The sequence below is a fragment of the Mus musculus genome, chromosome 11, assembly GCF_000001635.26.
Source record: "Mus musculus strain C57BL/6J chromosome 11, GRCm38.p6 C57BL/6J".
NCBI classification, from domain to species: Eukaryota; Metazoa; Chordata; class Mammalia; order Rodentia; family Muridae; genus Mus; species Mus musculus.
Window position 1 is genome coordinate 66,849,031 of NC_000077.6, and position 144,179 is coordinate 66,993,209.

The 144,179-nt window shown below is 45.1% G+C and overlaps 1 protein-coding gene, 2 long non-coding RNA genes, 1 other non-coding gene and 1 pseudogene across 12 annotated transcripts; 4 read left to right on the forward strand and 1 right to left on the reverse strand.

The window, feature by feature from the left end:
• Nucleotides 1–43,409: 43,409 nt before the first annotated feature.
• LOC115487897 lies at nucleotides 43,410–43,548 on the forward strand. The gene has a single exon (XR_003949925.1). It is a non-coding gene; the product is annotated as a small nucleolar RNA SNORA48 (small nucleolar RNA).
• A 13,053-nt stretch (nucleotides 43,549–56,601) lies between these two features.
• Gm12298 (predicted gene 12298) lies at nucleotides 56,602–98,056 on the reverse strand. Its single transcript, NR_033539.1, has 4 exons — nucleotides 97,778–98,056; nucleotides 93,084–93,199; nucleotides 91,682–91,833; nucleotides 56,602–56,874 (listed from the first exon to the last, which is right to left on the reverse strand). It is a non-coding gene; the product is annotated as a predicted gene 12298 (long non-coding RNA).
• Nucleotides 58,522–59,333, forward strand: Gm29712 (annotated as a pseudogene).
• Pirt (phosphoinositide-interacting regulator of transient receptor potential channels) lies at nucleotides 62,875–80,847 on the forward strand. Of its 3 annotated transcripts, none has more exons than XM_011248822.2 (2): nucleotides 62,875–63,112; nucleotides 76,809–80,847. In XM_011248822.2, exon 2 carries the CDS (start codon nucleotides 79,417–79,419, stop codon nucleotides 79,894–79,896), a length of 480 nt encoding a protein of 159 aa, XP_011247124.1. In that variant the 5' UTR covers nucleotides 62,875–63,112; nucleotides 76,809–79,416; the 3' UTR covers nucleotides 79,897–80,847. The 3 variants fall into 3 exon arrangements, with proteins under 3 accessions (XP_011247124.1, NP_848771.1, XP_006532642.1); NM_178656.3 differs by having other exon boundaries at nucleotides 62,961–63,112; nucleotides 76,809–79,670; XM_006532579.4 differs by lacking the exon at nucleotides 62,875–63,112 and adding an exon at nucleotides 74,250–74,341 and having other exon boundaries at nucleotides 76,809–79,092.
• An 8,005-nt stretch (nucleotides 98,057–106,061) lies between the features above and the next one.
• Nucleotides 106,062–115,986, forward strand: Tmem238l (transmembrane protein 238 like). 7 transcript variants are annotated; one of them, NR_169093.1, is made up of 4 exons: nucleotides 106,062–106,440; nucleotides 107,764–107,948; nucleotides 114,936–115,039; nucleotides 115,126–115,986. It is a non-coding gene; the product is annotated as a transmembrane protein 238 like (long non-coding RNA). The 7 variants fall into 7 exon arrangements; NR_169096.1 differs by lacking the exons at nucleotides 106,062–106,440; nucleotides 107,764–107,948 and adding exons at nucleotides 108,878–109,075; nucleotides 114,033–114,178; NR_130315.2 differs by lacking the exon at nucleotides 106,062–106,440 and having other exon boundaries at nucleotides 107,512–107,948.
• Nucleotides 115,987–144,179: the final 28,193 nt, after the last annotated feature.

A 144,179-nucleotide genomic window follows, 5' to 3' on the forward strand; every position in this document is an offset into this window, starting at 1 on the left:
TAAGTCATCATAAGACCATGAAGACATCCCAGCATAACAGCAGCACTGCGGTCTAAAGTAGATAGAGGTTTTGTAATCAGACTTGAGTCCTTATTTTCCTTGGCTTCTATCAAGCAACTGAATCATCTTGCCTAACCATCCCAATGAACCTAAGAATGTAAGTATGATTTTGAGGTACAAATGGGTTAAAAATTAGGCAGGAAGTCAGTGAGAGGAACTAGTTCTTAAGGAAGGTAAGAGACACTTTTTGATTCTTGGACTTTAGCAACAGTTGAATATTTGAATCCAGAGTTTAAGGCAGGAATCTAGGCTTGAACAAAAATGTAGGTGTGATAAAGGATGTAATCACCAAACAAAGCATTGTGTGGCTGTTTCCTCAGGATTACATGTGATTATTATATCCTGAATGAAAGCAACTGTGACCACCAGCACTTGGCTTTAGGGATTGAGCCTATTTCTGTATAGGAAGACGAGGAGCTCACAAGGCTGCCTCTTCCCCAAAGATTCATAAGTAGTTAACAATTGCTTGGAAAAGGAGAGTCTTTGGAGACATATCTGCTCATATATTATCTGTGATTCTAAATAATCCCTCACCTGTCTTTCTGTAACTAACCCCAATAAACTCAAGCGGACTTGGATAGAATCACTTCTTCCATCTATGTGATGATTCAGTTTCTTGTCAACTTGACGTGAGATAGTTGTTTGAAAAGAGGGAGCCTCAATTGAGAAAATGTCTCCACCAGATTATCCGATATGCAAGACAATGGGAACATTTTCTTAATTAGTAATTGGTGTAGGTGGTGCCACTTCTGGGCTGGTGGTCTTGAACTGGATAGGAAAGCAGTCTGAGCAAGCCATGGAGAGCAAGCCAGTTAATGGCATGGCTCCAGGGCCTTTGCATAAGTTCCTACCTCCAGGTTCCTGCCTTGAGTTCCTGGCCTGACTTCCCTTCATAATGTACTTGTAAGCTGTAAGGTGAAACAAACCTTTTTCTTCCCAAATTGCTTTTGGTCATGATGTTTATCCTAGCAATAAAAACCTAACTAAGGCAGTCTGCCATTGCTCTATCTTGGGTAAAGAGAAATGGACTTCTTCCAAAACAACTCACACAACAGGAAGAAAGCATTCTTTGAAACAATTAGTTGATAAACCTAAGAGAACTATTAAAATTATAAACGTCTAAATTAAATTATTTAGAAAAACTAAAGAGAAATTGTAACAATTAAGGTAATAGATTAATATTTCATCATGGATGGTGGCTGGGCATTTGAGGCCCTATCCCTACCTAAGGAGTCATTGGCAATAATGGAAATGGAAAGACATATTTCTTCAGTGGTTTAGCTTTAGGTAAGCTGTTCATGTTCCAATAAATGAAACCCTCATCCCTATAGAACCAACTCTAATTAAACAAAGGGATGCACACATACACACCTGTGAGTGCACACACACACACACACACCATGTTGGAAAGAAAATGTTTATCAGAATCAGGGTGGAGAAACTTGGATTAGAGAGGGCAATGAGGAGTCAGTTTGGTCAAAATACACTATACACAAGCACAAAATAGTTGCTTGCTAATAAGAGAAACACCCTCCCACTAGCCTTTTCTTCTGTGGGGGAGATTTCCATGAGATTATCATTCCTGACCTCTCTCTTTCTACAGTAATTTATTTGTGTGGTTAGAAGGGTACCTTGTCTGTTACTTTGAATGGAGGGAAGTATATGAATACAGGAATCAGTACCTCCCTCTTCTCTCAGATCAAAACCATCAACGTATGAAATAGTCGCTGACTTCCGTGTTCAGTGTCTCTGAGCCAGCCTCTGGGTGAGATATATGCCATTCTCAAGTCTGTGTCACTAATTTTATCAAATTCAAAAGGCAGAAATTAGTAAATCCTTTTGGCCACAGATCTAAAGCCATTTCCCCAACCAGGACTAAGGTCATTGACATCCTGATCTTCCCTTTTCCAAGTTGATAGTTGAAGTTAGTTCTTAACTTGGGAAGAAAAAGGAAATAACTTAAAACCCTAATGGTTATCTACAGAACAGAATCTGAAATAGGAAGGCTCACATGCAAAATTTAACCAAGATAGGTTTTGTTTAGTGGATTTATATTTGGGATGCATAGTTGTTTAAACAACCAGATACTTGAGCATAATACAGTAGTTCTTACTACATCTTCTTGTTTGTTTGATTGTGATTTTCTTTTCATAGCTTCAATGACCCAGTTTACTAAAATCTGAAAAATATTAATAGAAGATTCCAGAAATAAATAATTCATGAATTTTAACTTCCTTTTCTGGGCAGTGTAAGGAAATCTCACACTGTCCCATCTAGGATATGAATCACTCCCTTCTCAATGTATCTATCTTATATATACAACTTTCACCAAAGCAGTTGAAAGAAAAAAAATTACATTTGTGTAATTTTTATTACAATATGTTGTCGGCATTGTTCTACTTTACTGTTAGTCCCTGGTGTTGCTATCATGCTGTGCCTTCTTTCTAAAGTAGCTTTATCATAACTGTGTATGTATAGGGAAAGAAACAATACCTATAGGATTTGCTACTTATGGGCATTCACTAGGAGTCTTGGGACATGTCCCCTGTGAATAAGAAGAGGAAGGATTTGTGTATTTTATTTGTAGCAGACCTCCCCTGGGTCATCTCACATTTAGAATTCTTGCCTGACAAAGTTGGCAATCCTAAGGTAAAGTGGAAATTTCTGGTTTCTTTGTAGACCCAGTTAGGGTATAATGATGTTTTGCTGGGGCAGACAGGTGAAAGAATGGTTTTGCTGAAGCAAACACAGGTGAAAGGATGTTTTGCTATAGCAAACACATGAAAGGACATGTGATGTTCAGAAGGAATATAAATTTGACACCCCCACAGACAGTGGAAGCTCGAGCTTTGGTTCACCTTGCTCCAGCTTGCTAGTCTTCTCTGACAACATGTGTGTACTGGATCACCTAACATTGAATTGCTGAGCTTCACTTGTGGTGACTTCATAGAGAGAAATTCACCAAAGAACTTCTCATGAGATTATTATAGCTTCTTGCTGCTTCCATGGACTCGGGCTGATTGGTGAGCCTCTAGGTTTCTTCTGGATTGAGCAGCCCTTGCTGATTGATTCTTGTGTGGTGTCTGCCAAGTGGACTAGACTGCAGCTGCTGATTCGTGTTTAGTGTTTGCTAGTGGACTGCACTGAGAACAACTAAGATTGGAATTGCCCCAAAGAACTATTTCTAAACAGTCTACTTCCCCCATATTCTAATAATCTTTTTTTCCCACTACCTCTGGTGGGTGGTGGGCTAGAGGAGAGGTTAAACTCTTATTAAAGTAAGCCCTGAAAAATATAAGCCTACACTAAGATGATACCAGGACATGCTAAAGGGACAATTTTAGAGAATTATTTTGTCATCCTGCTTTGCTTTGTTGAAGTTAATTAGCAAATACAATGCTTATTAATAAATAAATGATTTACTTCCAACTTCACCTTTTTCCTCAGCTAAATAATTATTGAATACATTTGTAAAAGATATTGATTTGGAAAATGGCCAATTAGGTTGGGGTACCCATGCCATCTGTCCCTGCTGCCAGACATATGAGAAAGGGCATAGAGGGCATTCATGTTTATCCCCAATCTCACCCAAATTCTACATTCTTTTGAGGATGAAACTGGAACCCAGCTCAGCTAAGCCATCTATCCATCAGCATACATATTGTTAAGGGTGAATCTAGGGTTAGATTAGGGTTTCTCTGCTCAATAGCTTAATACTGCCAGCACAAGCTCATTGTCCCACAAGTAGACACGTTCAGAAGATGCAAGCTCAAAAGAGAACCATCTCAGATAGTGTTGAGCTGCCCCAGCCTGGCTCAAAGCCAGTCATGCCAGGCAACAGCAGAAGACCCTAGACCTTCTGAGCCATTCATTGCAATATTTCAAGCCTCTTCACCACTGTCTCAGACCCCTTTACTCCTTCTGACAACACAGGCAACTTCCTTTCTGAACTCTTTTATTGATGAAGAAACATATTCTAAAGATTTCATGAGAATTAAAACCACAAAATGGCACAAACCCTGCTCTTGACATCCACTTTTGCTGTGGTAGGATTTATATTAGTTCCTCAAGAAGTTCATTCAAGCCGGGCAACGGTGGTACATGCCTTTAATCCCAGCACTTGGGAGGCAGAGGCAGGTGCAGGTGGATTTCTGAGTTGGAGGCCAACCTGGTCTACAGAGCCAGGAATACAAAAAGAAATCCTGTCTTGAAAAAAAAAAAAACAAAAACAAAAGAAAGAGTTCATACAATATCATATTAATTCCCAACTCCCTCAAACACACCCCCCATTCCCAACCCATCCAACTTGGTGTTGTTTCTTTTTTTTTTTTTTTTTTTTTTTTTTTCTCATCAAACCAATTTGTGCTGCTCATATAATCTTGGATGAAAGGCCTTCCACTGAGCATGGTTGACTTAACAGAGACCATAGCCTTAAAGAAAACTGACTCTCCCTCTCCCAGAAGTTCTTAATTGCCAAAAGTTCCTAATCATAGGTACCATTAGTCCTCTCCATGTTGGCTAGATTACCTCTTTTGGAGTTGTTGGCTAATGCAGTTAGGGGGTCCCTTGAGAAACTAAACCAGTGGCATGAAAAACTACACACACATACATACACACATACATACATACATACATACACACACATACACACACACACACACACACACACACACACACACACTGTGTACCAATGTATTAAGGCCAGGTGCCTCAGCAGTCTCAATACCTCCCAAGAGACCATGGAAATGGGGCACTGTATTTCAAGCTCTAGAGTGGACCTTAGCACATAGTAGGTGCATCATTTATAAATGATTGAATAAAGTGGTAATAAAATGTGAAGGCTGCCAGATGTCCTCTAACTAGCTAACCTCTGCCCTCCCACCACTGAGTAATCCATTCACATTCACCTTAACAAGATGACAATTCATCGTCTTTCAGAAGCCTTTAGAATGTGATACATAAAATAAAGCTCGATGCGTTAAGTCCTGGGCTAAGGATCTGCTGCTCCACTATGAGGGTGAAAGTCACCATAGTGATGATATGGACAAAGGATTCAGATACAAAAATGAGTAAAGGAAGCTGATAGACAAACAAAGGAAGCTTTGCTGTGTCCTCAAGAGAACGCTGCTAATACTCCTCTTAAACAAGAATCTCATTTGGCATCATCAGTTCAGCATGTGGAAGAATGAGACACCCTGAGAGCTCCACACCACCATCTGTCCCGAAAACTCCCACCCCCTAATTTAACAAGGGTTTCCTTGTCCTCCAGGATGCAACCTGTACAACTCTCTACGAAACTCTTTAGGTGACTTCCACCCTAGGGCCCTGTGAAAATTTCAGTCAGTGCTTATTGACCCCATTACTGTTTCTGTTTCCCAGGGCAAGAAGATAATCTGATCTGTTCCATCCCAGCACAGAGCCATAGTAGAGGCCATACTGTCAGATGCTGCTTTATCCTGACAGCAGGAGCAAGAGCTAGCTTGTGAACAGCTCCAGGGCTTTTTCCACTTGACGTGGATGCCATGTCATCCTCTCGGCATAAAGCTCATTTCATCCTCAAATCCTGCTGCCCTTTCCTATCTGGACTATATATGTGGCATCTCTACCAGCTCTACTCTATATATACCCACCAGCCTCCTGCTAGTATCCCAGGACTGTCATTGAAAACTACAAAGAAAATGATGTGTGTGCCATGGCCCCGTCTTAATGACTTTTCTATTGCTATGGTATGACACTGTGTCCAAGACAATTTTTAGAAGAGTTTATTGGGGACTCATGGTTCCAGGGGGTTAGAGTCAATGGTCATCATGAAGGGAAGCATGACAGCAGCCAGGCAGGCATGACACTGAAGCAGTAACTGAGAGCTTACATCTTGATCTACAAACACAAGGCAGAGGAAGAAAGAGCTAACTTGGAATAGCATGGGCTTTTTAAACCTCTTAGTGCCACATCTCCTCCAACAAGAACATTTCTCTTAATCCTCCCCAAACAGTTCCACCAACTGGAGTCCAAGTATGCAAATTCATGAGCCTGTATATTGGTATTCTTACTTGTCTTAGGGTTTTACTGCAGTGAACAGACACCATGACCAAGGCAAGTCTTATAAAAGACAACACATATTTGGGGCTGGCTTACAGGTTTAGAGATTCAGTCTATTATCATCAAGGGGGAAGGAAACATGGCAGCATCCAAGCAAGCATGGTACAGGAGGAGCTTAGAGTTCTACAACTTCATCTGAAGGCTGATAGCAGAATACTGACTTCCAGGCAGTTAGGATAAGGGACTTCTAGCCCACACCCACAATGACACACCTACTAAAAAGGGCCACACCTTCTAAAAGTGCCACTCCTTGGGCTGAGCATATACAAACCATCACATCATGACCTCTAAGCTCAAGGACTTGACCATGAAGCAGGAAATGTAGAAAGCAAATCAATGACCATAAGTTACTTTGGTAATTAGAGTGTATCATTAAGCTCTACAATAATGTAATTAAATAATAAGTGTCAGAAAGACCTGACTTTGAAGGTGTATAGAAGGTCACAGTTAAAGAGAAAATACAAAGGTATTTCAAGAAAGAAAATATATAGTCCTAGCAGCTGGGAGCCTGAGGCAAGATAACCAAGCGTTTGAGGCCAGCATGGGAATACATAGAAAGACTCTGTCTCAGAACAATGAACAAATAATGCAAAAGACAGTAAAAGGAACAAATATAGGTGTGTTTATGGTTAAAACTTGTTTGTGACCAGTGTGCTTCAGTGTTGAGGAACTAAGGAACAGGGGGTGATGAAAATGACCCAAAGCTCTTCAGGAAATAACCTTAGTACTTCAGGGATACAAAAAGGAGAGTTAGATGTTTAAGGTTGTCCTCCGTGTTTCTTAGTTTTATGTCAACTTTATACAAACTAGAGGCATTTTGAACGAGGAAACCTCAGCTGAAAAAAATGTGCTGACCAAAACAGCCTGTAGGCAAGTATATAGGGCATTTTCTTAATTAGTTACTAACACTGGAGGGCCCAGCTCACTGTGGATAGTGCTACCCCTGGGCACGTGGGCCTGGAGTATATAAGAAAGCAACGTGAATGCAAAGGATTTGCACAAGTTCAAGCCAGATGGGGTCCCAGAGATGAGAGGGGGAAGTGGATACAGACTCCCAGTACTAACGAAGAAGCTATCTACAATTGACAAAGGAAACAATTAGGGTTTTTACCCCAATAGAGTCTCACTGGCTATATTAATCACACTTCAGGACATGCCCCATCCCCAGCAGTAGATGGTCAACACAAAACAAACTCAATGGTATTTTTGTAGAATTTTTTTATTCAAAATCTTTTATTTGGGCAAAATTTTTTGTCTTATTCATCCTTTGCTTGTGTATTATGATTTCTAATTTTGTGGGATTTGTGTTTTAGAGGAATTTTAATCCAGCAACATGGCCTTAATCCCTCTGGCTGGAATACAGACATGCCCTCTGTACACCCCATTATGATAAAACTAAAAGATGAAATAAACCCTTTCCTCCCCATGTTGCTATTCATCTTGGTGTTTTAGCACATCAACAGAAACCGTAATTAAGATATTCAGCTACATGTGAGTTTGAGGCCAACCTGTGCTATATAAGATACTGTCTCAAAATGAAAAGTAGGCTGTGATGGTGAAGGGTCTTCTCACACAAAAGAGGCTTAGCCTTTGTCTTGTTGTAAACAGACCTAGCCAGGGCTTTCTAACAAATGTGAGTAAGTATGATTGGCAAGCATGATTAGCCAGTTAGATGAAAGAGCGGTGGAGGGAGATATGTCAATGATGTCAACTTGGTGGGAATAAGCACATGGTGCACATTGATTAAAGGGAACAGAAAATGCGAGAGAAGAAAGAGAGGGCAATAGATTGTACTGCAGAAGAGCAGGGTGCAGAGACATGAAAATACCAGTGGAGGAGCAGAAAGTGAACAGGGAAATGGAAGGGAAAACTAAGTGTAGTGGGTGGGGCACAGTTCCATGGGAGCCCAAAGAGAAAATAGAATCATTCTCCATAAATGTCTAATATCATAGGCCTGAAGGTAATGGCAGAGCCTCGGAGTGAAGAAATACTCATGACAGCAATTTCGGTGACAGTGGAGAAGTAGCAAGGGGATGTTGGGATGTCACAAGCTGAGATGGGCAGTGAAGGTGAAGGGATAAAGCAGGGCTCCCAGATATGACTGCACCTTGGGAAGCTTGGGAGATACCAGTGCGTGAATCTCAACCCCACAGATTCTTGTTCAGTTGTTCTGGAGACTTTTAAAGTCTCTATCAGTGATTTCACTGGACAGTGGAAGTCAAAGACCACTGGATAAGAGTGGGTATGAACTAACAGGGTAGGGATAAAGAGAAGGAGTTCTTGAAAGGGAGTCAAAGCAGAAAGAAAAGGAAAGTGATATACAGATGTGTGGGAGATGTTACAGGTTTGGACCCTAATAATGGTAAATGAATACCTCCATAAAATGAACCCACGATGTTTCCTTTCCAGTTCAAATAAAAGTTGAGTTTATACTAGATTGTAGTCTCTTAAGTGTGCCATGGCATTGTGTGTGTAAAATATGTGTGTGTGTTGTTGTTGTTTTCTTGCTAAAAAGTGCTAACAATCACTTTAGCTATTGGAGGGAAGGGGGAATGCCCACCTAGAGTAGCTCTGGGTGAGACAATCACAACCCCTCCCCCTCTGTAAACAATGCAATGCATGAGGACGACAAGGAGGTGACACACAGCAGCCAGATGCTGCAGGGAACTGAAGCAGCTCTGAGTGAGGAAGTCCTGCGTGAATGTGTTGCCTACATAGGCAAGGCTATGTCAAGGACCCCATAGCCTCTGGCTCAAAGGGGTGTCCACACCTTCCTTGGGGGATTGATTACAAATGTTGACAGTATATGTAAAAGTCTCCACAGCAGATTTCTCTCTGGATATTTACAGCCTGAAGAGTGCTTGCCTACCAAGGCTGCTCCTACCAAGATTAGCTAAACCTGACTCATTGATCCAATTACATGCTATAAATGCTGCCTCCTTGTTTATCTGCACTTTACGACCTCCTCCCCTTTGTTCAGCCACAAGCTATAGCCCTGCCTCTCTGTTCAATTCTGTATACTAAACACTGAGCTTCTGGAATGTGCTGTGGTTTCTTCAGGAGAAGGGCCAAACCACCTGACCCCAATATATCTTTCCATGTCTCTGTCTGCTGGCCCGTCTGTCTGTCTGTCTGTCTGTCTGTCTGTCTGATTATCAGTCTTCATTCTCTTCTCACTCCCCAGCCAGGTTTGTCCCCAGAGCCATGCTGGACTCAGTGACATGCAATGATGAGTGCAGGAGGAAGTGAGGACATTGGCACCTATGAGAGAAAAGCCTGAAAAGGCAAGAGAGGAGGAATTAAATTTTTCTCGGAGACCAAACCAGGAAGCAGAGTTGGCACGTGATGGACAGGCTCCCGTTGGTGGATGAGTAAGAATCCTTGAGCTGTAATCATGAAGGAAGTGCAGATAGGTAAAGACGTAGCCCAATTTAGAAGTGCACAATTAGCAGACCACACAGGGAAAAATCCACCTCTGATTTCTTTTACCTGGGTGTGCACTCGGAGTGAGAAGGGTGAGGGTGGGCTGGATGCACTGAGGTGGATCAAGGGCAGTCACCGAAGGGAAGGCAACGAGAGATGAGACAGAGGTGGCTGAGCAATGCCGACAGTCCAGCTGAGGCTGGAAGCTCATAAATTGATCATGAAACCAATTCAGTGTGGTTGTGTGATTTCTCTCCAGCATCGTCCGACAGTCTCAGGGCAAGGAAGGAGAAATTAGGCATTAGATTGACATGCCACTGTGGCCAGCGGTGGGGCACAGCTGTGACAAGAGGGTGAAGAAATGAGGAGGCTGAGGGCAGGGACGAGAGTGCCCTTTGAGGGATGGCTGATTAAATCCAGTCCAGGGAAGAGGAAAGAAAAAGCCAGCAGCCTGCAAAATCTGGGGCCAATTATGTCAGAGAGTGCATCTTAGGTACAAGGTGGTAGTGGTTCTCCAGTGAAACAGAGGCAAGCTAGAGGTATTTGATTTATTCCTAAGAATTAATTCTCGCTGTCATGGAAGCTAAGCAATCACAGCCTCCTGACTTTAAGCTAGAAACACACCAAAACCAATGGTATAAATTCCAGTGCAAGTGTCAGACACACTGACACTGACAGCGTAAGTCAGGAACAGGGGAAGACCAGTGCCTCAGCTCAAAGAGAGAGGAATGGAGTCTGGAGGGGACAGAAGGTTGATAGAGGAGAGGAGGGAATGGGAAGAAGAGACCTAATTCTAATTCTAGTCTTGAGAGAAAGAGTTCAGAAGACATGACAATGTAGTGATGGCAAGGAGACTTTTTTTTCTCCACCCTATGGGCTAAGAACAAGTTCTTATAGCTAGAAAACCTGACCTATAAGCACTAAGTCAAGGAAGCAATCAGGAAGTTGATAGAGGACTTCTAGGATAGTGGACTTCTAGGATAGAATTGATACCACCATCCTTTAGTAACAGAAGCACTCACTGAGCAACATTTTCCTAGTTATATGGGCTTAAAATGGCATAAACTCAAGATAGACAGCGAGTCACAAAGACTAGAATGGCTTTTTAACTGAGCTGATCCGACACTCACTTGCATCCTGACGTGCAGCTCAGCTGTTAAGTGGGGAAGAAAATAAATGGTCCCTTTGTGCCCAGTCTTCAAGATTATGGACAGGGCTCAGTTTAGCCTGAAGTCTACAAAGGTTTCTATCACTGCCTCCTGTTTTATGCTGCACAGTGGACAACTCTGTCTATGTGGAAAACTGAGGCATTGGAGGAACTGCCTATGGCAGAGGAAATCTAGGAGACTGTTGCCGGGTTAGTCTAGTCCTCTAGCCTTCAATGAGATATTATGCCAGCTGCCCATGGAGAAAGTTGTTACAGATTAAAGAAAGAGATCTGTGTTCAGTGTTCCTGCTTGTTTTGAAAAGAACCCTTGCATCCATACAGAGACAAGACCTAGAGTGGAAGGGTGAGTGGAATCCCACGGCACAGTTCATAAAATTTGTTGCAAACAAAAACAAGTTAACAGAAAGAATCCATGATAAATTAGATCCATTTTTACTAAATCTCAAAGGCAGAAAATGAAGGAAACTATGTATAGTCCCCAGAGGGGGCTGAATCCTGTGGGAAGTATATCATTGTCTTGAGAGAATGTGTATTGCTGGCATTAGTACAGCCATATCAAAGACTCCAATGCCTCAGACCCATGGAAATGGCAAATGATGAGTTCAGGAAATTGGCAAAGCCTTCCTTTGGTCTGTTATGTGGATGTTGACAGTGTGTGCAAAGACCGGCAGCTGCAGCTTCTTTCTCCCTGATGACTGCAACCTGAGACTACACCCCAACAAACACTTCCCACCCAGACTAGCTAACCCAGCTTCTTGTGCTGTGCATAGTAGACAGGTGAGTTTCCATGCTTCATAGTAGGTGCCCTCCCTCTGCCTGAGTACAACCCAACCGATCCCAGCTTTTCAGTATGTCTATCTGTTGATTCTTCATTCCCACCTTGCCCTAGTCAGGTTTCCAGGGCCAAGCCACAAGGACACAGTAGTGTCCTACTTTTCTGAGGTCAAGCCCATGGTGCTGGAACAGCTCTGGGTCCAAGAGTAGGAAGAAACACAGGTTAAGAGCTAATCAGATCTTAGGAAGTTGAAGATCTTAGACATCTTCCCTTTAACCCACCATGGAGTTCGAGGGATCCACAGAAATGGTCCTGCCCCTTCATCTCCCATTGGTAAAGTAAAAGGCCAATTGTTTCCCATTTATTCTTCAGGTGGTCTCCTGGCCACCATGTAGAGGTATCCAGTGGCCTTTATGGATATGAAGTATCAGATATCACACAGGACTATGGATAATGGCACATGGGACCAGAGGGAGAGAAGGGCATGACGGAAGACACAGGAATGTGCTGACCAACAACCATGCACCACTCCCAGTGGCTCACAGGTGTCCACGTCTCCTGGAAATAAGCTGCAATCAGGAAGAAACAAGGAAAATGGAGGGCTTAATTGGCTGAGAGATCTTTGCATTGAGTTTACCCTGAAATAGCTAAGCTGGAGTTTCCACTATCAGTAGCATAAATCAGGATGCACAGGTCACTGTTACGGAACATGTTGAGAGTTGCCTTTTATTTTGCAAGCTGGAGTCTGAGGCCTATGACACAATGCTGCCATCTTTTTAATTCCTGAACACACAGGGATGAGGAAGGGTCTGTGGTGGCAGCAGACCTTTCATGTTACTTCATGTTTCACGTATCCACACCAGTTTTTCCAGATCAAAATTAGGAGAGCATTATTCTGACTATTGAACAGGAGCAAAAGAGAATCCCCCCTCTAATAATGTAGCCATTGTTGTATAGCTATTTCCTCCAAATTGAAACACTCCCTCCTGGAGAGAGGAAGGGGGAGCATAAGACTCAGGAAGTTAATGGGACGTACAAGCTTCAGAAACCACAGGATTCACACAGCCCTGCCCTGTGCTTATATAAGCACAAAGCAACATCTTGAATAGGAAGAGACTCTGTTTTGTGGAGCTGCCTGCAACTTTGGCAGGGAGTTCTGAGGATGCAGCTTGCTTGAGTCGCCATCCATGCTCCATTGGGAATTGTGGTGATATAGCTGACTTTGAATCATCTGTGCTCCTGGAAGGAACCCCAACAATCCATTGGTTTGCCAAGCAACACACACTTGAATGGAACTATTTCTTGGGTCATTCCTCAGTGCATACAAGCATATATTTAGGACACCTTTATCAAGAACACAATCAGTCCTGGCTAGAGAGAAGATACGGAGACCAAATACTTAGGAAAGGGACGATAAATGTACAGCTTCTCAGTGCATGGAGCTGTCTTAGACAAACAGTGGGATACCAAATGCTGGGATGTTAGAGCAACTCAGGTTCTAGGAAGAGTGACGAAGCTCTTGAGGATGAGGTTATCTTCCCTGGCCAGCCCTTGGGGCTATACAATGTCACCATTGTCCTGGTGGGTATTCATAAGACTCTTCAGTGCTGTGTTCTCTTGCCCTAGGCTGTGTGTGTGTGTGTGTGTGTGTGTGTGTGTGTGTGTGTGTGTGTGTGTTTGTGTGTGTTAATAGTCTTGGAAATGTGCTATACCTGTTAAGGCCTGTCTCCCTAGCATAGCTGTAGCCATTTTGTTCTATGCCTGCCACCTATTTCATATTGTTGCTGTAATATGCCTGCCAGTCATTGACACAGAATAATAACTTGACTCACACAACACCGTCTTACTGACCGACCACCTGTTATGCTCTGTATGCTATGAATGGCTGTGTGTAGGACTCTTAAGAAGTTGTACAGCCATAAGCTTTACTTAGGACCCATCAAATTAAAGGTCAATGTGAACTGTTGTCTAAAGTAGCTTGAGTCAGGGCTGACCACCAGAAAGCACTTCCTACACCTGTATGTGAGTTTTGTGGGTTTTGCTCATCGTGGGTTTTGTGGGTTTTGCCTTTATAAGATGGTCCTGAGAAATATGTGGGGTCATAGCTTTCAGTTCCTGAGTCTGATCTACAACCCTAATTGATCAGTCTTAAGGTGTGCATTCAATAAACGATCCCTGTCTGACTGAGATTGGTTTTTGTGTGGTTTGTGGGGTAACTCCTGGACCCTAACGATACCTGAGTCACGCCTCAGCCCTGAATTGTCTTCCCCATCTTCATTGGCCTGATTAAATAATACCTTCTATTTTGTCATATTTAGTTCAGTGTTCTAGATACTGGAACATCTAAGGTCAAGGTGCCAACAGAGATAGAGTCTGGCAAGGGTCCTCTTCTTACAGACATGATGCCTCATGGTCTTCACATAGAAGCAGTCCCTTCTTTACTCTACTATGTCTAGACATCTTTTATGAGGGCACTACTCTCTTGACCTAATCTTTCCTAAAGGCTATACCTCTTAGAGCACTGAAGATTAAGTTTTCAACCTATGGATGAGAGAAATATTCCCACATCTTCCCCCAAATGGATTCATCATCTTTGCCTTGATCTCCCAAGGGATCCTGAGTTTCCCTGCTTGTCTGAGCATTTAGCATACTACAATTCTGTCATCTGACATTGCTCTATCTCCTCTGCTGCACTGTCAGCTACCTGAGGGTCGGGACATGTCTTGACCACCCTTGTAACACAGAATTCCTTGCAGTGCCCAGCAAGTGGAGAATGTCTGATGAGGACTTGTTAGAGAGAAAGAAAGCTTTGTTGTGAACTATTTTAGAAAATTCGGACTGATTCTCTCTCCTCCCTAAGGAAAAGGGACCAAATAGACTGAGAATTGTGGCCAAAGAATTTTCCTGTGTTTGTTCCACATGGGAAATTATTACTTTGAGCCACAATTTTAAAAGCCTGACCCTGGGAGGAAGAGGAATCTCCCAGAGCAGTGAACTCACATCAGCATATAAGCAGCCGTCCTCTCCAGAGGATCTGATGGTGCTGGTCCCAGATGGCTTCCCAGGAACTGAAAGTCCATTCTGGAGCCTAAGCTCTTGGGGCTTCCTGTGTGGGCATCCCCTGAGGTGTCCTTCTGTTAAAGGTCTTCTGCTGTGAACATCTTAAACAGAAAGACTCATCTTCCCAATCAGAGAGGTCTGTGCCAGGCCCTTTCCCACTCAGGGTCTGATTGAATCCTCACAGAATCTGAAAGAAAACTGTTACTCTCAGATTTATAGAGATAAACACCAAGGCACAGATTGGTTAAATAACTCACCCAAGGTCACAGATGGCCAGAGGCTGAGTTGATTTGGGGAAGAAATATATTCTCCGTTATGTGAATGCTCAGCTTTTTACACTCCAGCGGCAAAAAAGCCACATTTCACTGCTTGTGTGTACACACACACACCACACACACACACACACACACACACACACACACACACACACACACCATTAAGAGTCCAGCAGGTGATAATTGGTGTTTCTACAGCATGAAAGATTAAAGGAGCTGTGAAACTCTCGCCGACCCTGGCGAAAAACGGTGTGCTTTCTACTCTAATAATCACAGTATTCTCAAACATAGGGTAACTGATGGCAGCAAGGGGCTCTCCCTCCCTTGCTTTAAGTTTTTCCAAGGAGAACAGAATGTGTCAATTAGGTCCTTGTTTTTTCTTCTTTTCTCATCTTTTCTGTTTTGTTTTCCTCCGTCTTTGAGATTACGTAAGTTGTTGATTCTCACAAACAGCCTGAAAAGGTTTAGATGTGCTCAGGGGCCTGCACAGCAAGCTCCCATGTAGTCATTAATCATTCAGGATGCTTTCTACCCGGCTTGTGCCTTCAACTATTCCCTCACTTCAGCTGAGTGGGCCAAGTACAGATTTCAATGGCCACAAGAAGCCAGTCCATAATATAAAAGATATGGTCCCAAAGAGCATACTGGAGGGTCCATGATGTGTTCTCAAGAAGCACCATGACTCAAGCCTAGCCAATGGGGCCACATAGCAACTCAGCATCAATATGGCTGATTCCTCTCACCGTTTTAGGGTGTTTGTTTGTTTGTTTGTTTTGGGCTTTTTGGTTATTTTTTTTGAGTAAGGAGTGAGCATTTATTAGCCTAGAAATTTTCATTTGCTTTCCTCAACTTGGAAAATACCATGTAAAATGAGCATTATATGCCTCTGGAGTAGTATTTTACTGTCTGTGACTCACACAGGACATGAGCTTACCAGACAGCTGAACAACACAGCCTGACACCTAAGAGCAGGCAGCCCTGAACAGGTGAGGATCAGCAGCCACAGTGCTAACGGGGACAGCAGGATGACATTTTGAGAATTGAGCCAAAAAAGGGAGGAACTGGCTGTCCTCTAAGAAAGTTGCACACATGCTGCTGGGCTGGATTTTAGCCTCTCTGGCTATGGCTGCAGCTGAGGCATCTGCTCAAGCAATAGAAGACACCACTCTGGGAGCACAGTGTGACAACTTTCGACTCAGCCCTGGGTGAGGTGATCAACAAGCAAGAATGCCCTTTTCCCAGCCATTCCCTCCCACCAACAAGACTTTTTTTTTTTCCATTTTTTATTAGGTATTTAACTCATTTACATTTCCAATGCTATACCAAAAGTCCCCCATATCCACCCACCCCCACTCCCCTGCCCACCCACTCCCCCTTTTTGGCCCTGGTATTCCCCTGTACTGGGGCATATAAAGTTTGCAAGTCCAATGGGCCTCTCTTTCCAGTGATGGCCGACTAGGCCATCTTTTGATATATATGCAGCTAGAGTCAAGAGCTCCGGGGTACTGGTTAGCTCATAATGTTGTTCCACCTATAGGGTTGCAGATCCCTTTAGCTCCTTGGCTACTTTCTCTAGCTCCTCCATTGGGAGCCCTATGATCCATCCATTAGCTGACTGTGAGCATCCACTTCTGTGTTTGCTGGGCCCCGGCATAGTCTCACAAGAGACAGCTACATCTGCGTCCTTTCAATAAAATCTTGCTAGTGTATGCAATGGTGTCAGCGTTTGGATGCTGATTATGGGGTGGATCCCTGGCTATGGCAGTCTCTACATGGTCCATCCTTTCATCTCAGCTCCAAACTCCGTCTCTGTAACTCCTTCCATGGGTGTTTTGTTCCCAAATCTAAGGAGGGGCATAGTGTCCTTCCGCAGACTCCTATGCACACTAATCTGACTTGCTTTAACTTCCCAAACTTTCCCACTAAATCCTCTAGAAGGCCAGGGTCACTACCAGCATCTTTAGCTGCATTTTGAGCTATCTTCTTCTGTCTTAACACAGTAGGAACCACATCAAGAACAACATGATAATTTTAAGCTAAGCAAACACATTTAAGCATGTTGGTATTCTAGGCTCATGCCAAGCACAGCACACTCATTAATGCCTCTTATTTCCCACTGTATAGCTGAGCATATTATCATCCCATATTTGAATATTTGTTTGTTTATTTACTTAGATGCTGGGGATTGAACCCTAGGTTTCAGGCTTGCTAGACCACTGAGCTACACCACCAGCCCTGTATACTGATTAGGAAACCAAAGCACAGAGAATTACTCAATTACCTCCAGATCGAGCCAATAAGAAGTAGATTAGAGACATGGGACTTGAGTCAAGACAGCTGGGATCCAAGGCCCCTGTGTGCAACCACTGTGGTATACTGTAATCAAGAGAGTCTGAGGTCAGAGAGGAGATACCTCCACAGAGCATCAGCAATGAAGAAACAGGAGGAGGACACTGAGTCTCCTTGTGTTCAGAACCAGCCCCTAAAAACCATCACAAAGCTCCCCAGAAGAACACAAGTCCCTGCAATCCTCCATTTTCTCTTAAACTCTACTCTTTTGTTCATCCTTGCTTATTTCTACTAAAACAGCTCTTCTGTGGGCTTTATATGCTATGCATCTTATAAATTCATGTGGCAGCTGAGATTATACCTTGGCTCTCTGATTCCCAGGCCTGAGTTAATTCTCAACAATGGGGCCAAAGCTACTTAGGGGCCAGCCAGGAATAACAGCAAACGAGCAATAATAAGGACAGTGGTGATGAAAACAGTGAGAGCTGGCATCCCATCCATAAAAGCACATGCCAAGCATATGCCTTGTGTTCGGTACAAAGCAGTACCCTTTCAAGACCCCATAAAGACTTTCTAACAACTTGATATGGATGGATGGGTGGATGAATGGATGGATGGATGGACAGATGGATGGGCAGAAAGCTGAGCAGATGTTGGGATAATAGAAGGGTGTTAAGTTAAAGGGCTATCAGATGCCACTCTGGCTCTTCAAGGTCCTGGTCATGCCTTGTGAAACAAGAATGAAAATTCATGAACAATCTGTAAGTTTGGTTACTGGATTTTGAATCCTGGTACCTCAAAGTTGAAGCACTAGGTTTATTAGTTACTTTCCCTATTTGGGACAAAACACCTGGTAAAAGCAACTTAAGGAGTAGAGGGTTCACATGGCTCACAGTCTGAGAGTGCACAGTCTATCATGCCAGAGGTGCATGGGCAGCAGAGGAGTGGAGGGGTCATGTGGCTTACAGTCTGAGGGTGTATAGTCCATTATGCCAGAGATGCATAGGCAGCCAAGGAGTGAGGTAGCTGGCCATGTTATGCCCACAGTCAGGAAACAAATATATGAAAGTTTTTCTTGTTTTCCCTGTTGTATTCACCCCAGAACCTGAACTTAGTGGTCTGATACCTCTCACATGAGTGATCTTCTCACCTCAGCTAAATCTCACTGGAAACGACCTCACAGACACACCTAGAGGCATTGTTTCCTGGGTGATTTTAGATCCAGTCAAATCAACACTGAAGATTCACCAGCACACTAGGAATCTTGGACCACAGTCATTAGGATGCCATTTTCAATTGAGCTTTACTTTCTAGAACTCAGAAGCAGCTCATTAAGGTCTAGATCATTATCACCACCCTGAGGCATAGGCACTCAAAGAACTCTCACTCTTTGCCAGAAAGGTTGATGTGTGTGTTGGAGAGATTTAATCTCACCATCTTAACACTTTACAAGGTAGACATTCATTATCTCTATTTACAGATCAGAAATCAGAGACACTGAAGATAAATGACTTACCTGATGTCACAGCTAAAAATCTGATGGGCCCAAGATGAAAACCTAATTGGAACCTCAGCTCTTGATCCTTTCAGAACTTCATACCAATTGCTCCCCCCCCCCCCAAAATGCAATCTCTGTCTGACATTATATGTTGGGCATTGGGCATATTGTCTCAAATGGCTTGCTTTTCACAGCAATTCTGAACCATTCTTCTAGATGATCAAAACTAGGTCTCAGAGAAGTTGTAGCACCTGTCCAGGGTCACAGTGCAAGCTCATGACATAGGTGTGTTTGGCAGAAGTCTGACTACACTGTCAAGCTCCTTTTATAGAAGCAGGGAGGGCAATGGAGGTCAGAAAAAGGTCAAAAAATGACTAAGGTCAGTATCATCAAACAGTGAGAAAGGTGGGACCTGATTCAAAGTTGCCATTCTATCAGGAGTAGCACAGACCCTAAGATCTGTGTCCTGTATCCAGGACATGCTCATAGTTGGAGTGGAACACTATCAAAGGAATTATGGGGGAGGGGAAGCGGAGGGAATGAAGTTTGGCCCTGGTGGGAGATGAGTTGCTTCCCAGAAAGCAACCAAACCTCGCCCTGTCCTTCCTTCCCCAGGCTGCAGACCAAGTCAAGCAGAGATGTAATTGTGACAGATAGACAGTGAGAACGTTGCTCTGCCTGGGGATTATGCTTCTGATTTTGGAAAGAAAGTAGCCTAAAGCCAGCCTCATCTGGAAGAGGTCACAACTCTGCCTGGGCACTGGAGTGTAAACTCCCTGCTGGCTTTGGATCCTATTATTTATCTTCCTCCCTGAACTCTTTCGTGTACTGTTGACTTTCTCACTGGAGGTGCAATTATTTAACATGGAGCCGAAGCCGGGAGAAGACTGCGCATTTTAATCAAAGCACCGAATGAGGGAGTCTAGATGACTTTACAAAATGTATTGGAGGGGAATTTTGCAGAGCAATGTCTGGGTATCAGGTAATTAAGTAAAAAGGGAAAAATAACTTCCCAAGGGGCGTAAACAAACACATGGAGTTAGGCTCACTTCAACATTTATGCTGAGTGAGGAAAATGGATTTCCGAGTGAACTGTTGATCATAAACTAGGGCTGCTTCCTGTAATATCAAAATAAACAGACTTCATGAGACTGGGAGTCTGCTGCAAGTAGAGGTAGGGGGAAACAGCCATTTCCTTACAGTGGTAAGGAAAGTGAAGCCTGAGGCCTTGAAGGGCAAAGTGACTTTCTCAAGGCCCCGTGGCAGCTGAGACTATATCCTGGCTCTCTGATTCCCAGGCCTGAGTTAATTCTCAACAAAGAAGCCAAGGCTGCTTAGGGGCCATCCACGAATAACAGCAAAAGAGCAATAATAAGGACAGTGATGACAAAAATAGTGAGAGCTGGCATCCCATCCATGAAAGCACATGCCAGGCATATATACCTTGTGCTCCGTGCCCATTATCCAATGTGGGACCCTCCCGAGACTCCATGAAGAAAATGCTACTGCTATCCTCATACAGAGGTCAGTGGACAGAGGCAGGACGTAAGAAACCAGCTGAGTATTCCCCAACTAGAGAATGTCATAGAGTAGGTGTCACATGCAGACCCCTACCATACTCCACTCTACAGTCTTTGAACATCCAAAGCCTTTGCCTGTTTGCTAAGACCTCTAGTCCTCAATCCTAAAAGTCTTGGTCCCTGGGCTCCTGCTTCTATGTAACTCTCCTATACCCATTTATACCACGTTTATCCTGAGGAGAAAAGAGATCCATCCATCATTTCCCCTGAAGGATAGCAAGAGCAGGTGAAAGCAGAGAAAGTACAGATGCTCTTGTGAGCTTTGGCATCACATGGGAGCATCCCACACAGCATCTGCAACAGTCTACTGGAAACCGCACACTAGACTACTTCTTCTGAGGCCTGGAACACATTGCACATTTTCTCACAAAGTTGTCTCGCTTTTCCCTCTTCCAAAGGTCTCATGTCAGCTCCTCGGGTCTTATTTCTCCCTTATTCTCCTCCCCTCTGTCTCTTTTCCTCTTCCTTCTTTTCGAGAAGAGAAGAGAACCAACAATTTATTTCCGTGGACACCCATGCCTTCAGGGTCTCACCTTCAACCCTGAGCATCTTATCAAGGTTTTCTCCAGGACAGAGGCAATTTTCCTTTTCAGAGAGAGATTCTGGAGCGAACTGCTAAAATAAAATTCATTATTCAGTTGGTGACACCAATAACTAAGAGGTCTCTCCTTGCATTTTTTAAAAGCTGGTATGTTTGTTTATCTGTGCGTCATAGGGTTTCTACAGGATAACCTATACTGGGAACTACAGAAGTTGAGTTCCTGCATTTATTATGCCTCCTCTAGTGTTTGTCTCTCCTTGACTTTCAGCCTCCAAGACATCCTAATGATACAAACTTTATTTGGGCTGAGACTGCAGAATATCTTGCCACCTCCTGATCCCAACCTCTGAGCAATGACTTTCAGGAAACACACATACTGAAATGTGCTTTGAAATAAAGGCTTTATTTTGTCCCATTATCCTCCCTAGAACCTAGCAGAGAACCTGAGATGGGAGTGATGTGCTCACTCAACATGAGCACCCAGTCATGTCCAAAGTTTCTATGTTCTAGGTAGTCTTTGAAAGTACATGAATAACAAAAAAATTAAGCCCTTAAATTCAAAAACGTGTCTATACCGAATGACACTGACATTCGTGGATATAGGTCCTGGAGACAGCCTTAATGCATCTTCTTGGGAGGTTCTTATCATCTTTGCAAACACTACATGTCAGGTGGCAGTGGAACCTATACTTGGCTCTTGCTTGTATCATGCCCTTGGCCAGTGACTGGGCTATACGTGTCTACTGTTGTAGGTCCTGCTTGGCTTTGAGCTGACTCATGGAGCTGACTTGGGTCAGTAAGATGGTGGTGAGAACAAGGGAAGATGAAGTTTGTGGGGTGGAATTGCATGTAGGGTTAGGCATTTGCACATCTCCCACCACCATCAGGCAAGTCTGGACTACCCTGCTCAGGCAGAAGGGAGGGCCCTAGCTAGGCACCTCAGCAAAAGGCTAATTCAGATTGACCAGGTAGCCAGAGAGGTTTGCAGAACCCAGGACTAAGTGCCATCTGACTCCAGATACATAAGAAAAATGTACTCATTAGGAAGCTATTCCGGTTTTATGGTTATTTTTATGCAATATTACTGTAGTAGTAGTAGATAAATGATATAAAATTTTTAAGATATCATGGAACACCTAAAGTGGCCCGAGTAAGCACAGAATAGAATGAGAGGAGGTGTTGTGTGTTAATTCCCTTGGTAAGACTGCAAACATTTGGAGTGTTCAATACAAGACCACTTTTCAACACCTGAGTGAGAAATCTTAAATGTTTCCAATATTTGAAATTTTTGATAAATTAAAGCTGAAGATACAAGGGCCGGAGAGATGGCTCCGTGGTTAATAGCACTTCCTGCTCCTGCAGAAGACCCAGATTTGATTCCCAGCACCCACATGGTAGGTCACAAACATCTGTAACTTCTGTTCCAGGGAACCTAATCCCTTCTTCTGACCTTCATGAGCACCAAGAACACACATGGTGTGTACATACATACATACATGTAGACAAAATATTCATAAAATAAATACATCTAATTTTTAGAAAGGTAACGTTGTCAAATGCAGATTCATTAAAGGTGAGGACAAAATGTGGGATAAGTTAAATATTTCTCATGTAATAAGTATTCCTCATGCAACAGATTGAGCCTTTTAACATTGGGTGGGGGGCAGAATAACCCTGCATGCAGCCTTATTTGGATATAACATTAAATGCCTAAGCATGCCCTTCATAAATGTGAGATTTGAAACTAATGGCCTCTGTGCTGCCCTGTTCCAGTCCAGTCTAAAATTGAGGGTGTGAAGACAGAGGAGATGTTGGTGAGAACTGAGATTTAATAATGACTCTTGGAGCTGAATTAAGTAATGAAGTAACTGAGTTGATAGCAAGGAGAAAGTGCACCCTGATTTATCCAGGGTCCTCCCAAAAGAACCCCCACAGACCCCTGGAAAATCCCTCAACCACAGCTACAAGGCTTGATGCATGAACCCCCATCTTGGCCATCTTGGCTACCAAAAAAGCTTTGGACCATCCCACCAGCACCTCAGAACAGTTTTCAAGTCTCTTAAGACCTAACAGCAAGAAGCAGGGTTAATACCAGTATCACATCGCCACCTAATGGTCACTCTTGTAAAATCATAATCTCCATTTCTGATATTTATGAGCCTCCTTGGAGGCAAAGGCTGCTTGCTAGTCGGACCTAGAAATTCACACACACACACACACACACACACACACACACACACACACACACACGAACACGCAAGCATGGGCACACGTATGAGCATGCACATGATGCACAAACAGGTCTATACAAGATTCTTTATACACATCCTGGCATGAACCATTACATAGTGACTGCAGTTATTAACACCATTATTTTATTATTGCCACACTACTGTAGAAATACCTGGCTGAGGCTTTGAAGTTAATTGGGTTTAGGGGAAATTAGATTTTTAAGAGATATTAAGAATCCATGTCTTCCTAGATTTCATTCAATAAACAGGCACTAAATGTTTAGTGCACACCAGCACTGCACTATGTAACTGAATCCAAGTGGAAAAGATATTAAAACAGCTACATTGTAGCACCCTGCAGTACAGCATCTCCAAAGCTGAAGAGGAGGTGGGCATTCAGGCAGCCCACTCTCAAGTGCTGTAAAGAGACACTTCCCCACAGTGTCAGAGTGGTGGTGATTGCTGGGCACATGCTGCAGCTTCCTGCCATCCAAATCTCGACCATGGATGCTACCGTGGTCCTGCAGGCTGGAGTCTGATGTCGGCCTATCTTCAGCACTTTGAAGAGTTCTTGGTTTTAAAGCGGCAGGTGGGAAACTTCCTTGCAATGAAGAGACCGTAGGTTTATAAAGAGTGATCATGCGGTAGGGCTTGGGATGATGGAGCAGGAGGATGTCTGTGAGTGTTTGGGTGGCTCCTTGGTGTCCCTGCATTGGTGTCATTGGTGGGTGGGCCTCACGTTAGCCTTGAAGGCTGAATGGGTTTGTGAAAGGTACACTCTTCCTTTCTGTCATCTGCTACACCCACTGGATTTTTATTACCAACCATGTTCTTCAGACCCCTCCTTTGGACTCCTTGCCAGACCTGGATTCATTTCTGTAGGCTTACACACTTTTTCCACTACTGAAAGTTGCTCTGTTCCACCTCATTCTCATACGTGGTTGGCACTCTGCATGTACCTGCAGGTCCCCAGCGCCCCCCTCCCCCAATCAGCCATTGCATGCTGGCAGCTGTACAACCCAGGAGACTGTGTTGGAGGACAGCTTGTTTATTGAAATGACAAGGCTAGCTTATATAGCTCGAGTCAGGGAGAGAAGGGGAGAAAAAAGTACAAGGGAGAAAATGCACCTAATTTGCATATGAGGACCTAATTGAAAACAGGCAAACCTTAGTGACACACCATTCAAATAACAAATCATTCAGGAGGAAACAGGGACTTTCCAAGCATATCAGTTAGATCATGTGCCTGCCACATGATCTCTGAGAAGCTAGGTTTCTGGTGGGGAAACAGAAGACTACCTGCTCTATCATGATGTAGCCTTTGTCTCTATGGGGTTGAATAGGTCCAAACCTGACTTGGGTAGGGAGTGACCTCACTCCTGCCATGTTCCAGGTAAGGGCAGCATTCTACTGTCCCTCATCTGGCTTGAGAATCCACATCTCCTCCTTTGTTTTTTTTATATTAGTGCTGCATCATTGTCGTATGACACATGTGTCAGCGTGAGAATAGCTTAATATTGTGCCAGAACTTGGTTAACAATGACTTTGACTATGTTAGTAACTTGTTTATTGAAAAACTGTTTAAGGCATAGGGTATGAAGAGGGGGGCTCTGATGGCTGGGATGGAGACTAAAACCAGGCAATGAGGGGGTTGGAGTACCAAAAGGTCAGGGTCAACGAATGTATATTGGGACCTCAAATCCCTGTGGAGGTTGCAAAGGGTCTTAATATTTTGTTCAACCAATCCAAATATATTTCCATAGAAACAACATTCCTCCCCCAGGATGGCACAAGTTCCCTGCTGTTCTGCTGTTATAAGGTCCAGAGGCCTTCTGTTTTGTAGTACCACTCCAGCAAAGGTGGTGGTTTGTCATTGGAGGGCATCCAGGCTATCTGTGGTGGCAGTCATGGCTTGATCCAGCCTGTCTTTGGAGTCCCCAGCTAGGTGGTGTATCTGCACCAATGCCCTTCCTGCTCCCAGTGAGAGGGTGAGTCCCAGTTTCACCAGAAGTGTGAACTTTTCCCTTTTTTGTCTTGTGGAATAAAAGAGCCACCTCATCTTCTTCATATAGATACATCTGAGGAATAATTATAACATGAATGCAAAAATCTTTAATGGTTCAGTTGGTGCAGGGGCTTATAGTCCCTCTGGCTTATAGCACCAAAGGAATGGAGGAAGGTTGACACATCTGAAGCTGATAACAGTGCTATTAATCACACAGGGGGCATGGGATGTCCCCATGGTCCCCAAAAGGCATAGAGGTAGGGGGCCTTCAAATAAGGAGACTTTCTTTACGAGTTGATTAAAGGGAGAGCTTAGGTTTGAGGAGGGGGTCAATTACAGTAGTGTTAGCAGGTACCGTGGCTAAAAGGGGATGCAAAATGAAGGCACAAAAGAAACATAGGGAGGCATTGGGGTTGGATGTGACGGGCAGCGACATACTCAACATATTGTAGCCAGGATAGGGTAGATTGAGCATTTTTTTCTCTGTTGTGTTTCCTGGTCAAGAATATTTTTATCAGTTAGCATAGGGGGATGCCTGCATCAGCTGTTGAGAAATATGAATAACAGGGGATATAGTTTTCCCATGATTCCCATTCTACATCCATCATGCCAGAGGTCATCTATAACAATGGTGGGACAGCTATTTAGGTTTTGAAATAGGCTATTTCAGGGAGAGCTGACTTCAACTTTTCAGAATCAGTAATGGCAGCCACTGTAATGATCATGCTGTGTGAGGCAGCCGGCTTCTCGTTTCAGACACTTTTGTTGATAGGGAAGCAGAGAAAGAGGTTGGGGGGGTCACAGAGTTGGAGTTAGAATTTACAGAAATTGAAATAGAGCTTTAGCACATTTGGCTGGGGCCTGATCTCATGGTTCTTGCCATCATACGTTTTCCAAAGAGAAAAAATACTGCCAGTTGTGGGTGTTGGGGAAAGAAGTAGGGTGGTGATCAGTGGTGGGACGGACCTGCAATATAACAAAGACTGACATTAAAATAGCAGATAGAGGGGCTTGAGCAGGGTGCATGCACGGTGCAGTTGTCACCAGATCATGACTGTTCTACTGGGTGATCTTGTTCTTGGTCACAGATGTCTCCTTCCAGGTCTCCTTCATCCCTTTCCCATTAGCGTTATGCAGGCCATCTTCTTGGTGGGCAGAGAGATGTTGGATATTTTGTGCTGATATCCAGATAGGCTGAGGCTGATCCTGTGGGAATACACAAACAAAAACCCCTTCCAGTCTCAAAAAGGGAGTCAGGTCCCTTCCAGATGCCATCTAGGAGATTTCATCATCTCACCAACAAGAGGGGTCAATTGTGGCATATGCCAATGAACAACAACAAGGGAATATTTGTGTGTGTGTGTGTGTGTGTGTGTGTGTGTGTGTGTGTGTGTGTGTGTGTGTATTAAAAATGTTTAGTGTTGTTAGGGGCTATTGCCAACTGAACACTAAACACTAGGGATGTAAGAGGTTCTATCTTCCCTCTTTAGCTGGGTTTTGAGTGTTTGATTTGTCCTTCCAATTATACCTTGTCCTTAGAGATTATAAAGAATCCACATACAGCGAGTAACCTCCCATGTAGAACAGAAGATTTTAAGTGAATGTCGGTGAAGGAGGGGCTGTTATCAGTCTTGACTTGTGTGGCAGACCCATAAAGAGCTTTCTCCCATTTAGGCAGTGGCCCATATGAAGTGAGAGTAAGTGTCTATTGTAACAAAAACATATTTTTGTTGCACAAGTTGGCGTATGTGGGTGACATTCATCTGTCACAGGACATTGACCTCGAGGCCTCAAAGTTAACTCCCGTTTCTTATATTACAGGGGTGGAAATTAGCAAGGCACATGAATTGCAAGTTTTTATGACACAGTCTAGTTGATTGGATGGAATATGGTAGAATCAGGATTGTAATCCTTTAAGGATGATATGGGTCCACAAGTGAAAATTCTTTGTTGCTCAAGAGTGACTATAAAGATTCCTATTGATGCAACTTGGTCATCCAAACAGTTTCCCTTTGGTGTAGGGCTAGATACGGGGGTATAGGCTCGAACATGTTGGACAAAAAGCAGAGCAGTCAGTCCTCCCTTGAATCAAATTGGAAACTCTTGTGAGCAAAGTGGAAAGGGGATTTTCCTCTAACTGAACAAAGGATCTGGGAAGTCAGGGGAGTAGGTTAACAAGATACATGCTGTCAGAAAATAAGATGAAAGGACCATCTTCCTCCTTAAGGGCCATGTAGACAGCATAGAGTCCCCTGACTTAGAAAGAAGTCAGGGAGCTCCTAGAAATGAATAGTTGAGGTTTGATCTCCAGAGTAGAAAAGTATGACTGCAGCCACCTTGTTTTCCCCCAACAGAGAAGATGGGAGGGGCCTCAAGAACTGGTTTTCATGAAAAGAGGTAGGGACCACAGACATGTCAAGAGTGGCAAACCAGAGGCCCATTTCTCATTGGGATAATGGTTATTGATTTGCCCCAGAGAACCCCATTAGACTTATGGCAAATCAGGAGTGATTTTTAAAAAACCACTGGACATCTAAGAGAGAGAAGGGGTCATGAGGATGTCTGGTTCTTGGCCCAGTGTTTGTAAGGCTCAGTCTCTTCCTAGCTTTATTACAGAGACCAAGGCATCAACCCTCTGTTAGGAGTCTGAGAGCACCACCAATAACAGTGTGAAGCCATTCCAAAACTCCCTAAGGCTAATATGGAGCCTCATGAAGGTGGAGGAAGGGCTAAATATGCGGGCATGGACAGGTTTGTCTGGTGTGTATTGGGCCAAGGACATGCTCTGAAACAACTCGTTTATTCCTGCAAAGAGCTTGTTTGGCCTTGGAGGTGAATTTGTGTGTGGGGAGGGTGTATTTCCTTTTAGGGGGTCAAAAGGAGACTGTAGGGGTTTTGTTGGTATAGGCAGCCATAGCCACAGCCAGATGAGGTTTACTCCTCCATCTAACTTATAATAAGGACAAGAGAAGACTCCATTTAAGGTGCTCACACTTGACCCTGGTGAACAGACTTAAATGATGCCTGGCATAGGAGATGGCAAATCAGCCCCCACACTACCCATCTTGCCTCTTCTCAAATGATATCTCTGAAGGAAACTGCATCACTTTGCTCTCCAGCTCATGGCCCTCAGATTCTCCAGCCTGCCATTCAATCATCTAGTCCCTAGACGCTAGATTGGATAATGCAGAAGATGTCATGGTCCGCCCTGTGGCATCTGTTCTCGGTGCCATGGATGGTGTATGTGAAGTTTCAACAAATATTTATGGTGCTTGTAGGTCTTTCCTTTGGCAGGAATGGGATGGGGGAATCCAGATCTGTGGTCACTGCAACCAAGAGCTGCACTGGGTGTCTAATGTGGGAGTGGCACAGACTGCCCTGGAGTTGTGCAGAGTTCAGTACACATAGAGCCTGCTTGCCTATTTCTTGGATAAATTTGATTTGAATCTAGACTGGGGAGAAATTTATCTCCATGAGTTGAAGAGAAGAGGAACCCAGATCATTGAAATGTAGCTTTCCCACTTCAGAGTTTCAGTTGAGACCTGAGTTGAGGGGGGAAATGCTGCTGTGTAGACCCCCTTAGAGGCTCTGGGGCATAGCTCCACGTCTTTTTTGCTTGTGTTAGGCCACAGTTGACACTAACTGGAGGTGGAGGAGGGGGAAATGAAGGGGCTTGAAGCCCTCAGGGGATTAGTGTGGTTGGCTTTGCGCACTTGAGTGAGGTGGAGAAGGTGCTGCTCTGTGTCACCACCTCAGCACAGAAAGGAGAGGCCTTCAGGAAAACCATCGGAGGCTCCCGGCATGCGCGTCCTGACTGGACACGAGGTAGGCTGTCTTTCCTAAAGAGTCAGAAGGCAGGAGGCTGAGTCTACACCACTGTCTTAAGAGCAAATTGCATTTCCACTGAAAGAGGGGCCAGGAGTCCATCATTGTGTTCTGCATGGAAGCCTAAACAATTCTCTCAGCCATGAACATTCTAGAAAAATACCCTGTGTGGACATGTAATGTGGTAGAATTTCTTTCTTCTTGTTATTTCCTGTCTTTCTTTTTTCTGTTTCCGTCTGTGTTTATATTTATTTGGGTTTTTTGGTTTGGTTTGGTTTGGTTTGGTTTGGTTTGGTTTGGTTTGGTTTGGTTTTGATATTTTAGTTTTTGACAGAGTCTCACTAAGTATCCCAATCTGCTTTTGAACTCAAGATATTTGTACCTCAGCCTCCCCAGTGCTGGGATCCAAAGATGTGAACTATGTCCAGAAATATAAGGTTTTTATAGTTTTATTGAGATATAATTGGCATACACAGTAAGCTGTTTTCTTTGATTCTATAACAAAAACTTCCAACAAAAATAAATTGAGGGTTGTGAGTAGCCACAATGGCTGCCAAGATCGCCAAGGCTTAAATGGCCAGCACAGTAGCTACATGATCTTCCACAAAGAAATCCTCATCAAGATCTTCAAGGACAGCCAGTGTCTTGCTTTTCATGACATTTCCCCTCAAGCACCAAAACATTTCCTGGCGATACCCAAGAATATAGTCCAGATTTCTGTAGCGGAAGATGATAAAGTCTTCTAAGATGTCTAATAATTGTTGGCAAGAAATGTGCTGCAGATCTGGGCCTGAATTATGGTTGTCAGGTGGTTGCGAAGGTGCAGATGCGGACAATCAGACTATTACATGCATCTTCATGTTCTTGGGGTTCAGCAGGTGAACTGACCTAGTTAAGCATGTTGTGGGTAATTTTTCTTTCTTTGGGTTGGATTGGCAAGCTCTGGTATATTAAACGTCACACATAGTTTTGCTTGTGTATGAAGAAATTGAGGAGATCATTTACAATCATGTGTCTAATAAAAGAAATTGTTGCATGTCAAAGGAAGGAAGGAAGGAAGGAAGGAAGGAAGGAAGAAAGAAAGAAAGAAAGAAAGAAAGAAAGAAAGAAAGAAAGAAAGAAAGAAAGGGAGAGAGAGAGAGGGAGGGAGGGAGGGAGGGAAAGAGAGAGAGAGAAAGGAAAGGAAGGAAGGAAAGGAAAGGAAAGGAAAGGAAAGGAAAGGAAAGGAAAGGAAAGGAAAGGAAAGGAAAGGAAAGGAAAGGAAAGGAAAGTAGAAAGACAGACTTGTCATGGCTCATGGTTTGAGGGTACACGCCATCTTGGTGGGCAGCTGTGATGGCAGGATTATGAAGCTGTTAATTACACTATGCTGCTGTCAGGAAGGAGAGGGGTGACTGCTGATACTCAGCTTGTCTCCTTTTCCCTTTTTATTCAGTCTGGGACTCCAGTCCCTGGGATGGTGCCACCCATGTTCAGTGATGAACTTCTCTTCTTACTTCTGAAAGTGCCCTCAAAGATGTACTCAGAAGTTTGTCTTCTGGGTGATTCCAGCCAAATTGAAAATGAAGATTCATTGTCACAGCATAAAGTGAACTCAGCATAGCTAAAAGATACAACATGATACAAATGTAACGGCTTCCATGATGCCAAAGTAACAATGTCTGAGATCAAGTTTTCTCCTGAAGTTGGATGTGGTGGCCCACACTTTTAATCCCAGCACTCAGGAGGTAGAGGCAGAGCTGTTTCTGTGAGTTTGAGGTCAGCCTGGCCTACAGAGTGCATTCCAGGACAGTCAGGGCTACACAGAGAAACTGTCTCAAAACAACAACAAAAGGGAATTTCATCCTGCCCTAGGGAATCCATTCCTGTTATTCCCTCTCCACAGATAAACTGATGGTTTCCATCTCTGAGTGTCCTAAGATGATCTGTCATTACAATCCAAAATGTCAAAATGCAGTCTTGCCCAGAAAAAGGAAAGCTCGACAAAACTTTCTAATCCCAGCAACCCCAGCATAATGAAACCAAACCGTGAGACCCAGACTTTCTTCCCTTGTAAGGAAAATAGAGACCACCAATGTCACTGGTGTCCTAACTATAGAGGAAGCTCTTCCTTAAGAAGCACACACTAGCAGGATTAATGCTCTTGGTTGTCTCTGACAACCACTCAGGGTTCTCACACTGTGCATATGGGTTGGCCATATCTGTTGGAATGAAAGGTTCATACTCAATCCCCCATTCTACATCAGTGAGTCCCTCCCAATAAACATATGATCATAACTACATTTGCCTAGCCTTTGTCACTTTCATCCTCGAAACAGTCCTAAGAAATACTTTATGTATGGAGAAATTAGTTATTTAGAAATATTAGATTATAGACCCCAAATCATGTCACTAAACAGCAACACAGATATAACCAAGCCTAGGTGTGTCTGGTTCTAACTCTTGAGATCTTTCCATCATGTAAGACAGTTACTGTGGGTTGTCACACGTAAGATGGGAGCAGTGTATGACTAGTATCACAATATAAGATGTTATTTGCTAAGATGCCAGTGGATCATCCCATGAGAAAAGGACAACAGATTGTCTTCCATAATGTCTTATAAACAAAGCCAGTATCTCTTACTTCAGAGAAGACTCCAACCTCAAGAAAAATCCTTAGGTCTGATATTTGGACATAGCCAACCGAAAAAGGGACACATGTCTTGGAAAATACACTAACCAGACACAACACTATTGTATAAAGCTGGAGTGTTGGTGCCTCCATTCACAGTGGAGAATTGTTGAGACTGAGGCCTAAAACCTCAGTCTAGACAGAAGGGTCACAAGTTAAGAAAACATAGTACATTTGTAAAGGACCAGACTACAGTTCCCCTCACCCATATCAAGTGGTTCAAAACTGCCTGTAATTCCAGATCCAGGGGATCCAATACCCTCTTCTGACTTCCGTAGGTACCTGCATGAAGGCACACTACACACACACACACACACACACACACACACACACACACACACACAATCAATCAATCAATCAATCTTTAAAACAACAACAACAACAACAAAAGCCATCCATATCAGTAGCCCATTTTTCCCTCAAAGTAAAACAAGGAGAGGATAAATCATAGAGAATAGATTTCTAGTGAGGGTGATGGAGATGGCTCATTCACGCAAACAATGAGACCTGAGTACGACGAATTTCTATCATCCAAGTAAAAGGTGCATATCCGTAACCCTCACACTGGAGAGGGGGAGGCCAGCAGCTCCCTGGAGCTTGCTGCTTAGTACCCTTCATCAAACTCTAAGTTCAGAGACCTTGCTCAGAATATAAGGTGAACAGCAATATAGGAAGAAATCTAATGTCTGTCCTTCGCCTCTCATTACAAGCATAAACACATGCATTCGCAACTGTATGCACATGTGTGCATATAAACACCATGCATACACACACAGAAGAGTTTCCAGTGAGCCTAGACTCACACCAAGAGAAGTTTAACAAGTCTAGGATTCAGGCAGGTTGGGGAGATAGAAGTTTCCATTCTATGAAGATTGACATGCAAACTATGTGGGCTCCACCCTTCCTGCATGACACCAGAACTCTCCCACTGATTGACTAGAGTTCCCTCCTCCCAGGAATGGGCTGGGCTGGGGAACCCTGCCAACATTTGTGTTGGGAGGGCTAGTTTCTTTTGCTTTCAGGGTTGATTTTGTCTTCCTTTGATGGGCACATCAAATAGAAATCATAGTAAGCGATCCAATCTAGAGATAGTGAAGGCCTGCCCCGCTGGAAATGGTATCTTCTCTTTCAGCTCACTCTGCCATGAGCCACCATGTGACCCTACAGCTTTAACTCCCGAGAACCCTGATTCTTCTGTTTCCAAATCTAGAAAAGGCAAACATATACTGGGAGCAAAGAAAGATGCATGAAGGAGAGTGCTTTCTTTGTAGATGAATTTATAAATCCTTCTACACTTGGATATAAGGCTTTTTGAATGACAGAGGCATTTTGAGAAAGGCAGGGATAACCAATGCATGCAGAGAACTCAAAAGGAAAAACTGTATCAGCTTCCAAGCATTTCCTACGGGCCTAGGGTTGTGCTAGGGCTATGGTCAGTGCTCCAACCCTACTTCTGTTGTCACTATACAGTTGGGAGGACTGGAAGTCAGAATAGTAGTGACTGCTCCTTCTAAGCCAGCAGGGATCTCCATTCAAAACTTATCTGATTGGGAGACCCACCAAGTCAAGAAAAATACTGATGTACGTGATTGTTTTGTGAGCTGCCAATAGGTCTGAGTTGCTGTATCCAAAACTAAAGGAGAGCTGTGGAGCCACACTTCCCAATTAGCAGACTGCTTTTTCAGCTAAAACGGCAGTCAGTCACCTGGGATGTTGCAAAGAGGCTTAGCTACTCAGCCTCATTGCATTGCCATTATGTCACTGCTGAAGTCCAACAGTCTCTCTGCCACAAGCCAGCTTCACAGCTCTTTCCAAATAGTTCCATCCTGGACACTAAAACCAGGAAGGTGAAGGCTGCCAAGTTCCTTCAAACATAAAAGAAAGGAAAAAAAACGTTTCCCTCCACAACCATAGGCTGTGCCAATGATTACAGCACGCAGAGAATTCACTCACAGTTACAGGGCATGGATCCTTTAAGGAAATACGAAGCTGTTCAAGGGACAGGGACACAGTTTGCTCCAGGCCACAGGCAGCCTGGAATCCACTGAGGTTTTGCTCATTCCTCCCATCACTCACACAAACCCCCAAATCACTGTCCTGGCAGCTCCTGCATGGAGGCCCAGGGGAACATTGTGTTCTTGGCTTCCTGAGCCTTGTCATTTTTCTGCTGCAAGAAAAGAAAGAGCAGAGGAAGCCCTTAGGGGGGCTTCCATTCCCACAGATTAAAAATGAAAACAAAATATGGGCAAAAGAGGCAGAAGACTGCAACCTCCACAGTGGGATAACACTGACTTCCTGTTCCTGGAAGCACATCACTTCCGCCCCTCACACAGAGAGACACGCCCCCTCGCTGAGAAGTGTTCTGTGTATCTCCCATTCAGTAGTCCAAACTCCCAGGATTGGGAAAGAAATATCCAGGAAAGAAAAAATAGAAAAAATGCATTTATCCTGGTTTTTTTTTTTGAAAATGCATTTTTAATTTAATTTAATCCTTCAAAAATGTTACTACGCCCTGCATTTTATGGAGAAAGAACCCGAGGCTCAAAGAAATGAAATGGGTAATCCTAAATTACAGTAAGTTAAAAACCCAGGCCTGAGGGATAGGAGATCAATAATCTTCACCAACATATGGATCCTTCATATGCCAATCAGAAGAGGAAAAGTTTCAAGTTTACTAAGCACCAAGTTTTCCTAAACCAGAGGGTCTTTTTTAAAGAAATCTGTATGTTAACATTTTTTCCTTTCCCACACTCTCCCCAGGAATAATGTCTGGCCCCAAGGCTGCTCATGTGTCACTCACTGGGACATGTGTGTTTATAAGTGACACTAGGAAAGGAAAACTAGGGTTGCTAACCAGCTCATCAGAGATTGGTCTTCCATTTGGGTAAATGGAAGAAGCCACAAGTCTGGGATTGCTGGGTGTCTCTAGAAAGCGAAACAAGTAAATTTTAAGGTGGATTCTTTTCTAGAGCCACCAGAAAGCATTTACTCTGCCAGCATCTTAGTGTTATCTCATTGAGACCCATGTCAGATTTCCAACCTCCAGAATTGCAAGCTAATAAAGCTACAATGTTCTATGCCACTGAACCTATGGTAATTTGTTACTATAGCAATAGAAAGCTAAAATATCCAATGGTGAAACTGAATCATTACACAACAAGATACTGCTTTCCCTGTCATATTGACAGGCCATGAATCATAGATGTAGACCTCGACTCAAATTCCAGCCTGAGACAGCTTGATCCATGCATCTTACTCACAGTGGATGTCCCCATCAAAGAAAACTGAGAAAGCCAAACCTATCAATTAAAAGCCCATCTTATGGGATGAATTGCTTGTGTGTGTACATTGCACTTGAGTAAAGTGGGAAGGCTATTTAGAAGCATGGCAAGACTTATGGAATACATACATCTCTCTGTCTCTGTCTCTCTCTGTCTCTGTCTGTCTGTCTCTCTCTGTCTCTGTCTCTCTCTGTCTCTCTCTCTCTCTGTCTCTCTCTCTCTCTGTCTCTCTCTCTGCATATTGCCTTTATTCTTCTCTTGTTACGACAGTTCCTCATTGGTACATGGCGTCAATATGACCACCTCCCACCCCCGGATAGCAGCTTTCTGTTACAGTGATGCTCCAGCTTTCCAGCCTGTTTCTCCTTACAGCCAGCTGACCCAGTCTCCTAGCACCTAATTTAAATAGTTAGAACATGGAGACCACCATAAACCAGGTTCTGCTGTGCCATCAGTTATGGTCAAGGTCAAGGACTGGGAGCCAAGGACACTCTCTTCAGAGACCTGCCTCATCTAGGGCTTGAGGTTGGGCAGTACCTTTAAGAAGGCATCAGATGCATCAGAGAGCAGAGAAAAGATGGCTAACATCTTCAATGCCTCTCTGTACCCTGGAGACTGGCTTATCTTTGGAAGCCAAAATGCATCCCCTCTGTCTGACAATCTGCTCTTTCCCGTCCTCCCCTCAACTGGTCATGTGGATCTCCATTCACCTCTGTGACACCTCTGTGTTTTTCAGTCCTTCCATCCTTTGATTGACAGTATCTCTTTAAATATGTTAATATAGTCACCAAGTTACATTCAAATGGTGCTAGCCCGAGAACCATTCCATTTATTTTTGGTGACTTTGCATATTTTACAGTTTAACTCTCAAAGGAAAAGAATGGATGCCCAGTTCTTGGGGAAATAATTCAGACTCAATGCGGGTCCCAAGTGTTGACCATTACAATAAGTAATGACAAAATTATTATTAATGACAAGAAATGCAAGTCTTACAGTTTAGTGTGGTAGAGATGTAAATAATGGCACGGATTCTGATGACAGCACTCAGAGAGTTGAAAGGCTGTGTGTGAAGTCTCACAGCTCTCTGCAGTACTCAGGCTGAAACAAAGCAGTAATGGTTGTCATCTGTAAAGTATAGTGCCGGGCATTCTGCACTTAATATTTCTAATCTCACTGTAACCCTTCAGTGTATAACCTTCCCAACTCCCATAATTAGGAGGAGTATCTGACTTGAAAGCCCAGTTCCTCCCCTACAGCTCCCCCTATACCCTTGGGTCCTTAAGGGCCTCACATGAATCGCTTTATCTTCCCTTCAAGTCTCAGCTCAGACTCTGTAAAAATTTCCCTTTATCTTTTTGCAAACTCAGGTGTTATTTCTCCAGCACTCTCCAACTCATCAATACAACCAGAAACCCACTAAGAGCTGCATACGCAGCTGGGAACAAACCATTCTGATTCCCACCTCCAAGAAGCTGATGTGTTCAGGGAGAAATATAGAATGCCAAGAAAGCCTCCTCCATAGGGCACTGGCCTCATCTGAAAGGCCAATCACTAACCTCCTTAAAGAAATGGGATGTGAGCCGCAACCTTCTCTGTTTCCGTTAAACCTTTGCTGAATGTGATAGGAGGTCCAGGTAAGGCACCTGCAGCCAGAGCAGGGCTCTGCCCAAGGTGTGGTGTCAGAGAGGCTGTAAGCAGTAGGTACTGTCAGGACAGAAGCATAACTGTCCCTTTGGGACCACAGGCAATTGGTCTTAGGGTTCTCCACAGATACCAAAATCTATAGAGATTCCAACCCCTTATTTATAATTGTATAATATTTGCCTGTAATCTATCACACGCTCCTGTATAAATATATCTTTTCTTAAAAATCATCTCTGGATTACTTATAACACCTAATGCATAGTAAATGCTATATAACATTTTTAATGTATCCTTCGGGGAATAATTCCAAGAAAAAATCTGCCTGTGTTAGATGAAATAGCAATTATTCTCTAGATGGTTTTGATTCATAGCTTCCTGAAATTCTAGGTGTAGAAACTGCAGGCACATAGGTTTCACTCTATTTCTGCAGTGCCTGTCCCTCTGTCTTCTTCATGCGTATCAGTCATGGGCAGCCATGCAAGCCAGCCCAGACTACCAAAGCCTTGCTTAACAGAGGAAGAAACCAAAGCTTAATGAATGAGGCAGCTGGAAGAAAGGCCCATAGCCAATGCACAATTGACAACAAAAAACATGGCTTCTCTTTTAAATGTTACTACATTTTTTTATTTATTCAGTGAGTGTACACATTTATTTATTTAGTGAGTATACATGTATGCATGTGTGTGTTTGTGGGGTGTGTGTGTGTGTGTGTGTGTGTGTGTGTGTGTGTAGCACAGCATTCACGTGATTGTCTCCTTGTACCTTATGGGTTCCTGGGATAAAAGCCGGGTCTTCAGACATAGGAACAAATACCTTTATCTACTGAGCCATTCTGCTGGTCCAAAACTTATTTGTTTCTTAATTCACAAACCTTCTGCTGTATTCTATGCCATCACCTGTGGGTTTCCCCCAGAACTATAATGAGAAATCATGACTTGTCCCCAATGGAGCATGCTAAAAACCAGGACTTGATGAACAACTGTGCCACCCTAACCATCACCACAAGGTCCCAGGGAGGCATTTCCTCCATGGGAAGTCCATAATTCGTATTAAGAAATGACATATCCTAAAGAAGCTGGTTAAAGGGAGAAGCAGATGGGTTCTGTCACATTCTCCCAGGGTGAAACCCTCTGTGGGTGATCCATCTGACTCAGTTTCACAAGAAGCTGCATCGTTCTCCATGACTTTTGCACATAGCTAATATTCTAGGTACAAGGCACAATAATTAACTGCGTGCGCTAATAAACTGGGTGGCAATTAAAGCTGAGATTGCTAAGCAGGTCTTAAGAAGTCACATTCTATGGCGTGATCCTAATATTTTCTGACAAAGGTCTAAAGAGAAGCATAGACTGACTCCTTCTATTAGTTATGTTTTAATTATAAATTATACGGATGAAGCAGCAGGCCGTAATTGAGCTTCTCTGTAATCTGGTTCCTTGGTTGTCACCTAATTCTTGCTCTTTCAGCTACCAGACTGTGGGACTCTCAATGGGAGAAATTTATTCTAGAGTGTGTTTTTCCTTGTGCCCCTGATCTTATATTCCTGAAACATTGAAGCAAGAACAAACCTCCTAGGCAGATAAAGTGATGTGTTCCGGTGCACAGTCATCAATGGCTTTGAGTGGAAGCCTGGCCAATCAAAGTGTTCAGAATTGCACTGCCTCTACTATGGAATCTAGAAAAACCGGGAAGAAGTAAAATCGAGTGGATGATTTGCCTGAACTCCTTGCTGAGTTGAGAATGTCGACCCAGTGCTTCCAGAGTATATCTCTCTTTACTGCGTGTCTAGAGTTTTGTCTGCTCTAGCTTTTTGGAAATAGATGCTCTGTTTCCCTTAGAATCTGTTCAAATGCAATACTTCTGGGCCCTGTAAGCAGAACTAGGAGTCCAGGAGAAAGGAAAAAGGAAGATGATGAGAAAGAGCTATGTCCAGAGAAAGCAGACAATCAGGGCCACATCGAGAGGAATGAGCTCCCCATCAAAAGTGACTGGGGGAGCGACATAGAAAATCACCCGTCAAGGCTAGACCACTTTCTGTGAGTGAGGTGCGGCTTACTGCTAATCACACAAGGCGTAGCTGAAGATACAAACAGTGTACTGGGTACCTTATACAAGGATGCTTTAAAAGATGGGTCAGGATAGACATGATCACATGCGATAGCTACCCATACAGGGTGTACATGTGTGCATGTATCTATCAAAGGTAGCTGTGCTCTTCCTGGGAAGAATATGCTGCTACTATCATAGGCTACTTCCTGCACATGCCACCTATCACAACACACACAGGTATGTTCTAGTGGCTTCTTTGATCCATTTGTCCTTCAAACTATTTAAACTTCAAATCTACATTACTTTGCTTATTGCAGTTTTGTTATATACTTTGTTGCCCTTCCAGATTCAAAATTTTATTCTTAGGATAGCTAATCTGTTATCACACATTTTTATTCCAGGTTCGGTTTCTCTTTGGTATTAAATAGTTTCACAAATTCTTACTGAATTCCTTTGTAAGTCAGTGTTACTCATAAAAGCCAATTTTAGTTGAGTTGGCTGAAAAAGACTTCCCACCGGGAACATAGTAGTTCTCTATTAATTATTAGTTATTATTAATGATTGTTGACTGTTATTAATCCATCTTGTGCCATTCTCAATAGTTTCCTTGTTACTCTTTACATAGAAAGCCTACCTTGTCTAATGGTTTGATCATAGTATAGTTTTTGAATTATCAACTATTGCTTTTTAAAAATATTCTCCATTTTTTTAATACTTTGTGTTTACCTCTTTCTCAGACTCCTAAGAAGCAGGCTACCTCTAGGGATGGGTGACAAGGAAAAAATAAAACACAGGAATAGGCAAAGAAATGATCTTACAGAAAGAAAGAAATTGGTTCAAAAACATCTCTCCAGTGGGTTGGCTGAGAGTGCCTCCCTTGGCTGCAGGCTCCTTGGTCTCTGTTCTGCCCACTGCTGTTATCTTCTCCTGTATTCTCTGGTACCACCAGTTTGCCTCTGCTCTGGGCGTTTGCTGCCCAGATTTCTTGCTCATCTGAGGATGCCTCTGATTCGATTCCCACACTCCCACAGTTGACAAATAAGGTCTGTATCTGTGCTATGGGTCTCTTTGAGAACAAAGAGAAGCAGGTAGCCTTTTCCTTTTGTCTGTTTTCCTTAATCAATAGTGCCAGTGTCGGACATTTGATGGCATTTGATCCTGAATTGTTTTCCAGCTTTCCCATGGACTTCCCCTAAAGCAACCCGCTGTGAGTAGAGTGCAGGGTTCATGATCTAAGACAAGCGGCTATGGTGTGGATGTTGTTTGTTCTCCAAAGGTTGTGTGGTGGGTGTTTGCTTCTCATTGTGAAGGGGCCTTTAATACATGGGGCCTGAAAGATGGTAATTAGCTTATTGGGGGTTCCACACTCATGAAGGGATAATGGGCTAAATTCATCAGAGAGCAGGTTCCTTGAAGGCAGGCCACTCAGGCACTGGCATCTTCTGCACACGGTCATTTCCCTTTCTGATCATCTACCTACCTAGTTCTGATCTTCAGAACCCAGCAGAATCAGCCATGAACCTCTGTTGAGAGAGCGATCCCTAAGGCTTCTCCATCTCATAGCTCTTAACTCTTCCAAACATTCCTCCTGAAAACAAGTTCTAAAGGCCTAGGAACAGCAAGGCCAAGTTTACCACAGAATTGACTCCACTTGTCTGAGTACCAATTGTCTATATTAGTTACTTGATGGCTAATATTGACTGTCAACTTGATAGGACTTTGAGTCACCTAGGAGACAAACCTCTTGGCAAGTATTGTGATGGACCTTCTGCATTGAGTTAATTGAGGTTAGAAGATCCACTCCACATACGGCCAACAGCATCTCGTGGACTTGGATCCAGGGACAACAATTTTTTAAAAAAGAGCTGATGAGTAGCATCCATTACTCTGCATCCTGACTGAAGTTGTAATGTGACAAGTTGCTTAAAGCTGCTGGTTGACTATAAAGCATCAATCCTCTCTTCAATTGCTTCTCTTGAGTATTTTTTTACAACAAAAAATAACTAATGCATTACTATTCTTTCTGATGGGACCAAAACACCTACAGAAACAAGTCAAGAGATGGGGGTTTATTTTCCTTCAGGGATGCAGAAGGATTTTAGGCTACCCTGGTAGGGAAGGCGAGGCAGAGTAGTTCTGTCAATTTCTAAAGACCCACTCCTGTCAGGTTGACCCCATACCTCAAAGCTTCCATAGCCTCCCCAACCGGTATCTTCAGCTCCAGAACAAACATCCAGAGGCATGAGTCTGTGGGGGAACAGCTCCCATCTAACCCACTACACTTCTTAGTCTGGGTGTTATAGTATATTAACACAGAAGTCACTAAGACGCCAGGGTTTCCCAAGCTACGGAGCACATACAGATCACTAAGGTATCTTACTGAAGTATATATAGGCTTTGATTCAGTAATGTTGAGATGGATGCTGAGAACCTGTGGATCTTATCAGTCCCCAGGGACCACATTTGAATACCAAGGGCTCACAGCAGGGCTTCCCACCTTCAGGTGACAGAGTCTCACATTTTCCCAGGCTGGTTTCAACTCTCTAAGTAGCCAAAGATGACCTTTAACTCCTGATCCTCTACTTCCACATCCCAAGTGCTAGGATTATAGCTCTGTGCCAGCACGGCTTATTTTGGGTTGACATATTTCCTTATCACTCCACGAAGCTGGTCTTTGCATTACAGGATACTTAGTAACACCTCTGTACTCCTCCTACCACACCTCTTCCAAATTCCTTTTTATTTCTTAATTTATTCATTTATTCACTTTGCATCCCTCCCAGCTCCCTCCTACTCCCAGTACCACCTCATAAGGATCCTCCCTACACACCCATTTCCTCCCTCAGAGAAGGGGAAGCCCCCTTCCGGGTAACACCACACACACACACACACACACACACACACACACACACACACACACCAGCACATCAAGAAGCTACAGGACTAGGTGCACCCTCTCCTACTGAGGCCAGACAAGGTGTGACCCAGTTAGGGAAACAGGGTCCTGGGATCCACAGGCAGGCAGGCAACAGATTTAGGGACAGACCCCATTCCTGTTGTTGGGGACTCCTCATCAAAACCAGGCGGTCCATTTGCTACTTATGTGCAGGAGGCATGGGTCCAGCCTGTGCTCACTCTTTGCATAGAACCTCTTCTAGATTCTGACAGCTAATGGGGTCTTCAGAAATTGTCATGGTCCCTGTGACACAAAGCCTGGTCCTGCAAACCTGAGGCCTGTTGACTTAACCCATAGAGAACTGGGTGAGCTACTCTAGAAGGTTTCAGTGTGGCAGACACTCTCAAATGTTGACCAACTATTAAGTGATTACATGTTAATCCAGCAGGCATTGCTTGTCACAGGTAATTTATGAGAGAGATGGTCTCATGTGAAATATTTGAACTCTTTCCTTTGCATGGTTATATAAATATTCCCCTTGCTGATGCTTTCTGCCTGCCGTTTAAATCATGCACTAGTCAAAAGATTAATTTTGTTTCCAAAAGCAAGAATGAATGTTTTTAATAATATACATTTATACTTTGTCCTACAGAACTATAGGCTGTTTGAGAATGTCATGTATAAACAGAGCCCTCCAAAAGGAGGAAAGCAAATTTCAGCAAATGTCTGCAAAGTACCAAGAAGTATTGTCTGTGGTGTTGCAATTACAGAACTAGTTTGTGGAGTGTGGAAAAAGCTTTATTTAATATGTAAACAAATAGGCATAGATAATAGAAAAAACATGGCTAAAGACGATGGGAATCAAGATAAAGACATCACAGCCTGTGGCTGACTTCCTAGGCCTGATCTAGGTGGATATTTGCATATTGTCGCTCTACTAAGATTGTCAACAAGATTCACTTCCCTCCTCTCTCAGATGGATACTCTTTACAAATCTCACCCATCAGCACCAGCTCAGCCTGCACTATCCGATGCAGCAGCCACCAGTGCTGTGTAGCTATTTAAATTAAAATTAGACAAAATTTAAAATGCAATTCTTCACTCACACTGGTCACCTTCAAAGTCTTCACAACCATACTGGCCACGGGCTGTGATTTGGACAAAGAGAGAAGACATTGTTATCATCGTAGAAAATTCTCCCAGACCTTCCTGGTTTCAAGAGTAAAGCCAGGTATAGATACAAGTTATGTTAGTACTGCCACTGGTGATGGCTGGGATGCTCACACACAAGGAAAACACTCAGTCATGTACAACTACCTACAGCATGCTGTGGCGCGGCACTGCCCAGGCACTCATATTTCATCGTTGCATCTACTGCAGCCATGAATGCAATGAACACATAAACTTGAATCTTGAATCAGAGTAGGGGCCAAATAATTACGGGCACACTGTTTTCTATAAATGTCATTGTCTAAGCTCCAAATAGCATCACAGATATTCTAGTTATAGCAGAATAAAAGAGTGCCATAGTAGTCTCCTATAAAAGTGCTAGTTTGGGGGGCTGGAGAGATGGCTCAGTGGTTAAGAGCACTGACTGCTCTTCTAGAGGTCCTGAGTTCAATTCCGAGCAACCACATGGTGGCTCACAACCATCTGTAATGGAATCTAACGCCCTCTTCTGGTGTGTCTGAAGATAGCTACAGTGTACGTAAAATAAATAAAAAAAAAATTTTTTTTTAAAGTACTCGTTTGGTTTGCATTTGTAAAAGGGCATGCTACCTTCTGGACTCGTGTTCTGCAAGGGGTATAGGCAGGACTAAGGGAGCGTAGGTTAGAAGGGATAACACGGGACAGTTGCAGCAAGCAGAATCCTGCTCAGCAGATACATGGCTCTCTTATTCATAACACCAGAAGGGGACAATCAAAAAGAAACATGTGACTCTCCAAGGACTTGATAAAGCAGTAACAGATAACAACAAAAGGAACATTACTATCACATCCCAGAGCTTAAGCTAAATGAACTTAAGCTACTCAACTTAAGCTAAATGGTCAAAGAGGCCCTTTGTCGGTGGTGTTGATCTTCTACCAGTCAGGGGCAGAACAGATGGCAGTCCTTTGTTCATCCTAGCTTGGTGCCTGGCTTGGTGACCAAAGCTGTTTTAAGCCTAGGACACATATAAATCAAATCAAATCAAATCAAATCCAGTCAGTACAATGCAGGAGGAGAATGGCAGCAGAGACCTGGGGTCCTCCATGCCACACAGTGAGAGAGGGAAAAGATGCCCACAGACCTGCCCAACACCCCATGGCACTGGTGGTCCATAGACACTGGCTTGCTCTCACACCATCCAGCGCAGAGGGAGGATGTCACTCAGGGCTCTGCCAGCCACGTGAGCAGGCTGCAGCAGCAGGAGCCATGACAGTGTGCTAGTGTGTGGTGGACAGATGGGAGAGAGAGAGAGAGAGAAACAGCTTAAGCATTAGACAGAGATAGACCTGGAGAGTGGACGGTGCAGAGAAGTAGCCTCTTGTGAGTGACCCATGGGGAGGTTTGAGCTCGAGCTGCCACTGAGACCATGTCTGGGTCTGTGGCTAAGCACCACCCGGGGGTCTGTGTCGATGACCCTGGCTCATATTATCACTAGAGAACATGTCCTGTCAGGGCATTCACCAGTCAGAGCAGCCACCAGGGACCACATGGAAATCCAAAGGTTGGACGGTGCTGACCCCATCTCTCACTGGCACAGGGGAAAGCTGGCCCAACACCTCACCCAAGCAGCACACTGGAACTGGCCCTAGTGGAGAGGGTGTGGATGAGCTAGACCTGAGGGTGTGAGTGTGGGAAAGCTGACCCTGTCACATGTCTGCTGTGGCGTGTCTCGGGTACAGCGGTGAAGCGGCCCCCTTCCCCGCGCCAGCCCCTCTTCACCTCTGCAGTCCAGAAAGCTGCTAGCCCTGCCCCTCACCAGCTTCAGCACTCAGAAGAGCAGGCCCTGTACCTCACCTGGGCCTGGACAGCACAACAGAGCTGACTCTGCAGGGGCCAGAGCAGGGGGGGGAGGTGGGGTCGGTAAGCCAGCCGAGGGCAAGCAAGAGGGAGATCTGGCCCCATCATGCATCTGCTATGAGGTGGTGCTATGAGGAGGTACTGGGGTAATGATATCCCTCCCTCCCAGCCCCAAGCCCCTTCAGCAGTTGGGAGAGCTAGCCCTGAGGGCATGAGCAAGCAAGCTAGCTCTGCCCCCCTCACTGGCTGTAGCACTCAGAAAAGCAGGCCCCATACCTCATCTAAGTAACACAGCGGAGCTGGCCTCATTGAGAAAGGCACAGGTGAGCCAGCCCCAAGGGTGTGAGAGTGGGAGAGCTGTCCTAGCCCCTCACAGGCTGCAGCACTTGGGAGAGTGGGCTCTGAACCTTGACTGGGCAGTGCAGTAGAGCTGGCTTTGGAGGTGTGGTGCAGGTGAACTGACCCCAAGGGCATGAGAGCAGAATTGGAGAGCTGACCCTGCCAGCTGCAATGGGTGGCAGCATTGGGTGGCCTAGTGGAGCAGTGGTTGGAGACCTCACCCTGTTGGTGCAGATAAAGAAGAGCTGGCATTCTGACCAGCTCAGCTGTCACTGAGGACCAGTTCCAGGGCTCCGAGTTGTCCCACCCCAAAAGCTTTATCAACTGCAAATGGTTGGGATTCCTGAAAGGACCAGCCCTGCTGATCTAGGGCTGCAGGATCGCCACGATACGGGGCAACGACAGGATAACTGGGAAGGAGTTCCCGTGAGGATACAACATTGATGGTGTCTCAGAAGCCAGAGGCCTTGAACCAGACCAATGACTCGTTGCAATGAACATTTGCAAGTGAAGATGTGTGGACAAAGAGTATACTGTGGGACACACTGTGACATGCTACAGCATCTATGATGAGATGTTTTCTATGCTTTGGTTTGGGGTGTGTGTGTGTGTGTGTGTGTGTGTGTGTGTGTTTATTTTGGGGGTGAGGTAGCAAGGGAGAGGGACAGGTATTAGGGGTCAGGAGATGAGCAGGACTGGAGTGCATGATATGAAACTCACAAAAAAATCAACAAAAAGTTTAAAATAAATGTTTAAGATAAATATTTTTTAAAAGTGTCTTTTCAATTCATTGCCTTATACATTGGTTGGATGCTTTGGGGGTTTAATGTATGTGTGGGTATATGAATATATACATGTAATATATAATATAGTATATACAAATATGTAATATATAATATATTACATAATATATATATATAAATATATGCTATATAATGTACATTGTGTATATGCTGTATGTAATATACATTATATATACTTGCCTATATTATATATAACATATATATAACTGACTTTCTCCTTTGGTTGATACTTTATTGGTAAGGATATTCTCACATTCTGTACACCACCACTTCACCCTGGTTATTGTTTGCCATGTAGAAGCTTCTTAACCTCGCATAATCCCATTTGTCAACTCTCAGGATGACTCCCAGTGCTCTTGGAGCCTGGTTTAGAAGGGCTTTGTCTACGTCTCTATCTTGAAGTGGTTTTTCTTACGTTTTCCTTCAGCAGCTTCAGGCTGGATTTGCAGGTCTCCCACTAAGTCCTTTGGTCTGTGTTTCAGCTGATCCTTCCAAACAGGGGCAGAGTATCACATCTCTCTCATCTTCACGAGGAAACCAAGCTTCTCTGAGCCATTTGTTAAAGACGCTGTCTGTCCTGCAGCATGTGTTCTCCACAGCTCTTCCTCACCCATGGACATATGGTCAGCACTAATTGGGTTCCAGGAGTTATTAATAATATTTTTTTTTAAAAAAAGAGGATCTGAAGCTGAGAGAAAGATGGTTTGGAAGGCCCCAGGAATGATGGGGGAGCTAGTCGCATGTGGATATGATCAAAATATATTGTATGCATGTATGAAAATTTCAAGGAATAAATAAAATGTTATCTTTAAAATGTTCTTAATTAGGTGGCTGTACTGTGTGGGTTTATCTCTGGGCACTCCATGCTATCCCATTTGTCCAAGGCCTGTGTTGTGTTGGTACCGTGGTTCTGTATATAATATGGGATCAGGTGTTGTGATACCTCCAGCATCGTTCTTTCTGCTGAAAGTTGTTTTAGGAACCCTTAGTGCTCTCATGTGTCTTTTAGGATTTTTTTCTACTTCTGTGAAGAGAATGCCCTTAGCAATTTGGTGGGAATTGCGTTGACTCTGTAGACTGTTTTCAATTATATAGCAGCTTTTACAATATTAATGCTGCTTCTTTACCTGTCGTCAAGGAAGGCTCTATGCGAGAGATGGAGACCATTACAGAAAACCACAACCAATTCAAGTGCACATGGCTATAAACCTTTCTCTTTCTTTGCTCAAAAGATTTGTTTGTTTGTTTGTTTGTTTATTGATTGATTGATTGATTGTACTGGTGTTTTGTCTGCATGTATGCCTGAATACCACATGCACACAGTGCCTCTGGAGGCCAAAAGAGGGCTTGGATCCCCTGGAACTGTAGTTAACAGACAGTTGTGAGCTGCCATGCAAGAGTTAGAAATCAAACCCAGGTTCCTCTGGAAGAGCAGTCCGTGTTCTTAGCCCCAGAGCTGTCTCGCTAACCCCTAAACTTTCCTTTAATAACTGCTTTACCTTTGAGGCCAAGGTTTTGATAGATTGTGCTTTCATTTTCATTGTATTCTAGGAACTTTTAAAATTCCTCCCTGATTCCCTGATTTTGGTGACTCGGTGGTCACTCGTGAGTATACTGTTCAATCTCTGTGTGTTCATCCAGTTTCTATAATTTTTCTTGCTATTGAGTCCTACTTTTTTGAACTATGATCTGATGAGATATAAGAGAATATTTCAATTCTTTCTTATTTATTAAGACTTACTTTGTGGCATATAATGTAGCCTGTTTTTGAGATGGCTCCATGGGCTGCTGAAATGTATTCTATTTCTTAACTGTGTGAACATATATTATACCTTAATTCTGAGGTTTCTTTGTTGGTTTTCAGTTTGAATGAGTTGGCTAGAGATGAGAGTGGAGAATTGGACTCACCCACTATTATTGTACCAGAGCCTATAATGTTTTCTGTCCATCAGTGTTTTGTTTTATGGGACTGGAAGCCCCAACATTTGATGCATATATACTTAATAATAGATAAACCTTCTTTTGTATTAAGTATTTTTCTTCATTTACATTTCCAATGCTATCCCAAAATTCCCCCATGCCCTCCCCCCCCCAACTCCCCTACCCACCCACTCCCACTTCTTGGCCCTGGCATTCCCCTGTACTGAGGCATATAAAGTTTGCAAGACCAATGGGCCTCTCTTTCCACTGATGGCCGACTAGGCCATCTTCTGATACCTATGCAGCTAGAGACACGAGCTCCGGGGGGGGGGGGGGTACTGGTTAGTTCATATTGTTGCTCCACCTATAGGGTTGCAGATCCCTTTAGCTCCTTGGGTACTTTCTCTAGCTCCTCTATTGGGGGCCCTGTGATCCATCCAATAACTGACTGTGAGCATCCACTTCTGTTTGCTAGGCCCCGGCATAGCCTCACAAGAGACAGCTATATCAGGGTTCTTTCAGCAAAATCTTGCTAGTGTATGCAATGGTGTCAGCATTTGGAGGCTGATTATGGGATGGATCCCCGGGTATGGCAGTCTCTAGATGGTCCATCCTTTCGTCTCAGCTCCAAACTTTGTCTCTGTAACTCCTTCCATGGGTGTTTTGTTCCCAATTCTAAGAAGGGGCAAAGTGTCCACACTTTCAGATATCATAATAGCTGTGTGTGCTGGCTAGGCTTTCTGTCAGCTTGACATAAGCCACAGTCGTCTGGAGAGGGAGATCTTCACCTGAGGAAATGCCTTGTTCAGACTGTCTGTGCGAATTTTCTTGATTGATTGCTGTGGGTGGGCCCAGCCCATGGTGGGTGGTACCACCACTAGACTGTCCTGTGTGGTCCTGGGTCATACAAAACAAACAAACAAAACAAAACAAAACAAAACAAAACAAAACAAAAACAAAAACAGAGTGAGCAAGGCATGGGGAGGAAGCCAGTAAGCAGCACTCCTCCGTGGCCTCTCATCAGTTCCTGCCTCTGGTTCCTGCCTTGAGTTCTTGCCCCGACTTCCCTTCAGAACTGCAAGCTGTAGAATGAAATAAGCTCACCCTCCCAATGTTACTCCTAGTTGTGATGTTTTAATCACAGCAATAAAAACCCTACATAAGATACTACGAATCTGGTTTCTGTTCATGCAATAGATTATTTTCCATCCTTGTACTTTGTCTATTTATCTAGTAGTAAGGTGTGTGTCTTTGTGACAACAGAGGTTGTATCCAAGTTTTTAACCCAGTCCAGAAGTCTGTGTCTCTTTATTGATGAATTGAGGCCACTTACATTTATGGTTATCATAGAGGGTTGTTTCATAGTTCCTGTAATTTTGTTGGTTATTTTTCTGGTTGACAGAGTGTGTGTGTGTGTGTGTGTGTGTGTGTGTGAGTGTGTGTGTGTGTGTGTGTGTGTGTGTGTGTGTGTGTTTTCTCTCCAGCAGTGCCAAGACTCTGCTGGTTTACTGTGTTGATCATAATGGATTCCTTCCTAGTTCTCTTTTGTTCAGTCATTCCTCACTTGAAATTTATTCTTCCCTGCACTCTTGTGATTAAGACTGCCTTCCTTCTCTGTGTATAGCACTCCTTTCAGTGTCACCTGCACCAATGGCTCCGGAGTCATGTTGGCCTTCCCTCTTTACAGCTTTAAATGGTGATTCCTTGTGTTGTGTTTTGTCAGATTGGACATCATGTCCTGTGGGAAGGTTCTTCCTTGGTCACATCCATTTGGGGTTGTACATGCTTTGAATATCTGTCTCATCCTCTGCCACAGTTTCACCAACTAGATTCTCTCTGCCTTTGTGATGATCTAAGTTTCTCTTTTCCTTCTATGGATGGGTTCTTTCATCTGTCCTCTTGATCTTATCTCGGAGTCCTTGGATGTTATGGTAATGCCCATTTATTTTTTCTATATTAGTATTTGGATGTTTTGTTCCATCAACAGGTCCTGTATCCTTGGCATTCTTTCTTCTGACTAGTAGAGTCTCAGAAACAACAAAATAATATCCCCCGGGTGGAGAAATGGGTCAGCTGTTAAGGGCTCTTCTGTCTGCTCTTCCAAAAGACCCAGCTCTCACATATCAGATGGTTCATGACTACCTATAACTCCAGCTCCAAGGGAACAGATGCCCTCTTCTGGCTTCCAAAGACATCTGCACACAGACACCTACCTGTAAAACATAAATAATTAGATAATTAAGAGGAAATAGGTAAAGGTGTAATCCACTCCTAGCATATGCCTACCTTGCCCAAAGATCTGGGTTTGATTTCCAGTACTGAAAAAACAAAAAAACAAAAAACATGGTGTACAGGGGGGACTGGAGAGATAACTCAGCAGTTAAGAGCACTGGCTACTCTTCTGTAAGGCCAGTGTTCAATTCCCAGCACCCATATGACTGCTCACAACTGCCTGCAACTCCAGCAGTTCCAGTGATCTTCTGCCCTCTTCTGGACTCTGAAAGCACTGCATGCACATGGTCCACAGATATAGCCAGGCAAAAGTATTAATGCACACGAAATAGACAAATAAATATTTTTTAAGTTTCCAACAGTAAAAAAAAAAAAAAGTTCCAAATCAAAATTAGATAAATATAAGGAAAACTAATTTTTAAAAAGGTAATGGTATTTTTTAGCGTCAATAAAAATAAAATGGAAATGTTCCTCAGGATGGGTGGGGAAAAGCAGACACGTACACGTGGAGGGGGATACTATTAAAGAACAGAAAACATTGCCTAGGAATTTTTAAAAAATGTATGAGTAATATATGAGTGTATGAAGGGGAATAACATCAAAAATTTAAACCTAATTTTGATAGATTCAAAATTCTGCTGAACATTTAGGAAAAAGGGAATCGTGCAGTTACCAAAGAGAGACAGAGACAGAGAGAGAGAGAGCGAGAGAGGGGGAGGGAGAGGGATCGAGAGACAGAGAGAGACAGAGACAGAGAAACAGAGACAGAGACAGAGATTGGATGAGCAAGGCATGGAGGCTAGTATCCTTGTACGGATACTACAGGAGGAAAATAGACCAGCTTCTGATGTCACCCACGACTACAGTGGATCAGCGCCCTCTGCTGGCCACACTTAGTTTTACAGTCTGTAAACTGAGCGGACTAACCCTTCTGACTCCCCTATATTTATACTACCATCACCCACGCACCCCTGCACCCTCTCCGCACACATACACATGGGAATGGATGTTTTACCTTAAGAGTGTCTCATATGTGCACTAGGAGTGTGCAGGCAACCACATCTCTGAGGCTACTTTAGGCAGAGGACCCTTCTCTACATTAAAGGTGTCCTGAGTTTGAATCAGCCAGCTGAAGCAATGCAGCTGTGGAGAACATCTTGAACAACATCAGAACTTCAGAGTTCTCTGTCTGTATAACAGTGAATGCGGATAACTAACTCTGCAAATTGATTGGTCCACCTACCTCAAGCTCAGAGCCATTTTTTGACTTCAGGTAATTCTCAGTTGGTGATGTTTGTTCTAGTCCATTGGGCTATCTCTCCTCAGAAGTATGCCATTTCCTCCTCTGGAACAGGACCTCCTTTCTCCACAGCCCTGTACCTTCTCTGGAGCAGGCACTGCCAAACCAAACTGGGGCCCCTGACCTGCGGATGTTCCCTTGTGGCAAGCCCCCGAGGACGCTTGGTTTTTAATAGTAGATTCTCTCATGATAAAGGCTGGCCACTGCCTTCCAAGGCATATGTTGTAACAACACGGAGTTTCAGTCCTCCTCTAGCCCTCTTCCAGAGAAGTGATTGTGTCACTAACTTCCATGGAAGGGTTTGAAGCTCATGGGGGCTGTGAGCTTGCCTGAAGGTAGAGAATCCGCACTTTCATCCTCTTCCTCCTCTTAGAAGAGGCTTCTGAGTAGATACACCATGCCTTCCCTGCCCTAGCTCACCCCACCTCAACCCCCAGACTCTAGCACCTCTGCTTTAATAGCACGCCAGACGATTCCGATGCAGACTGATGTTTGAGAGCCATAGCCTTAGGGTGTATCTTGTTACACACACATACACATACTCACGACACAAATACATACATACATACATACATACATACACATAAATACATATAGACATACAAACACACATACATACATACACACACACTACACAAATACATACACATAAATACATATAGACACATAAACACACACACTCACGTATATACACAGTGTCTGAACAGTAGAGTTCAGACAGCCTTTCAGTTGGCAAACATTGGACGTGCTGAGAGAGTGCTGCACCCCGAGGAGTCATGGAGGCTCCTCAGCTTCCCTCACTGCCTGCCTATACATCGCTTTCTGAGTTGGGTCCTTTCTAATAAATATGTGAGGGCAAATACAGTGCTTCCCTGAGTTGTTTGACCCATTTGAGCAAGTTAGCCAAGAATGACAGAAACTCCCAACTAAGAAGTGGCCAGTCAATGGGAGATTTTAATTGAAAGAAATAAAAATAAAAATTAGTCATAAATACTAGTGACCCAGACCTGTGGCTAGCATATAAAGTGGGGGTTGTCTTGTGGAACCAACTCTAAGGTGTTAAAGTGGTTTATACCAGAAATGAAAGGAATCTGGACCCTCCATGGTGCCAGGAGAACTGGAGATCCGGCTGTTGCTGCCAGGAAACACGTCATGTGCTCAGGAATGCATAGTCTACATCACTCCAGGTGTGATTAATTGGTGCGTATGATGGACCCACACCGTTTGTATGGACTTGTAGTCTGAAGTCTCTGGGGAGACCTCTGGGAGCTGCTGATGTTGTTGAGATCCATGTGAAGTGTCTGCCCAAACAGAGTCCCCTGAGAAGCCAACGAAGTACTAAGGTCCATGTGCAGTCGACGCCATTGTTCTGACGTGGCATCATTCCTGGTTCTTCAAAATGTTTTCAGGTGGGATTTGTGAAAACCAAAGGGAGGGTTACTTCAGCTCTAACCTGCTGAGGAAGAAAGGATCGGAAAGAGCAACTGCTGGACACTGACTCCTGTGTCTCCAGTCCATTATTAGCTCAGTCTCTGAAGACAGAGGATTATCAACAAGGCAGGCAGAAATGAAAGATTCGGAAATCAGAGAAGGCCTTGACCCTCCATGGAGTTCTAGAATAGCTATGCCTGGATGTCTTGGTTACCTTTCCTGTTGGCTTGATAAAATAGGACAGCAAAAGCAACCTAAGGAAGGTAAGGTAGAGTTTATTTTGACCCCAGTCCCAGATGAGAGAGCAAATACGCAGGAAACTGAAGCAGCTGGTCACACAGCATCCGGAAACCATGAATACCTGTGCCCAGCTCAATTCTCCTTTTTATCCAGTAAAGAATTCAGTTATAAGGAATGGTGCTACCCACAGTGGGCAGGACTTTCCAACCCAATTAACCTAATCAAGATAAGCCCTTGCAGGCATGCCTAGAGCACTCTCTCACAGGGATTCTAGACCTCATCAAGCTGACAATTGAGAGATTAACCATCACACTGCATTTCAAGAAGCAAGCACACTTACAGCCATTTGGGTACTTGCCAAGATATGATCTTCAAGTCTGGATCCTCCAACCTCACAGCTTAGTGAACATACCAAGATATGCCTAGACTAAACAATAATGATATAAGCCCTGAGGTATTTTAATGGACTCGATGACAATGTTAACTTGGAAAAGACTTGATGGATTTTTTCTTCCTGGGTTTTAGAAACACTGTTTTAAATCAATGGTACTTTTTAGGGTCTTGGTGAATTTTGCAGGCATAAAGAAAGGCTGCAGCCTGGCTCTCTCTACATTGCCATGGACTGTCTATATGGACTATACAGAAAGTACAGAGTGATTCCATTACTGACTTAGTAAACAGAGCCATCAGATCCAAGAGCCCTGTTTTCTGTAAATTTGGAGAGAAGGCAAGATATGATCCCTCTTAATTTCATGGTTAGACTTACAACAAGGGTCTGGGACATTACTGTCACTGGCTGACACTTGTCTAATCTATTTTGAAAACTCCACCAGGAAGGACAGTTTGATTCAAATAACTCCACAGAGAAATTATGTGAAAGGACATGTGAGCGTCAGTTAAAACTGGCTAATGGTCCTGTGCGGTGGGATGAGGACTGGGCTAAGCAGAAGTGCCCATCCTTTGGGCAGCAAGACTCTTCGAGAAGTTCTACCCACAGCCGTGATGAGATCCTCAGCACAGCAAATGACCTCATTAGTTAAGTAGGTTAGTACTCCCACCACACTATGCTGGATTGTTCTTCTGATTTTCAAGAGGGAGATTTTGAACCAGACTAAATGCCAAAAATCAATCTGTGTGCAGGAGCAGGGATACGTCCACAGGCTGGGTGTGGTTTTGCTCATCTGTAATCCCAGCACTTGGGAGGTGGATACGGGATAGGAGCAAGTAGAAGGTTAGCCTGGGCTACATAGACTGTCTCAAAAACAAATAACCAATAAAGATAAGCGCTTACTCCTTCTGCTGAGTTTTACTTCATCTGCTGAGTGTAGTTCCTAAGCGCCCCACCCGACTGGCCTTGTCTTCCAAGCTGACCAGAAGCTGAGGTAGGTAGTAAAAGACTCCCTGCATCGCTAGATTCTTTCTTTTTCCACTTGAAAACATGCTGTAGTTGTTTTGATCTCTGAACCCATTTTGCTGAACACCTTCCACTGTGTTCTAGGCACACGTGTAAAGCAGTAAGCATGACATCCTAAAATCATGGATGGATGTGGCTTGAGTTGCGTAGGTTGACTCTCATGCATGACGTCACATTCTTTGGGTTGTATAAAAATGGCACTCTTTTCTGTTGTGTGCTACTCAGCATTTATCCCTGTCCCTCTGAAGAGCAGTGACCCTTTCTCATCCAAATGGTTCCCCCAGAGCCTGTCCTGGCACACTGCAGCTGCATCCGTGAGATTCTATGCAATAGACATCCTGCTGAAAGCACTCTGTTGTGGCCAATTTATTTATGTATTTATTTATTTATTTATTTTTGTCATCTTGACACAAGCTAGAGTTATGTGAAAGGAGGAAATCTCAACTGAATGAAAATGTCTCTGTAAGATCCGGCTGTAGAGCACTTTCCTGATTAGTGGCTGATGGAGAAGGGTGGACGGAGCTTTCTGTGGGTGAGGCTCCTCGTGGGTTGGTGGTCCTGGATCCCATAAGCAGGCTGAGCAAGCCATGATGAGCAAGTTAGTAAGCAACTCTCCTCCACGGCCTCTGCGTCAGTTTCTGCCTGTGGGTTCCTTGCCCTGTTTGAGCTCCTGTCCTGGCTTCCTTCAGTGAAGGATTACAACGTTGAAGTGTAAGCCAAATAAACCCTTTCCCCCAGTTTGCTTTCGGTCATGGCGTTTCACAGCAGCATTAGAAACCATGACTAAGACAAACAATGGCTTAAATAAGATGACCACTTATCTTTTCCCATCATTTAGTCTAGAAGGCCCAACAGGGACAGCTGTAAAATACCACCAGTGTCCCCGACTCCATTCATTTTTTTTTGGTTGACTTTCATTAGTGGTTAATTCCATTCTTAAGAATCCTTCGCTGTGCTGGGCAGTGGTGACACACGCCTTTAATCCCAGCACTTGGGAGGCAGAGGCAGGCGGATTTCTGAGTCTGAGACCAGCCTGGTCTACAGAGTGAGTTCCAGGACAGCCAGGGCTATACAGAGGGGGAAAAAAAAAACTGTCTCAAAAAACAAAAAACAAAACAAAAAAAAAAAGAATCCTTCATTGTCCCCTGGTGTCCGCTGCAATGATAGTCATACTCACAGCCAAAGCGGTGAGAAGGAGGGGGGTGGGAAGAGTGGATACTATGATTTTATCCCTCCCCAGACTCATGCTGAAACTGAATTGACACCGCAATTGTCGGGGGGGGGGGGGCCGGGGGAAGGGGGGTGGCTTTAGGAGATGACGAGCTCACAAGAGCTCCTGCCTCTCAAGTGAGTTAGTGCATCATCCCAGGAAGAGGCTCCAAATACAAAGCTAGAGTTTGATTGGTTTTCTCTGTCTTTCTGTCAAACTCTCACTTGGCCTGGCCACATTAGGACCCAGTGCTGAAGCCCTCATCAATCTCAGCACCACACCTTAGACAAGACAGCCTCTAGAACTTCTTAGCCAATAAACCCCGTCTCGGTAAACTCTGTGACACTCAGTTATAATGGCAGAAAATTGTACTCACACAGCAAACGTTCTAAGGTTTCCAGGAGCATTGAAAGACCCTCCTACAGCTCTCCTTTCCTTAAAATCACGTTGATTTTTAAATTCATCCCTAAGTTCTTATACAAGCCTCCTTCTGAAAGGTGGATTCATTCTCTCTCTCTCTCTCTCTCTCTCTCTCTCTCTCTCTCTCTCTCTCTAACATGTTACTAATGACTAAGATGAACAGAAAAAGTAGTGCATGGCTCCTCTCTAGATCTGCTTCTACTGGGGAAGCAAGTTGACTGTGGATGAACACTAGCCTGCCAACTGCTGCCAAGAACTCTCCAGCTCACTGGAATGTATCTGGGAGCCTCAGTTAAGCTTTTAAAGGGCACAGAGCCTTGGCTGTCATTTTGGCCATAACTTCCTGAGCTGACAATCACCAACTAAGTTACTCCACCTTTTAGCTCACAAAATCTATGTGGGACGATACATGTTTACTGTGCCAGTACACTACGTTTGAAGATATTTTGTTACACAGCAATAAAAAGGGAACACAAAAGAGGTACTGGCTTTGGTTAACACTGGTAGAAAATATAGTTTGCATCAAGACCTAGCTGCTGCTTCTCTGAATGCATAGCCAGACAACATTTCCCATCCCCCTTGCAGTTGGATGTGGCCACGTGACTAGAAGCTCTCCAATACAGGATGCAAAAGAGACAGACACTACTTCCAGCCTCGGCCAAAAGGATGCACACATGCCTCTCTAAACATTTTCCCCTCCCAACGGGACTTTTCTCTCTTTGCAGCCCAAAGCAAATAGCCGTGACAAGACCCTCAGAGAGGCCACACCCAAGCAGGAAGATCCTGAGTGTGTGCGTAGTGAAGTTAAATAGGGCAGCCTATTTAATAGCCTGTGACTGAACATTTGACAGTGGTTATTAGAGAAAAGTGAAATAAATGGGTTTAGTCATGAGATGTTGTGGGTTTTATTTTTTTACTTCAGTCTAGACTGTTTGTCCAAATAAAGAATTTTTTTTCCTAAACAAAATAGCAATGTTGGAAAGGGAGGGTTAGTGAGTGGACCCCAGTCTTTGACACAAAAGTATGCAGTGGACTGAGTGTTTGATGCATCTATTAGCAAGTATGAACGCGGAGGCTTGTGTCTGGGGTGGCTTATAAGACTCCCCGAAGGCAGAGCCTAATGGTCTCCAAGATCGTTGGCTATTCCACCATCAACTCAGACTTCGGTAAGGGCCGCACTACATTTTTCTAGAAGACAGAATAACACGAATACATGAGAAATCATACAGCAAGACTACAGAAAGTAATTTTACCCGGAATTTACCACTAGATGGCAGTCACACCCAAGGAGCGGGCTACTGCCGCCCTCTGGCGCCGCCAGGCCCGGCCTTTATCGACTGGGAGCACCAGGCAACCCAGCCCTTTCCCTAGCAGCTAAAAGGACAGATCCTAGCAGATAAGATCGGCCTGGGAGCCGCATCACTCCTCAAAAAAAAGATGGTCCCTGTCGCGCCCTTACACCTCTACCTCTGGTTTATTCTTCCTGTCCCCAGAGGACTTCTCCCCACAATAACATTTCCTTCACCGCCTTTGCGCTCTATTTTTCCCCAGGCGGGACCCAGCTGCTTGCTGTCTCACACCATCTGCTCCACTAACAGCTCTGAGGAGAAGGGGCCTTATCCCCTGGAGTGTTTCTCTAGGAACTTAAGACATTTTGAGAATTGTCAGGTGCCTGCGTGGAGTGCCAGGTAGGAGCAAAGGAAGAAGGATAGACAAGGGGGTGGGCGGAATGCTTAAAGAAAGTAGAAGCTGGGAGCACACGGAAGGACGGAAGGACGGAAGGACGGACATATTCTCCAAGAATGTATGAAGGTTCTAGGCTTTTTGTTTATTTTTGTTTTGGTTTGGTTTTGTTTTCCCGAGACAGGGTTTCTCTGTGTAGCCCTGGCTGTCCAGGAACTCACTCTGTAGACCAAGCTGGCCTCAAACTCAGAAATCCGCCTACCTCTGCCTTCCAAGTGCTGGGATTAAAGGTGTGCCCTACCATTGTCCGCCATCTCGGCATTTTTTATGGTGATGCGCTACCATTGTGGGTTTTACACTACAGTGTACAAATGATGTAGAAAAGTGAAAGACATCGGTGCTTTTTTTCTTGTGCTTTTTCTCCTTACTCCCACCCACACTTCCCCACCCTTGCTAGCCTCAACCCCAGGCTCTCACGCAGGCTTGGTCCCTAGACTGCATTGGCAGTGAACAGCAAGGCCTGTGCTTGGTTAGGGCAGGGCCTGCTCTGAAGAAGAGCTCAGATCTGAATGTCTAGCAAGTTCCTGTGTCTTAAGTCTGTCTTCTTGAGAGGCAGGGAGGGGGAGGGAGAGATGATCCCTGAATTCAAGTCTTGGTCTTAGTGACTGGTCACAGAGAAGCTGCAGCCTGACTATATCACAGGTTACTGTGAGGACCAGGGGACACAGAGACACTGCCAGGTACCTCACCAGCAATTGGAATTGTGTGCCTCTTCCAGACCAAGGCAGTATAGGAGAATCTGAGGTCTTTGTGGAGTTTCAGACACAGCCTTGCAGAGTGGAGAAAACTGGTAAGTGACTCAAGAGGCCATATTCAAGATCAGAATGTGGGGGAAGATGATGAACACACACAGTAATATAAGTTAGGGCAATTTATCCATCCTGGTATATTTAGGTACTTCAAAACATTGTATTTTACAAGATAGGTACACACACTTTTACTTGTTAAATTCACCAAATAAATTATTTAAATTTTAAAAAAGAAAAAGCTATGATGTGAGAAGTCTCCTAAGTCAAAAGATCTGGTATTCTCCATAAATAAGATGCAGGGGCGGAGGAAGGAGACTCCCGCCAGTGAGAGGCTCCTCAGGACACCAGGCACCAAGAGCCATAGCTGCACTGCTGTTTGGATATTTTTCAGAAGAAATTGACTGTAAGAAGATGAGGGTCGTACAAACCTGAGCGCTGAGCTCATGGAATGGAATATTTCAGTCCTGTGTGTGATTCTGATGGACTTGTGTTTATAGGTTCTTACAGCAGAAAACGAAAGGAGGCGTGCTTTGACCCATGTAATGTAAACATCCCTAGGACTTGCAATGATGCTCTGAAGAGATGAGTGAAATGTGCCTCAGTTAAAAAGTGTAGTTATTACCCGTGGTCCTAAGGAACCCATCATGGAGACACCCCCAAAACAGCAGGCCTTGGGTACTGCGGGGGTGGGGGGGAAATGCTGTGGTATAAGGCCTTTACCAGTGACTTGTAGTGAGGCCTGCAAAAGGTTCTGGACCATCAAGACAAGATATATGAGCAGCTGTCTGTATTCCTTCAGAAACGTCATTGAGTGACTCCAGGAAACAAATCACTCAGTTATATATGCAGGTGGATTAGGGCTGTAACTTCGTTGACAGACACAGTGATCCCAGATACTTCATGCATCTATGTGGCCCTGGGATATATGTGTGTGTGTGTGTGTGTGTGTGTGTGTGTGTGTGTGTGTGTGTGTTTTCTGGAGTGACACTGGCTGAAGCTCTCAAGTTCATTGACAGCGAGAGTTCTCTCCTCACAGAGCTCAGCGACAACCTCACTAAGGACTCCGTGAATATCAAGGCTCAGATCTGCACGATGATTGAGTGACTTAGAGAACTACGCGGCCTGAAAATTTTCTCAGAGCCATCTCCCCACTGACAGCTTCTTCTCATCCTCCAATATTAAAGAGCCTAAAAACACTGGAAAATAAATAAATGAATAAATAAACAATCAATAGATAAATAAGTGTAAGGGGGATACAATTTTTTAAAAAGTGTGAGCACAAAGTACCCAAGGAGCTAAAGGGATCTGCAACCCTATAGGTGGAACAACATTATGAACTAACCAGTACCCCAGAGCTCTTGACTCTAGCTGCATATGTATCAAAAGATGGCCTAGTCGGCCATCAATGGAAAGAGAGGCCCATTGGACTTGCAAACTTTATATGCCCCAGTACAGGGGAACACCAGGGCCAAAAAGTGGGAGTGGGTGGGGAGGGGAGTTGGGGGGGGAGGGTATGGGGGACTTTTGGGATAGCATTGGAAATGTAAATGAGGAAAATACCTAATAAAAAATATTTTTTAAAAAAAAGTGTGATCACTGATCGTTGTTCCAGAAATAACCGCAGCAGGGGCATACGGTGGTTAATTAGGCAACTTTTCCCATTTTTCTAATTTGAAAATATTTCATAATAATTTTCTATTGAGGAAAGGCCCTCCAAGGAGCTGGAGAGACTGTGAGAAAGAGTAGGGAAGATGCAGATATCAAGTGTAATAGGTCAAAAAAGTGACCAACTATGAAGGCCCAGAGGAGGTGAGGCCAATCTCAGTCAGCAAAATGAAGACAAACAGAAAGAACATTCCAGAAGGAGCAAGTCCAGTTACACCAGCTGAGAGACGCTAACTGTGTAGTTGTGAGTTCAGTTAGGCTGCTTTGGCTCCTGGCGGGTTGCTCGTGTGTACCTACCCAGGAGCAATCTGGATTCTCGAATAAAAGATACACACACACACACACACACACACATACACACACACACACACAGCAGTTAATTTGAAAATGCCTTGGCTAACTCAAAGGTTGGGCAGTTCTACTCCTTCCCATGGCTACCACACATTTCCCCCCTGTAATCCTGGCTTAATGCCCTCTAATTCTATATTCTATCTTTGTTGCCCTGGCTCCTTCTGGGTGGCCCCCTAGTCTTTGCTGCCCAAGACCCTTCCGGGCAGCCCTTCCGGAGTCCACATTCCTTCTCAGCTACATTTCAGATGACTTTCCTTCTGCAGCTCTAAATCTGACCTGTCTGCCTCTCTCCAAATCACAGCAATTCCCTGTCCCTTTCTCCCAGTTCCTCTCCCTCGCAAATCTAAAAGGCCCGCCTCAGTCTGTTTGTCCAGCCATTGGCCATTGGCTCTTTACTAATCAGTCAAAAACCAGCTGGGTACAAGGACCTTCAGCATTTGGATACTCAGAGTCCCAATTTTGGGGGCCGAGTTAATTCAAAGCATTGAAACCAATCCCCAACATAACTGATATTGCATTGTTTACTAGTTTTTACTAAAGAAACCAGTTCGTTCTACTTAGGGCATACATATTTCTAGCTCTGAAAATCTCACATCAGGAAACTCACCTATTTCCAGACGAACACGGAAGGTTAGTCACCTTAGCATCTCATGGTTGTGTGGAAAACTGCATTTACCAATAACAAGGCAGCAGAACTTTAAACTAGAGAAATGATGAGGTTTAATAATGAGTCTGAAACAGAGGCCATTGCCAGGACCTGTTTACTACCCCCATCAATGCTAAACCTGAACAGCAACCCCATCAACTCAACCCCCCCCCCAAAGCCTACAGCCTAGAGCCAACTGTCTTCCTCCCTCCTCTGCTCTGCTAGAGGGAGCCTGCAGATGCCATTCTGTCCCAGTCTGACCCCTAATTTCAAGTACTTTATGTATATTTTCTGCATGCATATATTATAAATACACATTCCACATGAATATTCTTCAGGTAATTGCAATACGCATCTTCTCATTTATTTCTTATTAAAACTTCATGATGGGAGCCAGCAAGTTGGCTTAGTAAGTAAAGGCACCTACCACCAAGCCAGCAACCGAGGTTGTTGACCTGAGTGGTGAGGGGAAAAAAAAAAGAAAACTACTCCCAATTCTGGCAAGTTGTCCTTTGACAACCTACCCCACTCCCACCATACACACACACACACACACACACACACACACACGTGCCTGCTATACACAAAACAAATAAATGTAATTTAAATTAGGGATGGTAACATCTAATAAATAAATGAGTCCATTAATAAAGGAAGGCTTAGAGAACTAATTTGTGTAAGGCCAAAGAGAGAATAGCAATATATCTCTTTATACGCCACATGGGGTTTTGTAGTAAATAGTGAATTATTATATAAATAAAAATGCCTAGAATAATAAGTAGCACAGAAAAAACAATAGATTAGGCATTAACTCTTAGTGATGGTTAGTTCTGCACCATGTAGCCACATCCTGAAAAGGGAGAAGAAAACATAGAAATCTGAATTTAAAGAAAAATAAGTTCTTGTCTGCATTGCACAACAACTCATCCCAGGGCTCCTTGGCACCTGATAACTCCAGTCTCAGAAGCTGATCTGAACACAGAATAAGAGGCACCTACGTCAGAGAAGTGGCACCCACTAAATCCTTCAAAGTCAACTCCCTGGAGCCCTTAGCCTCCCTTCTTTCACTCCCTCAGCTGAAGGGTTCAGCTTTCAATGTCACCAAACACTGATGACATAGCCAAGCCCTCTTCATCTTTGCAAGTCATGAAAATCAAAAGGCTTGAGACGGAAGAGCCCATGGCTTTGAACTTGACTGGCTTTAGGCCTCCCTGATGACTCTTGGGAAAGACTTTTTTTTACACTCCACAGAGGAAGCCCCCAGTGTATCCTTGCTGGTATCAAAGTCCCCCTCCTGCCCCACCAGTAATGGCTTCCATCTTCTCAGAATAGCTGGGAGAAAGACAACCAATTAGTCTGGCCACCAGAATCTTAAATAATACTGCCGACCGCAGGGTATCCATCGACACCTTGAGAACTGGCATCCCATCAGCTCACACTGGCTTCCCCCACGCCCGGGCAGACGGGCTCAACAGTGGACGTCCTTCTGCCTCTTGCCATGATTTGCTTGCTTATCTTCATGATTGTAACTGGCATCTCACAAAAAAGATCAATAGAAAACTAGTGGGCTAGATGGGAGAAGCAAGAAGGAAATTCTTTAGACCTATCCCCGAGGGACATGTCTTGGCTCCTGGCATTGTGTAATGAAGGGTAGCCATCATGAGTGTGATTACTGGGGTGCTCCCAGAGATACTCCTTGCATCTTGGAGCTAAAGGTGTTCCCTAACTCAACAAACACAGAGCTCTCCAACATCCAAAGCAGGAAGAGAGGCCCAGATCTCACTATCAATAATACTGCCCCGAACACAGCTTCTGAGCCAGGCACACATATCACATGTAACCCACCATCACCACCTCACACCTCCCCCATCCCAGAACCTCCACAGCCTGCTGAACCTAGGTCAGGATCCTCTCTGCCCAGGCACTACCAGCCAAATACACACTTCTACTGAAACTCAAAGGCACACTGCAGAAAAACTTCATTAATTTTTCACAAGATTTGTCTAATAGTGGCTGAGCAGAGCTGAGAAAGCCACATTCGAGTGCCTGCGCCAGCAGGTTGCAAAGAGTTAACCCATTAGGCCACATCCTGGTGAGCTCATCCCAGCCGGAGCCTGCTCAGTGGCTGGGATTCGCAGCACACTGATGTGGCCAGGGTGCCTTTCTCCAGCTGGGATGAAGGACTTGAGCAGAAACTCATTGCCAGCTTCCTCCCTACGCGAGAGCCGACTGAGTCCCAGGTCCCCAGTCTTCCCCCGGGACGTTGTGCACGGTAAGTAAGAAAAAGGATCCCTCCACCCTCACCCACCTTGCCCTGCCACCCCAGTCCCAGCCCTTTGCTATGTCTCCCTGGAAAGAAGGACGGTTTGAAGTTTGCTTTGGAGTGCGTTGAGTCTCTGAAGTAGAGTTGGAAGGCAGTGTGAATACTAAAGATGAGATGGAATGAAGTTAGTTAGCTTCAAGCAGGCTGGATGGGCTGCCCTGAGAGACAGGCAGAAGTGGGCTGAGCTGGGTATCTCCTGCTGTACACCTGGGGAAAGACACCATGTGCAGTGAGGGCTGCCCTGCCTGTGGAGCTCTGAGCCTTTCTCCCTTGGAAGCCATTAAAGGGAAGGAATGAGCGGGCGCAGAAGCGGCAGCGTGTCAAGTGTTAGGACACCCGGAGACCTCGGAGTAGTGGGCATAGACTGTCTGTCCCCTGGGCATCCTCCATCCAACCTCAGCAGCTGCGGGTCTGCCCCTCCTTCCTGCAGGTGTGGCCGGTGCCCTGGCTGAGTGCCAGGGAAACAAGGCGGAGTACCCTGGCTTGGGCAGTCTTCACTTCAGGAAGGAGGGAGCAAGACAGGTACACAAAAACACAGACAAAGGCATGGCTTGCTCAGACAGAGGGCGGTGGGACTCCGCCCCTAGGTAAAGCCAAGTGTAACAACACATCATATCCCTTGAGATTCTTTTTCCAGCCTGGAGCCCCACAGGGCCCATGCACTGGTTGTGTGACCCGAAGAGGAAGGTGAGTGGCTCCCTCCAGATAGCTCTGAGCTCAGAGAAAAAGGTCCCCTTCCCGAGAGCGCTGTGAGCCCTGGAACAGATGGAGGCTGTGACGATAGCAGCAACATATTCCACACTCTCTCTTCTTTATCAGACCAGGCACAGGGCCACACACACCTTATCAGAGGAGTCGACATCACCAAATGAAGTCCTGGAAGTGAGGCAGTACAGCAAGAGGAGATAAAGACCCTGGAGAGTTGCATCTAGCCTCTGGGGCTGAGCCCTGACAGTGGGAAATTCCGGGAAAGAGAGAGACCTACTCTCTATCCATACTGGGTCCTGCTCTGGATAAGGAGACCACCGCAGGTCGATTATGCAAAGCCTGTGGCCTGCCTTTGGCACTTCCTACCAGCTGACCCTTGCTGAGGTCACCAGTGCCCTCGCCTCTCCTCAGTGTCACCAGGTCCTTGCAATTCCCAGAATAGCCCAGTTCCTATCAGAGCTCTCTAGATGGAAGGGTCTGGGGAGGAGGGACAGAGGAGTCAGATAACTCTAGGCTTGAGCGCAGCCACACAGTGGGGCCTCTCTTAACTTTAAGGCAGTTCAATGTGCTGTACAAGGGGTGCCCAGCTCCACTTGAATTTTTAGTAAAGAGTGGTTGAGTTTTTAGTAGGTGATATCCAAATAAGTGTTAGATTATTCTAATCCTTAAAAAAAAATCTATTTATTCGAAAACATATCCCGCTGAATACTTTGTCATTCCGTTTACTAGACATGAGAACCCCATTCATTTTGACCCCATTCAAAAGAATGCAGTAGCATCATGAAGGGCTGAGGCGTGAATTCTAAAGCCAAGACAGTGAAATATAGAGCAACAGGATTCTAGGGGCCAGGGAGGCAGTGAAGAGAAAAAAAAAAAAAAAGCCAAGTTCCATCCCTAGAAAGAATACAAAAGACTAGAATTTGAGGTTAAGTGTCTGGGAGCCTCAGTTTCCTAATCTGTAAATTGGGAATGATGCTAACTGTGTCCGCCCCACAAGGCTAGGAGGACTTAGAGACTCTCCAGCTAAAAAGCAGCAGATGCCAGAAACTGTATCTATCCTCTGTGGCAATGGTGGTGACTTTGCCTCTCGCTCTCCACTGAGCCCAGCTCAGGACTCACCATCTCGTCCCATGGTGCCTCATTTTACTGCAGCTCACCCTTCACCCAGACAGCAGTCATGGCGGTTCTGTACACTGACCGTGCTCCAGTTCAAGTGCCCTCCTTTCTCACTGTTCCCTTGATTTGAAAATGTAAAACAAAAATGCCACCCAGAGGGCAGGATCAGCCTGAACCTGGGCGTGGGAGCCACAGACACCCAAACTCATAAGTCAGCCTTGTCTTTTGTTCACCTAATTGCTTAACACTCTCTAGTTTGCAGTTTCTCCTCTGTGAAATCAGGGGTGGGGCACCTCCCTAAGTGACTTGCCAGAAGGACTTGGTAAAGCCAAACAGCAAGCACATGCCTAGCATATAACAAAAGGAGGTGAACGGTAATTAGTATTTGTGATGACGAGGAATATGGTAGGGCCCTTGGCCACTGGGGGGCAGTATTTGAAATGAGAACCTTAATTGGAGATAGGAAGGGTGGGGCAAGGGATGTAGGTCTTTCCCAGCTCCCACCTCCGGGTCCACAGCTGCCTCTCAACTGCCATTGTACCAACTGCTCTAAGATGGGAGGGGATGGTTTACAACAGGCATGTGGGGAGGAAAAGAGCCAGCAACCTAGCAATACAAAGCCAGCCAGGCTTCAACCCTCAACAGCTCCAACCAAAAACTGGAAAGAAAACCAAATCTCTGAGTAAACTGCTTGGCTGATACCTACAAAGCCCTAACCCTCCTACCCTATCTGCCAAAACTCCTCTATCTCTTTAACCATTTAGCAAAGTTCTGAGTCCGTGCTAGACAGCACAGGACGTTGAGGAGAACTTGCTCCAGCCCCAAGTCACTCAGAGAAGAAAGAGCTTCCAGAACCACAAGGATAGTCACAATCAATCGTCTGTCTTCAGACTGGTGATTCATTTATTCCCCTTACAATTCCACCCTTTAGTGGTACATTTTAGGCACTCTGGACTCTATGCAGGAAGAATGTATTCAGCCCATATTATCTTGGACACTCTCATCACTATCAGCCTGAAGTCATCACTGTCAGCACCAAGTCCTCAGCTACAGGTGAATATGTCAGGAAAAAGCCAAAACGTCCCTTTCCCAGACATTAGTGCTCTCCCATTTCACTGAGGCATCTGTATATCCGTCCCCCCACCCCCAGGCACTGCTTCCCCTCATGCCAAAGGCAAGGAGGAGCTGACTAGAAGGTGCACGTTCATCCACCCAAGAGAGCATCCTCTAAGCATCTTCTGGTTGCTTCCTCCATACCCACTCTGCACTGTTCTGAGTGTTGTCAGCTTAGCCAGTTCTTAGATACTTCTAGAACATCACAGAAATGCAAGTGTACAGTATTTATGCTCTGTTGTTACTGATTTCTCTTACCAGAATGTCTCTGAAACTCGTGCATAACGTCACGTGTATCAGAAGTTTAACTATTCCGTTGCCTAAATTATTCCCCGTATAATGAATGTGATGTTGGGAGAGTCTGAAGTTTTAGCTTCTCTAGTAAATGCATGGTGGTCTCTCCTTGAGGTTGTTTTGCACTGTCTGTGTCAATCATGGTTCCATGGGTGTTTGTGTTCATTTGCTGTCTTGTAATGGATCTGAGAATATCTTATCCATTAGTAATTATTTGAAAGAGACAGATCCCTAGAACATATTGAACACACCCATTACCTTAAGCCACTCTTCTGCCATTGGAAATTTGGGAAGAGGTGACCCCTTTTTGATGCTTTCCTTAGAAGGGAAACTGAAGTTTTTAAAGTTGATGATAGGTCTGAACCTAAAGTCTTTAAAGCCACGTCTAACATCCTGGAAAAAAGAACTGACTGTCTACTTAGAGACAATTTAACAACACCAGCCTTCATCTGTGGTGGGGGATCTGTAAGACCCAAAAAGCCTTACTTCCAGGATGTCCCACTCACAGAGATGCAGAGACAGAGATTGATGCAAAACACAAGAGGTTTATTGATCCAGCATGCTGGGGTCATCCTGAAATCAGGATGGAAGCGACCCCGAGTAGCTAAAGCACACACCTTTTATACATTTTTTTTTAGAGCAGTTCTCAGTCACAGTTTAGGGCTGGGTGTTTATCATTGGTTAACTTTTAACTGCATTAAGGGGGCAGACTTAAGGACCGGAGACATTGTGTGAGCTTTTCTAAACAGAGAACTGTCTCTTAGTGGGTAAACTTAAGGACTGGAGGGAATTCTGGGAAAAGAACATCTTGACGTTTACTTAACTTGTTACAACAGTGGTCATTTTGAGCTACCACAAATCTTACAGATCTGAGGAATGATCATGTAAATCCTTGTGGAATTTTCTTTAAAAGCAATAGTTCAGGTTGTTAGGAGGAAGAGACAGGCAAATCTCTATGAGTTCAGTGCCAGCTTGGTCTCTTATAGTGAGTTCCCACCAAGCTAGGGCTAAATAGTGAGGCCTTGTTTCAAAATAGAAAGAAAAAGAAAAAGAAAAAGAAAGAGAAAAAGAAAAAGAAAAAGAAAAAGAAAAAGAAAAAGAGGGAGGAAGGAGAGAGAAAAGGAGAGTAAAAAGGAGGGATGGAGGGACGAAGGGAGAGGGAGGAGGGGGAGAGGGAGAGGAAGAGGGAGGAGGAGGAGAGGGAGAGGGAGAGGGAGAGGGAGAGGGAGAGGGAGAGGGAGAGGGAGAGGGAGAGGGAGAGGGAGAGGGAGAGGGAGAGGGAGAGGGAGAGGGAGAGGGAGAGGGAGAGGGAGAGGGAGAGGGAGAGGGAGAGGGCACCAGCATGCTGGCTCAATGGGTAAAGACACTTGTCGTGGAGGGTAGAGGCCTGCATTCTGTCCAGGGACCCACGTGGCAAAGGACTAGAAGCTACTTCTACACACTGTCATCTGACATTGACACATTAACTGTGGCACATGCACACCCACACAAACACATGTGAAAAAAAATAAGAATAATAGTAAATGACCCCCCTACTAACCTCATCTGTTTCCAGAGCAAAAGAAGCAATCATTTTTCAGTGATGGCAGAGGCTTTCAGAATGTTCCCAAGATGTTCCTATGTCACAGACCCATCTGTTCTCTCCTAATTTCTTCCCTGAGTGTCTTCTGGATCTCAGAGTCCCTCACAAATCAATTCCCCAACTTTTTCAACCTCCCATGTAATTGGCTCCTTCCTTTGGCTTGAATTTAATGTGGACTAACAGCTACTGCCTGCCATATATGCTCTTCCCCAGAGTCTCCCAAGAGGGGAACATTCCCTCCTTCACTCATAAACCCCAAGAAACTTCATCAGCGCTCCCCAATGTTCTTCCAGGCTCTGCTTTATCACCCTTGTGGTAAAAACCTCCTTTCAGTTGAGAATCACAGTAGATCTGTCATAGGGCTTCCAGATTTAACAGATCAAGGCCACTGACTTAAAGTGAGTTTCAGAAAAACAATAATCTTTTTGACAGTGGAAGTGTCCTGTGCAATACTGAAGGCATTGTTTCCTACTTTGAAAAATGTCTGTTTCTTGTCTCAAGTTCAAACCCAACCAACTGCCATTTCTTTAACCTGGCAGTGGCGTGTGTATCCCACCTGTCTCTCTTAGCTGTGATCACCCAGCTAATCCCTGTTTTCCCTAAACGCTTTGCAGTTGGGCTCACAGTTATCATCCTGTCCGGCTGTCTCCACTCTAATAAGCTTCTACTCCGTCTATCTCCATGGCTACAGCCAAACACCAAGCTGCCCTATCTCCCACCTGCATTGGTTTTAAATTACTCTGCATCCTTCTTGGCTTCTTTTCTATCTCTCCATCCTGCAGCCAGAGTGATCTACCTACTGTGCGCTCCTGTAACTCAGGGTGCATCTCTCCTCTTACCTAATCCAACACTGCTCTCTGTCTCCACTCTTTTTACCTGTTCCCTGATATCTTCCATCAGAGCCTGACTGCTGTGGTGAGTGTCTTACGTTTTGATGTCTCTGCACACTCTGTTGCAACCACTGAAAAGACACCACAGAAGCAGAGGCAGGCAGCACACAAACTAATGAGTTTGGCAGTGGCAACTAAGCCCTTGTTCAGGATTCTGAAATTGTTTTATGCAATTGTAATGTATTACAAAGTAAACATTAGTACGAAATACAAAAACTGTTCAACAATTGGGGTGGGGAAGCTTGGGACTGGAGAGATGACTTAGAGGGATGGAGAGCATATGCTGCTCTTGCAGAGGACCTGGATTGTGTTCTCAACACTCGCATGGTAGCTTACATCCATAACTCCAATCCCAAGGGCTATGGTACCCTCCTTTGACTTCTCCAGACCACACATACACACACACACACACACACACACACACACACACACACACACACACACACATATAGTGCACATGCACACATCCAGGCAGAACATTCACATACATGAAATTAAAAATAATCATTTGAAAACAAAAAATAATAAATCTTTGAAAAACGCTTAGCTGGGTTTGGTTGTGCACACCTGTAATTTCAGCTGTTCAAGAGGTTGAGGCAGGGAGATTGCAAGCTTCAGTCTACCCTGGGCAAGTCAACGAGCCTGTTTCAAAGAGAGAAGTAGAGGCAGAGACAAAGAGAACAGAGGTGTGCAGGGAGCACACTGGAGTTATAGCTCAATGGTAGATCACTTAACTAGCATGTGTGGGGCTCTAGGTTCAGAGCTGGGCACCAGACAGACCAAAGCTAGGAGAACATAATGGCAGATGTTGGCTCTGTCCCTGGCACAGGAAAGGCCTGAACAAATGTTTTCAGTTGTCAATACAGCTGGACTGGTGAGGTATGTTGGTGCATGGCTGAAATCCCAGGATTTAGGTTGTGAAAGGAAGAGAATCTGAAGATCCCGGTCATTGATGGAGTTATGTGGAAAATTCCAGGCCAGCCTGGACTACATGAGATTCTGTCAAAAATAAATGAATAATTAAACTAGAATAAATGATTTTAAGTGTTCTCACCACAAAGAAGTTCTAAACTATTTAAAGAAGTAGATGTGCTGATCACTGATTTAATTTGGCATCTGTTTGAGGGGCTGGTTCTAGAACCACCCCCATGGATACCAAAATCTAAGGACATGCAAGACACTTTTATAAAATGGTGAAAATCTGCTTAGCACCAAATGCATAACCTCCTGTACACTCTAAATGACCTCTGAGTCCTCTCCAGCTAATTGGGTTAGGCTATGTCCTAAGAGGAAACTATGTCTGCATCCTGTCTATTCTCCCCTGCTTGCCTGCAAGCTCTGGACACTTGCCTGTAATACCCAACCGGACCCCACTGGGAAACGCAGGGCTCCTGTTGTGCTCCTCCATCTGAATGCGGCAATCATCATCAGAAGTGGCAATTGTTCCATGATCCTGCGTAGGAAGTGATGGTGAGGGAAAGTCTGTATGTAAGGAAACTAACTGCTCTCAAATAGTTTGTATCCAAAGTTGGTTGAATCTGTGGATGCTGAGATCCAACTATATATGTAGGATCAAAACATCATATTGGAAAGCTGCGTGTGGTGGGGAATGCCTTTCATGACCTCAGTTGGGAAGCAAAAGCAGGCAGATCTCTATGATTGGCTAGCTAGTCTGGTCTAAGTAGTAAGTTCCAGGCCAGTTGGGGTCATGCAGTGAGGCCCCATCTCAAAAAACAAAAGCAAAGGCAAAACAAAACAAACAAACAAAAACAAAACAAAACAAAACAAAAAAACAAAACCAAAAAACCTCCCATTATAATTCATAAGTGGGTTCAACTGTATGTCAATCAAAAATTTTAATGTTCTATTTAAATAAGTGACATAAAATGGCAATGCACTAGAAGAAGAATCTACTACAATAGAAGACAGGGACCTCCGTGGCTTGTTGTACTTGTTCCCTTCAGGGGCTGCCCTCCTCAGGTCGTGAGCTATGTTAAGTAAAGCCATGCCAATAGTGGATGGGAGGCACAGGTCTAAGGAGGGAAACGTAAGTCACCCTGAGGAGGAGATTCATCCAGCCTAGGGTCCTGTTTCCCTAGTTACTCCAAGTGTGTTCTCATCAGACTCCCAAGAAAAGGCTGCACTGAGCTATGGCTGGTCATTTTCTTGGTGTAACATTTCAGGGACCAAGAATTTGCAACAGGAAGTAGTCATACCGCCAGTGTACTGTTCCACTGTGAGCTGATTTGGGGAGCAGCACAACCTGCCCCTTCCCAGCTGCAAGCCTAAATAAGGCTCCACCCATTAAACCTGCCTCAGGCTTCCTAAACTTGACCTCTGGGAGCTACAGGTTCTTCTCAAATTACTGCCCTGAAGGCAACAGACATTCAAATCTATGGTTAGTTCCGGAGGCTCAGTCCCACCCCTGCATTGTCTAGGACTTTAAAGACAGCTGAACTGTGTTCATTTTTTAAAAAGCCACCATATAATCTATCATCTATCAACTATCTGTCATCTATCTATCTTTATCTCTATCTCTCTGTGCTCTTTGACCTTAAAAATTATCTTTGTTCCATATTAGATCACATCCTGGGGTTCTTATGAGTCTTCCAAGTAGCACAGCCTAACACTACAGTGAGTGAGGGGTCCCCTAAAACACACGAACTAAACCCCAGTATCTCAATTGAGGTTTGAAAGGTTAGTTCTCTCTGGACCAGTGTCATCCCACCCCAGTTCTGAGCTGTGACACCAAGATCAATTCCTCTGAGCTAAGTGCTGCTCTGTGAGCCAGCTACCCTGGAGGCACAAAAGAACACACACACACACACACACACACACACACACACACACCATCCCACAGTTTGCAAGGGGAGAGGAGGAAAGGCTGGCATGTTGCAGTGTGGTGCTTCACATCAATGATTTTACTCCCAGGTGACATCTGCTCATGCCTGGGCTCATTTCTAAACTGTCATGAGTGGGGTCTGAATGGTTGCTACCGGCATATGGTAGGTGCTCCAGATGACACTAAACATACCACAATTGTATAGACTCAACATCTGTGGCAATGAGATGGCAATTCCAAATATGTCCACAGAGCACCTGTTCAGAAACCATGGCCCAAATGAGCTGGGCAAAGAACGGAATCCTAAGAGAACTGTGATAAAATGTGGAAAAGCCCCTCAATTGCTGTTTTTATAGAAACCTAAATACTCAGAGTTCAAATGAACTAACTATCCACCCATCCAAAATAATGTTAGAAGTCACCCAACCCTACTCCTTCATGTAACAGATAAGGAAACAGGGACAAAATGATCATAGAGGCAAGGGAGGGGCTAGTCCTTGATCATCCCAACATGCCCAATGTGGCACAGTAGTGTTTTGTTTACAAAACTGGACAATCACAACACTGTGAGGCCAACACTTTATGATCCCTAGATTGTACATATAGGGCTACTGAATTTCTAGAGGCTTAAGTACCTGCCCAAGATCCTACAGCTTATACATGTCTGCCCTACCCAGACTCCACTCTGAGCTCTGGGGTCCAAAGACCTGAATCTTTTTATGCTATAGACTCCCTAGAACTGTGAGTGACTGGGCCTAAGTCTTTCCTGCACCAAGTCTCATCCATGGCCTGGTCCTGCCTGGCCCCCCCTATTGGCAGTTGTCCCTGCCTCCAGCCCAGTCACAGAGGAAGAAGACATGAGAGGAGTGAAGGAAAGGAGAAGCAAGAAGGGAAGAGAAAGCATACTCCTTGTCCTCGCTCCAGGGAACTCCTGAAGTGTCTCGCCTTCAGTGACCATCAACAAACACTCCCTGCCCCTTGGGTCCCAAGGATCCACCCTTCATCCATGTAAGTCATCTCAGCCCGGGTTCCCATTCTTTGGGATTTTATGAACCCATTCCAATCTAGAAAAGTGATAGATAGAATGGTAGATGAATAGATAGATGATTGACAGATGACAGACATATGCACATACGTAGATGACAGATTAATGACAGATGGATACCTACACGATAGCTCAATTACAGATGATAGCTGTATAAAAGGAAAATAAAATCAATGCGGGAGACAGAGAGACAGACAAGTACAACTAGTAATAAAACCAATAATCACAGGCATTTCATAAAATGACGTTTGTTCCAATGTCAAAAAGAGAAGGGAGGGCCTAATCTCTAAGTAGATTAAATAGAATAACTATGGGATGGAGCTGTGCTTTACCACACATTGGCAGTAATCAATGTTAGGGAACTACAGACCTACATTCTCCCCTACTCAGTGAAAACTTAATTCAGGGATGGAGGAAGCTCTAAAGGAAAGAATTCAAATTTCTTGTAGCTGATCCCTTAAACTCAGCAGTTTGGTTGCTGTGTACAACAAAGACCTTTGCAATTAAATACCTCTGCATGAATCCCCAATACAGGGACCTGAAAAGCTAGCCTGGGGCCAGGGAGCCACAGATGTGTTATCCAAGCTCCTACAAGCCTCAGCCTGAGCCCTCTCAAAAGGAACCTAAGCTGGTAACTGTGTTGAAGAGCCAAAGAAAAGGTGTGGGGCACTTTCAGCAAACCTAGTGATAGTCTCACCCTCTTCTCAGAAGCCAGAAATCATTTCCCCTGCCTCTAATGTGGTACTTTCTGTTCAGGAGGAGCTGTCATACCCCATCTAGAAGTTCAGTAGAACTGGCCCTTCCTTGTCCAGCCTCAGGTCTTTTCCCAGACACAACTAAAATCACTGCATTCCAGCTCTGCCCACTCCCAAGGTCCAGCCTAGCTCCTCACCTCCAACTCCGCCCCACCCCCAACCCCCATCCAAACAACCTCTGCCCCTCCAACATCAGTGTGTCTGCCCTGGGTCTTCCCTAAGAAGTGCTAAGGAATGGGTGGGTACCCAGAGAACTCCTGAGGCAGACTCATGCATCCTCCTCCAGTGACCACAGGTTGTAGCAAGCATCCCCAAGGTTTCCCAGCTTGTTCTATGGCTCTTCCCTGCCCCCAGCCCGATGGCTAGAAGATCACCTTTTAAATGATGGCTTAGTTTATGCAAATACACCACCATTCCCAAAGGAAGCCAGCACTTCCGTGCCTATGGTTACAAAAACACCAGGGCAGTTTTTGAAAGCAGAGACTCAAATATCCTCTCTCTCCGTGGAGTGCATCTGAATGTGAACGATGTCAAATTTCTGAAAGCTGCGGTAATTTCATGATTTTTATTTCCTCCTGTCAGTGGGGAGGGGCCTATAATTGCTTAATCTAGAAAGTGGAAGCTGTAAGGAGTGTGCTTGGAGATGTAGGAAAATAACCCAGCGATCAGTTCAGGACAGAGCTGCAATGGGTGGAGAAAAGGAGGTGGGGAGGGATTAGGTTGTACGACACTGCAGGAAGACTAAAGACAAAAAGAACTCCCAAGGCACAGGACTTGGAAGCCCCCAGCTGCAGGCCGATGTTCTTTATCCCATGCTGCCTTTTACTCCAGAGGTGAGGACATATTTTTTTCCCACATGCACCTTGCCTCCATCATCAGTCAGCCAGGGTGCTCTCACTAGCTTAGGTAACTAACTGGATTGAGCAAAAGGAAATCTTCATGGTTGTGATTGATTGAACAGCACACCTTCCCCAATAGACTGACTGTTGCAGGAGAAACCCTGGTCCTACCTTGGCATGTGTGTGCACACTGAAGTCAGCAGGTCCTGAGTCTGTTGCCCAAAAAGGTCTGGGAGGAACTCACAGGTAAAGTACCTACTGCACAGAAAGGGTACACCTGGGTTTTTGTTGCAGTGAACAGGAGAAAGGAGAGGCAGGAGGGACGAAAGTGGGGAGATGCGTTCAGAGCTTACTCATTCCGTCAAAGGCAGACAGAACCTCCTGGGCGTGAAGCACAGTACCGGATATATCGTCATGATGTGGGGCAAACCTCTGGGCCCCCTCAGCCTTATCTTCCTCCCAAACAAAGCCTGTTCACAGTTGTGGGGGTAGGGGGGGCAGGGGGCTTCTTTTTATCAGTCATTCATCTCCCATTGCCTCACTGCAGACACACGGGTGTTTGCACTAGAACACATTTCCAGTTTGAAAGGTTTCAACCCCACCTTGAATAAATTTGAGACCACACTGATCAGATGGGGACCTTGCTAGCAGGCAGGTAGATAGAGCTTGCCAGCCGATCTGCATCATTTCATTCACGTGAGAAGCTGCATCCCCTGAGTGAAGAACAGGAGATGAGGGAACCCCGAGGGACCGAGAGATCTAGAGAAACGTTAGAAGAGGCGGCGGCTGAGCTGGATTGCAGGTCCTTAGATTATCTACAAGGACACTTTCTGTTACTGTGATCTAATAGCTGCAACCGGCTACTTTATGGAGAGAATATGTTTCTTTTGCTCAGTCGAGAAGGTACAAGGGTCTGAATCTATTAATGACTCCTTGTTATCAATATCAGAAACTGGCACAGTGAATTACACCGGTGACAGGAAGTACTAAGGTGTGTCTGGCCTCTCCTCCTTTTTGAGAAATTCACAAGAACCCAATCACAGACACCCCATCCAGAAAACCTCTACTAATTTAGCCACCTCTCCAAGGCTCCACATGCATACCACTGTCAGGTTAAGTTGCCACCCTCCCAACCCCATGGGGAACCCTGGGGACACATAGAGGCAAATCAAAACTGATGCAAACCAGGAAGGTTCAGCTCTGCCACAACAATGTCAACCTGAGGGGTGGGGCGGAGGTGGGGCCAGGAGGGCATTACGTGGTAGAAGATCATGTGACACCATATGAACCCAAGACTCGCAAGAAGACAAAGCTCCTGGAATGCCAGGTGCTTGAACTTGCACCATCCTGCAGGTGAAAACTTGGGAACAATTGGCCTTACCTCTCCATGCCTCTGCTTTCTAGTCTATAAAATGGGACTAAATCCATGCATGGGGATTATGATGCTGCTTTAGTCCGATGAGAGAAGAGTTAAGCAGATACTGGCACACAAGCATTACCATCCTACCAGGCAAATGACAACACTTACAGAGCACCTGGAACATACTGGGCGTCGATCCAGCACAGTCTACACCTGCACTCCTTTAACCCCTTTGAGACCCCTGTGAGGAAGCTATCATTACTCTCATTTTATAGGTAAGAAAACAGAGAGGTTGATAACTCAGTTGAGATCACACAGCTAGAGAGCAGTTGGGCTGGAAAATGACACACTACTCAGAAAACTATGATTTGTGGTTGTTCTTAAATGCAGCACTGTTGACTGCTTTAAATACGAAAGATGACATTAGAGTGACATGACATTACCCCAGTGTAGTGACACTTGCCTACAACCCCAACACTCAGAAAGTAGAGGCAAATTCAGAATTTGCCTCCAGATTGCATAATGAGTCTCTGTCTTAGAAAACAAAACAAGATGAAAGTTTGCTATCTGGTATCACTTCTTTGTAGTTGGTGTGAACCATAGGTGTTTGTTCATGAGTGTGGATGGGCACTCTTGTGTATGTGAATGTATGTTAGAAGCTAGAGGGTAACAATAGGTGTCAAATTCAATTGCTCTCCACCTTATCTTTTGAGAGAGGCTCTCTTGTTGAACCTGGAGCTTGCTAACTTGACTCAGTTGACTGGCCTGGAAGCTCCCAGGACTCTCTTGTCTCTACTCCAGCTTCTACCCCAATATACTACCATGCCTACTTTTTAAGTAGGTGCTGGGGATCCAAATGCAAGCTCCCACACTTGCATGGCAAGCTCTTTACCCACTGAGCCATCTTCCCTGACTGGGTTGCCTTCCTGTGGTGGTGATTTTTATTTATGCAGAGTTTACCTGGGTTTACCATTAATTTCCACATGTATGTACTGTATTCCCCTCTACTGAGAGCCAGGCTGGAGAAGGACATAGGGTTCAGGAAGGATCTGAAAGGATTTCTTTGGCTTCACCATCCTTCCTAATTGTCGCCAATACTAGGTGCCCATTCTTGAGCAGCCACAACAATGGAGGTGCTCCCCAAGGCCCTGGAGGTAGACGAGAGGTCTCCAGAGTCCAAGGACCTGCTGCCCAGCCAGACAGCCAGCTCCCTGTGCATCAGTTCCAGAAGTGAGTCTGTCTGGACCACCACACCCAAAAGCAACTGGGAAATCTACCACAAGCCCATCATCATCATGTCAGTGGGAGCTGCCATTCTGCTCTTTGGCGTGGCCATCACCTGTGTGGCCTACATCTTGGAAGAGAAGCATAAAGTTGTGCAAGTGCTCAGGATGATAGGGCCTGCCTTCCTGTCCCTGGGACTCATGATGCTGGTGTGTGGGCTGGTGTGGGTCCCCATAATCAAAAAGAAGCAGAAGCAAAGGCAGAAGTCCAACTTCTTCCAAAGCCTCAAGTTCTTCCTCCTGAACCGCTGATGACTGGTTGTCCAGAAGATCTGCTAACCAATAAGCAGCCTCCTACCTTCTCTTCGGGTACCACAAAGTTGATCCAGGCAAACCCTCCTCTTGGCCCTGTGGACAGGATAGAGCTCAGGGCTTCACCCTCATACAACCTAGCAGCATTGCTGACTGAGTCTCACCTGGTTTCCATAGCTGTGGATGCTGTGCCCTTGGATACTTTCATTACCCTCATCCCTGGCACCTGCATTCAGCCATCAGCCATCCCATTCTCTCTGCCAAGGGCAATGTGTGCATGCTAGGAAATTCTTTGGGGGTTGACTACATTCCCAAGGAGAACTTGTATGTTACGGTTGTGTGCCTGATCTTAGATTCCCATCTACATCCTTCTGGAACCAAAAGTGACCAAGCAGATAAGGCTGACTTCAGTCCCATTGGGTTTGACAGCCTTGGCTCCCTCCTTGGATGGGACATTGACTAACATTACAAGAGAAAGGATATGTCTCATGTATCACACATTCCAAAATCTGGACAGTGATGGGGCTGGGGGTGAGGGAAACACTGTCTAGAGTAAACCATTCCTCTGGGAGTAGTCTGGAACTTATACAGTGAAGGAAGTTAGCTCCTAAATATATGATATTGGCACAAGAGGCAATATGCAGGCTAAGAGGTATCAACACTTCCCCTTGATCCTCCAATGCGCTTCTTGCAGAATGCCTTTATATTAGCAATTAGCCAAGAACAAATGCTCTTTGTTCTAACTTCCTTCCCCACCACATCTCTGCGTCTACACAGCTCCAGAACAGAAGGACGGGAGGCCACAGATGTGACCTGTAAGATCATCTCCTTCTCCTGTCAATCAAGACCTAACCTGAAATTGAATGCCATGTCCGACTCACGCTGCATGGGGTTTTAGAGATAGGTTCACTGGAAAAAAGGAAATCTCAGCCTCCCTCCTCCCTGTTCCTCCCTACCAAACAAGCAAGTATTTATTGAGTTTCCTTCTCTAGGCCTAGGTTGGGAACAGCCAGACCCAGTCTCTGATGTCATCTTATTTCCAAAAGTGAAAGAGGGAAAAACATGGCCAAGCCAACTGGCAATACTCCATACTGAGTTCTTAGGGTGGCCATGGGAACACATGGATCTAACAAATGTACAGGAAGATAGATTTCTGGAGACCATGTTCACCCCTTCTGAATATGAAGGGGAAGGAAGTGTTTGGAATGAGCAAGATGTGCAAGGTAGTCAGCAACTGCCTTGCATGTGGAGAAGCTAAGGGGAAAGAGACAGGGTGGGGTTAGGATTCCGCATAGCTCCCGGATGCTATTCCATCCTCTCTTGCCTACTTCCCCCCTGCTTCCCCAGGTACCTTACATCCAGCTACTCCTTGGTACACTGCAGGCTTCTGGGGTCAATAGGGACTGGGAGGGGCATCTCCAGAGGGCCTAACAAGTAGATATAACCCAAGAGGTAAGTACCCTCAAAACTTCATTATAGTCACCAAGACACCTTTAGGCAAAAGACCGGGCACCTATAAGAAATTTCCAAAGCTGTTCCAGGCAAGGCCAGGCCAGAGAGCAGAGGAAGGTACCTAGTAGCAAAGTGAATGACAAGAGCTGCATTGGTTCAGGTTGACTCTTCATCCTTAACCTTTGGGCATTTGGGAACACTATGGCAAACAACCTCCAACAGGTCTCCAGATATCTCAACCATTCACAGTACTTCTATAGGCAGTTAGAATCCACCACCTTTGTTCCTGTTGCATTGTGGGACATTCCTCGGAGGAAGTATTTGTTTTGTGGAATCAACACACACACACACACACACACACAGAGAGAGAGAGAGAGAGAGAGAGAGAGAGAGAGAGAGAGAGAAAGAAAGAGAAAGAAAGAAAGAAAGAGAAAGAGACTGACTCCCTAACTAAAAAGTCAGAGTTTGGGAAGCCTGTGGCCTTTCAAAGCTCACTTAAGAATATCATGTTCCTCATTAAGACTCACATCATCGAGCCCAGGCCCTGCAGTCCACCCATTCCCTGAATACAGGCAGCTCAGGACCAACCCTGGGGTTGTTGAAATACTGCCTAGTGCTTCCACGAATGTCTAATGCCTCCATGACAGGGCTTTCAGACCACTCCTTTCTCCTGACATGGAAGGACAGCCCTGGGGTGGAGCCTCTCAATCTTCTGTGCCTTCATGAAAGGGAACACACAGATGAGCTCACAGCCAGCTCACTTGGAATCCGCACCCCATGCACCTCATTGTCCTGAGAGCTCATTGTCTGGGCACAGCTGTGGGAAGACCTTTGCAGATCTCACTTTCAAGTATGTCTCAACAGAAGGGAGTTTGGGGATAATCACGATGCCAGGAAATCTTCAAGTTCTAGACATCTTTCATAGCCACATCAGTACCTGTTCCCCAACCCCTGCCCCTCAAGGTAAGTACTTAGCAAACAAAATCAAAGAGCCTTTGAGAAAATATCCCAAATACTGGTTAACTCCCCCGGCCTTGCACCAAACTCCCCACAAAAGTGATAGTCAGGAAGTGAGCAGAGTCACACCCAACATCTTGGAAAATTTTGCCAAAGACCATTGCCTCATGAAAACTGGGGTGGGGATAACCTGTGAGTGCAGCCGGGTTGGATGCCGTGTCTCTGCAACAAAGCATTCTGGGTAGTGATTTCAGTCATCTCAGAAGACAAGAGCAACATCCACAGCACCATCCCACCGGACTGTATTACGGGCTTCTGTCGCTCTTCTGTTTTGGAGAATTTAATCTAACCCAACGCCTAATGGAATCAATGTCGTATTGAACTGTATTCTGTTTAAAAGTACCTGCCATGTTCATTCATTCTTCTCTACCAGGCATTCCAAGGCTGCCTTCACCCCTGCCCACTTCTAAATTACACCCTCATTGCTACATTTCCTTTCTCAAGAGGGCTGCCAGGGAGAATAAAAACAGAGCCAGTTTCATGCATGGCTCCTCAGAAGCATCCTTGCGACTACTCTGAGACGATGGTGGTGCAGAGGGATCCCACAAGTCCAATACAGAGACCCAGAACTTAACCTGAAGAAAGAACATTCCAGAATGAATCTGTGGTCTGGATGAAGCAAGCAGAGACTAGGTTCAGGAGAGATGCTCCAAATGCAAATCAAAGTAGGAAAGGATCCATTTGGAGCTTACTCTCCTCTCCCTCCCTAGAAGCCTATCTGTGCTCAGCCTTCGTGAGGACAGCTGTCCATGCCTGAGACTTCATTCTGACAGTCCCAGGCAGCCTCAGAGACTCTGCTGGCCCAAGCCAGAACTTTCACTCTGTAACCAAGCTCCTTAGGTCTGCAGGAAGGACTTCTGTCTGAGAAGGACTATGCTCTGTTTTCCTACAACCTGCAGGTACAAATGAGAGGAACCCCAGGCCACCTCATAATCTAGGTCTTATACTCTAAGGGGAAGACAGGTTCACTAAAGGGTACCCCCAAATGAGACCATCTCCCACTGCCCTGCAGGTTCCTCTGGAAAAGCCACTAAAGTGACTGTAAAGAGGGGGGAGGGGAGTCATTGTCAATGTCCTTCAATCAGTCAGTCACACATACTAAGCTGGAATTGTCTTCAATAAATGACAAAACACCAGTGGGTTCAGAAGTGTGTTTTTCCTGGGCTGCATTGGGAACCGTTTGCAGCCTCAGCTGCACCAGTGACCTCTCAGGCTCTGACCCCTCCTTTGTTTTGTTCCCTTCTTCACACATCTCTAGCTAACATTTCCATTACCCAAGCCCACAGCCAAACCTGGATGCATAATGAAAGCTCTGACCTCAAAAAAAGATCAGGATAATCCCCAGAGAAGAAAGACAAGGGAATCCTCAGGTATAACACAATATAATCATGGGAGAGTGGGGGGAGGGGTGCTCGGATAATGGTTGCCAAGCCAGCCTCTGGAATACAGATACACCAGGTTTTCACATCAAACTTAATGGGAGAAGGACCAGGCAAGAGAAAAGAGGGCTGCTCACAGGCTAGTAGGAGAAGTTAATGTCCACCTTGACCTCTGGTCCTGCTCTATTTTGCAGTCTTTCTCTGAAACCCATCCCTCTCAGCCTTCAAATTCCGACATAGGTGCATGTTTGGAACATATGCTCCGGGTTGGGGGATCAAGGGCTCCCCACACTTCTGCCTGTCTACACTGTTCAGAAATCCAACCTTCAACACACCAGCATTATGGTTTTGCCCTTTTCTGGAACTTTCCCTTCACCAGTCCCCATCTTTTCTTTACTTTTCTCTAGGCCTGGAGAGAGAGAGAGAGAGAGAGAGAGAGAGAGAGAGAGAGAGAGAGAGAGAGAGAGAGAGAGAGAGCTCAGTGGTTAAAAATACTGGCTGCTCTTCAAAAAGACCCCAGTTCAATCCCCAGTACCCATATGGTGGCTCAAAACCGTCTGTAACTCTAGTCCCAGGGGATCCAATGCCCTCTTCTGGCCTCTGTAGGCCCTATGCATGGATACATGTGCAGTCAAAACACACATACAGCCGGGTGTGGTGGCACACACCTTTAATCCCAGCACTCGGGAGGCAGAGGCAGGAGGATTTCTGAGTTCAAGGCCAGCCTGGTCTACAAAGTGAGTTCCAGGACAGCCAGGGCTATACAGAGAAACTCTGTCTCGAAAAAAACAAACAAACAAACAAACAAACAAACCCCACACACATACACAAAAATTAAAAATAAATAAACCTTAAGAAAAAAAATTAAACAGTTCTCTGAATGACTTACATGACAATGATTTTGTGACTATGTAGAAGGGTGACCCCAAAACTGTCTCCATGCGTCTGACTTTGGGTGGATGAGCTTCTTACTGTGACTATTTAAATTGTGTCATCCTACACCTCTGGAGGATCCAAGGTGGATCTCAGAGGGCTAAAGCAAGGCGTGGTCACGACCGCCATTCCCTCGAGAGGGCCCAGGGAGGAATTCATCCCCTACTTTATACAGCTTGCATTGGCTGTCTATGTTCCCATTTGTAGACTCCATTTCCAGAGAGAGAAATTTGAAGGGTTTGGCTTCCAATGTCATCCCATCTGCTCTTGTCTCCTCCCTGCCTCATAAAGAATTTTGCTCTGGGCCTTATGTGGGCCTCTTCTACTGAGACCTTGATGTCAGGTTCACAGGGAAAGCTCTCAAGCTCAGATTCTTTGTTCTAGCTGGCTAATACTTCAATGACAAAGCCCCACAGAGCAGGTGGTTTAGGCAGCAGATGTCATCTGTTTCTGTAGCTATGGAAGCTGAGAGGTGGTGGAAAGGGACCAGAGATGGTTTCCTTTGAGGCCAGTGTCCTTGACTGACAGATGGTATGTCCTCTCTGTGTCCAGATGTGGTCCCCTCATCCATGCAGGTCTGTGGACTAATCTCATGTCCTTACCAGGCCACCAGCCATGTTTGACCAGCATTACTCACATGTTCTCCTTTAATATAAGTTACCTCTTAAAGACCTTGCCTAAGATACAGTCGCATTCTGGAAGCCTGAACACAGGCACATCATGTACATTGGGTAGGGTGGAGCTCAACCTCTCGAATTCTCTGTCCCATCAGCAAAGTCCTCTTCTCCAGGGTAGGCAACCTACCCACAAGCTCCAGGGATTCCAATTAGGCATCTTTGGGAGGTTCCATCATTCTGCCCACCATAGAAATCTTCACCTGGGGACTGGAAAGATGTCCCAGTGGCTAAGAGTGCTTACTGCTCTTCCCAAGGATCTCAACTCAGGTCCCAGAACCCACGTGGAACAGGGAGTAGTCACAAGTGCCTGTAATTCTAGTTCCAAAGACTCTTAGAATCTTTGCTGGACTCCTTGGGCACCCATACACACGTGGCATGTATTCACACAGGCACACACCTGTGCCCATAAGCAAAAATAAAAAAATATATCTAAAACAAAAGAAAAGAAGAGAAAAACTTCCCAGAACACCTCCAGTAGCTTACACTCAACCTGTTCTACACTCAATCCTTTCTCCCTTATATGTCTTACTTCAAGAAATGATATAACCCTTTGACATCGTTCAGCCAGAGAGCTGGAGCCTGGGAGGAAGTGTCAGACAATCCGACTTGCCTGTCTGGTATATTTTTCCCCAGTGTATTTGTACTGGCTGGTTTGTGTGTCAACTTGACACAAGCTGGAGTTATCACAGAGAGAGGAGCCTCCCTTGAGGAAATGCCTCCACGAGATCCAGCTCTAAGGCATTTTCTCAATTAGTGATCAAGGGTTGAAGGGTCTATTGTGGGTGGTGCCATCCTTGGGCTGGTAATTTGGGGTTTTATAAGAAAGCAAGCTGAGCAAACCAGGGGAAGCAAGCCAGTAAGGAACATCCCTCCATGGCCTCTGCATCAGCTCCTGCTTCCTGACCTGCTTGAGTTCCAGTCCTGACCTCCTTTGGTGATGAACAGCATTGGGGAAGTGTAAGCTGAATAAACCCTTTCCTCCCACAACTTGGTTCTCAGTCATGATGTTTTGTGCAGGAATAGAAACCCTGACTAAATAAAACCTCTATTTTATCAGAAATAGCAGTGTAACCAGATAAATGTGATTTTTTTTCCTTGCAGATACCCACTGGCCTCCCTGTAAGAGTTGAGCAGGGATTTGCATGTGAACAATTGCTCAGGAAACAACAAAGAGCATCTGCCTGAAGCCATTGCCCCTGATTCAGATTTAGATATGATGGTGGGAGCTACAGCTGCCACCTCAAGTCCTCTAAGTGACCCTGAGAACGGAAGCTGTTACCATGTACATAACACAATAGAAAGTGGAAAGATGCCTGTGACCTTGGTGCTGTCTAGCGAGCTACTAGGTAACGTGCGGGGCCACCCAGGATTCTTTTGCAAATGATTAAAAGGTCCATGGCTTCTTATGAACTCCAAATACACATTACTAGGCTGACATCTATTATACACTTTATAGTCATTGTTCACAGGATCTAACTGCAGATTCAACCAACGGAAGACTGACAATGAGAAAACTGTGTCCATACTGAACATGTCATTACCCTCTCTCAGTTAGAATGCACAGCATTCACACAGCATTTACACCGAATGTCACACTCGAAGTCACCGGCACATTCCTGAAACAGAAGGATGTGCATAGGCTATATGTAAATATGATGGCATTTTCTGTGAGGGACTTGAGCATCTGTGGACTTGGCTGTGAGAAGAGGTGCTGAGGAAGCAGGAACGCACAGTTACAGAGGACTGGAGGTGCTTAGGGGAAACAAGAGCCTGAAAACTTAAGTTCAAGTGAATGTAGGGTTTTTTTTTCTTTTTCTTTTTGCTGTTTCTTTCTTCTTTTTGTACCTGAAAATGTTCTAATATCCCAAGAGAGACAGAAGGGAGAGTAAGTGGCAAGGTTTGCCATTTGTGATCCCTCCCTCTCTCCCCTTTTTGAGGCAACTGAACCTTTTCCAGACCTGACACCCAGGTGGGGGAAAGTACACTCACACAGGGCTATAGATTCACATGTGGTCCCTCAGGCTGCCCCACTGTTCTAATGAGACAGAGGTAGGTGAAGTTCACTCCATATAACCAGCCATGGATAGAGAGAACAGCTCTCTCTCTCTCTCTCTCTCTCTCTCTCTCTCTCTCTCTCTGTCCATCCATCCATCCGTCCATCCGTCCATCTGTCTGTCTGTCTATTTCTTGTATCAATGTGTATTGCTGTCAAAACTAAGGTAAGCTCTCAGGAGGTCTCACCCTTAGGGAGACTATTTCTCCTGGTCTCAGCATGCCTTAGGTTCCTGCACTTCTCTGGCTACAGGGAGAGTCAGTGAGATCTTGTCCCCGACCATGTTAGCATGGCTGCTGCTGCTGCTCTTGCACTTGTTTGAGTCTTGTTTAGGAAGCCATATTGCTGAGGGATTGTGGGTGGAATTTCCCTGTCATTTCTAAAAGACACGGTCTCACAGATTCCCTGGTTCTCTGGCTCTCACCGTCTTTCTATTCCCTCTTCTGAGGTGTCCCTTGAGTCTTAGATGCAGGTGTAATGGTCAACCATGAAATCATATATATGCAAGTAACACTAAATGGACTAGCAGTTTGTGTTTATATATTTAAAAATAATTAAAAATAAAGGCTATGATTTTAAGAGGGAGCAAGGAAGGAGGTGAAAGGATGAAGGGAGGAAAAAAGTGGGCAAATGAAAACTTAAAACTTTTTAAGGAGGTAAATGATATAACTTTTTAAGGAGGTAAATGATGTAGTGTCATTTTAATTTAAAAAGAAAAAATTAAGGTAACATAATCTTACTGAGCATATGGCATGACATGAAATGTAGGCTAAGTATACAGACCCTAGATACAGTCTATACTTCCTTCCTGGGCTTTCCCCGTTCCTTGATCTTGGCCAAATTACTTTTCCATGGCCCTTATCTTCACAACTGTGCGGTGGTTAATAATTAAAAATAAAAATGCTTGTTTCCTTTGGCACGTTACTTGGGAATGTCCATAGAAAGCTCATATACCACACTGAATAAAGTTAACTGCTTTCAGTTAGGTAGCCCAAAGCTGACCAGACAAGATTGGAATGGCCTGCATGATGTTGAATCAGGAGGGAATGTAAAATTTTGGCAATTACTTGTGAGTTGGTTGGAAGTAAAGGATTTGGAAAGGGAGCTGGTCACTGTGAACTAGCTCGTGAGCCAACAGGAGCATGTCAGAGCAAAGGTTTCCTCTGCCACTCCTGACTCCTCCCTCCCCCATGCCTGACAGACAGCACCTCACTAGTCAGCACCGCCTTGCCTTCTGCAATATCCCTCAAGGGTGCGTATTTCTTGGGACTGAGAAAGTTCATCCATTACTCCTCAGTAGCAAGGCTCTGCAGAGCAGCAGTTGAACCTCTTTGCATGGAGCTGTGACCATGTTCTGAATAGAAGAGCCCGCAGGCTGAGCCTTATAGGCTCAGATCTCTCTTCACAGGCCATCCAGCTCTACGTGGAACCACCACAGGCGGGAAGCTCTAGTCTCTGTGGTCAGGAAGCCCCATGAAGACCCAGCTGTGAACTTGAAATGAACAACTTTATTGGGTGGATAAAACAGTGAGGCTTGCTTGTTACAGCAGCCAGAACTGCCCCACACATAGATCACTGTCATTGTCGCTGTTCATGGGTGCCACGCAGCCTCTGTCTGCTCATCTCTTTCTAATTAGCTACGGTGTCCTACCTGTGTCCTCCCTTGAACTTACTCTCTTGCAATCCATGCTACATGCACCAGGGTAAATTTTTTCCCATATATATATATACATATATGCATATTTTTTTCTGTGTGATACATGCTCCTTAAGTAGGCAAGGCTGGGCTCAAACTCACAATCTCCTAAATGCTAAGACTGCAGGTGGGTAACATCACACCTGGCACCAAACACAAAATTCTTTTCCATCATTACCTCATTATCATTTTTAACTTAGTGTATAAGGTAACGAGTTTCACGGTGACATTTTCATACATTCATATCATTGCATTCTGTTCACACGGATCCTCTTTCTGTGTCAAATCCTTCCATGGTCCCGAGGTTGGAGTTCTCTATTTGGCTTTTCAGTCCACAACTCCTGCCGCCAACTTCCTGGCATCAAGGCAGGCTCCATCCACCCTGTTGGGGTTTGAATAGAAATGCTCTCCATAGGCTCATGTTATTTGAATGCTTGGTCCTTAGGGAGCAGTGCTAGTTGAGAAGAATTAGGAGGTGTGGCCTTATTGGAGGAAGGGTGTCACTGAGGGTAGGCTTTGGGGTTTCAACTGCTCAAACCAGGCCCAGTATCTTCTTCTTCCTGCTGCCTGCCGATCCAGATGTAGAACTCTCCACTACCTCTTAAACACCATGTCTAGCTGTAGTCTACCATTTTCCTGCCTTGATGATAGTGAACTAAGCCTCTGAATTTTTAAGTAAGCCCAGCTACACAGTTTCCTTTATAAGAGTTGCCATGGTCATGGTATCTTTCCACAGCAATAGAACACTGATGAAGACAACCACCAAACTTCTTTTGGATCCTCATTCGACATTCAGGAATCCTTGCTCCATTCTGTGCCCGCAGTTGTTCAACCTACTCTGTCCTCCAGCGACATGACTACATGACGCAGCTCCTCCCTACCTGCCCTGTCCTTTTTACTGTTGTACTTTCTCTCTCCAAACCCCTGTGCTCATCACTATTAACTGACTCCTTACTTGTTGAAAAACAATTCTTTTCCATGGGAAAGTGGGAAGGTTTGGTGCTAAATAGACCTGGATTATTCAAAATCCAACGCTACCAGCCTTATCACATGAGTTCCTGACTCAAGTCTCAAGTTGTAAACTGTAAGGGTCCATGATTCACTGAAGAATGATACTTCAGACTCAAAAAGTGTGTAAAAGCAGAGTATTTTATTCTGCAGAAGTCCAGCATGCTGAGGTCTCCCATTCCAAGATGGAGACAACCAAGTGAACTCGCAGGCCTGATTTAAAGCACATTAGGGGAATTTGGGGGTAGCCCTCTATCTTGCTCCGTCTCTAGGGACATTCCAGAACCATTACTGGAGCATGGGGGCTGGAAACTGTTGTTGGAGAGGTCTGGAAACTGATGCTGACCCATTGCCCTTGATTTAGGCCAGGTGGCAAGGCAGCTTCTGATGACAGGGCAGTTTCTGACTAGCTGTTTGAAGTCTGGGTGTTTTTTCTAGTAACTAACTTGTCTGAATTTGCCCAGTTCTTAGACCTAGTCTCTTGAACTGCCAATTTGAAGCCTGCCTTGGAGTCAGCCCAGCCGTCTCAATATGACAATAGCAATTACCCATCAGGTACCCCAGGACTAAATAAGAAAAGAAAGGGTACCTGAAGAATATATTCAGTTAGTGTTGCCAGTACCCTGTGGTCCCCAATGTGGTCTGTGGTCCCCTCCCCTACAAATGTTGAAATCTAATGTCCAAGGTGTACTGGGAGGATTGGAACAGTGATCAATTTATAGAGATAGCCCTCTCCAGAAGAGGATTAGTTACCTCAAACAGAGATTCCAGAAAATCCCCTCTCTCTCTGCCATGGGAGATTACAAGAACTCAGGCAGCTGCCACCTGAAAGAGGCCTCTACCTCTCAACCTGCTAAGCAGTCCTCTACCCCTGTCTTCCAGCCTTTTACTCATGAAAAGTGATATATTGTTGGTTGAAAGTCACTCAGTTTGACACTTTCCTATTGTAACTAAATATGGTCCAAGGCAGTAAACATTCAATAAAATACAGGCATTGTGCTATCTTTGTCCCAGGAAACCCCATGCTATGACCATAATACGAAGGTTCCCAAGTCCTCGGGAATTTATTCTAGCTTGAACATGTGAAGCCATAGATTAGATTCATCCAGGCGAGACTCTGAACAGAGAAATGCGGCAGCTGGAAACCCAAGCGAGTATCTTACCTGTGTGTTATTGTGATTATTAGAGACCCTCTTCTGCCTCGGGCTGATTTATATGTACACATCCCCACTTGGGGTTTGGCTCAGAATCCACATGACAATTCCAAGCCTGTCATTCTGGAAAAACTCCATTGGGCCTCCTTCACAGGGAAGAGAGAAGAAAGAGCCCCATTGAATGTACCTGCAGGACAGGGTGTGGCAACTTTCTGGGACTGAACTCAGAAACCAGACTAAGGACTGACGGCACCAAAGACAAGGTCAAAGTAATGTTCTCAGGTCCAGCCCAACAAAAGGATGAAGGGGAGTAGGGGCAGTCCCTGAGAAAGTGTGTGTGTGTGTGTGTGTGTGTGTGTAGAGAGAGAGACAGAGACAGAGAGAGACAGAGAGACAGAGAGACAGAGAGACAGAGAGACAGAGAGACAGAGAGGCTGGAGGTAGGGTGGGGTGAGTGTAGCCCCACCAGGCCAGACAAGCTGCTGGAGACTGAGGTGTGCCTGCTCACTCTGGAGGAGGGATGAGATGCTGGCCAGGGAGTGATGCTCATGTGGGAAGGGCATGGGACAGCTTACTAAGCTTTTTCCCATAGTCTGTGCAAGGGAACACTCCTTCAGTCCTTCACTCAACAAATGGCCACTAAGAACTTTCTAAATGCTGCTCTGGGCACCAGGTGGAAGGACATGTATGAACAGAGCAAAGCAGAGTTGGCCCATGTGAGCTGCAGAGCTGGGGCATGTACACATGTCTGAATATCAAATGCCCACAAGTCCCATACCTTAGAGCCTTTGTCCCCATTGTGGTACTATTGAGAAAGGGTGGAAGCTTTAAGAGGAAGGGCCCAGTAGAACAGAGTTAAGACCTTGAGGTCATGTCCTTGAAGGAAATACTGAGACCTCAGCCTCTTTCTCTTCCACTCTGTGCTTTCCAGGCACCGTGATGTGAACAACTTACCCCACCACACACTCCTGCCATAATGCACTGCTCCCCCACAGGCTCAAAGGCAGCAAGGCCAAGCAACAATGGACTGAGATGCTCAAAGGTGTGAGTGAAAAACAAACCTTTTCTCTTTATAAGATATTTGTGACAGTAGGGTGTCTTAGTTTGGGCTTTACTGCTGTGAACAAACACCATGACCAAAGCAACTCTCATAAGGACAACATTTAACTGGGGCTGGCTCACAGGTTCAGAGATTCAGTCCCTTATCATCAAGGTGGGAAGATGGCAGCTTCTAGGCAGACATGGTACTGGAGGAGCTGAGAGTTCCACATATTCATCCAAAGGAAGCCAGGAGAAGACTGTCTTCCACGTGGCTAGGAGGAGGGTCTCAAAGCCTACCCCACAGTGACACACATCCTGCAGCAAGGCCATACCTCCTAATAGTGGCACTCTCTGGGCCAAGCTTATTCAAACCAACACAAAGGGAAACCTGGCTAATATAACAGGTCTCTCCTCTCCTTTAGGTCAGTCTTCTACTCTATCTCTACCTTGAGGGGAGGGTGCCTGCCATTTGGGCTGTTCCTATCACTTTCTTTGCTACATGTGATTGAATTTCTCAGGCTTCTGTATTATGATGGAGCTGGAGAGATGGCTCACTGGTTAACAGCATCGAATATTGCTCTTCCAGAGGACTTGAATGCTGTCCTTAACACTCATGTCCAGAGGGTCACAACCTACTGTAACTTCCCTTCAGGAGATCCAACTCTTCTAGCTTCCAAACACACCTGCACACATGGGGCATACACTCATACAGACACACACATACACACAAATAAATATATAAATAAAATCTCCTTTGACTTTTCTTATGATATACAGTAACTTTAAAATACTTTTATAAGTTAAAATATAAAATTCCAGTTATATAAAATGACTACATTTGCAAAAACAAAACAAGACTAAACCAAAAAAGCTTGTACCTTAAAAGGGAAATAAAAGAGTTTATTCCAGAGCCATTTTGAATGATCATGGTCTGGAAACACAGATTTAGGGTACCCCAATTCCATGTTCCAACATGGAAGCAGTTTATAAAGTTTTATGGATTTTACAGAACAAAAAAATGTCATAAATCAGGGCAAGTTTAAAATATTTGGTGGGTACATCAGAGAGGTGGTTATAGTAAGATGGGGAGGGAGAGGCTTTGCTGTATATAGTCCCTCAGATGCTATCTGAGGACATTCTTAACTTTGGGTTGGTAGAAGCAAGTTGTCTGCTTCAGTAATAGATTCTAAAAGGGTTTTTACCATTTACTAACATGACGTTAATTCTGACACAGAGGTGGGCAAGGAATGGCTACTCTGGGGCTAATACTAGCCTAAGACAAGGTAGGTAGCCTCTGGACCAACCATACTCCAGCCTCTCTATGTTCCTGCAGCTCTGATCAGTCAAGTGGTCTCTGTCGACACAGCTTCTTCCCAAGAGTTTTCATTCACACATTCGAGAGATCTGCTGTGCAATGCCATACCAGTAATTAACAGTAGGTTTTTTCGAACCTAGCAATTTGTTAAGATCTGATAAATGGCTTAGGGGAGTAGAAAGTTGTGTGAATGCCACTATGGTCTGCTGATACCGCCTCAATATGCTCTTCTGGCCTGGCTTACTATAACATGCCTCCTGCCTATCATGCTCTTGTTCTCTCTCTCTCTCTCTCTCTCTCTCTCTCTCTCTCTCTCTCTCTCTCTTTCTCTCTCTCTCCCTCTCCCCCCTCTCTGTGTATATATGTGTGTGTGAGTGTGTGTGTATGTGTGTGTGTGTGTGTGTGTGTGTGTGTGTGTGTGTGTGTGCAAGCCATGTACGTGTTATACATGCATGAATGGGTGCTATAGCCAATGTGCAGAGTCCAGAGGAGGACTCTGGTGTCCTGCTCTATCACTTTTTACATTATTCCCTCGAAACAGGGACTCTCACTGCCTCTGGAGCTAGGCTGGCATCTAGCAAGTTCCATTGTTCTCCTGTCTCTGTCTTCATGCCCCTAAGTGCTGAGGTTACAGGGGTGTACCATGCTGGGCTTCGTAAGTGGATTCTGGGTATTTAAAATCAGATCCTTATTCTTTCTCAGCAAGCAGGCTTACCCTCTGAGGTATCTCTCCAGTCCCCATCCTCCAGCTCTCGAGTCCCAATCTGTTCAGACACAGCCAGGGTCCTTCTTCAGAAGCATGCATCCCAGCCCCTTCAGCCAAACACTCTCCCACAGCTTCCAGCTCCAGAAGAAAGATGCTCATTCCTGGACAGATGTTATACAGACACTAAGAGAACACAAATGCCAGCCCAGGCTACTATACCCAGCAAAACTCTTGATTACCATAGATGGAGAAACCAAAGTATTCCATGTCAAAACCAAATTCACACAATATCTTTCCACGAATCCAGCCCTTCAAAGGATAATAATGGGAAAACACCAATACAAGGATGGAAACTATGCTCTAGAAAAAGCAAGAAAGTAATCCTTCAACAAACCCAAAAGAAGACAGCCACAAAAACAGAATCCCAACTCTAACAACAAAAATAACAGGAAGCAACAATTACCTTTCCTTAATATCTCTTAATATCAATGGACTCAATTCCCCAATAAAAAGACATAGACTAACAGACTGGCTACACAAACAGGACCCAACATTCTGCAACTCATGCCCCGTTATCCTCCCTCACCCAGCCACCCAGCAGAGCCACCAGCCATCACATAGCTTTGCCTCAGCCTGGGATGCCTTCCACTTTCATGGGGTCTCACATATCCACCCTGTGCATCTCAACCCAAACACAAGATCCTTTAAAAAGCATTTTTGTTTGTTTTTGTTTATATCATTTCCTCATTTCCTTCTCTTCCTCTAAACCCACCCGTATAACTCCTCTGCTCTCTTTCAAAAGCATGGCCTCTTATTCTCTAATTGTTGGTGTGTGTGTGTGTGTGTGTTTGTATTCCTGAGTGTCTCTGTAACTCCAAGGATGTTTACGTCACAGTAGTGACGGCTGTCATACAGAAACAGTAATTTCCTGGATTGGCTAACGTAATGTCTCCTCTCCACTCCTTCTTGCCCTCTTCCCCACCCACACACTTTAAATGTCCAAGTGTTTTACCCTTTCTCATTTTCAGAGGCAGACCATGACCTAAAACAGCCCAACTATACAAATGGGAAAAAAAATGCGTGAGATAGATGGGAGCCGATAAAAACAGGAGTTGGAATTCTGAGTCCCCATCTTCCCCTGCCTGGCGAATGTAGCTAAGTGTCTCTCCATAGCTGCTGCTCTGAGTCAGTTCCCCGAGGATGGGAGAACCTGGTGTATGATGCACTGTGCAACCAGTATGCAAGTATTCAATCATCCACAGAACACATGCAATGCTGTAAGGCTAAAGGTAAGGCTGAGCTATGATGTTGGCTTGATAAGGATATTTTCAACTTGCAACGGGTTTTTTGGAGGGGAGGAGAATGTGACCCCATTATAAAGAATGGATGAGTACATGAGAAGAATACATACCTGATGTTGTACCTAAAGATGTCTGAGGAACCAAGGGCAGAAAGGCCTGAAGTTTGGACTCTGGAAGCTGTGGGCAGGTCCCAAGCAGAGTTCCTGGAGCTTGGTCCTGGGCCTGGCTTAGAGAAAGCAGAGGTCGCATACAGCCAAACCCTGTGCTGGCTCAACCCTTGAACTCTGCTTACAGGCTCTTGACTCGACTAACTCTGGAGCAACCCAGGAAGAGCTATACAAATGGTGACCGAAGCCTGGGTTCTAGTTCAGGACTCGGCAGATATCCTGGTGGAAGGCTTATGATTTGTGTGTCTGATAGCTCTTGCTATGTGCCCAGCAATCAATTCAGAGAAGGTGTCACCAAAGGGTCCATAGATCTAAACACACATACACGAAGACACCCAGAATCTCTATGAGAGAAGGTACTTTGTGGAACTAATCTACTTCAGGAGCAGTAATGGGGGTCCTGCCCTCCAAAATGGGGTCAGGGAGTATCAAGAGAGGGAAGACATGAAGTGGAACTGATAAGAGTTACAGGGTTGGTGAGGGAGGCCAAGCTCTGGCTCTCCGACAAGCTGAGAGTATCCCAGGAGTTGGGAGACAAATCTCTTACCAAAAGCCAGCTTCTACATTGCTAGGGAGAAGCCAGGGATGCCTGTGCCCTGACTGACAAGCCACCCCATCCAATGAAGGCAGCAGAAAACCAAATAAATTGTGTATGGCAGGTGCTGCTGTAAAAATAACAGCTTAATTACATAGCAATCCACCTTTCACAGTAGAACAACAATAAAAACTAAAAAGGGAGAAAAAAAAGTCTTGGGGAAGATTTGAAAGAGACCCCCAAACAACCTCGGTTGCTGTAGGAATGTGAAAGGACATCCCATGATCCCACAGTTCCAGGTCAGGATGTGTACCCAAAAGGGTCTGGGAGGGGCACAAAAATCATACTCAAGTATCCATGTTTAGAGCATCATTATCCACAATAGCCAAAGGTGTGTGAAACCCAAAGTCTATCTTCGGGCCAGTGGATAGGCAAGAACACAGATACAAAAGAGTGCTTGCTGTTCATTCCCTAAAATAAAGGGAATTCTGACCCATGAAAGGTCCTTGGGAATGGACCTGCTAAGTGAAGGAAGCCAGTCAGAAGGGTCAGGATTACACGGTTTCATTTCTGTCTAGAATAGTTAAAGTCATTGTGATAGCAAGTGAAGTGGCTTCCAGGGGCTGAAGAGAGGGAGGAGGAGAAGTGAGTGTGAAATGGATAGGGTTTCATCTGGGGAAGGCGGGGGCATTCAGGAGATAGACCGTGGATGCATACACATACCCATGTCCTTGGTACCACTGACCTACACACCTGAAAATAGTTCCAGTGGTGAACTCATGTGTGTGTGTGTGTGTGTGTGTGTGTGTGTGTGTGTATGTGTGTATGTGTGTGTATGTGTTTGTATGAGTGTGTGTATGTATAAGTGCCTTATGTATGTGTGTGTGTGTTTTACCACAATTAAGATGTTGTAAGATAATTTTAATTAAAATGAGAATTAAGAAAAAAAGCAACTTGGTCCTCTGAATTTGCCTGAGCAGAGGACAGACAGACAGACAGACAGACAGACAGACAGGGGAAGGGTAGTGTTTAAGGCACAACAGCCACCTCGAGCAGGTTCTCTCTGCAATTGTTACTGGCCTGCTGGGTGAACCTGGGCAGACCTCTTCTGTGCCCTCAGCTCTTGACAGGAGCAGGGCTGATGGGAGGATGGCAAACTGCTGAAGCTGAACACGGATGGGTGCCCACTGCACCCTAGCTCCTGCAACCAAGACCTGCTACATGGGGCAGGTAACGATGGCAAGGGGGAGTTTTTACAGCTTTACTCCAGCCCACTGGGGAGTGAGAGGAGGCCGGGGAGGGCTGTAGAGCTTGTTGGAGAGCTGGAGGCTCTGAGCATGGATTCCAGAGGCCTGGGTACCTTTGGAGCTCCTCAGGAGCCTAACAGAGGAAAAGGGATGGGCTTTGAAATTTGTCAGGCACTGAAAATACTGATCCTCACTTTCAGCCTGGGGAAAAGGAGAGATAAATGAGGATTGATCTCATATCATTGATCTGGGCCGTCCCCTGGGCCATGTGCTAATGCACAGGCTCACGTTGAAAGACATTGTTGTCACTTTGGTTTTCATTCCGTTTTTCATATGACTTTCAGGATTGTATCTGATTGGTACTAGCATGTTCATGCTCCCTTTAAAATCTGTGAATCTTGAGTCTTTATTTGAAGGAACAGGACTCAGGTTCATCGGTTTTAGTTACCAGCAATGTCTAATTCAAGAGTCAACACAACCCACTCGCTTTGTGAGTAAAATCATATTGGAACTTAGGCACACCCATTTACTTTTATATCACCTATAGCCATAATGTCATCTTTGAATGGTTGCAGTAGTGACCACACTGTGTGACATGGCTGGCACACAGATTACTGTCTGTTCTAGTACAAAGAGAAAAAGAAAAAGAAAAAGAAAAAGAAAAAGAAAAAAAAAAAGAAAGAAAAGCTTAAAGACACCAGTATAAGTTAATTAATACCCCCCTCATGTGTGTGGATGTACTTAAATGTTCTCTATTATAGATAATACAAGTTTCTAACATTAATTAAAATATTTAAAAGCAGTCCAAGAAAAGGCAAATACATATGATTAACAAATAGATACACTAGTGTTGTTTAATAACTAGAAGTAGGTACATCTAGGGCACACATATATAACTGGGGCCTGATGAGCCCCAGATTACGCGGGAATGAGGGAAATCAAGGGGTGAGGATGGTGACCAGAGAGAGCCATTGGCAAGGGAAGAGAAATGGAGGGACATGGAGGGGTCTGGGAAGGAACACTTAGGAGCCTAGGATTTGTGTTTGTCATCCCAGAGATAGACAGAGTGCTTGGTATGTTCTGATGGACTTCATTGGGATAGGGCCAGGAAGTGGTGCAAAAGTGTTAAGGATGGAGGTAGTGTACACCTGTAATCCAGCACTCAGAGGAAAGGTGTCAGAGAAGGGGAGGAAGGGGGAGGAAGGGAGAGGAAGGGTTAAAGATAGCTCCTTTCCCCTGGAAGCCACAATACTGAGAAACTGAAGATATAAGAGACAAGGTTTACAGTGTGGGCTCTCGAGTTCACAACTGTGAACATATTTAATCTTCTAAATTACCCTGTGAGACAGAGAGTAAAGTGGGGAAGTTGAGAGAAAGAGAGGGTCAGTGAGCTGCTCAGGTTCACACAGCCTGTAAGTGGCACCACAGGGCTATTCTATAAGGTCCTGCTCTATGACAAGGCAGGGAGGCCCAGTGAACAGGGCAGCAGGGCCAGCCCCACCCAGGAGGTGACTGGAACTTGGTCATTCACAGAGTCAGGTCTGGAAAGTGTGATGCAGGATCACCTGAGCACAGGGCTGGCCCATCCCTGCCTCAGCCTCATATGGGTAGTAGGATCTAGTGTCATGGAAAGACTGTCATTCTGTGATTTCACAGGGTGATGTCACATGATGGTGGTCTTGTCAGGGGACAAAAGTCTCCATTGCTGAGAAGAGGCAGGGCTGTGAGGCAGGAATAAGAAAATAAACCCTTCTGACCCACAGGGGTGACTAGAGACTCGAAAACCTAAGAAACTGAAGTCAGAGAGACTTCAGATGACCAAGCCTGGCAGACACACTGGAGGCTGGGTACTAACAGTGCCTTCTCTACACGCTAAGCCATGGTGTGGAAAGGAAACCTGCCACTGTGTGTACAGGTACCTAGACTATTCCTTACCTGGTTTGGGGTTTATCTCATTGTGTTCATTAAGCATTCGAGGTTATCAAATATTAGCTAACGTGTATTACCTGTGCCATAAGATTCTGCACACTGAGTGGGTGATTAATATTATTTTTAATAATAATATACTTCAAATTTGTTTGTTTAGTTGGCTTTAATTTCTGAAGCAGGATATTATTTAGCCTAGAGCTTGAACATATGATCTTCCTCCCTAAGTCTCCCGGGAGCTGAGGTTATAGGTATATCCCTCAACACCTGGAAAAATGTGCTTCTTCTCAAGGTTGTACCTATATAGGGGTCATTTGGGGCTATGCGTTCATTGGTTTGGTGATATAGAGAGGGTAGCCAGGGCAAAGCCTGCCTTCTTAGCCTTTCTTTCAGTGAAGCCAGGACAATGAATCAAATCACAGCATTGGTCCTGGTGCCTGGAGATAGGGTAGATCACCCTTGGTGGGGTGCTGACCCTTTTATAAAATTACCTGTGTCTCTGAGGAATGGGCTTGGAAGCTTGTAATGTTCTACCTCTACCACAGGTAGAAAGTCAGAGGCTATCCAAACAAACACACAGATCTTCTGATTGGGTTTCTAGGCTATGGATTGAACTATGTCTACCAGTTTCATACACTGAAGTGTTAATCCCAGAACCTCAGAACATGGCCACCTTTGGAAATGCAGCCCTTGGAGAAACAATTAAAGATCAGACTAAACTCGAGCAGAGTGGCCCTCCTAATCCACAGAGACACATATACAGGGACAAGCCCAAGTTGAAAGCAGAGGTCGGCACACAGTGCCTCCTCCCAGGGACAGCAGAGAGGCTAGCCAGTCACAGAGTCACGAGAGGAGAGAACAGCTTCTGCTTGGGGCCAGCAGGGGAACCAGCCCTGCTGACACTTGTTCTCAGACTTTCAGTCTCCTACCTGGAAAACATGTCTGTCATTTAAGCCACTGAGTCGGGGCTTATTTACCGAAGCAGCAGCAGAGGGCGTGGTGCTGGTCTCAGGGGGGCAGAGAGTTAGTGTCTCTGCTAATAACACAAGGTGCCACCCGCTGTTCTTCCTTGGGCCAGGTGAGTGTTTCTTAATAATGACTTGTCCCAGATGCAGGGTGGAGACCCCAAGCGATTTCCATTACTCCACACAGTGCTCTCTGCCTGCTCCTGTCTCCTGCTTCCTCCTTCCAAGCCGCCCTTCTCTCTTGCTCTCACTCGCCCAGCTTTTCACCAAGCCTCCTGTGGGTCTCTCCCAGCTGTGCAAATAGCTACACTGACCTAACACCCGGGAGAGGCCACTTCAGGGGATAGGAACAGAGAAGAGACCCAGGCAGGGTGGAGGGGATCCTTGTGGCCTGGCCAGGCTACTGGAGCCTACAGTTAGCCATAAGCAATGTGGCCATGTTCATAAGGAGAACATGACAAGCCGAAGAACCAGGAAGACAATGCAACCCACTCCTGAGGGTGGGGGTGGGGGAAAGAGAGAGTTCTGAATCTGCATGATTAGCAATGAATTGTTGCTAATGATATCTAGATTCCCAAGCAGTCAGTGATTTGATTTCTGCTACTTTTACTTGTTAATATGTTGGAGTTTTCAACTAGAAATGAGGGATGTGTGTATGTGCGTGTGCGTGTGTGTGCCTGAGAGAGACAGATAGACAGACAGACACAAAAAATGACACAGTCAAGCTCCCTATAACTGAGGATTCTTTTTCTTGTTTGTTTGGGTTTTTTTGTTGTTGTTGTATTGTTTTTCGAGACAAGTTACTCTGTATAGCCCTGGCTGTTCTGGAACTCACTTTGTAGACCAGGCTGGCCTCGAACTCAGAAATCCGCCCCTCTGCCTCCCGAGTGCTGGGATTAAAGGCGTGAGCCACCATGCCTGACTAACAGATTCTACATCTGAAGATTCAGTTAACCTCAGAATAAAAACATCTTGAAAAATTTTCAAGTTAGTATAGATATGTTATTAGACGCGTTCTCACGACCGGCCAGGAAAGACGCAACAAACCAGAATCTTCTGCGGCAAAGCTTTATTGCTTACATCTTCAGGAGCCAGAGTGCAAGAAGCAAGAGAGAGAGAAAACGAAACCCCGTCCCTTTTTTAGGAGAGTTATATTTCGCCTAGGACGTGTCACTCCCTGATTGGCTGCAGCCCATCGGCCGAGTTGACGTCACGGGGAAGGCAGAGCACATGGAGTGGAGAACCACCCTCGGCATATGCGCAGATTATTTGTTTACCACTTAGAACACAGCTGTCAGCGCCATCTTGTAACGGCGAATGTGGGCGCGGCTCCCAACATCTCCCCCTTTCCTTTTAATAAGAGCAAATAGGCCACCCATATTAATGAGAGTGGAGATAGAGGTCAAATCCCCAGTGTGTAGGTAAAGGAGCCATGTACAGGATTAGCTCTTAGGCTCACAGGCTTTTACCCAGAGCAACCCTGACCTGCTCCCGTGTCGTTTTGCCTGGGGGAAGGGAACTAGGACACTGAACCTTCATGAAAGATGACATGTCTCCCTAGAATAGGCTCATATATGCCGCAGAGCCTTTCCATTGCAGTGCTTAGCCGTGCAACTCTCTCGGGCTGCTGAAGCACACTCACTCTATCCCGTGCAATGAGTCTAGCCTCGTGAGATGTAAGAGCTGAGTGGCCAGCGACCTATTGCCTAAGCATAGATAACCATATATCAGGGGGAGCTCCATGTTCTAGTCCTGCAAGCGCCTGGGCAATAACCACCTTGTCTCTCCTAGTTTGGGCCTTAAGCTTACAGACCAATCAAAGAAGCAACACTAATCCACAGCAAAGTGTATCTCCAAATAATATTAATCCCACCCATTTTTTAAAGAAGGAAAATGCTGAGGAGATCCAATTGGGTAATCCTTTGGTCAGCGACAGGTCCAAGCGCGTGGAGTTGACCTGAAGTCTCAATTCCCGAAGGATCTGTTCAAATTCAGCCGTCCAATTCTGTAACATATACTGAAAAAGACTTTTTGACAAATTAGCTGTCCTAGTAAATTTAACATACTGAATGGAAATAACACACAATCCCGGAAACTTTTGTTCACATCTCAGCTGAGCTATTTGTCATAATACATCTAGTTGTATCTGGACAAGATCTATGAGTTGATTAACCAGCATGAGACCTCTCTGTATCTTGACATTAGCTGAGGCCTGTTCATCTATGACTGTAGTCACTGAGGCTGACAAAGTGTTAATGGTGTCAGTCGTCTGGACCTGTCCAGACAGAGCCAAGGCTGTCTGAATCAAGGCTAAACCCAGTTCCTAGTTAGTGGTAAAAAAGCAGGAGAATACTTGAGCATTATACATCACCGTCATTGGGAGTGGAAATGTCGACATTATCCCCCAACGCTGCTCTCTTTTTATTATTGACGCCCTGGACATCACCAAGACGAGGGACATTAGTATTCCCTTGGTCAGTCTGGATTTTTCGGGTGAGTCTTTCTGGTATCCAAAATGGGTTGTCTTCATTCTGTGGGAAAACACAGATAGCTCCCCTGGATCTTATCAAAATAGGATCCGGGCCATACCATTTATTATCAAGGACATTTTTCCATTTAACCATCTCATTGGGCCTATCTGGCTCTGAACAATGACGTTCAGCCGCAGTATGGCCATGAGCATCAATATTTCTACCGGGGATGATAGGGCAGCAGCCATCACTTTAGTGGCCTTATCTGCCAAATCATTTCCCAGAGCCATGGGGCCAGGTAGGCCTGAATGGGCTCTAACATGAGTAATATAAACAGGAGATCTTCTAGATAACAAAACTAATTGTATCTGCTGAAAAATATTGGCAACTCTACTGGAAGGCTTAATCACTCCAGCCACTTCTAAAAGATTTACTGCATTAACCACATAACAGGAATCTGACACAATATTAAGGGGTTCTAAAAAGGTTTTTAAAACTTCTAAGACCACTAAACATTCTACCACTTGAGGTGAAATTTCATTATACTGTTTGGATACCACTTTACCATTAGCCACATAGGCACCTATGCCAGTTTTTGATCCATCAGTATATACCACAATCCCATTTTTAAGTGGGTTTCTTACTGTTATTTGTGGAAATACAACAGATTGATTTTGGGCAAACTGTAAGATTGGATGTTTTGGATAATGGTTATCTATTTTTCCTGAAAAGGAGGTAACTAAAACTGCCCAATCATTAGATGTGGCTGCCAAGGTTTGAACCTGTGCAGCGGTATAAGGTACAATTAAAAGATATGGACTTTGCCCAAAGTGGGTGATTGCTGCTTTTAGGCCTTTAAGGGCAAGCTGTGCAATTGCATCAGGATACCAATCTATTATTTTAGCTGGGGATACGTTTGGATGGATCCACAACAATGGCCCATTCTGCCACAAAACTGCAGTTGGCAATTGTGCTGTCTTAAAGACACACAAACTGAAAGGCTGCGAATCCTCAATACGTTGTAATTGTGCATTCTGTAAGGCTTTTTCCACTTTTTGTAAGGCCTGGTTAGCAGCTAGAGTAAGAGTCCTAGGGGAGGAGATATGAGGATCTCCTTCTAAAATACTAAACAAAGGCCTTAACTCAGCGGAAGGAATCTTTAAAAAAGGTCTGAGCCAATTAATATCTCCCAACAGCTTTTGAAAATCATTTAAGGTATGGAGGTGATCTCTTCTTATCTCTACCTTTTGGGGCACAATCTTATCTGGGGACACCACAGAGCCCAAGAATTGTCCTGTATCAGAAATTTGGACCTTTTCTGTGGCTATCTGTAAACCCCACTGACTTAAAGTTTTAAGTAGAAAAGGATATGCCTTTTGTAGCATGGTAAGGTCTTTATGGCACAGGAGGATGTCATCCATGTAAAGGAGCAAAATTAAAGAGGGGAATTGTTCCCTCACTGGCAAAAGAGCTTCTTGCACATAAAGTTGGCACATTGTAGGACTATTGGACATTCCCTGTGGTAAGACCTTCCATTGATACCTCTTATCAGGTTCCATGTGATTAATAGAGGGGATGGTAAAGGCAAATCTGGGCCTATCCCTTGGACACAAAGGTATAGAAAAGAAACAATCTTTAATATCTATAATAATTAAATTCCAGCCACGTGGTAAGGCGGAAAGTACAGGGAGACCCCTCTGTACTGGGCCAAATAAGTTCATTTGCTCATTAATGGCTCTGAGGTCATGGAGCAGTCTCCACTTTCCTGACTTTTTCTTAATTACAAAAATTGGAGTATTCCAAGGTGAGGTAGAGGGTTCAATATGGCCTAATTTTAATTGTTCCTCTACCAGTTGAATCACAGCTTCTAGTTTTTCAGAGGATAGGTGCCATTGAGGAACCCACACTGGGTCCCCTGTTTTCCATGGTATGGGTCGTGCTGCCCCAATGGCCGCTAAGGAAAACCCAGACCCTGTCTGTCTTGGTTTCCATTAGGTGAGATGGGCTCTATCCTTCCCTGTTCTTGATGTCCTAACCCTTTTCCTTCTTTATAACCCATCTTTGCCATGATATTTTTTGCTTTAGCTGAATACCCTCCTGATGGGGCGTTTTCATTGGACAAAATAAGGCCCAAATGCTGCATAATATCCCTTCCCCAGAGGTTAACCGGGAGTGGGAGCACATAAGGTATGAATTTCCCTTGCTGCCCTTCAGAGGATTCCCACGTCAAGGCAATGGAGCTTATAGTGGGACATGATTGATATCCTAGGCCCTGTAATGAATGAGATGACTCTGTGGTGGGCCATGCTTTGGGCCACCAATGTGTAGAAATTATACTTTTATCTGCTCCGGTATCAAGGATGCCTTCAAACTCTTTTCCGTTGATCTTAAGGCGGAGCTTAGGTCTATCATTTAAAGATACAACCAAATAGGCAGAATCATTTCCTGAGGAGCCCATCTTCTTTATCTCAGGTCCTGCAGATTTCTCCCTGGTATTATCAGGGAGGAGCAGCAGCTGAGCTATCCTATCTCCTTTACTAATAGAAAAAACGCCCTTAGGGCTTGAGCACAGGACCTGTATTTCAGGGGAATGTTGACAATCCATAACTCCAGGGTGGACTACTAAGCCCTGCAAGGTGAGTGAACCCCGGCCGAGAATAAGGCCCATGGTTCCCGGGGGCAAGGATGGTATAGGCTCCACTGGCACCGGCTGAATACTCATTTGAGGCATTAATAGGAAGTCGGAGGCGGCACGCAGGTCCACCCTTGTGGGTCTTCCTGGGTCGCCTCTCTGACTGCTTCCTGGGTCCTGACAAACCGGTTCCCATATCTTTGAGGGCCCTGGGACCGAGGGCCCGATGACCCGTTTTTTGGCACATAAGCTGATTGACTATCAGGTGGGGGAAGAATTCTGCCCTTTATATCCCTCACAGAGCGACACTGGTCGGCTCTATGATAACCCTTGCCACACTTAGAGCAAAGAGTGAGAGTCCCCCCCTGTTTATCTGGAGCTCTGCAATCTTTCTTAAAATGCCCAGGCTTTCCGCAATTAAAACATGTCCTCTGATCATTTCTGCTCATGGAGCGGTTCTGAGATTGAAGGATGGCGGCCGCTAAGCCTGCATTGGTGAGAGGTCCCCCAAGCTCTCGACAGACCCTGAGCCAGTCTTGTAAGCCTTTGTTCTTTCTTGGGGCTATGGCCGCTCGGCACTCCTTTGTGGCTTGCTCATAGATGAGCTGTTCTATCAGAGGCACGGCTTGCTCTGAATCTCCAAAAATACGCTCTGCTGCCTCTGTCATTCTGGCCACAAAATCTGAGAAGGATTCCTGAGGTCCCTGGACAACTTTTGTTAATTGACCAGTGGTTTCACCTGCTCGGGAGAGCGCCTTCCAGGCCCTAATAGCCGTGGAGGAAACTTGGGCATAAGCTCCCCAATGGTAGTTTGTTTGATCAGCAGAATAAGCTCCCTGACCCGTTAACAAGTCAAAAGTCCAATCTCTCTGCTCTGGAGTCAAAGCAGCTGCGTTTGCTCGGGCCTGCGCTTGTGCAGTTTCATGCCAAAGAGCTCTCCATTCCATATATTTGCCCATACTAGGGAGAGCGGCTTTTACAACCGTTTGCCAGTCAGCAGGAGTTAGTGCCATGCCGGCGAGCCTGTCTAACTGCACCAAGGTAAAATTAGCATTGGTTCCATATTTACGGACCGACTCGGCAAGTTCTTTAATTTGTAAGTATTCTACCGGAGCGTGGACACGCCCACCCTCGGCTCCTTCAAAGACCGGAAATGCCTGTTGTATTTTCCTTTGTTCCTCTCTGGGAATGAATGAGTCTGCGCACTGCCTCTCTGCGCACTGCCTCTCTGCGCAGGGCTGACGCACTACGCAGGGCGGGGACTCCGCATAGGGCGGACCTTGAAGCCGACTGCCCTGAGGCCAATCAGCAAACTGGCCTTCGCCAGCCGCTTTTGGCTTCCTTAACTGATTAGCTAGCACTTTACCTGGCTGGTACCCTTTTTTCTCATAATGAGCTGCTTCTTCCTCCCAGTCTGTTTCTTCAGAGGAGAATTCATCATCTGATTCAGAGCTACTAAGAGCTGGCTCCCCGAGCCCATCCAGCGATGAGCACAGGCTCCTTTTCCTAGAGACCTCCGCTAATTGATCTTTCTTCTTTTCCCTTTTTCCTCTTTTTCTTCTAATCTCTCTCCAGGTATTCCTACCTAACCTTAACTTTTCCTCGGGTTCAAGACCCTTGGAAAGGCCTGTATACTTATTTTGTGTACCATATTTCCTCTTTGTTCCTACTCTCTCTCCCCGCTTTACTTCTGATAGCTTGTCCTGAATTTCCTCTAGAATTTTCAGCCCTATCTTAATCACTTGATAACATGTGAAAAGGAACAAAAGGGCTCCTAACACCAGAAAAAATTCAAGGCCAAACATATTCCACTTTACTTCTGATAGACTGTCTTGAATTTCCTTAGAAAGTTCAAGATCAGACTTACCTCGTAAAGCTGTACTCACTGGTACTCTCGTTCCCCAGCTGAAAAGTTCTGAATTCATACAGTTGAATCCTTCTTAACAGTCTGCTTTACGGGAACCTTTATTACCGCGACCCGCAGTTCTGGTTCTGGAATGAGGGATCTTCCTTGCGCCAGTCCCGAGTTTTTTCTCGTCCCGGAATTTCTCGTCCCGGAATTCGGCACCAATTGTTATTAGACGCGTTCTCACGACCGGCCAGGAAAGACGCAACAAACCAGAATCTTCTGCGGCAAAGCTTTATTGCTTACATCTTCAGGAGCCAGAGTGCAAGAAGCAAGAGAGAGAGAAAACGAAACCCCGTCCCTTTTTTAGGAGAGTTATATTTCGCCTAGGACGTGTCACTCCCTGATTGGCTGCAGCCCATCGGCCGAGTTGACGTCACGGGGAAGGCAGAGCACATGGAGTGGAGAACCACCCTCGGCATATGCGCAGATTATTTGTTTACCACTTAGAACACAGCTGTCAGCGCCATCTTGTAACGGCGAATGTGGGCGCGGCTCCCAACATAGATACAGACTTTTATTTCTGTCATCATCCCCTAAACACTACAATTTAACAACCACCTCCGTGGCATGGCCATTGTACTGGAAATAAGAAGTAATTGAGAGATGTTTTCAAGCAGATGTTCTTAACCTATGGGTTGCAACCCTCTTGGGGGTTGAACAACCCTTTCACAGAGGTCACCTAAGGCCATTGGGAAACACAGATGTTTACATTATGATTCATAACAGTAGCAAAATTACAGTTATGAAGAAGCAACAAAATAATCTTATGGTTGGGGGTCACCACAACTTGAGAACTGCATCAAAAGGTCACAGCATCGGGAAGGTTGGGAACCACTGAAGTATAGGGAGAGTGTGCATAGATGTCATAAAAACACTGAGCCTGTTTGTACAAGGGACTTGATTTTGGTATCTTCCAGGAATCTAAAACGCATCACCATGGATACTGAAGGACAACCTTTGTGCTACAGTCATTGAAGAGAGGCAGAACCCATGGAGCCAAGGAGTGCACTGAGCAAAGGTGGCCAGAGATAGAGCAGTAGGGAGCTTTCCTGTTAGCAGCTTCCTTTGGCATTGCAAGCGAGATAACAGTTCATTGACCAACCATCCTGGTTGACCAAGACCAAGGGATTTTCCAGCATGTAGAAATGTTATCACTAATCACCCATCTAAACGAGAGAGAGAGAGAGAGAGAGAGAGAGAGAGAGAGAGAGAGACTCTCAAAAGATACATGGGACCAGAAGTAGTCAGCCAGCCATGCCACACGCAGCCACAGCAGGGGTTCCATTTGCCATCACTGCTCATGAATCATCTTTTCAAGACTCTCATAAGCAAAGCTGGCTAACAAATTGGAAGAGCCACGGCTTCCCTAGAAAAGAGGCATTCCACAAAGGTGAACAGCCTCTGAGGATACACCAGAAGGGATGCCATGCTGGACCAGAGGAATACCTCAGACACTTCTCTCTTTGAGATGCTCCAACTTGGCTACCTGGCTTGGGTCTAATCTTAAGATGCTTTGAATCCTGAAACCTCCGACTTGTGTGGTGCCTCACTCTCCTTCCCCAACATGTTTCCTGCGAGTTTCTCTCCCTTCAAAGTGTATTCTATACACAGGAAGGTAGGTGAATTAATGTTTATTCTCATTTTGGGGGGAAAATGGGAAGTAGAAATTATTTGCTTCATCTAGCTAGGAAAACTGAGGCTCAGGAAGGGCCTCATCTGAGGCTTCCCCCTGAATGAGAACAGATACCCACCTGTGAACCTCTGCTAAAGGGGTGGCGCTAGACATTTTCTCATGTGATTGTCACCCTACTCATCTTGTAAGTAAGCATCATGATAAAACTTACCTGTCACATGCAGACCTCCTCAGGGATGGTCACGGTATCTGTATGGGCAGATTGGCATCGTGGGAGATGAAACAAGCAAAAACCTAGTTGGTGTGGAAAACAGTGTGAAACATGTGACATGCTGGAGCCTGTGAGGAGAGCGGGGCTCATGCCTGGGATCTTTGGCCCCCACAGAATGCAATGCAGGCAGAAGCAAGAGAGCCTTCTCACCCTATCATCTCCCTGTCTCCTCAACTCCCCACCATCTCTCATCCTTCCTGTCCATCACTTTTGGGAACTCACATCCTGCAGAACTCAGTAGAGGCAAGCAGAGAATCATTTCAAAATCTACAGGTGTCAACAGACTCTTGCCCATATGGGGAGGGGAGGCAATGGGGGTGGAGAGAGCAGAGGGTAGAAGATGAGAGAATTTAGAATGCATTATAAACAAAAATGAACAAAGAACAAATACAATTAGTTTTTAAAGCCCTCAATTTCCCACTGGGAAGAGTGGGGCAGGAGGAAGAGGAAAGCCTTGTTCTACCACAGAAGGTGTGGACACTGTCCTCAGGTATTCGGGGCCTCCAGGCTGTCTGGCTCTCACATCACAAAATAAAAAAAGGCATCCTCTCCCAGGACCACGGGACCTCTGACTGCAAATCCACCCAAGGTACATGTCTCAGCCACACAGCCTTGCTGATCCCAGCAATGCCCAGTCCAACGAACAGTGATGTCATACTGTTTGGGTTGGGATCATTCCTGAACCGTGAAACAGTTAAGAAATATCCTGCCCCACTGGCTGCTATGCTCATAAAGGAGGACCCACGTGTACTTCCTTCTTGTTCCAAGACGCACCAGCTCATGCATTTGCTCACACCCAGAGGCAGAGACAGCACAGGGCTGCCACCTCCCATGCAAATCACCCCCAGGAGTGCAGCTGGGCTCCTCCCGCTGCTCCTGGGCAATGCTCCTGGGTAGACCTTGTACACGATGCCATCTCGGGCGCTGTGTATTTTTCCTCATTGTGGCTCTTTTGAGCGACGCTGTGGGCCTGGGCCTTTTGTTACTGGGGATCTTTGCTACCCTAAACTACTGGGACTTCTTTGTCTACACAGGATCTCTGATCCTGGCTCTGAGCCTACTGTTCTGGCTGGCCTGGTATTCCTTCAATATCGAGGTACCTCTTGAAAAGCTGGACTTTTAGTGTGCCCATGGACAAGAGGGATGCAGGTGGCATATGCTGATGTGAACCTGAGGACCCTGGACATGAAGCCCCCACACAGAATGCCACTAAGACCAGGTGAGTGCACTTAAGACCTGCCTAGCAAGGTGGTGAAGAATGCTCAGATTGGCAGGGACAGGGCAGGACTGCATGGAGAGGTGGGAGGATGACTGCTCTTCAGCCAAGGATTCTAGAAGTGTAGGATCAGGTTAGTGTAGTGTGAGAGGTAAAACCAGGACAATGTGGGACAAGTGCTTTCTTTTTAGGGACCACTTTCTCTACTATTTCTTCTTCCTCTAATAGACTACAATGATTTCACTTGCCAACACACACACACACACACACACACACACACACACACACACACACACACAGAGGAGAATTATCCTTTCAATATAGAACATAGGACAAAAGAGCCTGTCTTGACACTGTTGTATAGAAGGGTGAGGGAGTGGCTCCAGCATGGGAAAAGTATGGAAAGTTCCCCAGTAGCTGCTAATGGTCTTGCATGCCTGGAGATGTGTGAACTGGGCTATGAGGGAGCAAGCAGAGCAGAACCATCTAGAATGGCCTTTCACTCCTGCTTCCTCCCTGAACCTGACAGGTGGGACAGAGCCTGCTTCCCTCGGCAGTGCCCCTACCCTGCTCCTCACAAAGACTGAGGCCTTCAACACACATGCCCAGACCAGCCCCAGTGGTCCTGAAGTCTAGAGACTGGCTTGGGTTTTCATTGGTCAAGTCACATGTCACAGCCAGGCAAGTGGCTCAGGTGACTGCATGGAACAACCTAAGAGCTACCTGTAAGGCTTTGACATAGAGGTGAAGCAGAAAGGACAGCAATGGGCTGGCCCTTAGAACCCAAAGTTAGATGGCAACTCTTCCCCAAGGACTGAAAGGGGAGTGCTATTCAGTTTGATCATCATACTCTCCTCCCAAGGTGGGTTGGGACCTGCAGGTGGGTGCAGCTTGGCATTCCCCTTTGATCAAGAAGCAAGGGAGCAAAGGTTCTTGCTGAGACGGAGGAAGGAAATAATGGTTCTATCTTTTACTGGCGATTACATCTGGCCCTCAGAGCTGAGGGAATACAGAAGCAGGTTGAGTACAAGATAAATGATGAAGGAAAGGAGACAACAGAATCCCCACAGGATCCACACTGGGCATCCATGCCCCTTAGTTGGGTGACCATGGATGGAGTGTATGACATGGTGAGCGTCAGCATTTTTTTGTTTGTTTGTTTGTTTTTGTTTTTGTTTTTGTTTTTTCGAGACAGGGTTTCTCTGTATAGCTCTGGCTGTCCTGGAACTCACTTTATAGACCAGGCTGGCCTCGATCTCAGAAATCCGCCTGCCTCTGCCTCCCAAGTGCTGGGATTAAAGGCGTGCGCCACCACGCCCGGCTGAGCGTCAGCATTTTTAGCCTCAGAAATGAGGAGACAATTCTCTGCTCTCACTAAATAGGCCTGAGCGTGGGAAGATGGGAAAAGCTCGCTGTAACCGACTGGGTCCTCATGACATTAAGTGTTGTTGTTGTTGTTGTTGTTGTTGTTGTTGTTGTTAGACATGTAGCCTGGGTGAATAAGTCTACCTGGAATCCAAACTTGGAATTCATGGTTGTCCCTCAAAGTTGGTCATGCTAAGAATCAGTCATATCACGAAGCTTCGAAGCAAGGGAAGGCTCTAATATGCCTGCTGCACCGTGGGAATGAGTCAGGCTCTGGGTTGAGGTACCAGAGATGCTGTAAAGATCAGGTCAGAGAATTCACTGTCAGGTGAGGGACACAGACATTAGCCACACAGTCAGACTAATAGCAGTGTAATAAGGAAGTGAACAGAGAACTAGGAAGGAAGGGACCTTCCAACAGGGAAATCAACATGAAAGGTGGAGTCACAGGCTTCCCAGGATGATAGCAGGCTGAGCACTGAGGGGGTAAGGGGTTTGACTAGAGAGTCTCTCAGGAAAAGACTGGGGAAAGCACATGTCTAAAAGGAGCAAGATGGCAGAGAAAGACTAAGAATAAAGGCTGAAAAGGTGGAGGCAGGCAGAGGTCCAGTCTGGCACAGAGACTCCAAGGGCCTTCTTAAACAGGTTGTTCATTCCGTTAATGAAAATAAGCTACCGTTGGGTGGATTGCTGGATTGTTTGTTTGTTTTTCTAGGGTTTCTCTTTGTAGCCGTGGCTGTCCTGAAACATGCTCCGTAGACCAGGTTGGTCTCAGACTCACAGAGATTTGCTTGTCTCTGCCTCCAGAGTGTTGGGAATAAAGGCATGCGCCACCACCACCTTGCTCTATTGGGTTTTTACAAGCAAGGGTTTGTAAGGATTCAACTGAGTCTGTCTCCAAAAGATCGCCCTAGCCGCAGCACAGAGAGTGATAGGAATTGGTATCAGAGCTTTGATATACCCAGCGCTAAGCTCCTTGCCCTCCACATCCTCCCTGCATCCAACTGAAGCTCAATAGTCTGATGCCCTGAGTTCAACCCCAGAGACCCACATGGTGGGAGGGGAGAATTATCCTCTATTTCCGCACTGAGGCATGCTCTCACACATGTTAACACACACACACACACACACACACACACACACACACACACACATGAACACATAATAAATAAACTATGTAGTTTAAATGCCATTTTAAAAAGTTTAGTTGGGGCTGGAGAGATAGATGACTCAGAGGTTAAGAGCACTGTCTGAGAGGACCTAAGTTCAAATCCCAGCAACCACATGGTGGCTCACAACCATCTGTAATGAGATCTGATGCCCTCTTCTGGGCATGAACAACATGCTACAGTGTACTGAGATATATATATATAATATTTTATAAAAAATTTTTTAGTTCAATAAAAGCCAGGTGGTAGCGGTACACTCAAGAAGCAGAGGCAGGTGGATCTCTGAATTTGAGAGATTTGTCTACAGAGTGAGTTCCAGGACAGCCAGAACTACTCAAAGAAACCCTGTCTCAGATTTAAAAACCCATACCTTAGCTCCATATCAGGAAAGGGACGAAGTTCTAGACCATCTTGCTTGAGTCCTGTTTGTGCCTTCCTATCTGTGTGACCTAGGGAGAGTGACTTTCTTTCTCCATACCTGGCTCCAAGTCTGTAAAGTAGAGGTAGTAGACCTTGAAGGATGTTGCTGACAGTGGTCAAGCAAGGCAAAGGGCACTCAGTCAAGCCTCTGTCATCAAGCTGCTAGCTGACCTGGGACAGTGGTGGACCCTTCCTTTCAGACACTCTTGAAAGATTATGATCAATTCTGCCTGTGTGGTCCTGGGGCAGGAACCAGGACCTCATGCATGTAGCGAGTGCTCTATCGTTAAGCAACCTCCCCAGCATGGTCAACTCCTAAGGCAGTAGATAGGATTAAGAGGGTGTTCTTTTGTTCTCAGAGGGAATGGGAATGGATGCTGCTCCCAAATGCCAGGCTTTCACTTAGGCCCAGCTGGATTTTCAGATATAGGGGCTACCAGGCATGTTCTCCATAGAACACAGTCATTCCAACATCACTTTCTCCAGTCTTCAAACTTTGTGTGTAGGAGGCCCTCAAAGCCACCATCAGTTCACCATGACCTTCTTCCTCCATCATTCCCTGAAGTAGAGTAGTCCAGAGTAACAGCTTAACATGACTGCTCCAGAGGCTGCTCACTCACTGTGGGAATACCTGCTCTCCTGTGACCTCGGACAAGTCACTTTCTTTTCCTTTACGATGAAAGCTTAGATCAGATAGTGCACCTGAAAGACCTCTAGAGGAGGCAAGACAAAGCAGAGTGAAAGGACCAGAACCCAAATTCCCCACTCCACTCATGCTGGACACTGCATTTTCTACTGAGTCACACATTAATACTTTCTGTGAACATTTCCTTTGGTGCCCAACACTGTCTCTCCAAGATGATTGGTGCCAATTCCCTTCCATTCCTCAACCTTTGGCCTCAGTATAATTGCCAACTTTATTTATGATTTATGGCAGATTGTAACTGGTTTAGCCAGTTCTCAGCAATCAGAGTGGGGTCAAGGAAAAAGAAGCAGACTCTGGAGTTCAGAGCCCGATGCCACATCCCCTCCCACATCCTTCAGAGACTCTGCAAGATGAAGCAGATAGGACCTGCTCCACCCTGCCCCTGAGTTAAGCAGGCCATGTTCCTAGTCTGCCCTAGAACAGAGCTGTGGTCTGGCAGCTCTGCCATCCCTTTCTCTGCAGTGTGCCAGTTCTCCAGAGGCAAGAGGGCAACTGGTGCTAACCCTTAAAGGCTGCCCAGAAAGTTTCAGGATAACTGGCTCCTTTTTATAGCCCAACAGTGTACAGAGCAAGACCTTCTTGATTTTTATCTCTTGGCCACTGTGTTTCTAGGACTGTTTGCTTCATTTTATTTTTATTTATTTTTACTTCTCGGGCATATCCCATAAAGATAAGTCCCTAGGCAAAGTCACGTAAAGACTCTTATCCATTTGCAAATTTAAGACAATCCCTACCCTCAAACACACACACACACACACACACACACACACACACACACTCCCTGGCCTCTACAACACACATCCTACAACTCAGCAAACATACATGTACACACATGCCTCCTTCGTTTTATTGACACATGAATACACTGCACATATGTAGATACATCTCTCCCCCCACCCCGTTGTACACAGATATTCAAGGTATACACTAGCATGACTCCCTCACAAACACCTTAATCTAATCGCATACCATCCTATGGCTTCCCTCACACTTGCACACACCCATCATGAAACTATCACCCACAAGAACAAGCACGCCCACAGTGCTGCTATCGAGACTAAAAGGCATACAAGGCTTATGGCCCCGAGCTTTGGAAAGTGAAACTTATTCCTCTGCATTTGCTTTTTCAAATAGGTAGGTAACCTCTCTTCTCTGTCCACGCTGCTGCTATGTCTGCTCAAAGGTTAGCTGGGTAAAAGGACACCCACAATTGTTCGGCAAGCCCATTCCTGGAACCGACACAGTGCTAGGGCTATGTGAACAGCCAAGCATCTCTCAAGTCTCTCCAGGGATTTCTAATCTGAGGAGAGAGATATTGCAAGTGCACACCGCTTCACAAAAGTACACAGGAAAACGCATTCCAGGAGATAGGCCCAGTCTTGCATAGGCTCTGAAAGCTGGAGTGAGCACAGAGCCCCTGGCTAGAAGCATGGTCTATGTATCTGGCCAAGGATATGTGTGTGTTGGGGGTGGGCGAGGGGGGGGGGTGGTGGTGTTGTGATTCAGATGTCTGACCTGGCCCTGAGAAACAGATAAGAACTTGACAGCTAGAGATGGCATAGGCCAGGTTAGCCTGGAAAGAGAACGGCTGCAGAGACTAAATAATTAAAGAGCTCAGGGAGGCTAATCAGATATATTGTACTTAGGGATCCTCAGTGCAGCTCATGCAGGACTCTTTAACACTTAGTGAGGCTTTTGGTCCTTGGTGTGGAGGGGATGTCAACATTACAGACTGGAGAATGGCCTTACCATCCCCTACCCTGCTCCAGGAAGGGCAAGTTAGCAGTGTGGATGAAATGATCTGGAAGGTACAGGCTCAGAGATGGGGATAACACCCAGAAAGTGCAAGTTCTGGGTAACAAAAGTTATGAGAGAAGTGATAGCTATAAAAGGGGAATAAGTAGGAGGGCAAAGACACCCTGACAAAATGGCGCCCGTCCTGCTTCCCTTCAGGGACAGGCTGTGACAAAAGCTCAGAAAGTGCCACCATTCCCAGAACAAGAGAGGTCAGGAGAAGCCATGTTTAATTCAAATGATTCATGTTTCTCTCAAGAACAGAGAGATTTAAATGCAAATGGAACATATGAGCAGGACTACCTAATAGTTGAGTATGTGCATTGCTCAAGCTCAGAAAACAGATCAGGTATAGAGCTGGAGGCAGAGCCGAAGACATGACTATGGATAAGATTGTAGAGAGAGAAGAAGCTGAGGAGAAGGAGGAGACTGTAGAGAATGGGGGAAAAAAGGAGACATGGGGAGGAACATTAAGACTCTCTGAGCCAGGCTCTAGGGACTGCTCCTATTCCATTTCGCCATACTATCATGCTTTGAGAAAAGAACCATGGAACAACTCCCCTCTCTTCCTTTCCCTTTTCTTCCTCCTCCTCTTCCTCCTTCTCCTCTTCATCATCATCTTCTTTATCACAGACATTGACATTTGGATTACAAGGAGCATAGTGATTAACCCACTTGAGCAATGTGAGAGAGCCAGTAAGCATTGGAGCTAGACTTTCTACATGACTGGGCATTGGCAGATATGGCCTCTGACCAAATCTTCCCTGCCTCTTATTTTTGTAAGTAAAGCCTCATTGGCTCTCCGTTCATTCCTTGACTTCTGTTATTAACCCCAGCTGCTCTATGCAGTAGTAGAGGGGTTAGATAGTTCAACCAGAGACCAGATAGCCTAACAAGTCTGAACTACTGACTATCTGGCTCTTTATGAAAAAGTATGGCCTTTGGCCCATGGAAGACGAGGTCAGAGCTGTGGACCATGCCTGTGCTCAGAGGATGAGACAAGGAACATAGGTTGAGAAGTCTAAGTGAAAGTTCCCAGTAATAATAAGGGAGTGCCATGATGAAGCTGGCAAAGAGGACAAAGGAAGACATGATCAACTGCACAGGGACTGGCCTTGGTATGTTTCAGAGGCACCGAAGCCTCAGGAAAGGTCACACATCTCAGCAATGAGTCTTTATCAGTGAACAGTTGGGAAGGATCAGATGAGTGCTATGTGTGGAGTGACTGATGAGATGTACAAGGCCTGGGTGCAGAGTGCTCTCCAAAGTGTTTGGTGATGAAATTAAGGAGGCAGGACAGTGGCCTGATAGCATAGGATTCCTTTCTAGGGGGTGGGGTAGGTACAGGGAATTGAATGAGAGGGTGAGTGGAGGGAGAAAATGGGGGTTTGAGAGTGATGAGCAAAGATGGACTTCTAGGAATAGGGCAGAGATTAGAACCAAAAGCCCAGGATGAGGCACTCGCTTTGTGTTTAAGGAGCGAATACTTGATAAGGCCACTGTTTGTAAGCAGACAAACCAATGGTTTATTTTCAGGTCCCACTCATGCTTCCAACTCAGAACAAAGCACTCAAAGCTCCAGTTTACAGATGGAAGAAATCTGAGTCTCAGATCTGTTTAAAGTACTCCAAGAGAAATTGGTGGGTATCGAGGGACGGCCCTGGAATTCAGAGCCAGGTCTAGCCATTGAGTCTTGCCTGATCCATAATTGTCTACTTTTGTCCAGCATGGGTCTGTCTGGCCCAGAAGAATCAAATCAAGGTATGCAGTCTTTGCAGCACACCCTCCGATAGTATCCAAGAGGGACCCAGATGCTGCGATGACGGAGCCTTCACATCACCCACCAGGATAGCCGAGAATGACTGTGAATACCAGGACTCTCTCTGGAGCCCAATCTCCCCGTGCCAAACCACTGATACTGCTGCCAGCACCCCAGAAGTTTGTGGAGGGCAGAGGAGCCATGAAGTTCCACCAGTGGGGCTTTTATAGGAACCACTCCACTCCTGGCTTAGATACCAAAGAAACCTCTGGTCAAAGTCTTTTCAAAGAACTGCCAACTGAAATCGGGGTCTCCCGTGAGCATGCGGCCCACAGTACTGTTGTCATGTCCCTTTGACATCCACTAGACTCCAAGTGCCTGGTCTCTCTTCATCCCACCACTGAGGGGATACACAGAAGCCAATTCCAACATGGAGACTGCAACATGAATGCGCAGGCAGCAGTGAGCACACAGGACTCTCCTGTTCACGCAGGCCCACCTAGGTGCAGAGCCAGGCCATGAGGGCTGCTCACAGTGTGCTCCAGGTCACCTGAAACTATCAGGCACTTTCTCTGATAAGCACTATAGGACTGTGCTGTGCTATCTGTCTGTGTGTTGTTCATGTCTTAAAGGATAAAACTACATTTCTAGGCTAAATTACGTGTAGTCTACTACAGCCTGACCCCAGAATCTACCAAAGACCGCCATTCCAGGGACAATCACAAAGACGTCATCCAAGCTGACCTACACAACTAATTTATATTTCCTATAGCCTGATTTTGTACTTGGTATTTATATTAGGGATTATAATGTTCGTGTTTCCTTTAAGATGTCTCACGTCATTTATGGTATGAGGTATTTGCCTGCAGAAAGAAATGGACATATTGTTGTGTGTGTGACATGATATGATTCTGAGTCTGCATGGTGACATAATCTCCTCACACCCTCAGCTTTAGGGCACTGTCATCCCATTTATTTATCTTGGGAGTCTACTTTGAGTAATTATACTGCCATCACACACACACACACACAATGGAATACACGGAGCACAGAGGTTAGCCTCACCAGGTAGACTCTTCTGGAATCTCTGGGCTCAGCTAGCAGCTTGGCTCCTCAGTATTAGGATGGACTCAGAAACCTGAGAAGAGCCTCTCTACAAGTGCCTGACAAATACAGAGGTGGATGCTCACAGCCAACCCATGGACTGAGCACAGGGTTTCCAGTGGAGGAGCTAGAGAAAGGACCAAAGGAGCTGAAGGGGTTTGAAGTCCCAAAGGAGGAACAACAATATGAATCAACCAGTACCCCCAGAGCTCCCAGGGAACCACCAACCGAAGAGTACACATGGAGGGACCCATGGCTCCAGCCACATATGTAGCAGAGGATGGCCTGTGGGACATCAATGAGAGGAGAGGCCCTTGGTCCTGTGAAGGCTCAATGCCCCAGTGTAGGGAAATGCCAGGACAGGGAAGTGGGAGTGTGTGGGTTGGTAAGCAGGGGAAGGGAGGGGGGGAATGGGATAGAGAGTTTTTGGAGGGGAAACAAGAAAAGGGAATAACATTTGAAATGTAAATAAAGAAAATATCTAATAAAAAATAAAGTAATAACCTCAAAAAAAGTAAGTATGCACGTACATACATGGATACCCACAAGAAATTAGAGATAATTTCATTGTATTTATATATTAGGCTACTTAGCTAATAGTATTTTCTATTGTTTCTCTTTTTCTTTTTGAAATTTTTATTTGTTATTAAACTAATATATATATATATATATATATATATATATATATATATATATATATAATCTGAAAAGATATCATAAAAAAAAATCCCAGTTAAAAGAAAGATGGGCTGGGCAGTGGTGGCACACGCCTTTAATCCCAGCACTTAGGAGGCAGAAGCAGGCAGATTCCTGAGTTTGAGGCCAGCCAGAGTATCTGCAGAGTGAGGTCCAGGATAGCCAGGGCTACACAGAGAAACCCAAACCCGAAAAAACAAACAAACAAACAAAAGAAATAAAGAAAGATGGAGCTCTTCTCCAGAACCTTGCTTGACCTCCATCATCCATAACCCTATTGATAGTGTCAATTAGAAATGTGTAGGGAGGAGCTGCCCCATACCCAGGAGAGACCAGCTCTTTTTACGTGAGGTTCTGCTATTATTACAGTAAGACATGTGGCTAGTGACCAAAGTCCCTAGGAAGACACTGAGCTAGAGTCCCCCTAGCTTCTCTTCATGAGAACAACACAGCTGGCTATTTTGTTGTTGTTGTTGTTGTTGTTACTGTTGCTGTTGTTGAGTTCTAGAAATGGAACCAGTCTCTGTTTCTTTGGGCTGGGTACCAAATGCATTCTCTGGCTCCCACTCAGCAACAGCCTCATCTGCACTCACCGGGGAAAACTAGGCTCACACTTAGCCCAGGGCATATGCTCACACCAAAGAAAGACCGAAAGAGCTAAGACTGACTGAGCCGCAGTGGCTGCTTCCCACCTCACACAAAGCCCTCACTGCAGGGAATCCCGGGTGTCATTTGCACCTTTAAGGAGTTGAAAGTGGTAGGTCCAGGTTTGGAGCCCAGGTCTCTATGCTGTCAATCAAATACTCTTTTTCCCTCTGGGAATGGCTGACTGGCTTCTCCCCAGCCATACAGAGCCTCGGGCAGAAACAAGCAAACAAAACAGCACAGGCCAGGGGAGGTGAGGCAGACTCATGCTACAAGTGAGTCACGCAACTTCATACCTCAGGCATCAACCTGGCTGTGCTCTGTACCAGGGAATGAGCAGGACTCCATGCTGCTCTGTGTCACCCCAGATGCCAGAGTGCTGAATGCACAGGTGTTTGTCAAGCCAGCAGGGCTTGAAGAGAGAGGAGAGGACGAGGGAGAGGTAAGGTGGGTGAGAGATTAAGCCAATTTACATCTCACCTGCCTCCCTCCTGGCTCATCTCAGCACTCCTCACAAGATAAGTTCCCTAGGAGGCAGCTGGGCTTTTGCATGCCCCTAAATTCAGTACCTCCCTCGTCTCATACAGACTTTTGTGGGTGTTTTCCACCGACGAGGAGATGAGGACAATGACATTATAATCACAAAAACCACCTGGGATTCAGCATTGGCCCCCCTAGATGAGCAGATACCTGAGATGTAACCCTCCCCTTTTGTAGAAATCAAAGGATAGAGCTGTAAATCTTGAGCCATCTCATCGGGGCTCATGATGGTTCTAGGACTGCAAGGCACTGTGTTTAAAAAGCCATTTAAAGACGTCTGTTGCTAATCATCAAGTCTTCACATAAACACATGCCTGTGGCTTATCAGAGGCAGCACCCATAAACCCTGTGGGATATGAACATACTAGAGGAAAAGATGGATCACTCCCAAATATTGATCTCAAAGCTCCCTAGATTCGACTCACCTCTCAATGAAATTAAGTAGTTGGGGATAAGGGAAGCTTATCGTGGCTGGAGTACAAGCTGGCTCGATTATGGTTGAGGTGGTTTCAGAACTGTTATTTGAATGAAGAGACAAAGAGCCTGGATAAAGACCAACCCCGAGGATAATGATGCTAGGATAATGATGACCCTTTAGGAAAAGAGACATGTTGTGGGTTTATTCTGCTTCTTCCCTCATCAAGGATCCATGTTTATTCTCTGAGAAGGACACCACGGAGTCCACACTCAGCATGCACTTGGGTTGTACCAGTTCAGGAGACATGGTGATCATCTGGCAGAAAAACAAAACAGTAGGTGCCAACTAACAGATAACTCAACTTGTTTATGAGATGGATTGTCTATTCCAAGACTCCCAGAAGTTTCCTGGCAGGGTAGGCACGCAAGAATGGAGGCCAGCCAAGACAACAAGGGGATCAGCCAAACACCCTTTGTCAGAGACGCTGGGATGAGAGGCTTAGAATGTCAGAATCAGACTATGGGTCTAGGATGCCCAAGTTTGCGCTGTGAGAAAGCTCTCTGTGCATATCCAAGCCCCAAATCAATGGATTCCAGTAGTGGCTGACTTTACAGCCTTAAGAACTCTTGTGTTTATATTCACTTTTATGCAACCAGTAGTCATGTCCAGCCACATCCCACCCAGGTTCCAGACCCTGTGAGTGTTTTCAGCCATTTGAAGTTGGTAACATTCAGGGATATGAATCCACTATGGCCCTACCCAAGCTGTTCATTGTGACCCACACCAAGCTGTCCCCAAACTCTAACTCAGAGGAAAAGGTAGATATAGCCAATGCATCATTTCCCATGTTAATAGCTTAAGCACTGCATTTGATCTGACCCCAATTATTACTGTTTCCTTCCTAATTCTTTCCCAGAACCAGTTGCTCCAGTACTACTGGAACACTTTTCTTCTGTACTTAGCTTCACTTGTTTTTAAGACACTAGCCTATTCCATAGTGAGGAGCCCCAGACTATGGCCACTGGGGCATGGCCTTACACACAGCATTGGCTCTGATGTCTTCTCACTCCTGACTCCCTCTTTCCCACAATCCTCTTCCTCTGCCCTCCAACACTGTGGCTGTCTTTCCCTGAGGACACACCCACATTCCTGATGGCTAATTCCAGTCAGGAGGCTTTGACTTTGGCCCTGCCAAGGGTCTGTCATCTGAAGAAGACTCCAGGGCTACAATAATCAGTTCTTGGGAATACTTAAGGCAGGGCGTGGTGGCACACACCTTGAATCCCAGCACTTGGGAGGCAGAGGCAAGGGAATACTTAAGGAGCAGCTCTCAAAGTCCAGTCTGAGGACCAGCAGCAGCTTCATCACCTGGGATCTTGGTAGAAACGCAAAGCTTTCGGTCCCTCTGAGTACCCAATTCCCTATCCCCCTAAGGACTTTTCTGATTCCAGTATTGAAGGTTGTGTGTCCTTGGAACCCTTAGGCATGGACAAACTGGTGAGGTTAGTCACCTCCACCTATCCTACACCTGCTTAATGGCCAGCTATAGACATAGGGTCCAGTGATAGGGGGTTAATATTTCCTCCAGTGGACTCAGGTCAGGCTAACTCAAATCCAAGAATGTAATGTTGCTGGCAGGAGTGAAGATACTCTACAGAGACACTTGAGCCCCTCCTTTTGGTTTTAGACTATTGAGACAACTGGACCCCAAGGGTGTGGAATTTCCCAGGAACCTCACACTGGGAGAAGGAACGGGCTGAAGTCTGGTTCAGCCAGAAGAGAAAAACACTTCTAGGAAGAGATTAACAGTTAGGCAGATTCACAGGCAGAAGAGATTGGAGCTGAGACAAAGATGAGGGGCGGGACAGTGCCTTAATGGAGACTGGATAGTTCTACGAACTTTTGGTCCTCTGTTTAAATCTAAAACTCAGGTTAGGCCTTGAGACATGAACTTGACAGGCAGTAGGGGAGGTATTAGACCTCTTAGTTCATCTTCCCTATGAAGCCACATTGAATAGCTCTCCTTCCCTGCTTTCTCTATTAAGTTTTTTTCTATTTGGACCATTGAGTGCAGGTGGTAAACCTGGGTTGCAAGGGTTGCCAGAGGCCAGGTTCCAACCCTAGCTCCAGAAATGAGACTGTCTATCCTGATTGGTTTGGGGTATGACTTTAACATTTGCCCAAGGGCTAACCTGTGTATGACTGCATGTCCTCTGCACTCCCTCTGGGCAGGGGAACATAAAATTTGACCTGCTGACTGTCACATGGAGTCCAAGCCAGGCTGAACTAGCCCCAGGCAGCTCTCTCAGCTATGGGAACCTCATGTCCTAGCTAGCCCATACTGTCCCACATGTCTCACAACTGACCTGTCATCCAGAAAGCTGGATAGACAAGTGCTTCCCACGTCTCCTTGGGATCTCAATTTTTAAGAAAAACAACACTTCCCCCTTACTAGACATGCAAATCCTTGGTCTCATCTCAAACTTCCTGAAGTAGAAGTTCTGCAAAGGGCATTCAGAAGCCCTTTGTCTTCGATTCTGATGTTCTCACATTTTCTGTTTCTTCGGGGGATACAGTGCCCCCTAGGAATTTGAGGTGATTTTCAGTGTCAGAGTCTGCCTTAGGGCCCCATGATTCCTAAGAAGGACAAGAGCCATCTCTTACTGTCACCTAATGACTTCCTAAGTCTGTAGAGATGAGGACAAAAGGAAGTAGCCCTTCCTCTGCCCCTACCACGCCTACCCCACTACCTCCACAGTGCCAGGCAGCTCAATACTCCGTGGGTCCCTTCTGGGAGAGGTTCTGGGATGGAAAACATCCTTTGGATGCTGTGTCCATTTCCAACCTGGTCGTAATAGCAACAAAATTCTCCTCTACCTGCCACCTCCATGCCATCCTTCTTGTCTTAAAGTCTGTTGTCTGCCAAAGAAATTGTAATCACCATGGAATAATTAATTCATTTCCCCATGATTTATTAATCAAACCCATCCATAACTGGCTATGCAAAAAAGCAAAAAAAAAAACCAGATGTATTAGGATTTCCATTAGCGTTTTTGAAACATTTAAAGTAATGCATTATAACCCCATAAATCCCTTGGGAATCCGTGAAGAACAAATGAAACCAGAGATTTCTGCTCTTAGCTGCCCGTATGGAGGAGGGTGGTGCAAGAAGAGAGAAAATGCTTCTTAGCTCTTCGTGCCACTCTCTGCTCTCCCCACTACCACTAGCTAGCTCAGGACTTCAACCCTTTCCACAAGCCCTATCTTCCCTCCCATTTCTGGAAACTATCCAAGGGGCAACTCATAAGCAAGGCCAGCATTAGCTTAGCATCACAGAGGCTTATACTAAATGCTCTGCTTCCCTGTTCCCAAAGAGACCATCCTGTGGGCTTTACCTCAGGTCCTACAGACTCAGTCTCCTGTCTTCTTCACCAAAATCATCTGAGGGTGAGGTGCATGTGGTTGTTTGGCCCAGAATTAGTTCCCAGGACCCCTTCTCCATCATAGCAATCTCAAGGCCACCTGAGCAACATAAGATGCTCAGCCACAGTGCCAAGCAAGTTGTTAGAGGTAGATATTTCCCACTTCCTCCTGCAAAGCCTTGCCCAGGAAAGTGGAGCTAGAGGACAGACCCAGTGATAGACAGGACCAGTCTTTGCTCCTACTTGGTACTAGATGGAGCCATCCTTTTCCTCTCTCATTTGGTACACTTGTTGGCACATCTTTTGTTACACATCTTTTTTTGTTACACATCTTTTGGGTCTCATTATATAGCACAGGCTGACTTGAAATCCACAATCCCCCTGCCTCCACCTCTTGATAGCTGTTTTTACAGGAGTGCACCACAGGTAGGTCCTTCCAGACTCTTCCCTATAACAGGAGAGAAGCAGCCTGGGGCTGGAAGAGGTCAGCCTCCAACAAAACAAATTCAAAATCTTTCACGATTGCAAACTTGTGTGAATGCCAACTTTCATTTATTATTTTTTCAGTGTCTTATTTAATATTCATGCATGTGTATAATGTGTTTGGATCAAATCCCCCCCCACACTTCCTTCCCTCCAATTCCTCCATGTTCCTCCCAAATGTTGATTTTTTTTTCACCCCATAACATATTTGTGTGTATTCAGTACTTTTAAAATGTGCCCAAATTTTCAAGTCAAAATTCCATGATTTTGCCTATGTGTTTACTTTCCCGAGCCCAGTGACATGGACCAGTTGCCCAGCTGAGAAGGAATTTCACCATAGGCAACGATTCTCTAGCAGTCACATGTGGGTGCTTGTAAGGTTTCCAGGCAAGCCCAGCCATGTCGAATGTCCCCTGGAAAAGAAAGAAGCCCTCCCCTCTCATTCCAGCTCCATGTTTGCCATGGAAGAATGAGTCATGGGTGGCCTGAAACCCAGTTTACCTGGCCTCTGGCTTGCTGCTCTTCCCGCATGTCATTTTCCCTCTTGGTGAAAGCAAAGGTCCAGAGATGGACAGGGGGTCTCTGGGGTAGCCAGCCAGGTGGGTAAAGGAGTCTAGTCAGGGACTTGCTGTGCTGAGCACACAGAGTGGCGATGCCAACACTGTATTATTTAGAGGATACAGGCATGGGAGCAGGTTAGGTGGCATAATTCAAATTCCTGGCCTGTGAACTACAGCCACTCAAAGCACGCATTAGCCTCCAAAGACACTGCGAGGTATCAGCCAAGTACAAGTGACTATGCTGCTAGGTCCCAACATAGCCTCCCCATGGGGACAACAAGGGTTACCCCCCAAGCCATTAAAGGTGACATCTAAAATGAAACTCCTTATCTCTGCTATCATTTATTATTGATATAAGCCAATGTCAGGAGTCAATTATGCAGATGAACTTGGACCAGCTGTCGTGTGATAACCACCTAGAAATCACTCTCTCCACACGCCATCCTCACAGCACAATCCCAACCAGATTAATCAGAATTAACCAGAATCCTGATTAATCCCAAACTTATTGGCCATCTCAGCCACTCTTCATTTAATTGATAGCATTCGAATTTTTACTGTCCTTCATCCAAAATTCCTCTTAAGCTACGAGATATCGTGACAGTCTCCATCGCCTGACTCTTCTGCATTACCACCAAAACGGCTGCTCAACCCTATTATCCCCAGGAAGAAATGATACCATGCCTTTCCGCAAGCACTGACACTTACAGGAGAGCTCAGGGTGGAGAGGAAATGGAAGTTGGATTGCTTGGAATGGACAGTTCAGTGCTTCCAGTGGCAAGATGAGCAGCTTGAAGCTGTGTGCCTGCAACTTAGCTCATCCAGGAACAGATCCTCTTCTGTATTGTCAACGGCTTTGCACTTGAAGGGTTTCTGAATGTGTTACACTAGGACAGACAAGGGGCTTTGGAACTAAAGGACACAGCAAAGAAATGAGACCATACACCCAGAGACCTACACCTCCTCCACCCTGTACACATTCACACATATTTGCAATACCCTGAATGTTGGAGGCAGAATAGGAACCATTGATTGAACTCATTACAGAGTCTGTGATTTATGTTGGATTGAAGTCTAATCTAGGACTGGCATGATATCAAGCCCCACAGTATGGAAGTTACACCCACAACATTGAAAGTTAGTGGTAGACTTAAACCTCATGCAAAGGGTAAGGTTAAGTTTCCTCTCATTACACACACACACACACACACACAGAGAGAGAGAGAGAGAGAGAGAGAGAGAGAGAGAGAGAGAGAGAGAGAGAGAGCCTCTCCCTTTGCCCAGTAACCACTAGAAATCATAGTCAACTGAGGTAGAGAAAGTTTTGGAGGAGAGATGAGACCTGGGCTCCCCTTCCCCTTTTGCCTTTCAACTTGCTGGCCAAATGACTATCACTACAGCCCTCTTTGCACTCCCACCTGTAAACTGGGCTTTTCGAGCTACCAGGCAAGCTCACACGATGCAGTAATAACCAACTTCTATTGAGTTTTCATCACATGTCAGCACTTTCCACAGTTTATCTCCCTTCCTGCCTATCATAACCTTGTAAATTTATGACAGATGATCGGGAGAAATTCGGGAACTTATCCTGGATCACAGTCAGTGACAAGGAGAGATGGGACTGGAACCTGACAATCTGATAGCACAGCACTTTGAGACCCATAAATCACACTTAGATGTAGGTGAAAGGTGAAAGGCAGGGTAAAGTCAGCACTGGGGAGTCAGTGGAGCTCACAACAAGGCAGATTTTTGCTGCTTCCCAGACCTCACATTGCTGGGCAGATCATCTGTGTTTTAATGAGCCCCATCAAGTAATTCCAATGGCACCCAAATCAAAGAGTCCCAATTAGGTGAGCACAGACACCAGCTTCAGCCAGCATGAGGTGACAAGGGCAGCATTCACCCTCTTGCACCAACATGAAGAAACTATATAAAAAGAACAAATGAAATCAAGATAACCAAATATTGAGTCTTTGATAGATGGATGAAGATAGATTCATAAGGAAAAATGGAGCAAAATGATCGATATACAGAATGAGAAAGGAGACACTGATGGCTCTACAAGTGCTAGAAAGCTAAAGAATGGATGTGAAGAGTGACTTCAGGATATCTCGGCTACTCCTCTTGTTGCTGGAACAAAGTGTCCAACAAAAGCATTGACTAAAGATTTGTTTTATTTATGAGCTTCTCTGCCTGTGAGAGTGGATGTGTATGTGCACCATGTGTGCAGTGTCCATGGAGGCCCTAAGAGGGCATCAGATCGCCCTGCAACTGGACATACAAGATGGCTGTGAGCTGCCCTGTGGGAGGAGAGAATCAAATGTGGATCCTCCAGAAGGGCAGCCAGTGCTCTAAGCACGGAGCCATCTCTCCAGTCCCAACAAAAGCAATTTAAAGAAGAGGATATTTGGAGCTGGGGAGATGGATTAACAGTTAAGAGCACATTCTTGCACTTACACACGCGTGCGCGCACGCACACACACACACACATTTTTTTTTAAATCCTTTAAAAGAGAGAAGACAAGAAAAATATGGAGAGGAGGGAAAGAAAGGTTCTTTGCCATATATGTTATAACCTAGCTGCCCTCATGGAAATCTGAAAGTAGGAAAGATTAATTTATCTACATCTGGAATAGTCGGGGGGGGGTGTATTCATTAGTTAGTGGATCTACCTGTCTACCCATCACTTGGTCAACAGAGTTAGAATCTCTGCAGTCAGGCAGTGAGTTGATGCCATAGTAATGCAGTAATTGGCATGCATCAGGGCTGACAGCCACAAGGAAGGGGAAGTCCCTGAGCCCTGCTCTATCTTTTTTAGAGTAAGACAAGCTGTTTTGTTATGCCTGTGGAAGGGCACAAAACCCACACAGGAAGACTTTCACGCAAGGACAATTACCATTATATAAGAAGTATGTGCGAGCCTTTATGCACAGTGTCTTCTAAAGAACTGAAGGTCAAGGTGGTAAAGGGTCTCATGGCTCCTAGATAGGAATTAAACTCAGTCACCCAAACACCTTTCTACTATAGACTCTTAGAATTTCAAAAGAAGGCAATTGAGAAGACTCCATCTGTCAAAACCTCTCTTCCCTCAGGAGGCCTATCTCCCTTGCTGTCATCCCCTCAGTTTCCTCCAAACACCTCATCCCCACATTTCTCCTGCATTGCACACAATGTCCCTGCTTCTCTGGGTTCCCCTATTTTTGCTAACAAGGGTTCAAAAGACAGTATCTTGTTGCTAACACCCACTCCAAGAGTATTACTAAATTCTGTCCTAGAGGAGCTGGAGAGAGAGCCCAGTGGTTAAGAAAACTAGCTGCTCTTACAGAGGACCCAGGTTCGATTCTCAGCACTCACACGGCAGCTCACAACCATTGGTAACTCCAGTTCCAGAAGACCCAACACCCTCTTCTGGCCTCTACAGACACCAGCTACACATGGTGCACATACATCCCTGCATGCAAAACACTTACACATATAAAGTAAAATAAAAATTTTAAAAATGTTTGCACATTCTTGTGTCTTGTTTATAGCCACATATTTGTCCATAGATCAGTGTGATGTAACGATGACCTAACAGAGCTGAGCAGACAGAACTCGTTCCAAATAACTCAGGCCCTTGGTGATGTCTGTGGGTGTGAGACCCAAGACCACTCTAGCATAGAGGGGGAGAGCAAAGGAGCCAGCATAGAGTGATGAAGTGTCCTCCATCCTAAATCAATAAAGAACAGGAGAGCACAGTATGTACACTGTGGCCTGTAAGGCAACCACGGGGAAATGGGGAAACAGGGAAACACACACACACACACACACACACACAGAGAGAGAGAGAGAGAGAGTAAATGGGGGAACAAAGGGCAAAGAGAAAACAAGCAGGATAATGTTGGGCCTGAATCCAACACACAAAATACAAGACAGAGATTATCCAGGTGGAATATTTTCAGTTGCCCAATTGTACGCTATCTACAAGAAACTCACTTCAAATAGAATGATATCAGTAGGTTAAAAGCAAATGAATGAGAAAACATAGGCTGTGCAAACATAACCAAAAGAAATCCAGGGCTACAAAAGTGGATAGGGGGAGCTCAGCTCCCTACCCCGCTGTTTTCTGAGTAAAGTCACAGAGTGGCTTAACAGCTCCATTCTTTGACTTGGCCGGCTGTGGACTTTTCCCAACAGGCTTCAGCCCATGTCAAAGCTTTCAACTCCCCCAAGAACTGATAACAGTGGCAAAGCAGCTGCCCAAAACTCTGGGGCGGGGAAAAATGGCCTCATGCATGTCCCAATATTCCTTAACTCCTCATAAAAACTTCATATTAAGGCTAGCAAGATGACTTTACAGGTAAAGCTGCTTGCTGCATAAACCTGGAGACCCACGTTCTAGCCACAGATCCCATGGAGAAAAGCAACGCCACAAAGATGTCCTCTGACCTCCATACACACTTTGTGACACAAGCCTACCCAACATACACAGCATCCACACACATTGATGATGATGATGATAATTTAATAATAATACATTTGTTTAACTCTACATACTGATCCCATCACTGATCTAGTAGCACATCCCTTTCTCTGTCAATCATGAGGATAAGGTCCAGCAGTCTGTAATTGGTCCTCTTGCCAATGTTCTGCACAGATCACCTGGCATCAGAGCTTCTTGCATCCACACCATCCCCAATACTGAACACAGATGACTTCATGGCCTCACTCACACTAGGCAAGTGTTCTACCCCTGAGCGACATCTCTAGCACCCCTACACCCACACCATATTCTGAGACAAGGTCTCACAAAGGCACCCAAGCTGATCTTAAGCTTATGATTCTCCTACAAGTACCTGCAGAATAGCTGGGATTATAGTCACATGGCACTGTCTATTTAGTGCCTCATTCTTTGGACTCCTCACCACCAATGCATTGGGACACATCTTTTAGGGTACTTTCTTGCTATAGCCTTTGGGGTAACTCCAGATGAGCTTTGGGAAGATGAAAACATAACATAAGAACAAAGAGAGTATGATATATGAATATGAGATATGAGATATTTATCATAGCACACATATATGTATATATACATATGCATAGTGGCACACACATGGAATCCCTGAACTCTGAGAACCTAAGATAAAAGGATCAAGAGTTCAGGCTAGCCTGACTCAGAGAGTGGGATCCCCACACACACCAAAATAATGCAAAGAAACGTCCAGGGATGTAAAGGGACATTATATAATGACAAAGAGTCAATTAGTCAAGACAATAAGAAATTCCAAGAGCCGTATGTACCAGTGGCTAGAGAGACGGCCAGGTGGTTAAGATCACACCCTGCTCTTGCAAAGGACACCAGTTCAGTCCCCAGCACCCGTGTAAGGCTGCCTGCTCACAACCACCTGTAGCTCCAGCTCCCAGCAACCCAGTGTCTCAGGCTTCCATGGGTGCCTGTGCTGATGTGCACCTACTCTCACCCAGTTAAACATGCATACACACAATTTAAAATAATAATAATAATAATAATAATAATAATAATAATAATAATAATTCTTGTTTAAAAGAAACATATGCACTAAATAACAAAGTTTTGAAATGAGTAAAATAGTTGAATATACACTTCTCCAAAGTTCACTACATGGACGATAGATATGTTCATTATCATTAACCGTTAGAGTTATATGTATTAAATTATCCTGAAATACACTAGGCACTTATTAGAATGCCTAAAAGAAAGTACTGTAAGCAAAAATTTAGTAATTGGAGCTCTCAGCTACTACCAGCAGAAACGGAGAACTGTGTGACCATGAAATGGGTTGACAGTTTTACACAAATAAGCAAGTTCTTACCATATGTCCTGGGAGTCCCATGACTGTATATTTATCCCCTGTGAAGGGTGTTATAGTCACATAAACTCACAAGTGTTTTATAACAGCTGTACTTAGAACTGCAAAAAGAAAACGAGTCAAACTAAACAGCCTTCCACAGAAGATCAGTTAGAACTGTGGTACATCCATACAAATGCAATGCACTTCAGAAAGAAAAGGTAAAGGACCTTTGACAGAAATAATAACTTGGATTGACCTCGTAGGCTTTAAGATGAGTGAAAAACAGGCCAATCCTAAAGCTTTTATTTGTGACACAGAGCAAGCTTGGAAAGATGCTCCCGTGAAAAGGCAGCCAGTGTGTGCCTGGGTTTGAGCTCAGAATGGAGTAAGGAGGAGATTACAAAGAAATGGCAGAAGGAAGTTCTTTGGGTGGTGGTGGGGCTCTCGCTCCGGACTCTGATGCTCACAAATCTGTACTTGGATTAGAAGTCCACGAACCATGGTTCCCCCACCCACCCAATTATATCAGCTGTGTGTTGATTTTAAAAATTAAATTAAAATTAAAAACTGTGTTCTTCACCATTTGTACTTCTCAAACTTTCCCAAAGAGTCTTTTCATGTAAGCCACAGGAAAAACTGCTTTGCTATTTCCTTTCTTGACTGTCTGTCCCCACATTCTAAGGACTTGCCCTTTCTCCCAGTACTGCATCGGGCAGTAAGGGGGTAAGGTAAGCCCTCTACCTTCTTCTTCACCACTGACAACAGACATGCCTCCTTCAAGTTCCCCACTTCCCAGGACACCCTAGATCAAGCTAAACCCCACCACCATTCTCCCATCTTCTCTTTTGCTCCCAAGCCCACTTTACAAGTCTAAGTAGGAGCTTCCCTCAGTATGGAAAGTTAGCATTGGCAAAGCCTGTATGTGTTCTGGGTGGCATGGGGAAGCCAGGGTTTAGAATCCACCTTAACAAAACACACTTAACTAAAGGGGGCCTCAAAACAGTCAAGCAAGGAAGCTCCAAACTGACTATAACCATGTTACTGCTTCAGCCAAAGAAAATTTCTGGAATTCCTTTACTTGAGAGAGGGTCTGCTATGTAATCTTCCTGTCTTGGCCTCCAAAGTGCTGGGGTTACAGGAGTAAGCCAAAATGCCTGGTTCAGAATTCTTCAATAGTCTCCAGGCCAGACTGTATTGCACAAGAACCCCAGTAACAATAATGAAATTAGTGATGTGTGGGTGTATGTGTGTTTATCTAATCCCCACAACAACATCATATAGTAAGGTAAGTACTTGAAACGCCCATTCAATATATGAGAAAAATAAGAAACAGCATTATTTTCAAGTCTGCCAGGTGATAGACCTGGCCTTGAACCTTAGCTACCCAGCTCCTCAATCCGTACTTTCAATAACTACTAAGCTATGGTGCCCTTGGGTATGCCTGATTTCGTTATCTTAAAATGAGTTCTCATCTTTTTACCCCACCACTAAGCGAGTCTTTTGCAACCCTACTGAATTTTGGTTATTTATTCAAGTAACCTATCTTCAAAGGAAAATTACCAATATAAGATAAATCCAAAAGAATTTGCTGCAGGCTTTACAAATGGCTCCCAGGAAGGGTCACACATTCTTGAGTAATGACAATCTCCCAAGACTGTGTACTCTACCTAAATGTCCATAGCTATAATCTGGTATGTTGGGTAAAAATAATTCACCCCATTCTTTTATAATCATTCCTCAAAATAAGCAGGTAAGGTGAGCATCCTCCAGAGTCCTCCACCCCTTCCTTCCCTGCAGCACTCAGAGAGACATACTTAACTCAAGATGTTCTCAAACCAGACGCAGAAACACTCCTCCCTGCCCAGCCCCTCAGAGATTAACAAGTTCACCCTACTTTTAACCCAAAGTAGGAATATTTCTGCCCAGTGTCTTCAGGCTCCAAACACCGGGATCGAAGTGAGAGGTGAGCAGATTATGGTTCAACTATCAGCAACCATCAACACCTGGATTCATGCTCACCTCCCAGTCCTCACCCTCTCTGCTCACTTATTTCAGATGCAGCAATGACCTTCAGATTCATGGCAGCCCTAAAACATCTCTCACAGAAGGCCCAATGGTGTCTAAGACCAGGGAGAAACTAGACCAGAGACAAGTTTGGAGGACTAGTGAGAGGATGGGAGCCAACATACCTGTCCATCAAACAAAAAAAGAGTGAAATCCCATCTCAAATATTATGGGGTGCAGACACCAGGATGAATGAATATCTCTCCATAATGATATTAATGGCAGCCAGAATCAAGATTACCTAAGTCAAGGGTCAGCCAAAAGGCTAGCTATTAAGCAGTCACAGTCTACAGTGTTAGCTTTCTTTCTGCACCTTGCCTGGTCATCTTTTTTCTTCTTCCTCCTTTTTCTTTGTTTTTGTCTTTCTAACAAAACTTTGAAATGTTTACACAGAGAGAAAGGGGGAAAGGGAGAAGGAGAGGGGGAGGGAGAAGGAGGGAAAGAGAGAGCGACAGACAGATGACAGACAGACAGACAGACAGACAGAAAAAGAGATCATGAGGAACACAAAAGCAAGCAACAGGGCATATTTGATCCTCGAGCCACAATTGGCTGACCCCAAGTCAACAGTTCTCAAACATTACTCTTCCAATCAGAAACACAGTAAAAATCCATGGTGTACTGATAATAACCTAATAATCTAAAAACAGAGACATCATCCTGATTTGCCCATACCCATAGTATAAATATTCCCACCAGGCTTATTGTGTTGCTCCCAGCACAGGGCTGAGAACTGAGGCTGTGTGGTAAACTCTTAACAGTCGAGACCAACCTGCCCAAAGTCATTTTGCATCAATCACAGGTAGACAACATACTGCAGAAATTTTGTCATTGCCAAATATGGGAAATTCCAGTATTGGTTTTATGAGTAAATAGTGTGCCAATAACACTCATTCAATAAATATTTGTACTGTGGTAAAGTGTAGGACCGAATGGTGTGTGACAAACTCAAGTAGGTCACAGTGTAGCAGAGAGAACAAGGATAAGCATCCACAACCTATGAACAAGCAGGGAGAAGAGATCTGGAGGAGACTGTGTAGCCCGGAGGAGCCCTGCCTCTCATGGACTGTGGATCAGAAAATTATCCTTAACTTAGCTCCAAGACGGGAGGCTGTGGGGCCAAATAGACCTTACCAGATCATTTCAGAAAGTCCCATCTCAGGTCTTCAAACTCTTGTAGTATGCACCTTGGTTTAGAAAAGTCTTGCTTAGGGAAAAGTCATAAAATTGGAAGTTAACATGTATAAGACTAACAGTTTGTTTTGTTTTGTTTTGTTTTTTCTGAGCATGGAAGAAGTGTTGTTTCCTAATGATCATTTTACCCTTGAATTTTTTTTTTTTCTGTGCTAAGAATTTGTCATGAAAAGGACACAGGGCTGTGGTCGTGTGATAAAAACGATGTTTGCATGCACGGTTGGAGGGTTTTTTTCTTCGTTTTTGAACGTACATTGTACATGAATAATAAGACAAAATAAGACTTCTGAGTTCCCTGGCACTCCAACACTAACTTGTTCTTGCATTTTCTGCATGCTGCCATCTGAGTCTATGACACAAGACAGCTCCAAGGGTTGCTTACTCTTGCAGGATTTTCCCTGTCCAATTACATTAGGGCAGCAGGAAGGTTGTGATTGGACAGGAAAAGGGAGGCGGAGCAAAGAGTTGCAGGGACAGAGAGTGTCAGAGAGAGGGGGAGGGAGAAAGCAAGATCAACCAGCGTGGTTTTAATCAGCCACAGGTAGTTACGATATCATAAGGTTAGAATGATTGGGATAAAGCTTTAATCATTATCAATTGGTTCTGAAATTATTGTATTGGCATCTTGTAAATTGAGAATTTATTGACACATAAATTGGTTACTTTTAAGGTTCAAGGGTGTTGAGTTGGCGGGCTGAGAGAAACTGGCGGCAGAGAGAGGGGCTGGTGGCAGCGATCTGCAAGGGAACTCAGAGAATCTGGCCCTGCTGGAGAGTTGGCAGACAGACAGACCTCCGAGCTGAGATCGCCCAGCTGGAGCCCTCTGGTCCACTAATGCCAGCACTAGCGCAGGAATGGGCTGATTCTCTTTTTTAATATTTACCGAAACAGCTTACTTTTCATTTGTCTTTGTTTTTTGATGCAGAGTCTCACTATGTTGGCTGGTGATGCCGTTTATTGCATATTAGTCAGTTTTTTACTTAATCTCGCAGTGACATGTATGCATTCCTTTCCCCATTGATTTTTATAACAAGTCATGTTTCTAATTCCCTCTCTGTTGCAGTGACATGATGCTCATGCGACAAAAAGCAACACTGGGGTAGGGTGCTTATTTCAGCTTCCAGGTCACAGTCCATCATGGAGGGAAGTCAGACCTCAAGCAGGAACTGGAAGTGGAAAACATGGAGGAGTGTTGCTTCGTGACTGGAAGACTTGGAGACTTGTACTTAGCTATTTTATACAGCCAAGACTCAAATGCCCAGAGAACAGGCCACCCTCAGAGGGCTGGATCCCTGCTACAGCAATTAACCATCAAGACACTCTCCCACAGGCCAAACAGATCTGGGAACTCCATCACTTGAGACTGTCTTGCTGGGTGACTCTAGACCAGTGGTTCTCAACCTTCCTAAGTCTTCAACCCTTTAACACTGTTCCTCAGGCTATGATGACCTTCAACCATAAAATTATTTTTGTTGCTATTTCACAACTGTAATTTTGCTACTGTTGTGAATCGTCATATAAATATCTGTGTTTGCTGATGGTTATAGGTGACCCCTGTGGAAGGGTCATTCAACCCCCATAGGAGTCACAACCTACAGGTTGAAAACTGATGCTGTAGGCTGTGTCAAGTTGACAGTTAATGCTACCTAGGGAAAAGCAATTTTCCATAGTTTCAATGCACTCATGGTTTCAATACTTTTCTGTCTAATGATTCAGTCCTGTCAGCTTCCTTTGTCTGACAAGCCGCCCCAGAACAAAACAGCTTAAAACAAGAGCTGTTTCCTGAGTTCATGATTCTGCGTGTTGTCAGGCTCTGGTGTGCCATGGCCTGACCCCTGTCGGCTGGGCTCTGTGTAGCAGGACACATGACAGCCCCGTGCTCTTGCGCTGTGCCTGCTGACTGGCCAGCTGCAGACCAGAGCAAGAGGGACAGTTGGCTCCTGTGTTTCTGGTCATCCAGCAGACTGATCCAGGCTTCTGACATGATAATTGTTGGTTTCCAAGTTCAGCAAGTGACGATAAGAACATATAATGTCTGTCTTTTTTCCACACCCTGCTTGTATCTTGTCCTGATGGTCAAAGCACATCAGCTGGCCAGGCAGAAGGCACGGGCACCGAGAAATAAACGCTAGGCACGAGGAAGTGCAGACAAGTTGGGGAGCGACTTCTGTACCAATTCACCAGATGTCGTTCATGACTTGAATGATGTTTGCCAATTGCTAACAAATAACTTCGGAGGTTACGTTCTTCCAGGATGAAGACATAAACCAGTTACCCTGTAAAAGGAAATATTGGGAGAAGTATTTTTAAAAGCCGTGGAGGGAAGAGGACCCCTAGCAGAGGGGACAGAATGTATAAAGATGTGGAAGCCAGGCAGCCAAGGCTCCTCCCCGCCGTGACACAAAAAGAAAGCAGGCCTTCCTTGACTGGAAACATCTGTTCCATGCAGGTGACGTTCACTCAAGCACCTCATGCTATGATCTGATTTCACTTTCAGCAGCTCTCATGTCTGCCCTGCTCAAAAGATTGGCGACAAACCCCAGAGACAGTGTGTTTGACTTAGGACTGAGTCTAACAAGCATCACAATCTGCAAGGACAAGAGGACTCGGAGGCCTCTAGCAAACAAGGATTCCTTAGAGGTGAAAAGGGAGGTTCTACAAGGAAGGAAAGAGGTTGAAAGGCGTTGTGTTGAAGAAGAGGGGCAAGAAATGAGTAATTATCCGGGAATAGGGAGGGCACACAGCTGGGGAAAACAAAACACAGACCAGGGGACCTAGGCAGAGTGTCACAGTTGGGACCTTGTTCTAGAAACCAACACTGTACAGACCACCTTCACTCAGACCATATACCTGTCGTGCTTCACTGGATCATGTGACCACTCAAGCACTTCCACTCAAGTGGCCACGATGATGTCAGTCACTCCACTAGCTAACAGTGGAGTTTGTCCAGGGGTGTTTCTTGCATTTTTAAGACCTTATCAACAAAGCCCACCCTTCACTTTCGATCAGCCTAAATATTGGGCAGCTGGGGATCCAGGGTGTCGGGGGATGGTAAAATGTGTGGAGTCCCTGTCACCTTATTCCTGTTCTCTAGGACTGAGAGTAGCACTAACAAGACAGGAGTCACTGAAAAGCCCTGGCTTTTTCTGCCTGTGAGAACGAGGGCCAGCTCAACGCATTATTGACTCACTTGGACCATACTGCTCTGAAATGTTTGCATGTACTGGCACTGGTTGAGTCATACGGTATAAATGTTCACATGTCAGATGTGCTTTTCTTAAGCCCCATAGAAAGAAAGAAAACTCAGTGTAAGCCTTACAAGAAAATCTAAGCTGCAATGTCGTGGTTTGGTTTCCTTCGGTTAGAAGTCTCTGCTTCCTTAATTGACGGCCAGTTTTTACAATTACCCTCCCTGACATCTACATCTCCCTAAAGTGACTTGCAAAGAGTGGGCCCACCGAGGGGTGGAGAAAGGCAGGAAATGTGACACCACCTCCCCACCCCACCCCCACCCCAGAAAACCCAAAGGAGGTCGGCGGAGCCTGGGATGACAGAAAGAAGAGCTCCGGAGCTAATTAAGTCTGCAGAGGAGCCAAAGAGGCCTCCTTCCTGGTTCACTGCCAGACACAAAGCTTTTTGATGCTGCTCGTAAATCTGAGCGCGCCAGGCCAAAGAGGATTTTGATTACAATAACTAAAAATATTCAAAGAAAGAACGAAAAGAAGGGGCTCAGAAAAGATGGACTCTGCCAACCGACTGTGCACGGATAGAAGGGTGCACGGCCTCAAATCTTGATAGTTAGATGATTCTTTCCATAAATAATTGCATTTAACCATAAGCAGATCGAAAATCATCAGCCCCGCAGCGGCACCGCACCCCCCCCTTCCCCGCCACCTAGTGACTGTGCCGTGAAGCTTGCGCCATCTCGTGTCCAATCCTGGATTCACAAGCATTGGTTTAGCTTTAGCAAATTTTGAACCGTGCCCTTGGCTTTGTTTTCAACACAACGTTCCTGTAAGAATGTGCCCATTTTGGGGTCGCTACGAGAGACTGGCACATATAATTCTAACAATTTCTTTCTGGCATTCGTATAGCCTTTGGAGATTTACAAAGCCCTTTTGCACATAGATTTTACAACCATGGGCCAGCAGCAGGTGGGAAGTCATAATTACTTTCACTTTACCAAGGAATAGAATCAGGATTGAAAAGACCCAGAAACCTGCTCAAGGTCAAAGGTATCAGGACGACAGAACTAAGTACTAAACCCCCTAGAGTCCAAGGTTAGGGAGATTTTCTTTAATTCCCGGTAAAATGTCTTGATCCTCACAAATACTGTGAAGCACAGTCCTGGCCGAAGTTCATCGCCTGCAGGACCTCTGAAGCATACCGATGTCGGGTTCCGTGTCCAGAGTCACACTTAGCCACTGTAGGGAGATGCTTGCACACCAGCATTGTAGGAGGTCTCCTGGGAGGCTAAAGTGTACTTGAGGTTGAAATCCGTGTTATCAGTGAAATAAAATAGAAGCATAGAAAAGTTATGCTTACATTTCAGAGAACTTTATGCCCATTAAAACCTGGGGGGAGTCCCATAAACAACCATCAAAACCAGACACTATTGTGGATGCCAACAAGAGCTTGCTGACAGGAGCCTGATATAGCTGTCTCCTGAGAGGCTCTGACAGTGCCTGACAAACACAAAAATGGATGCTCACGGCCATCTGTTGAACAGAGCACAGGGTCCCCAATGAAGGAGCTAGAGAAAGTACCCAAGGAGCTGAAGGGGTTTACAGCCCCATAAGAGGAACAACAATATGAACTAAACAGTATTCCCAGAGCTCCCTGGGACTAAACCACCAACCAATATGGTGGGACTCATGGCTCCAGCTGCATATGTAGCAGAGGATGGCCTAGACAGTCATCAATGGGAGGAGAGGCCCTTGGTCCTGTGAAGGTTATATGCCCCAGTATAGGGGAATGCTAGGGCTGGGAAGCAGGAGTGGGTGGATTATTGAGCAGGGGGGGCGGGGGGGGGAATAGGGGTTTTTTTTGGAGGGGAAACTAGGAAGGGGGATAACATTTGAAATGTAAATAAAGAAAATATCTAATAAAAATAAATAAAATTTTAAAAACCCTGGGGGCACACCAGGGACCATCCATAATGTCACAGGGGACGAACCTGAAAGTATCATTGTGATTCCCTTTTCCTCAACACACAGGAGAGAGAGAGAGAGAGAGAGAGAGAGAGAGAGACTCAATACATAATGGATGCACACTGCTTTTCTGAGCTGGACATCCCCCCTTTTCTAACTAACCTGTACCCACACCTAAGCAGGAGATCACCAGGTCCCAGGGTTATTGGGTCTCCTGGACATCTCATGGCCTTTTCAGCTATCAGGACTCAAAAGAATGTTGAGGACCATGAAGCTCTGAAAGTCCTAAGTCAGCCAGCCAGAAAATGGGAGCAACGGCATTTCAAGTTCCTTTTGTACAAGTTGTGGCACATATTTTTTTGAGCAATGCATTTTGTTGATTGTGTTAAAGTCAAGGCTACAGTCATATACCTGATGCTCTCCCCAGACCTGGGTGGCAGAGCCCTGGTCCACTAGAACCGAAGATGGCCACACTTGTTCTGATGGCAGTGATGCTGGAGTAAATGAAGGCAGCTGCGTGTCCAAGTTCACCTAGCAGGGTTTCAGGTCCCCTGGGCATGAATTCAGAGCAGTCATTTATTCCACTAATATTTATCAAATACTCTGTGCCAGGTACTGGGTACACAGCAGTGGACCACACAGGCAAAGTTCAGAGAGATGTCATTCCAGTCAGTGAAGAGACAGAGGAACAAGATGGCTACTCATTTGCATATGAACACACACACACACACACACACACACACACACACACACACACGATTGGTACTCAAGAAAAGACAAGTTAATAAAAAGATGGCAGGAAGTGTTAGGATCTGAGAGTGGCAGAGCCCATACTGACTAAAGTCAATGAGGGGGCAGCATGGAAATATCTGGATGCAGGACAGAAACAGCAGGTGCAAAGACCCTGTGGTAGCCATGAGCCCAAGGCATTCAAGAAAGAGCAACCAGATGAGATCCGTGGAGGAAGAAACATAGGAGAACCTTTTGAGGCCTTGACTTTTACTCTGAGCATCATGAGCCACTTGGAGGAAGCATGTGGAGACGGGGGAAATGAGTGGGAAGGCTGGGCACACCCAGGAATGCCATGGTGCAAGGTTTCCCACTTACAGCCACTGTATAACTGAACTATGATAGCTTATAATAATAGAAATCATTTGACACAGACTTGCCACTTGGGCAGGGTGCATTCAGCTGGGGTACCTCATCTCTGTTGCACACAGTCTGGAGAGCGTGGGCTGGAGTCATCTGGACCCTCACTCTCTCACGCTGCTGGGGCATGATGCAAGCTGCTGGCTCGGGCCCACGTCAGTGCATCTGCAGGTCACTAATGTGCACCGTGAGCTTCCTTACATGGTAGCAGTGCTCAAAGTCAGCGGGCATCTCTCCTGGCAGGTCATTCATGGTCTCAGGGAGCAAACACGTAAACCCCACCTGGAAACCAAGGAAGTGGCAAGGCTCCCGGCCTTAGGAACGTTTGGGAAGCCCAGTGCATACAGGTGGAGAAAATCTGCACACACACACTTCACACAGGCACATGTTAGAGAGATCAATAACCTAAGATGTCACTTTTCCAACAGGCCAGATTATAGAGGGCCAGGATCCCACTAAAGGCTTCCGTGCTGAGGACCACTTCTGTGCTGTGGAGAGTGGATGTTGATTCTCTAGCCATCCCTGACACATCATCTGGTTCTATCTCAGAAGAATGGACACTTGGCAGAAACATATTGAAGACACATCTTGATACTTCCAAACTCTTCCAATATCATGGGCTCACGAGTCAGTCCAGTCAAGTGTGTGTGTTTGGAAACACTGACTGATAACTCTGTGCCTCCATTATCTTCGTCTGTGAATGCGGGCCCTATAGAACTGCTCGCATGCACAGTGCCTTGCACGAAGCCCTTCAGTGGCCAAATATGGTCCTGAGAAGGAGGGCAGTCAAGTAGGACTTGGGCTAACAGCAAGCCTAGTACCACTGAAGCTTCAGTCCTGAAACCTTCTATCCAGAAAGACTATAAAGAGTAATAGGACTGTTAGGAAGGTCAAAGCCAGGCTGTCTGGGACAGCAGCTTTCTCTGGCTGGTGACTAAGAGGCAGGACGGCAGAACTCAGCTCTTCCTGTGTAATTGAATTTCCTCCCAGAGCCAGGGAAGACTTGGGGAGGTTAACCACATCTCCCCAGCTCACACAGCCACAGGCTGCCCTCTGGGCCCTTCGGAGACAGTAACACTTTACCAGAAGCTGCTTCTGCCAACTGCTAGTGGCCCCAGTGACCTGATCAATGATGACAGCTGAGACCCCACTTTCTTCTTCCCCATATCCATGATGGACCACCCACAGGAGAGGCCTTTGGGGGGTTACAGAAGGAATCCTGGAAGTTGGGGAAAGGGTCTCAGTCTCTGATATTTTTTAACCAGATGTTGTTGTTGTTGTTGTTTTTGTTCTGAGGAACTATATCACACATTATAGAATATTTGCAATATCCTGGTCTCTGATCACTAGACACAAGTTAAAACATACCTTCGTCCCCATTCACTGCCCAGAGTGAGAGAGCAAAGTCATCAGGAACTAAGACTACCATACTCTGTGTGTGTGTGTGTGTGTGTGTGTGTGTGTGTGTGTATGTGGTGAGAGGTGCATGTATACACCTGTGCATAGAAGTGAAGCAAGGAAATACACCCCTGTGAGAATTGACTCCATACATTCAAGAAAAAATAAGAAAAAAATGTTTTTAATAGTAGTGATATTATTATTATTGTTACTACTATTTTCATGCCCAAACAGAAATTTTTGCTGACTTTTATAGACCTTGAACTTATGCATTCTATACACACACTGTCATCCTTAAATCTCTTTCACATTTCACTTAGAACAATTTAAACAGCGACAGGAGACTTCGAGTCTGGCCGCTCGGCAGATGGGAGAGCTATACAGCACGGGTATTACCAAGGCTGTCCTTAAGCACACCAGGGTTGTTCTTTTCAAACAGTTGTTACCCACAGTCATCTTGCCCATCTGGTAGAAATATGCTTTACTTAAGAAGAGAACCAGGGACTTTATGGCAGGCCAGGAGTTAACAATGGTCATCACTCTGGACTGCTCTCTTGAGCCGTCCATTGTAGACACTTACAGAAGCGTTAACCTCGGTAGCATCCTAAACTTCATTTATATTTTTGGTTACCAGAAAAAATGCAAATTAAAACAATTACAATGTACTTTTGCATATGCAACTGTTAAATATTGGCCTTAAATAGTAATGCCTAATTGTGGGAAGAACGCTTATCAACTGAGCCATCTTCTCAGTACTACACTGTGCAGGATTTTAAAGCTACTCTAAGTTTTAGCCACCACAATCAGATAAGAAAATGAATGGAGCTCATTGATACTACATTGACTTTCTGATGGAGTGAGGAATTAAAAGTTTAAAAGGCTCAAAGGATTAAAAGATACAAAGCAAAAACTTCCATGTGTGAAAGATAAAGTCCACATGAGCGTATGTGACATGACTAGTCTACATACTAAATAGCATATGAAGGATCCATAACAGTATATTATTAACTTTCATCTATACATAATAAAAGACTACTATCCCAATTAAAGTCAAGAATAGATGGGGCTGGAGAGATGGCTCAGCGGTTAAGAGCACTGACTGCTCTTCTGAAGGTCCCGAGTTCAATTCCCAGCAACCACATGGTGGCTCACAACCATCCGTAACAAGAACTGGTGCCCTCTTCTGGAGTGTGTGAAATACAGCTACAGTGTACTTACATATAATAAATAAATAAATCTTTTAAAAAAAAAGAATAGATATGACATAGTATGCACAAAATAAGAAAAGTAAGAAAATGATATGGTTTAAAGCGTCCGATATGTTTGGTTACCAGGAAAACACAAATTAAAACAATTACAATGTACCTTTGTGTATGCAACTGTCAAAGATTGATTTTAAATAATAATGTTTAATTGTGGGAAGAATGTGAAAAACCTGGCACTGGGGATGAGAACTGATGTGATTTTAGCTTTCCAAAGGAGAGTCTGATGTTAAAAAGCACAAAGATAACAGAAATGTATCATCAGGACATAGGACACTGGACATAGCTGCACATGCCTGTAATCCCAGCTCTGGAGAGATAGAGGCAGGAAGACCAGGAGTTCAAGGCCAGCCTTGACAATGTAGAAAGTTCAGATCCAGTCTGGGCTACATGAGATGCTATCTTAAAAAGCAAAACAAATGAACAAAAATGTAGCACGCCCCTCACAGCAGGAGATGCCAGTGGCACTAAAGATGCAAAGTCCACATCGGTGTGGTGTTTCTAAGTCCACTAAGCCAGCCGTATGAGTTCAGGCAAGACACTTCTGCTTTCTATGCTTTGGGTTAGCTATCGGTAGGTTAGAAGGAATGGTGGTTCTTGCCTTACAGTTACTGTGTAAGAGTTGAGATCATGCTTGTGAGGCAGTGATGGAGGTTATTTCTCCTTAGGTTTGCAACGAGATGTGAAACCTTCACAGATACACTTGACAAGAGCCAAGCACTCCGTAATCATAGATGTGGTGATGCACACACATGGACCACATGCAAATCAGTGCATCCTGGGCGTGTGGGGAGGTCACAGATAGGTCAGAGATACTTATTGGTCTCTCCCAGAAATTGCTTTTCTAGATAGGCTCACCTGTATCTCTTCACCTGCAGAGACCACCTGACACAGACCACATTCTCCTCCTATAGGCTACGCAGGGCTGGTCTTCACCTCTAGCCTACCTGATGGGTAGACTTGATATCATTTTCAGCACTAGTCATGGGCACTTACAAGATGGCATATTGGTGTCAATTCGAAGTGTTTGGGGAGGTCACTTAAGTCCAGCTGAGAATGTTCTCTTTGAAGTTAATGTAGGACAGCATGCCAGAATCTCATAAACTTTGAGGACACACAGTTCTGAAGTAGGGCAGAGATGAGATTGCTAACTGTCCAGCCACCTCTCCTGACTCCTGGTCTAAATGGATCTGTTTATTATGGGATGTCCATAGCATTATAATTTTAAGTATAATGTTAAATTTGTTGTAACAATAAGGGCTTGTTTGTTTGTTTGTTTGTTTGTTTTTGAGACAGTCTTGCTATACAGTCCAGGCCAACTATGAACTGGAAACCCTCCTCTTGCCTCAGACACAAATGCTAGGATAATGGAAAAGAGGCGGCACATCTGCCTGTTGCTGCTGTTTTGAGACAGGGGTCTCCCTTATGTATGCCAGGATGGCCTCAAATTCACAACCCTCCTACTTCAGCTTCTCAAGTGTTGGAATTGCAGATGTATGCCATGGTGCACAGCCAGAAAGGGTGTGGCCCATCTAAACGTACCTCAGGTCTCTCTCTTGAGCTATATTCAAGGCCACTTCATCTGACAACAAGGCCCTTTACCAAGAGGGTAAATGGGAAGGATTTCTAAATCCATCTGACCTCTGACCTCCAACTCCAGCAACATCTCAACTATTGGCAGATGTGTTCCAAGGGGAGATAGGGGGTTACAAGGCTGGGATCTGGCATTCAGGACAGAGCTGTCCAATAGCAGCCCTTGGGAGCATTAGTGTGCTGTGTCCTGATATAATAATGGTAGCTAACAACCAATAGGGAGTATTAAAGTGGAGGCTGGTGGGACCAGTGGGTTTCATCTTCTTTAATTTTAACTAGTATTGAAATGACCACGTGTAGCTTGTGATGACCCTATTGGGCCATTTGCTGTAGGTAAGGACACAGGCTCTGGACCTAGGTTGCCTAGGTCTGCATCACAGCTGCTCTCCCAGTTACTCTGAATATTGGACAACCCCATGCCTCAGTTTCCAAAACCTATGGAATGGGCATACTCTTAGCACAGAGCTTCTTGGGAGGGTTACATGACTCTGTGAGCACTGTGCTCAGCACAGTCAGTGGGAGGCTTCTGTTGCTCTGCAGGATACCCCACCTCCTTTTCCTTCATTATTCTGCTCTCCTCTCTCCCCATTTCTGCTCTGGGAGATTAGCCTGGATGAGTCAGGTTAGTGCATCTGTCTCTCAGGTTTCCGGTTGGGTGTAGTCCCATGAGAGGCACTGGCACAGCACAGAGCTGGAGAGGAAAGACGTCTGGCTCCTTCTTCTCTGCTCTCCTCCTTGCCTGGCAGTCATGCTCTCCTCTTCCTTTGCCTCTGAGTTTAGGCTCCATCATCCTGCTGCTCAGCCTAGAGTTGGCAGGAATCAGCTCCTGACTTGTTAGCCATGGTTTCTTGTCATCCTGCCCCACTGTGTTAGACAGTACCTTTCCCGGACCTCCAGGTCTTGGCCTTAGGGTGCTTTCTGACCAGTAGGTCTCAGGGAATTACTGATACATTGTTACATCTGTGCCAGTATTCAAACCAAATTGCTGGCTGCACTGGCTGTCTCTTCTTGATGTCTTAAGTCTTATTAACTGGCCCTAGCTGGTCGACTCAGAGCTTGTAGAAGTGGGAAGATGATTGACAGAGAAGACAAATGTGTTTTCTCTACAAGAATCCTTGCCCTCTGGAAACAAGCACACTCGCTTCCCTAGCAAACTTATGTCAGAGAACTTTTCTGCTGTGCCTTGTACCGTGACAATAAAACCCTGAATCTACCTTCACTGCTCCAGTAGGAGCAGCACCCTCACCCCCACCCACCTACCCCTCCCACCCCTAGAGTCAGCCAGGGATTGATGATGTCTCCCTAGTGAATGAACACCAGCTGTGTCTCTGCCAATATTAGGTCTCCCAGGTGGGAAAGATGACCAAGATCAAGGGCTTGTTGCTAGGTGCTTGGGGTGGAGGCAAGGGTGGAATTAAAGATAATTAAGGGAAAGTGTCTTAGTCAGGGTTTCTATTTCTGCACAAAACATCACGACTGAGAAACAAGTTGGGGAGGAAAGGGTTTATTCAGCTTACACTTCCACACTGCTGT

Bases quoted from the DNA above. Each gene is read 5' to 3' on its own strand.
- Pirt (XM_011248822.2), top strand. From the start codon at position 79,417: ATGAAAGGGAACACACAGATGAGCTCACAGCCAGCTCACTTGGAATCC.